The 143,100-nt window shown below is 49.1% G+C and overlaps 2 protein-coding genes across 3 annotated transcripts; one reads left to right on the top strand and one right to left on the bottom strand.

Annotated features, from left to right (window-relative positions):
* Positions 1–5,738: 5,738 nt before the first annotated feature.
* SNAPC2 (small nuclear RNA activating complex polypeptide 2) lies at positions 5,739–12,144 on the bottom strand. Of its 2 annotated transcripts, none has more exons than XM_065414513.1 (6): positions 12,003–12,144; positions 11,329–11,536; positions 9,837–9,956; positions 9,479–9,547; positions 8,188–8,497; positions 5,739–6,892 (listed from the first exon to the last, which is right to left on the bottom strand). In XM_065414513.1, exons 2-6 carry the CDS (start codon positions 11,524–11,526, stop codon positions 6,384–6,386), a joined length of 1,206 nt encoding a protein of 401 aa, XP_065270585.1. In that variant the 5' UTR covers positions 11,527–11,536; positions 12,003–12,144; the 3' UTR covers positions 5,739–6,383. The 2 variants fall into 2 exon arrangements, with proteins under 2 accessions (XP_065270585.1, XP_065270586.1); XM_065414514.1 differs by having other exon boundaries at positions 8,188–8,443.
* A 13,569-nt stretch (positions 12,145–25,713) lies between these two features.
* Positions 25,714–135,274, top strand: CEP250 (centrosomal protein 250). Its single transcript, XM_065414298.1, has 34 exons — positions 25,714–25,765; positions 27,214–27,399; positions 37,644–37,709; positions 38,721–38,803; positions 40,057–40,222; positions 42,117–42,223; positions 54,763–55,008; positions 56,263–56,359; positions 56,865–56,963; positions 61,842–62,003; positions 62,417–62,595; positions 63,083–63,265; positions 75,023–75,167; positions 75,591–75,737; positions 75,924–76,154; positions 82,732–82,925; positions 86,396–86,523; positions 86,720–86,889; positions 90,557–90,736; positions 109,649–109,780; positions 110,176–110,319; positions 110,839–111,498; positions 112,291–112,496; positions 114,558–114,717; positions 115,478–115,802; positions 117,256–117,383; positions 117,670–117,790; positions 119,114–119,268; positions 122,687–125,098; positions 131,585–131,692; positions 131,990–132,145; positions 133,965–134,078; positions 134,197–134,244; positions 134,851–135,274. Exons 2-34 carry the CDS (start codon positions 27,214–27,216, stop codon positions 135,142–135,144), a joined length of 7,932 nt encoding a protein of 2,643 aa, XP_065270370.1. The 5' UTR covers positions 25,714–25,765; the 3' UTR covers positions 135,145–135,274.
* Positions 135,275–143,100: the final 7,826 nt, after the last annotated feature.

The raw sequence follows: 143,100 nt of genomic DNA, 5'->3' as shown, positions 1-143,100 counted from the left end.
GGGGCTGGGGCCTGCTACCCCCACTCCGGGGCTGCCTGTGGTGCTCTGCAGGGCAGCTGGGTGCGGGCCGAGCTCGGGCACACTCAGGGTGACGAGATTGCGCCGCCCCGCAGGGCGGGCTGTAGGGAAACCCTGCCCCGGGGCGGAGGCAGCGGCAGCCCCGTTCGTTCCCCTGCGGGACCCGATCGGGACTGGGGGGCTGGGGCCTGCTGCCCCCACTCTGAGGCCGCCCGTGGGATTGCACCAGCTGGGCACCTTCCCCTATGGGGGGAGGTGGAGACGAGGCGAGCTGGTCCGGGGGGGGGGGGGCGCTCTGGCGGCTTTTTTTTTTCCCTCCGCCGGCCCCGCCACGTCCCGATATTTCAATTTTGTCATCTGGTCACCCTAAGTGGCACTGGTGGTGATACTGGGAAACTGGAGTGTCTAAGGGAATTGCTTGTGTGACTTGTGGTTAGCCAGTGGGGTGAGACCAAAGTCCTCTTTGTCTGGCTGGTTTGGTTTGCCTTAGAGGTGGAAAAACCCCAGCCTTGGGCTGTAACTGCCCTGTTTTAGCAATTTGTACTGAATTGGCACTCTCAGTTGGGTCCCACCAGAACCGCATCGTTACACACCCACAAGAATGTTTTGCCCCATCATGCACTGGGAGCTTAACCCAGAATTCCAATGGGCAGCGGGGACTGCGGGAACTGTAGGATAGCCACAGTGCACCGCTCCGACATTCGATGCTAGCCTCGGTACTGTGGACGCACTCCGCCGAATTCACGCGCTTTAGTGGGGACACACAACACCGAATGTATAAAATTGCTTCCGAAAATTCAAATAGAATAAGTTCAAATTAATTTCGTACTGTAGATGTACCCTTAGACTTCTTTGAAGATACCGCAGATGGTAAAGGTGCTGGTCAAGCAGGGCTGGCTCCAGGCACCAGCGGAGGAAGCATGTGCCTGGGGCGGCACATACTAAAGGGCGGCATTCCGTCCATTCTAAGGGCGGCACAGTCCAATCTTTTTTTTTTTTTTGCTTCAGCAGTCCGAGCGGCGGGTTTTTTTTTTTGCTTGGGGTGGCAAAAATGGTAGAGCCGGCCCTGTGTTCAAGCTACCATTATGGTCTGCTACTAGGAGAGTAATAATAGGGACCAGGCCCAGCCACAAATGCTGCCTGGAGCATCAAAGAACGGTTCCTTGAAGGAGATTCCTGACTCACTTTCCTGCCAAGGTACAAAAATTCTGAAGTCAAGCAGTCCAGTTTTCAGTAAAGCAACAGGTAAATTGACTATAATAGAGCTTTCTACATTCACTAACCTTGACCTCACTCAGCTATTCTGCAAAAATACGATGCACTCCAGAGGCAAAAAATAATAAGTATGGCTTCAGTTGAAGAGATAGAAGACAAAGCCTCAAATGTTCCAGACACCCAGGATGTATCATACCACACCATCTCAGAAGACAGGTACATTCCAACATGATCAACCTTTAATTTAGAACTACACAAGGTGCAAGAGCATATACCCTGTGTATGCCAATTATACCTGCTAGTCCCATTGCTTGCTCAGTAATTTAACTCACTTTATTCAGCTGGAACTGAAACTCTCCTTGTATGGAAGCTGTTCCATACCCCTAATCATTTTTGTTGCCCTTCTCTGTACCTTTTCCAATTCTAATATATCTTTTTTGAGATGGGGCAACCAGAACTGCACACACTACAGTATTCAAAATGTGGACGTACCATGGATTTATACTGTGGCACTGTGAAATTTCCCGTCTTATCTATCCGTTTCCTACTTCTGTTAGCTTTTTTTGACTGCTGCCGCACATCGAGCAGATGATTTCAGAGAACTAACATTGATGACTCCAAGAGCTCTTTCTTGAGTGGTAACCGCTAATTTAAATCCCATCAGTTTGTATCTATCATTGGGATCATGTCTTCCACTATGCATTCCTTTGCACTTATCAACGTCGAATTTCATCTGCCATTTTGTTGCCTAGTCACTCAGTTTTGTGAGAGCCCCTTGTACCTCTTTGCAGGCAGCTGTGGACTTACCTATCTTGAGTAATTTTGTATCATCTGCAAACTTTGCCACTATTTACCCCCTTTTCCAGATCATTTATGAATATGATGAACAGCACAGGTTCCATTACAGATCCTCAGGGGACCCTGCTATTGGCATCTCTCCACTGTGAAAACTGACCATTTAGTCCTACCCTTTTTTCCTGTCTTTTATCCAGTTACTGATCCACTAGAGGATCTTCCCTCTTTTCCCATGACAGCTTACTTCGCTTAAGAGCCTTTGGCCTTTATTACAGTATGCAATTATTGTAAAAATCGTGTGGAAATGTGAGATTTAGGGAGGATCAGAGCTTCTTTAGTGACATCAATCACTGGAAAAAATTTATTTCAATTAACTTCTGAGAAAAAAATTATAAAAAGTTGCTCATTTTTGCCCATTGCCATCTAGTGGGAAAAGGCTTGAACTGCAGACTTCTTTAAAAATCAAAGTTTGGATTGTTTTTCCCTGGAAAAACCATCAAAGCTTGAAAGGTGTCAAGGGGTGCAACCGATTCAGTTACAACAAATCTAGTATTTGTATTCTAACGTTTATACAGGAAGCCGAACTGTTGGAAGTGGATGAAGGATCATAAAAAAATATCATAAGAACAGCCATACTGGGTCAGACCAAAGGTCCATCAAACCCAGTATCCTGTCCTCTGACAGTGGCCAATGGTAGGTGTCCCAAAGGGAATGAACAGAAAGGTTATCATCAAGTGATCCATGCCCTGTCACCCAATCCCAGCTTCTAGCAAACAGAGGCTAGGGACACCATTCCTGCTCATCCTGGCTAATAGCCACTGATGGACCTATCCAGGGCCGGCTCCAGGCACCAGCCCACCAAGCTTGTGCTTGGGGCGGCACCTGGAGGGGGGCGGCACGGCGCTCCGGCCGCTGGGGAGAGCGGGGCCACGGCCGGGCTCGCCGCCCTCCCCCCGGCACTCTGGCCGCCCTCCCCCCCCGGCGCCCTCCCCCCGGCCGCCGCGGGGAAAGCGGCGGCCCTCCCCCCGGGGCTCCGGCCGCCCTCCCGCCCCGCGGGGGGGCGCGGCCGGAGGCTGGCCTGGGGCGGCAAAAAAGCCAGAGCCGGCCCTGGACCTATCTTCCATGAATCAATCTAGCTCCCTTTTGAACCCCGTTATAGTATTGGCCTTCACAACACCCTCTGGCAAGGAGTTCCAGAGGCTGACAGTGCCCTGCATGAAAAAATACTTCCTTGTGTCTGTTTTAAACCTGCTACCTATTAATTTCATTTGGTGGCCCCTAGTTCTTGTATTATGAGTAAATAACACTTCCTTATTTACTTTCTCTATACCACTCATGATTCTATAGACTTCTATCATATTCCCCCTTAGTCGCTTCTTTTCCAAGCTGAAAAGTCCCAGTCTTATTAATCTCTCCTCATACGGAAGCCGTTCTATACCCCTAATCATTTTTGTTGCCCTTTTCTGAACCTTTTCCAATTTTTTTTTTTTGAGATGGGGCGACCACTTCTGCATACAGTATTCAAGGTGTGGACGTACCATGGATTTATATAGAGGCAATATGATATTTTCTGTCTTATTATCTATCCCTTTCTTGATGATTCCCAACATTCTGTTTGCTTTTTTGACTGCCGCTGCATATTGAGTGGATGATTTCAGAGAACTATCCACAGTGACTCCAAGATCTCTTTCTTGAGTGATAACAGCTAATTTAGACCCCATCATTGTATATGTATAGTTAGGATTATGTTTTCCAATGTGCATTACTTTGCATTTATCAACATTAAATTTTATCTGCCATTTTGTTGCCCAGTCACCCAGTTTTGTGATATCCTTTTGTAGCTCTTCACAGTCTGCCAGGGACTTAATTATCTTGAGTAGTTTTGTATCATCTGCAAATTTTGCCACCTTACTGTTGACCCCTTTTTCCAGATCATTTATGAATATGTTAAATAGGACTGGGCCCAGTACAGATCCCTGGGGGACACCACTATTTACCTCTCTCCATTCTGAAAACTGACCATTTATTCCTACTCTTGGTTTCCTATCTTTTAACCAGTTACCAATCCATGAGAGGACCTTCCCTCTTATCCCATGACTGCTTATTTTGCTTAAGAGCCTTTGGTGAGGGACCTTGTCAAAGGCTTTTTGAAAAATCTAAATACACTATATCCACTGGATCTCCTTTTTCCGCATGCTTGTTGACCCCCTCAGAGAATTCTAGTAGATTGGTGAGGTATGCTTTCCCTTTACAAAAATCATGTTGACTCTTCCCCAACAAATTATGTTAATCTATGTGTCTGACAATTTTGTTCTTTACGATAGTTTCAACCAGTTTGCCCGGTACTGAAGTGAGGCTTACCGGCCTGTAACTGCCGGGCTCACCTCTAGAGCCCTTTTTAAAAATTGGTGTCACATTAGCTATCCTCCAGTCATTTGGTACAGAAGCTGATTTAAATGATAGGTTACAGATGACAGTTAGTAGTCCTGCAATTTCATATTTGAGTTCCTTCAGAACTCTTGGGTGAATACCATCAGGTCCTGGAGGCTTATTACTGTTTAGTTTATCAATTTGTTCCAAAACCACCCCTAAGGACACCTCAATTTGGGACAGTTCCTCAGATCTGTCACCCAAAAAGAATGGCTCAGGTTTGGGAATCTCCCTCACATCCTCAACAGTGAAGACCGATTACTTAGCACAAAAAATGTAGCTAGACTGAATTAGTCTAAACAAAAAGGTCTACCGATTGCACACGAGGACTGTGTGGCGGTCATGTGAGGAAAACGGAACTGAAAATTAACAGACCAAAATTATTGTGCTGGAAATTAGGCTAAATTGGGTTTGAGGGGGGCACAGTAGGCAGGACCCATGGCAGTGAGGTAGGAGGCAGCCAGGGCTCTATTTCCACTCCTTTATATGCATCAAGCAGCCATGGGCGAGGAGATCAGGGAAGCACTCCCTGATCCCCACCATGGACTCACGGTATTTCATGCTCTGGAACTGGGAGGCACGCGAGGGGAAATGTAGTCTTCCCAATCTCTACCTCCCACCATCCTACCACAGTGCATCATGGGAAACAGTGTCCCTCACATCCATCTCAGGTGCTGGTGGAACCACTCCCTTGAAGCCTAAGTGCTGATGCATCATGAGAATTGTAGTCTCCCTACCACAGCCCCAGTGCCTTATAAGAGTTTTAATCCCTCCCTCCTCCCGCCCCAGCCGCTGTTGCTGTTACTAAGATACATATCTGTTTGGTAAGGGCGATGATCATAGCCCCTGATGATTATGGACAGGTGCTGTGCTTGAGCTGGGGCTTGGTTTCTATTAAAAGGTTCCTGACTCGTTCTGTATTTGGGGGAAAAAATGATATGGTTTAATCATATGGTGATAACCCGCTTCCCATTTCACTGGTATCACTGGAGGATGTTAGACAGAAGCTACTGAAGAGACAAGGTAGAAGAGGTAATATCTTTGATTGGACCAACTTCTGGTGGTGAGAATTTGTCTATGCTGCACCATGTAGCACTTCACTGTAGACACCACCTATGCTGACAAGAAGGGTTCTTTTAGAAAGGGGCACCCTATGCACAGCGCTGATATGCTCACGTTGTGCCTGTTAAAGGAATAGGGCTTTGCCAGAAGCAGGTCACAGCCAGTTACTTCCCTCCAGCTCCAGAAGGGAGGATTAGGGAGACTTTTACCTCAAGAAGGATGTTTTTAAGCTCTTTATTCCACACCTTAAATACATTTATACTTAAGGAAAAAACCAGAACAGGCTCCTCAGGCAGAGCCCAGAGAAGTGAAAACGACAGTATTTACAGCTCATGCACCAAGAGAGAATACACTGTTTTATTCCACAAAGCCATAGGGCTGTGGATACAAACCCAAAACAGTCTGTTTCAGTCCCCGGTGAGCTGCACAGCTCAGCCTTTGCACCTTTTGGAGAAAGACCATTTCATTTTCACATCAGTAGCAAACTAGGACTTTAGTCAACATGATCTGAAGGTTGTGAACCCAGCTCTGTCACGTTCTTCTCAGAAATGTGCATCAATCACCCACTCCACAGCTAAGCCCCTGCCAGCAACCAGAGCTGGGACATGGAACTCGGGGCACAGGACCAAGCAAATCCAGGTTGTTTCCTGCTAATGAAACTTCACTTCTTACCTTCACTAAAACTCCATTGTTCAGGAGAAAGACACCCCCGAGATTGTATCCCTGCCAGGGACTGCAGTTCAGGGTCAGGAGAGCCCTTAAAGGGTCCCCATCACAGCACAAGAGCAGGACTGGTGTAGAGAACCAGCATGAAACAGCTGCCTGAATCTCCGCTGAGAAACCAAGACTCACCACCAGCCTTTTCAGTCCAAACTGTCCCCCTTTCGAGCCAGAAGCTCCAAGGGAACAAGGAACAAGTTCAAAGGGCAAATTCCCAGATCCTTCCAAACTGACCTTTGAGCATCTGCAGCAGGACTGTGGAGGGGTGGAGGCAATTGGCCATGGGAAGCTGAATGCTGGGCTGAGGATGGGCTCACACTGGGCTGGGGAGTTTCCTGTGTTCCCTGCTCACATTCCCCTGACCTGCTGGGCCTTTCCTGGTTGTCACTTGGCTGTGCCAGTTCCGCTGGGGCTGTGCAGCTCACCGACAGGTTAGCAGTGGGAGGCCTCTCACAGGCGACACTGGCGGAAGGCGTATCAGCGGCCAGCTCTCCTGCACGGGCTCCTGGATCTGATCCTTTCCTGCTCCCATCTGGCTGCGGCACAGTCAGTTCCCTGTAGGATCTGTGCATGTGGCTCTTCAATCCGTTATAGTCCAGGTTGCTTAGCTCTTCAGGGAGGGACATCAGCAGGTCTAGGACAACGGCAGACTCTGGAAGGAAGAACGGACCTTGTCAGGCTGGTCTAATTTAAATACCGTATATACTCGATCATAAGCAGGTTTGTTTATAAGCCGCCCCCCCGAGATGGATAAGTAAAAATGGAAAATTTTAATGACCCGTTCATAAGCTGACCCTATAATTCAGGGGTCAGCAAACTCTGTCTCCTGGGCCATCAGGATAAGCCGCTGGCAAGCCGAGATGGTTTGTTTACCTCGAGCGTCTGCAGGCACGGAAGTAAACCTAAGTAAACAAAGTGTCCCGGCGCGCCAGCTGCTTACCCTGACAGGCTGGAACAGCAACTGGTGGGGAAATGTTTTGGGGGGGTTTTTGGGTGGGGGAGAGGGGGGAGAAGCTGGGGGTCAGGGGAGTAACCCCTGTGACCACCCCCCACATGACCCCACCCCTAGTCCAGGACCCCCACACTCTCCCCATCCCATCCCTTCCCACCTTATCTGGGGAGAGCCGGGGAGGATGTGTCTGGCACGGCTGCAGCCTGCTCTGGCGGGCCAGACTGGGTGGCTGGCTTGAGTCAGTAGAGGAAGTGGCAGTGAATGGCTCACAACCCTCCCTGGCCCCATTAAAATCCCCCCACGGCCTGGATCATGGGACATTTTGATTAAGCAGCACATGGCTACAATGCTCCAGTCAATCTTGCCACAGAAATGCTCACTAAGGAAAGGGATGTGTTTTCAGCTGGCAGATCTGAAGGAGCCAATGCTTTGCGCGTGGGAGGCCAGGAATCACGTGCCGCTGCCTTGCTCACCTCAGTCTGAGCACAATGTCTCTGTTTATAAGGTGACTAGCACTTATCACGCAATATACAAGTATGAGAAAGGAGAAGACAGAGGTGGGCCAGGACTCCCCCACTCACCATCTCAGCACAAGAGGGATCCCTGAGCACGTGCACCCACTCAGCCCTCCAGCACGGTCTGCAGAAGGACGGCCACGAATGCCACGAAGGGGAAAGTGGAGGCAGGTGCTAGGACATAGCAAACACTCCCCTCCCCCTGAAACAGGCAGGGAGCAGATCAATTTCCAGACTCTGGAGGAAGCTACTGATTGGCAATGAGCCAATGGTGGTTACAAGATCCCAGGGAACATATACGGTGCCTGTGAGCCTCTAGCTGGCCTTGGATTAATTTCCACAGTTCGAGTAACCCAACACGTCACCAAGGCTTGCTGGTGTCACACTCTGAGCTAAGCTATGAGTGAGTGACAGCTATCACAGCCAGCTGGTCCCCTCCCTGAAGATCACAAACATGTAGCTTTCTGGATCCCAACTCACCATATGGCGAGAGCTCAGGCACTTTGATGTCCCTGGGGAGCATCGATAAATATTTATAGATCTTCTCAAAGTCCACGCTGAATTTCTCTGGTTCCCCATGAACACCTGGGTCTGTGCTAGTGCTGGAAGACTGAGCTGCTGCTGGGGGGTCTGGGGCAGCATCTCCATTCCTTGCTGCATCATCAGGGGCTGGCGATGCATCACGCTGGCTCGAGGAGTCTGGAAGGACCTTCTTCTCTGCAGCTCTGGTCAGCTTCTGGGGAATTGAGTGGAGCAAACTGAGCGGCTCGGTGACTGCGATGGTCAGAACCTGAAATTCAGAGATTCTAAGGGACAGAATCATCTAGTCTGACCTCCTACAGGCCACAGAACTCGCCTGAATTAATTCATGTTTGAACTAGAGCAGATCTTTTCAATAAACTTCCACTCTTGATTTTAAAATGACCTGTTCCAATGGTTAATTCCCATCACTGTTACAACGTTGTGCCTTATTTCTACTCTGAATTTGACTAGCTACAAGTGGGAGCTCAGGAAACAGAAGGAACGGGCCCCCCTTTCCAGAAATGCCAGACACTCCCAGGGCAGCCCCCCCCCCCCAACGTCAGGCACTCCCTGACCCCACAGCAGACCTTCCTCAAGGTGAGACTGGGCCAGGAGAGCCAGCCACCATGCAGCACAGCGAAGCAGAACTAAATGCAGTGCAATAAGCTACAGGGGCTTTGGACAGCCTGATGCTCTCTGGGGGCATCTCTGATATCCAGGAGCGAGAGGAGATGTGGTTGTTTATGAGGTGCATGGCAAGGGAACGGATTTGCTCACTGCTGGGACAGGTGGCAGAGCTACCACTGCCCATGCCCTACTTCGATCTCTTCACCTTTACATAGCTAAGCTGCACAGAAAGCAGCAGTTGGGAGAGCAACACTCAATGTCAGAACAGCTGGGTTCTACTGAGCTCTGCCACGGACCTGCTGCAGGATGTCAGGCAAATGGTTTCACAGTATGTACCTCAGTTTCCCCCACACCAACAGGAAGGGTGAACTGCTGCTTGGCCACTGCAGCAATGAGGCCACATGAGCACAGGGGAATGTGGTAGAATTCCTGTAGTGGACAGGGATGGAATAGCCTGCCTGTAGCAGGGATGTTTCCTACCAGCGACCAGAAAGGACTGGCAGGCTTGAGCCCTGTCACTGGCCAGATTTCATTCTCCATTCTCTGTCGAAGTCTCTGACCCTGCTGAGTTCTTGGCCCTAGTGGGATCTTGCGGCTGTCACCGGGTGCTGATGCCTGTTACCTGAGAGAAAGCTGCTGTCACGGTTTCTTCCAGCTTATCTGTCAGCTTCTCAGCAAGATCTGTCCAGACCTGAGAAGCAGATTTCAATGAGTGCACTGGAATCAGGCACCCATCCACTTCCGCACAGTCACAGTGCGAGAAGCATGAGGCCAGCCAGCAGAGGGCAAGGAGAGCACAGAGTGAGACAGGGACAGCTCCAGAAAGGGCAGACTCATGGCAAATGCCACGTGCCTCAAGCCCATCCTAGTACAGTACAATCAAGCTCCCCCTTGCCCTGGTGCTGTACAGACAAACCAGCGCTGCCCACCCCCACACAACAACAGCCCTGATTCACAGGTTCTCTCTCTCTAAGCCGTACCTCGATAGGAGCTAGGATCTCAGCTTCCTTGCGACTCTGCTCCTCCCGGCAGCGGCGATACTCCATCTGTATGGCCTCCCTTGCTACGCGGCCCTTCAGCTGGTGGATGAAGGCCAGAATCTGCAACCATGGGGAGGTTCAGGCATAGCAGCATACAGAGATGCCCCTCCCCCAATAAACAGCTCATGGGTGGGCTGGGAAGGGTGTGACTGAATGCCTTCTATCCCAACTGGACTACATAGCTGCAGCTGAACTGGGTGTCCGTTCCACCTCTCCCAAAACCCTCTCTGGTTCCAGACAGCAATGAGTTAGTGGGATGAACTTGCAAAAGGATTGTACAACTAATAAGAAGGACCAAAAAAGTTTTAGGCCTGAAAAGCCACGGGAGGAGACGGCTGCGCCTAGGTCAGGGGTAGGCAAACTATGGCCGGCAAGCTCCGGCCAGGGAGCGGGATCAGGGGCTGTGCACCACGCAGCTCCCGGAAGCTGCGGCATGGCCCCACTCCAGCTCTTACATGCTCCAATGGCCCCCTCCGGCACTCCAATGGGAGCTGCAGGGACAGTGCCTGCGGACGGGGCAGCGTGCAGAGCTGCCTGACCACGCCTCCGCGTATGAGCCAGAAAAGGGACATGCCACTGCTTTCAGGAGCCAGTTGAGGTAAGCGCCGCTCAGAGCCTGCACCCGAGCCTCTCCCCATGCCCCAACTCCCTGCCCCAGCCCTGATCCCTTCCTGCTCTCCAAACCCCTTGATCCCAGCCTGGAACACCCTCCTGCACCCCAAACCTCTCATCCCCAGCCCCACCCCACCGCCCGCACCCCCCATCATAACCTGCACCCTTTCCTGCACCCCTGCCCCAGCCCGGATCCCCCTCCCACCCTCCAAACCCCTCGGTCCCAGCCCAGAGGGCCCTCCTACACCCCAAACAACTCATCCCCAGCCCCACACCAAAGCCCGCACCCCAATTTTGTGAGCATTCATGGTCCGCCATACAATTTCTATTCCCCGATGTGGCCCTCGGGCCAAAATGTTTGCCCACCCCGGCTTAGGTATGACGGTGATGGGAACCATTAAGATATCTGAATAGAAAATGCTGTGGAGAAAGCTGGCAAGGAGCAGCTGAGGGGGGAACTGTGACTGCCAGGGGCAGATAAGGGGCAAGACATCACCTACAGGAGCCCACAGCCTGCAAAACCTCTGAGCTACAGGAGATGTATAAGCCAACACCCCCTCTAGTGCTGCCAAAATCAGGGGCCAACATAAATAGAAATAAGAGGAGCCGCCGCCAGGCAGCACTAGGTTTCCCCACCCCAACCTGAATAGTGGAGAGGAACCTGCAGGGCAGTACGATGGTGGCCCCCCATTCCCAAGCGAAGCAGGAGATTGGGCACTCTCTCTCTTTTGTTAGCAGAGAGAGTGCTGTTCCCCAATTACCCTTATTCTGAACCTGGCCTGGTCAGTCACCAGCTTGACTAGGACCAGACCCCACTCACCTCAGCTTCACTCCTACGGGGCAAATGCTTCCGCAACAGCGCTGTCTGTAGCTCCCCTTGAGGGGCTTGGGCCTTCAGGGCCTTAATCAGTTGCCGCTTCTCCTGTCCCGTCCAGGGGGCCCGAGTGGGTGCGTGACATGCAGGGGGCCCCGTTTCGTAGCGTGTGGGGGCCGAGCGGGTCCGAACCGGGGGCTTCATGGCTCAGGCTCTGCAGGGGGAGAAAAGGAGGAGTGAGAGGTCAAAGCCCCCAGGTCCTCCCATCTACCTATGGCCCCCGCCCACTCTCTGGGGCATCTCATCCCCAGCCATCCCCTCTACACACAGCCCCCCCTCACACACTCACTGTCCAGGGCACCTGCTCCCCATCTACCCACAGCCCCCCCGCCCCCCACTCACTGTCCAGGGCACCTGCCCACAGCCCCCCCCCCACACACACTCACTGTCCAGGGCACCTGCTCCCCATCTACCCACAGCCCCCCCGCCCCCCACTCACTGTCCAGGGCACCTGCCCACAGCCCCCCCACACACACACTCACTGTCCAGGGCACCTGCCCCCATCTACCCACAGCCCCCCCCCTCACTGTCCAGGGCACCTGCCCCCCATCTACCCACAGCCCCCCCCACCCCACTCTGCGTGGCACCTCACTCTCAAACCCCCTCCCCCCCCCACGGACCCTGCGGGGGAATCCAGGCTCTGGCCGGGGTAGGGGAAAGAGCGACGACTCCGTTCCGTCTCTGTCGCGCAGATATGACGTCACAGCAAGTGCTCTGAGGCTCGGAGCCGCGGCGGAGAATCTGGACGGGCAGGGGAAAGAGAAGTGAAGTAATGCATTGTGGGAAGCGTGGTGTTTCCACGGCTTCCATCGGCCATCACGGGTCCCGCGACACCATGGGAGATAGTGTCGCCCAGCCTCTATCTCCCATCGGCCATTGCGGGGCTCGGGACTTTCCGTTTCCAGGACTAGGGCCCTGTAAGGCCGGAAGCGGAAGTTGCCGTGGGTGGTGCTGCCCTGAGAGCGAGGGAGAGGTGTGAGCGCACAGAATAACGTGCGGCCCCACGCCGGGCCCGGTGCATCACGGGAGTCGCAGTCCCCGCTCGCCCTCGGCCCGGTGCATCACGGGAGTCGCAGTCTCCGCCCTGCAGCTGATTTCAGGGGGCGGTTCCGGTTATTGGGGTTTTTTGCTAACTGCGCCCGGCGCCCCCAAGCCTCTCCCCGGGGTATCCCCCTAACACCGCCCGCAGCGCCCCCCCAGGGACCGAACCGGACCGGACCCCTGGTGGTGTGACGTCGAGAGCTCTGCTCGTTCCCCAGGGGCCGGGGACCCTCGGGCTGGGCGTGCGGCGCTGCTCCGTGCACCGGGCCGGGTTTGCTGCAGGAGCAGGGCAGTCCCTGCCTGGGGCCGGCTGAGCGAAGGGCCAGAGCCCTGTGGCGTCCCCTGAGCGGACGGTCTGTAGCCCACGCAGGTTTTCCTGGGCAGGTTCATTAGGATTTGCTGTTTCAACCTGCGTCCAGACAAATAGCCCGGGAAGGGGTGTCTGGGAATTGGTCACGTGTTAGCACTTGGCCCCGCTGTTCATTCACACATTCGAGCTTGGGAGCCTGTCCTCATACCTATGTCACAGACGGGAAACAAGCAGAGGATTTTTTCCAATACCTATTTGCTAGTAAAAACAACGAGGAGTCTTGTGGCACCTTAAAGACTAACACATTTATTAGAGCATAAGCTTTCGTGGGCTATGACCCACTTCTTCAGATGTATGGAGTGAAAATTACAGTAGGCAGGCATAAATATACAGCACAGGAAAAGATGGGAGTTGCCTTACTAAGTGGGGGGGGTCAATGATTCAGTCAGGGTGGATGTGTCCCATTCCCAACAGTTGACAAGAAGGTCTGAATGTCAACAGAGTAAAAATTACTTTTCGTAACAATGCCAATTCCATCAGGGTGGATGGCTCATACTCAACTATTGATGGGAGATTACTTCTTGTAGTGACCCAGCCATTCCCAGTCTTTATTCAGGGCTAATTTGATGGTGTCAAGTTTGCAAATGAATTCCAGTTCTGCAGTTTCTCGTTGTAGTCTGTTTTTGACGTTTTTTTGTTGAAGAATGGCCACTTTTAAGTCTGAAATTGAGTGTCCAGGGAGGTTAAAATGCTCTCCCACTTTTTTTTGAATGTTATAATTCTTCACATCTGCTTTGTGTCCATTTATTCTTTTGTATACAGACTGTCCGGTTTGGCCAATGTATGTGGCAGAGAGGCATTGCTGGCAAATGATGGATATGTGGACAGAGTTGGCAATGGGGTTTGTTGCAGGGGATGGCTCCTGGGTTGGTGTTTCTGGTGTGTGGTTGCTGGTGAGTATTTGCCTGAGGTTGGGGGGCTGTCTGTAGGCGAGGACTGGTCTGCCTCCCAAGGTTTGTGAGAGGAAGGGATCGTCTTCTAGGATAGGTTGTAGATCCTTGGTGAGGTGTTGGAGAGGCTTCTATTTGCTAGTAGGTGTGTGTGTGTGGGTGGCTTTAGGGAATGTACCGTAATTTCACTGCCTCACCCTGTTTGCGTTGCTATTTTAGTAGCCTGATCCCTATGTCCAAGCATACAAATGCTACATAAGTAAATAAAATCACGTGTTCTGTACTAAATATATAAACAGTCACCCACAATCCTCCTGCCTTAAGATGATAATGTGTGAAGTAACACTTGAAATTAAAATGAAGACATTGGTTTTTACTGGTGATTATTCCTTCCCTGAGGTAATAAAAACTTTCAGGGAAGCTCCAAATTATTAATAAATTGCTTATACTACCTTTCAAACTGAACTTGTTCTCAAGCAATAACCAAAGCTCTTTAATATTTATACATTTCAAACAATTATCCTATATTTAACTGGCAGCCAATGTGGGGCTTAAGATATGTCTCTTAATTGAAAAGCTTGGCTAAAAATGGTGTAACTATAAAGTATATTTCTCTAAGACAAGGTTAAACCTTTTTAATCTGGGAAGATAACTGAAGCTGGTCATGTCAGTGCTATATGTACAGTTCATTTACCCTGCAGAACAGGATTGTTTTCATATTATTATGACTCAAACTTTTCAGGCCCAACAGTTAAACAGGGCATGCACCTTCCCTGGAGGAAGATTGGTTCCCAGGAGAGTGACCTGCCTGTAATCAGAGATGCTCAGTCCTCTTTTGGCTCCTCTTACACGTTGGTGGGTTGGAGTCACTGGTCACCATTTTCTCCTTCTCTGTACTTGATCTTGGTTTCCTTCTGACAACATGAGCCTCTTAGGCAGGGACAGCCCGCTCGGGGATAAAAAGAAGGGAGAGGGGTGATAGTTTCCTTTGAGCAGTGACTGTTTCAGGTGCTGTTTTCACAGTATGGGTACATCCAGCTGACTGGATGGGGGAGTGCCGTGGATGGGGGTATCGGAGAGATCCCTTCAGAGAAACATGCATGAGCTCCTGCCATTGCAGTCTCTGGCCATAACTTCTCCTTTTGTGGTTTGTGTTCTGCCATAGGAAGATCTGAGACGAGACTTGAGAAATGGAGACTAGTTAAGTCCACCCTGTTTGGGATAGATGGCTCCAGGAAACAGTGGTCCAGCTGGGAGCAGAGCAGTTGCTGGCATCTCTGAGATAAGTGTCCACCTAGAGCTTTGAGTCTAGTCCTCCTGACTGGAGACAGGTCCCTTCTGTGTTAGGTGGGACAGGGTTACCAAGAAAAGGTTTGTGACTACCTATGTGTGCTGGGGGCAGCGGAACATAACTGCTTGCAGGATGGGGAAGTTAGTACCCAGGGCAGGGTGTAATGTGTCCTCCCCAGAAGAAGGTAGGATTTATGTGGGTGATTAGAGGGAGTTAGCTCCTATCTTCTTGTCTCCTGTGTGTTCTAAAGTGTTGCTAACTTTGTCTTCTTGAGTTGTGTTTCTGCAACGCAAAGCTGATGGAGGATGAGCTCAGCTCCACCCTGAGGTGGAGAGTGAGACCAGCTTGGCCTTGAGATGGTCTCCCATACTATTCTTGCCAGCAAGTTAAAGAAGTATGGATTGGATGAATGGACTATAAGGTGGATAGAAAGCTGGCTAGATGATCACTACCCCTTGAGCCTGATGAACGGCTTGATGTCTAGTTGGCAGCCGGTATCAAGCAGAGTGCCCCAGGGGTCGGTTCTGGGGCCAGTTTTGTTCAACATCTTCATGAATGATCTGTATGATGAGATGGATTGCACCCTCAGCAAGTTTGCGGATGACACTAAGCTGGGGGGAGAGGTAGATACGCTGGAGGGTAGGGATAGGGTCCAGAGTGACCTAGACAAATTGGAGGATTGAGCCAAAAGAAATCTGATGAGGTTCAAAAAGGACAAGTGCAGAGTCCTGCACTTAAGATGGAAGAATCCTATGCACTGCTATAGGCTGGGGACCGACTGGCTAAGCGGCAGTTCTGCAGAAAAGGACCTGGGGATTACAGTGGATGAGAAGCTGGATATGAGTCAACTGTGTGCCCTTGTTGCCAAGAAGGCTAACGGCATATTGGGCTGCATTAGTAGGAGCATTGCCAGCAGATCGAGGGAAGTGATTATTCCCCTCTATTCGGCATTGGTGAGGCCACATCTGGAGTATTGCGTCCAGTTTTGGGTCCCCCCACTACAGAAAGGATGTGGACAAATTGGAGAGAGTCCAGCGGAGGGCAATGAAAATTATCAGGGGGCTGGGGCACATGACTTATGAGGAGAGGCTGGGGAATTGGGCTTATTTAGTCTGCAGAAAAGAAAGCAGCCTTCAACTACCTGAAGTGGGCTTCCAAAGAGGATGGAGCTAGGCAGTTCTCATTGGTGGCAGATGACAGAACAAGGAGCAATGGTCTCAAGTTGCAGTGTGGGAGATCCAGGTTGGATATTAGGAAAAACTATTTCATTAGGAGGGTGGTGAAGCACTGGAAGGGGTTCCCTAGGGAGGTGGTGGAATCTCCATCCTTAGAGGTTTTTAAGGCTCGGCTTGACAAGCCCTGGCTGGGATGATTCAGCTGGAGTTGGTCCTGCTTTGAGCGGGGGTTGGACTAGATGACCTCCTGAGGTCTCTTCCAACCCTAATCTATGAATTTTATGATCACACTGGGAGCACATGTTCAGCTGATTATCCACCATGACCCAGAAATCTTTTTCAGAGTCACTGCTTCCCAGGATAGAGTCCCCTATCCTGTAAGTATGATCTACATTTTTTGTTTCTAGCTGTATATATTTGCATTTAGCTGTACTAAAAGGATTGTTTGCTTGCACCCAGTTAACCAAGCAATCCAGATCGCTCTGAATCAGTTACCTGTCATTTTGATTATTTACCACTTCCCTAGTTTTTGTGTCACCTGCAAACTTTATCAGTAACGATTTTATGTGTTCTTCCAGGTCATTGATAAAAATGTTAAATATTGTAGGGCCCAGAACAGACCCAGGCAGTACCCCACTGGAAACATGCCTGCCCAATGATGATTTCCCATTTACAGTTACATTTTGAGACTGATCTGTTAGCTAGCTTTTTTATCCATTTAATGTGTGCCATTTTAATTTTATATCATTCTATTTTCAATCAAATGTTGTGCAGTACTGAGGCAAATGCCTTACAGAAGTCTATTACATCAACACTGTTACCTTTATCAACCAAATTTATAATCTCATCAATAAAAGATATCGTTAGTTTGACAGGATCTATTTTCCATAAACCCATGTTGATTTACATTAATTACATTACCCTCCTTTAATTCTTTATTAATTAAGTCCTGTATCAGCCACTCCATTCTTTTGCCTGGGATTGATATCAAACCGACAGGCCTATAATTACGCAGGTCATCCATTTTATCCTTTTAAAAAATTGGCACAACATTAGCTTTCTTCCAGTCTTCTGGAACTTTCCCAGTGCTCCAAGATTTATTGAAAATCAACGTTAATGGTCCAGCAAGCTCCTCTGCCAGCTCTTTTAAAACTCTTGGATGCAAGTTATCTGGACCTGTTTGGTTTTTTTAAGTCTAACTTTGGTAGCTTCTGTTTAACAGCTTTCAGAGATACTACTGGAATGGAAAGAGTGTTATTATCACCACATGATGAGACTATATCATCTGTTTTTTCCACAAATAGAGAACAGAAATATGTATTGAACTCTTCTGCCTTTTCTACACTATTATTGGTAATTCTACCATTTCCATCTAGTAATAGACCAATATCATTGTCAGGACTATTTTGTTCCTAATACGTTTAAAAATTCCTTCTTATTGTTCTTAACTCTGCTGACTATAGATTTCTTCTTGTGTTTGAGACATATAGAGGCCCATTGGTGGTTCAGTACTCTGTCGTCGGGCCTGACAAACTCACTGTACCTCACACACTATTGTCATAAACTATATCTAAAAGGTGTCACGTAAGGTATCATATACAAACTTGTAACACGCTAGTCCTGAAAATCAATGTGTAATGTACAATAGAACCTCAGAGTTACTAACACCTCAGGAATGGAGGTTGTTCGTAACACTGAACAAAACATTATGGTTGTTCTTTCAAAAGTTTACAACTGAACATTGACCTAATACCGCTCTGAAATTTTACTATGCAGAAGAAAAATGCTGCTTTTAACCATCTTAATTTAAATGAAACAAGCACATAAACCGTTTCCTTACCGTGTCAAATCTTTTATTTAAACTTTCTCTTTATTTTTTTAATAGTTTACATCTAACACAGTACTGTACTGTATTTGATTTTTTTTTTTTTTTTGGTCTCTGCTGCTGCCTGATTGCATACTTCGGGTTCCAATGAGGTGCATGGTTGACCGATCAGTTCGTAACTCTGATGTTTATAACTCTGAGGTTCTACTGTATGTATGGTAAGCCCACAGAGGACTATGGAGATATGTGCTGCAAATGTGTTCTTAAAATGTGTGTGGCAAGCAGTGCCTAAGCCATGTTTGTTCCAGACAAAGGATTGTGGTTCCACCTGCTTGGATGTGTCTCCAATGTAAATTAGGAAGGGTGTGGCCAAAACCAAAGAAAAGTACATTTACATGCAACGTAAACAAAGCCATCAGGAGAGCAAGCAGGGAAAGATGAATACTTACCAATCTCGATGAGGGAATGGACCCCCAGGAAGTCTTCTTGCCTCTTGAAGCAGGATCAGTGAACTCTGGGATGACATTATCGCATCTACATCCCAGCAGTCAAGAGAAGCTTGGTCTGGGCTTGTTTTCAATGAATACATTTCAAAGGGTTACTGGGCTATCAACAGGGTGTCTGAACCTCAAAGGATACGCAATTGAATCAACTGATTGTATACAACATTACTGTATTATAAAATCATATTGAGTAAGGACTTTTATGAAAGCCTGTGACACACTGGTGAGTGAGATCATTGTGAAATGTCTGCATTAACATTACATGAGGAATTATGGAGACTCACTGATATTATGCTTTAAAGTCTGTGACCAAACAGAGGGACAAACAGGTTTTCTCCCAGAATGGAGGGATGGCAGCTATCTGTAGCTGAGGCCTGGTCTGACATGAGTAATTAACACATGGAGAGAGGCATCACTTCTTGGAAGATAGAATTAGGGAGGTAAACAGATCATTAGGCTGAAAACAGAACATTTGTGCAACATAGATAAGTAAATAGGTCAGTAGGCTAAAAAGACAGAATGCCTGAGCCAACTAAGAAAAGAGGCAGAACACCCACAGCATCATTTACTATGAACTAGATACCAATGGGCAAGATAAGTTATGAATGTAGAGACGAGGTAAAGAATAGGTCAAGCATGGACAGTACAGTTCCAATGTATATTAAGCATTATGAATCAAAACAATGGAAGCCCCATTTACATATGAATCAGCAGGGGAATAGGAAGTCAACAGGAAGTGAAGAACAGCAGGAAGCCTTCCTGTCTCTTGTAACAGGGTCAATGAACTTTGGGAGATCTAAACAGAAAGCTACTTTAGTATTCATCACTTGGGGATTAAAGGTTCCAGAGCTCTTGAAATCACAGAACACTGGATCCTTCAACCAAGAGGGTTGAAGTCCCTTGGAACTGAGTTTAGGTGAGAAATCTGCTTAGGCAAAGGTTGTAACTTGCTGCAATTGTTCAGTCTTAGACATGTATTTTTACTTTTGTTTGCTTGTAACAATTACTATTGTTATTCCTTATATTTGGTATCAGTTAATCCTGTGTCTTTTTGTTAAATAAACTTGTTTTATGTTTACCATAAACCAGTTCAGTGCTGTGATTGACATAACAGTATTTGTCAAATAGCATTTAAATTAATGAGCTGCAATGTATTGTCTCTTTAAAGAAGCAACAAACTTTGGTAAGTGAGAGGGCTGGACACTGCAGGGACCTGGTGTGATGCACTGTACCTCAAAGTAGAACCCTGTAACCACCATATTCATCATCGGTATGTGGTTGTGATATTTCATACAAAGCATGCCTTGCAAGGTATCAAACTTATTGTTCTGTCATAATATATGTATTATCAGTGTATATGGAATTATGATATTCTGCTATATGGTTGTAATTGAAATATGTTGTGTGTCCAGGAGACACCCATAGCTAGCTTTCCAGTGGCAACAAAGGAAGTGACCCACACTCAAACGGGCCTTAAGCAACCATCACGAGCCATTGACCAGCAGGGGAATTGTAAACAAGAGATTTACAATTCTGTGAGAGACAGTAGTGCAAGCACTACACAACAAGGATTGCTCAACTCTGACTCAGTTGCACAAGCACCATACAATGGAGACTGCTCAACTCTGTGACTCAACAAGGCCCATCAGGACACATCTGGGCCAGTATCTTCCCTGGGATATGAATTGAGAGTATAAAATAAGGGACAGTGTCATCGTGAGACCACCTCTTTCCTCCCCCACCTACTCTGAAGGCAACAAGAGGTCTGGGACGACAAAGACTTTGAACTGAGGAAACTGGTCCCAGGCTGAGAAGGAAATTCAGCATGTATATTAAGAACTGTAACCTACCTGCAACATCCAGTGGGGTGAGAAAAGCTGTTTGATTCAAATCTTGCTTAGTCTGAAAGTTTAGGATTTAGAACCCATGTTTACTTTTTATTTTCTTAGATAAATATCTCTGACCTTTTATGCTTACCACTTAAAATCTATCTTTCTGTAGTTAATAAACTTATTCTAATGTTTTATTTTAAACCAGTGAGTTTGTCTAAAGTGCTTGGGGAATCTGCTCAGATAGCATGTCTGCTATCCTTTGATGAAGTGGTGAACTAATTAATGAGTTTGCATTGTTCAAGGGAAGGTCTTGAACAGTGTAAGATTTCTGGGGTGCAAGGCTGGGAGCTGGAGGGGATTTGCTGATGTCTCCCTCTGTGTAGTTCATGAGTGGCTTGGAGAGCATTTATGCAACTTAGCTGGGTGTGTCTCTGCATGCTGGTGGCTGAGTGATAACAGTGCCCGTAGGGGTTTGCTGCTTGTCAGTAGCAAAGCATTGTGAGAGACAATCCAGGCTGGAGAGTTATGGGGGCACAGTGATCCCACAGTTCCAAGTTGTACCCCAGGGAAATTCAGGATGGAAAGTCAGCCTGAAAAAGTTAAGAAGCCAGTAGAGGCCACTGGGTCTGTATTGGAGCAGATTAGCTTATCTGGCTCAACAAAGCAGGGGTCTGAAGGCCCAAACTGGCAGAGAAAACGGGCTCAGAGGTAGCCTCAGCACATCAGGCGACAGTCCCAAGGGGGTTTCTGTGATTGAACCTGTCACAGCATGTTTGGGCTCAGGCTGGAGCCCGGGCTCAGGCTGGAGCCCAGGCTCTGGGACCTCTCTACTTCGTACGTGTCCATTGTGGCATGTTTGGGCTCAGGCTGAAGCCCAGGCTCTGGGACCTCCCTACTTCATAGGTGTCATACTGTCTGGAGTGGTTCACAACTGTGAGTGCCGACCTCAGGGCATGCTGTCAAAAAGGAGGGTATAAACCCCAAACTTGGTTGTATGTTCTATAATTAAGGCTACAATTTTTTCACAGAGGTCATGGAATTTGTGCTTTCCGGTGATTTCTGTGACTTCAGCCCATGGCAGCTGGGGGACCCTGGAGCTCCCGGCCGCCATGGAGGACTCTGGAGCTGAGCTCCCCATTTTGTCATGGGTATTTTTAGTAAAAGTCAAGGACAGGTCATGGGCTTGCGTGAATTTTTCTTTATTACCCATGACCTGTCCATGACTCTTACTAAAAATACCCGTGACAAAATCTTAGCCTTATGTATAATTAGATTTCACCAACCCAGTAATGAATATGAACTACTGAAGCACCAACAATGACAAAAACGTTCAAGTTGCTTCCAGTCCCGAGAGATCCGCCACTTACTCCAGGTTAATTTGTACCTCCGATCTCACACCAAAGACAGTGCTTGTAGCCAATCCTATAGTAAACTAACTAAGGATTTATTAACTGGGAAAAAGAAATGAGAATTATTTACAGGTTAAAGCAGGCAACACATATACACAAACGGGTTAGCCTATGTGTAGTAGTAGGATTTTATGTTTGTATTTTATCTTTTCCCTCTATTTGTTCAGATAATCCCCTCTCTTTTATTTTAACTTCTCTTAGGGTATCTTTGAAAATGTCTAACTGGCTTTGGACCCCAGTGGCCAGTATTTTCAATTTATCAGTTTCTGGTTCAAATAGAGAGTTTCTCATGCAGTGCGGCGTTCTCCTCCTGGCAGCTAGCCAAGCGGAGGAATGCCTCATTGCATGCTTCCCACAATAGCCAGATTGCAGCCGAGTTTCTTTTTATCAGGGTCGATGGCCTGTAGAGCAACAGATATTTTGCCAATCTATCTTCCAAATTAGCCATAGTATGGACATCGGCTAATGCTTGTTTAGTCCATGGGCTGTGCCCAAACTTTTGCAAAATTGTCTTAAAAGGAGTTATTTCCTGTATGAATGGCAATTTTGTCTGGTCTTCTTGAGCTTTGTCCTGAGGGGACTCCTTTCCCCTAAACATATTTCGTTATAAATCTTTTACCTTTATAACTCTTCTGTGCCCACGCTCGTGCTGGGACTTACACAACACAAAAGTCTATACTCACTAAAAACTCTGCCTGACAGAGCAGGAGGGGGAAACGCTAAGCCCCCTACCTTTTGGGCTTGATCCTGCTATGACCGAGGGTATATTCACCTATGCAATTTTTCCACAACAGATGGGAGGAGCGAGGCATCTAATCCTCCCCCTTATGGCCCGGCACCTCTACAACCAGGGGTGTGCACACCTGATTGATCAATCACTTTATACGGATGGAATACCTTTTAGCAATATTTAGCAGTATTTTCAACAATCACAGTGCATGTCTTCCCCCTTTCACAATTCTCCACCAAAAATGTTATGCTTATAAGAAGCACATGGGATCTTTTTCAGGGGAAAAGGCAATACTCTGCATTTATTGAAGATACAACAATTAGCATATGCATTCAATCACACCACACGCACACACACACACTGTCCCGCCAGTCGATGTTATCGTTACCAGTCCAGAGTCTGGGTCAATCTAGTGGCTAGCTAGCTTGATCACGGGTAGGGAGGAGCCGGGTTCCGTCGGTCGTGACACGATGCTCCGGGGAAGTCTTGGCAGGACGAACCCAAAGTTTCATGGCAAGGCACCCTGTTTATATAGTGATTTTCCTTCATTGGTCCCAATGAATTCTGCACCATCATACTGTAATTAATTGTTGTTTGATGAGTGCTTGTTTTCTTAAATTGTCCTTCTCATCCTTTATCTTGTTCTTTCATCAAGTTCCTCAGGGAGTCATCCCGTGCTGGTTTTGATCACCGCTATCTTGTCCCCATTGATAGGAGCCTGTCTCATATTTAGAGTCGTCAATCTGCCCTCCTCTGACATTTCAATGGGGCGTGTTGCAGCCTCCTGGCAGCCTTACATCTGTCTCCAGTTCCTCCCTCGTACATCTGGTTCAGCGATGGCCTTCACACTTATCTCTAAACACACATTCCTCATTCACATACAAAACAGAATTAATTTACACAACATTTTGAACAGAAACATCAAGTTGCAATGCAAAAGAAAACGATCATGGCATTCTTTTACTTATTTTAAAATGCTAAATCTACAACAAATTGGTGTCCCTCAAAGGTCTGTTACTGCCTTGAAATCAGTCCAGACACACATTCTGGCAGAGGCATCTCTACCAATGGCCCATTAGGCCGTTCCTTTCTGCTATTCAAAAAGGGTGTCTGGCAGGATATGATCAAATCATACACCAACACATTTAATACATGCTACATTATTATTCTTTATCCTTCATTGTAAATTATATAAAATACAAACATAAAATCCTACTACATATAGTTCCAAAAGGTGGCAGAGTTGTAGTAATCTGTCAGCACTGAATGTCTTCTATGGCTAACCCAGGTTGACCCTGGGGATCTTTGTTTTTGTTTTCTAGCTCCAGCCCTGTGAGAGTTCAAACAGCAAAGATGAAAAATTTTCATGTCAGCTATCTTTATTTCCTTCTTCCAGAATTCAGGCTTGTGGGACAAATTTTCTTACACATAGTACCTTCGTGGGTGTGAGAGGATGTTATAAAGTGGGGAATTTTCTTGTTTTTTTTCAATGGTTTGCATGCACAGGGGGTGGAACTCAGTTTCCCTGGGTGTTACTGCTTTAACGAGGTGATGGGAGAGGGAGTTTGTTGTTACAGAGGACTAGCAATGGAACTTGGGATCCTGGCCAATGGTCTGGAAAATGGATACCCCAGGAACTGGTGACCTGGTGACCAGGAGGCCCAGTTCGGATGCCACAGCCAGTTCTGGCCAGCGGGAGAACAATGGGCTGCAGAGAGAGGACCCCAGTGACCTTTTCAGCCAGTGGTGAACAAAAGACGGCTGAGAGGAGAGGAGGCCCAGGCGACCCTGTTTACCTGGACAGAAGACAAAGGACAGAGGCAGGGCTTTGGGGCAGGTGATATCGGATGCCCAGTTGGAAAGCACGGGGTCTCTGGACTGGAGAGAGAGAGCAGGCAGAGCCCACCTGGATGCAGGGGAGACTTAGATGTACTGTGCTGAGGGAGGCCAGGTCTGAGGGCCCTGAGAGTTTCTTATGCTGTGTTCAGATGCTCGATAAACCCTCCTGTTTTACAGTGTCTGAGAGTCGCTCCGGTCTAGAGAACAGGGTTGCATTATTTCCTCTTGGTGTGGAGGCCCTGTGGGTCCAGAACGAGTGGACTCTCTGAGGGGGTCCCCAGCCAGAGACAGGCATGCTAAAGGCTCAGAGAGGTGCAGTACCAGAAGGCAGAGGGGCTTAACCCCCAGGAGACAGTGGACGCTGGAGAAGGACTGTCACACTGAAGGGGGTCCCCCCAGGGACTGTACGGGTCCAAGAGTGGGCATGACCTGTGAGTCCATGACAGAGGGCCCTTACTAAGTCTTTGTATTGTGATGTTCTACAAGGGCCCAGTTTTGATTGTTCTTCTTGATGGGTGGGAGAACCACTCCTCCTGGCCACGTTCACAAGTTCAGAGCAGGCATTTTTTATCATCATCAAGCAAAACTTACATATTACCTTTTAGCAGGGGGCACAAACATTACAAGTATGGTTTTCATGCACCAACTTGCAAGCATTTTATAGAGCGTAAACAGGTCTTTACAAACGGAGCACCCAGCTTGAACAAGGCTAACATACACGTGAGCTGGTCTGGTTTCCAGCTATGAATCTGTCAGGGCTGAGCTGATGCCTGCACCCTGGGCAAGCGCTGGCACCTCATCTACCAGCAGGGCGCAGAGATCGAGCTGCAGCCAGAGCCCAGATCTCTACACTGCGATGTTACAGCCCCAAGCAGCTGGCCCAGCCCAGCTGCAGGTGTTTGACTGCAGTGTAGACACAGCCATGTGGCCCGACTGGCGCAGCTGCACCTTGGTCACATCACAGCCAGGGCCAGCAATGCGCCTAGGGCCCGGGAAAGGAGCGGCAGCGCCAGGTGCCCAGCAACGTGCCCGGCCTGGGCAACCCCGGGAGTTCCGGGACGGGCCCAGCCAGCCCCGCTGGGGAAGCCGGACACGCGCTCCCAGGCCGCGGCCGCGCGCAGGCCCCTGCCAGCAGCGCCGAGCGGGCTCCCAACGCTGGAGCGCGCATCGCCTGCACGCCGGGGCCGGGGCGCCCGGGGCGGCTCGGCGGGGGCCGTTCGCTCGGGCCGAAGGGTGGGTCCGGCCGGCCCGGGGGCGCCGGGAGGGGCCCGCGAGGAGCAGGCCGAGGTGGCGGGCGGGGGAGAGCGCGGAGCTCCAGGCCGAGCCCCCTTGAGCCGGAGCGGGCGAGGGCGGCCCTGAGCGCGCGGCCCGACGCTCCTGGGGACTCCCCGGGGCGCAGAGCGGCCAGTGGCGGGACTCGGGAGCGGCGCTGTGGGGCCGGCTGGGTGAAAGAGGCGGGAGACGCGCCGGGGCGCGAGGTGAGTGACAGTGGCCGGAGACGCGCTGGGGGTGTGTGAGAGAGAGACAGGCGGGGGGGGGGGGTGGTTGGCAGTGGCCGGAGACGTGCCGGGGCAGCCAGGGGGTGTGATAGTGGCCGGAGATGCCCCGAGGCGGCGGGGGTGTGTGACAGTGTCTGGAGACGCCCTGGTGTGTGTGTGTGTGTGTGTGTGTGTGTGTGTGTGTGACAGTGGCTGGAGACACGCGGGGGGGGGGGGGTTACAGTGGCTGGAGATGCCCCGGGGCGGTGGGGGGGTGTGACAGTGTCTGGAGACGTGCTGTGTGTGTGACAGTGGTGGGGTGGGGCTGCAATGGTGGGCCAGGTGGGTGACAGAGGCAGGAGATGCGCCGGGGGGTTGGCAGTGGCCGGAGACGTGCCGGGGGAGCCGGGGTGTGTGACAGTGGCCGGAGATGCCCCGGGGTGGCGGGGTGTGTGACAGTGGCCAGAGACGTGCTGGGGATGTGTGTGTGACAGTGGCGGGGTGGGGCTACACCGGTCGGTCGGGAGGGTGACAGTGGCGGGAGATGCATCGGGGGGGACAGAGGCGGGAGATGTGCTGGGGGCGAGGGTGACAGTGGCCGGAGACGTGCCGGGGGGGTATGTGTGACAGTGGCCGGAGACGTGCTGGGGTGTGTGTGACAGTGGCTTGAGATGTGCCGGGGGGTTGACAGTGGCCGGAGACACGCGGGGGGGTTTGACAGTGTCTGGAGGCGTGATGGGTGTGTGTATGTGACAGTGGCAGGGTGGGGCTGCACCGGTGGGTCGGGAGGGTGACCGTGGCAGGAGATGCATCGGGGGGGGGACAGAGGTGGGAGATGTGCCGTGGGTGAGGGTGACAGTGGCAGGAGACGCGCCAGGGGGTCGACAGAGGCAGAAGATGCACCAAGGGGCCAGGTGGGTGACAGAGGCGGGAGATGCGCTGTCCAAGCCTGCCCACGCCCACTTCTATCCGGCTCTTTCGCTCCCTCACTTGCATGGACCTAGCAAGGAGGTGGTGGTATGTCTGGGAGCTGCTCTCAGGACTGGAGTTTGCTGCCGGACATTTGGCAGTGGCTGTGAGAAGGCTGCACCTTGCGCTGCCGCCTGTAGGGCTGCCTCCTACTTCTAGAGTAATCTTGCTGCTAAATACTGGTGAACCTCTGGTCCAGATCAGGTGCCAGGCTATTCCGGGGCATGCTGCTTCTTCACACAGACTAGACCAGACACTGTAGCTTGCTCTGTTCAGCTTATTCCAGTGCAGGAGCCTCCTGATTGGATACTATGGATGTCTTGCTAGAGTCACAGCCAGATCCAATGGGCAGGCAGATCTGATTAGTTTCAGTCTTCTTCATCCTCTTCCCTGCTTCTGACAACAGCCTAGGCGTCTGACTTACTGCAGGGCCATTATCCTCTTCCTGTATTACCGTTATACCATTCTTTGATCCTCAGATGGAGGCAGGAGACCAGGAGGTGAGCAGCATGAAACTGCAGACATTGCAGTTACTGCCCGAGGAGCAGATAGTGACACTTCGTCAACAGATGGTGGAAAGTCAGGCATCCTATCAACGCAAGCTGCAGAGCTCCCAAGAGGCACAACATAGACAGGCAGTGCTTGTGCAGAAGCTACAAGCAAAGGTAAAGCAAAAGTACATCCACGAGCATCCAAACAGGGAGGCAGTGATCAGGAGTGAAAGACATTGGCCGAGATGTGGGAAGACCAGGAGTGGAAGAGAAAGGGGTGTTGTGGATCAGGAGTGAGGAGCATAACTATAACTGACAGCTAATTTCCTTCTGCAGCCTTTTTACACGTGGAGAGGCCAAAAAAAAAGAGAGGCAAAAAGGTAGGGTAGAGAAGGGCAAACATGGCAGAAAAGGGACAAAGGGGGAAGAAATGAAAACAAAATCACTAAGAAGGAAAGGGAAGTATGAAGCAACCTAGAGGGAAAGAGGAGCAGGGAAAATAAGAGCCCCAGAATCTTTTGTGCTGGCAGCCCTGATGTTTGCTTGAAAGCCTCTGCAGCCTGCTCATGAATTCTGAAGAGTTTGAGGGTGGCTTCCACAAAATCTGTCATTATGGAGGATAGGACAGCACCTATCGTAGGGATTGGGTGCAGCAGGGCAAAGAGGACTGTGAGTGTGGGTAGGTGGTGGTGTTGGAGAGTGGAGGGGAGGTTGGGGTGGAGATGGGGAAAGGAGTAGGTAGAGCTGCGGGGAGCTGTAAAGTGGTGTGGGTAACAAGGAAGGGGAAATGGAGCCAGCAGTGGAGCATACAGTGTTGCCATGTAGTTAAAAAAGGCAATAAGTGGGTCCATTGCATTTCTAGCCTTTTTTAGCAACTTAACAATTTTAACTCCCCATTCTGCCAGTCCATTACTCGGTGGATATTTAGGACTGGAGGTAAAATGTTCAATTCCATAATCTGGTGTGAAGGCCTTAAAATCTTTACTAACAAACTGAGGCCACTGTCCGCCCTCTCTATTTTAGGGATATCTGATATGACAAAAATAGCTGTATGTTTTAAGATTGTCTACTTTGATGTGATCGTCTGTAGTTGAGCTTCCTCTGGATAACATGTATTTTTGCAGGATCTGGCAACCCAATTTTCTGAGAGAAATTCCTCCAAATTCAACAGTTCTTTTTTCTGTAATTGGCATTTTGCTTTATTCAGTTTCAGTCCATTGTCTCTAGCAATTTGCAGAACTTGTACAAGCCTGACATGAGTTCTTGTTCTGGGGCACTCCAAATGAGAATATAATCTGTGAACATTTTAATACCCTCATTGCTGCTACCTTGTTTTGTGGGCTGCAGATATGAAAACAACTGATGCTATTGAAATGAATACCCGAGAGGAAGCTACTAGGGGGATGGTTAAAGATGGACATTGTTTACAGGCACCACTCCCACTGATTAATACCCCAGAAATTGAAGAATTTAGATTGTGAACTCTTCAGCGCAGATTTTGAAGAATGATGTCCTGTATGCTTGGATAGCAGCTAGCACATTATGGGCATTTATTGGAGAACAAATAATGACACTAATAATAAAAAATAGGTGAGAAGTACGTTTCCTCCACATAGTCCAGGAGGGTTTCTGTCTATTGCCTCATCAAATTTTGACAATTTCCCTTCCACATAGAAATGTTTGTTGTTCCTTCAGAATCATGCAGGTTGCTGCTCAGGGGTCTCTGTGGTTTTTAAGATTGCTTTCTTAACCCTTTCAATAATATTTTGAAATATATCAAAATATTATATTTATAACCTTTTCTGTTGCTCTCTTCTCCCCTTTTTCTCTCTCTATGGTGTGTATTTTTTCTGGTTGTGTGGCTAGATTGGTTTACTTCTCTATTGTTAGCTCCATGTAGGTGACTGGTATCACTCATGCTGTTAATTATAATTTAGTGTGTTGTATTAAGTTTGCTGTAGCGGGGATCTGTAGGTTTGCTTTGTATACTTTTTGGAGTTTAATTCTTGTATATAATATTGCTGGGATTTCATAGGGGTTTTGTGCTCAGTGGTTTTTCTAGGTTTTGGGATGGTTTGTTAGCTATCAGCTGAGTTGACTGTAGTTTGGTAGGTATGTGGGCATTATTTCCCTGCTATCCAGTTCTCTCTTGCTCTCCTCAATCCCACCATTGCTTTTCGGTGAGCTGACTGTGTCTGAGAATGGAGCCCATCTTCAGTGCCTGGAAAGATAATGGAGCAAATAATTAAGCAATCAATTTGAAAACACCTAGAAGATAATGTGATAAATAACAATCAGCATAGATTTGTCAAGAACAAATCATGTTAAACCAACCTAATAGTTTTCTTTGAGAGGGGAACAAGTCTTGTGGATAGAGGGAGCGGTAGATGTGATATATCTTCACTTTAGTAAGGCTTTTGATACTGTCTCGCATGACCTTCTCATAAACAAACTAGGAAAATACAACCTAAGATGGAGCTACTATAAGGTGGATGCATAACTGGTTGGAAAAGAGTATGCATAACTGTTCCCAGAGAGTAGTTATCAGTAAGGCTATGTTTTAGTCATGGGTATTTTTAGTAATAGTAATGGACAGGTCATGGGCTATAAACAAAAATTCACGGCCCATGACCTGTCCATGACTTGTACTATTTACCCATAACTAAAACGTGGGCCGGGTCTCCTGGGTGCTCTGGGGGCGGGGGCAGTCGGGGGGCCACCGCGGGTGCTGGGCGGGGTGGCCTGGGACCCCTGCTGGTGCTGGGAGGGCCGGGTGGCAGTGCGCAGCCCGGGACCCCCGCTGGCGCTGGGGGGCAGAGAAGCAGGAGGTTGTGTGCTGTCCGGGATCCCTGCTGGCACTGGGGCGGGCGGTGGTACACGGCCTAGGACCCTGGCTGGTGCTGGGATGGGGGCCCGGGTGGGGAGAAGGGTTGGCGGGGCTAGTAGGCTCCTTACCTGGCTCTGCATATCCCTGCAGCTCCTAGAGGGAGGGAAGGCCGGGGGGCTCCGCACGCTGCCCCCGCTGAGCTCCGGTTCTGCAGCTCCGATTGGCCAGGAACTGCAGCCAATGGGAACTGAAGGGGTGGTGCCTGCAAGCAAGCAAGGGCTCCCTGGTCCCTCCGCCTAGGTCAGGAGTTGCAGGGTTATGCCGGGCACTTCCGGGGAGCCTCCCCACCAGGTGAGCGCCGCCCCACACCCCAACCCCCTGCCTCAGCCCTGAGCCCCCTCCCACACCCAAACTGCTGCTGGCCCTGCTGCTGCCTAAGTGTTCGGGCAGCCCCTCAGCCAGGCACACCAGCTGCTGCAAAAGTCACGGAGGTCACGGAAAGTCATGGAATCCGTGACCTCCGTGAGAGACATGCAGCCTTAGTTATCAGTGGTTCACAGTCAAGCTGGAAGGGCATGCCGAGTGGGGTCCTGCAGGAATTAATTCTGGGTTCATTTCTGCTCAATATCTTCATCAGTGATTTAGATAATGGCATAGAGAGTACACTTATAAAGTTTGCAGATGATACCAATTTGAGAGGGAGGATAGGATTAAAATTCGAAATGATCTGGACAAACTGAAGAAATGGTCTGAAGAAAATAGGATGAAATTCAATGAGGACAAATGCAAAGTACTCCACTTGGAAGGAAGAACAGTCAATTGCACACATACAAAATGGGAGATGACTGCCTAGGAAGGAGTACAGCAGAAGGGTTCTTGTCCTCTGAGGACAGGACAAGAAGCAATGGGCTTAAATTGCAGCAAGGGTGGTTTACATTGGACATTAGGAAAAACTTCCTGTCAGAGGCTTTGTCTTCACTACCCGCCGATCCGGCGGGTAGCAATCGGTTTTTCGGGGATCGACTTACCGCGTCTAGTGAAGACGCGGTAAAATCGATCCCTGATCGCTCTGCCGTCGACTCCGGAAATCCACCTCGGCAGGAGGCGGCAGCGGAGTCGGCGGCAGCGCGGCAGCGGTCGACTTTCCCGCGTCCTCACCGCTAGGTAAGCCGACCTAAAATACGCAACTTCAGCTACGGTATTCATGTAGCTGAAGTTGCGTATCTTAGGTCGGACCCCCGCTGCAGTGTAGACCTAGCCAGGGTGGTTAAGCACTGGAATAAATTGCCCAGAGAAGTTGTGGAATCTCCATCATTGGAGATTTTTAAGGGCAGATTAGACAAACACCTTTCAGGGATGGTCTAGATAATACTTAGTCCTGCCGTGAGTGCAGGGGACTGGACTAGATTACCTCTCGAGGTCCCTTCCAGTTAGGATGACCAGGTGTCCGGTTTTTGACCGGAAAACCTGGTCAAAAAGGGACCCTGGGCCGTTAAAAGTCAGGTCAGCAGTGCTGTGGGTCTAAGGCAGACTAGTCCCTACCTGTCCTGGCTCTGTGCTGCGCCCCGGAAGCGGCCAGCAAGTCTGGCTCCTATGCGGGGGAGCCACGTGGCTCTGTGCACATGCCCCTGCCCTGAGCACCAGCTCTGCATTCCCATTGGCTGGGAACCGTGGCCAATGGGAACTGTGGGGGTAGTGCCTGCGGGCGAGAGCAGTACGCAGAACCGCCTGCCATGCCTCCGCCTAGGAGCCGGACCTGCTGGCTGTTTCCGGGGCGCAGTGGGGAGTCAGGACAGGGAGGGAGCCTGCCTTAGAGCCCCCCAGCTGCGCTGCTGACCGGGAGCTGCTGGAGGTAAGCTCGTGCCCCAGCCCCAACACCCTGCCTCAGCCCTGAGCCCCCCCCCAAACCCGGTGCCCCCTCCTGCACCCCAAATCCCTCATCCCCAGCACCACCCCACAGCCCCGGACAGAGCCCTCACCCCCCGCTGCACCCCAACCCCCTGCCTCAACCCGCAACCCCCTCCTGCATCCTGAACTGCTCATCCCCAGCCCCACCCCAGAGCCTGCAACCCCAAACGGAGCCCTCACCCCCAGCCCAGAGCCCTCTTCTGCACCCTGAACCCCTCATTTCTGGCCCCACCCCGGATCCCGCACCCCAAACCCATTCCCCAGCCCAGTGAAAGTGAGTGAGGGTGGGGGAGAGTGAGCCACGGAGGGAGGGGGAATATAGTGAGCAGGGGGCAGAGCCTTGGGAAGGGGGTGGGATAGGGGGTGGAGCTTTGGAGAAGGGGTGGGGCTAGGGCTTTTGGTTTTGTGTGATTAGAAAGTTGGCAACCCTACTTGCAGTCCTACGATTCTATGGGCTTGTCTACATTACCCACTGGATCGTCGGGCAGCGATCGATCCAGCGGGGTGTGTATGTGTGTTAATTTATCGCGTCTAGTCTAGACGCGATAAATCGACCATCGAGCACTCTCCCATGGACTCCGGTACTCCACCAGGGCGAGAAGCACAGGTGGAGTCGACGGGAGAGCGTCAGCCGTCGACTTACCGCAGTGAAGACACCACGGTAAGTAAATCTAATTACGTCGACTTCAGCTATGTTATTCACATAGCTGAAGTTGCGTAACTTAGGCCTGGTCTACACTACGAGTTTAGGTCGACTTTAGCTGCGTTAAGTCGACTTAAGCCTGGACACGTTTACACGACGAAGCCCTTTCTTTCGACTTAAAGGGCCCTTTAAACCGGTTTCTTTACACCACCTTGACGAGGGGATTAGCGATAAAATCGGCCTTATGGGGGTCGGAATTGGGTAGTGAGGACGGAATTCGACATTAGTGGCCTCCGGGAGCTATCCCACAGTGCTTCATTGTGACCGCTCTGGACAGCACTCTCATCTCAGATGCACTGGCCAGGTAGACAGGAAAAGCCCCGCGAACGTTTGAATTTCATTTCCTGTTTGCTCAGCGTGGAGAGCACAGGTGACCATGCAGAGCTCATCAGCACAGGTAACCGTGATGGAGTCCCAGTCCCAGTCCCAGGATCGCAAAAGAGCTCCAGCCTGGACCGAACGGGAGGTACGGGATCTGATCGCCATCTGGGGAGATGAAGCAGTGCTGGCCGAACTCCGAAACAGTAAAAGAAATGGCAAAACATTAGAAAAGATCTCCAAGGCCATGAAGGACAGAGGCCATAACAGGGACGCACAGCAGTGCCGCGTGAAAATTAAGGAGCTAAGGCAAGCCTACCACAAAGCCAGAGACGCAAACGGAAGGTCCGGGGCTGAGCCGCAAACATGCCGCTACTACGAGGAGCTGCATGCCATTCTAGGGGGTGCAGCCACCAGTAGCCCAAGCGTGTGCTATCAGTCCTTCTCTGGAGACAGGGAAGCGGGTTCGGCGGACGAGGAAGATGAGGATGGAGAGAACATCATAGATAGCTCACAGCAGCAAGGAAGCGGAGAAACCAGTTTCCCCAACAGCCAGGATATGTTTGTCACCCTGGACCTGGAACCAGTAACCCCCGAACTCACCCAAGACCCTGTGGGCACACAGGGGACCTCTGGTGAGTGTACCTTTGTAAATATTACACATGGTTTAAAAACAAGCGTGTTTAATGATTAATGATTAATTTGCCCTGGCAATCGCGGCCAGTACAGCTACTGGAAAAGTCTGTTAACGTGTATGGGGATGGAGCGGAAATCCTCCAGGGACATCTCCAGAAAGCTCTCCTTCATGTACTCCCAAAGCCTTTGCAAAAGGTTTCTGGGGAGGGCTGCCTTATCCCGTCCGCCATGGTAGGACACTTTACCACGCCAGGCCAGTAGCACGTAGTCTGGAATCATTGCATAACAAAGCATGGCAGCGTATGGTCCCGGTGTTTGCTGGCATGCAGACAACATCCATTCCTTATCGCTCTTTGTTATCCTCAGGAGAGTGATATCATTCACGGTCACCTGGTTGAAATGGGGCGATTTTATTAAGGGGACATTCAGAGGTGCCCCTTCCTGCTCTGCTGAACAGAAATATTCCCTGCTGTTAACCACGCGGTGGGGGGGAGGGGTGAAGTGACCATCCCAGAGAATTGGGTGTGTGGGGGAGGGGAGTTAGTTGGGTTTGTGCTGCATGTTAAACCTGAAACCGCAGCCCCTCCTTTTACATTGCAAACCCATTTTAAATGGCCAACCCAACGGGTGCTTGGTATGGTTAATGAGAGCAGTACTGTTTTAAACCATCCCCACTTGTTAACAAGGTTAAAAAAGCCAAAAGACTGTGTCTTACCATGGCTGCCTACAAGCTGAAATCTGTGGCCTGGCACTGCGTGAGTGATCTCTCACACCAAACCGGCAGGCCCTCTATATAAGAGTAAAAATGCGACCTTGTAACGAAAGCACATGTGCTGTGTGATGTGAACAGCAAAATCTAACGTGAAAGAGTGTACCCATTGTTCTCCAAAATGTATCTTTTTTAAACAACTCTCCCTTCTCCTCCACCAGCTGCAAATGTTTCACCTTCACAGAGGCTAGTGAATATTCGAAGAAGGAAGCGAAGGACGCGTGACGAAATGTTCACTGAACTACAGACTGCCTCCAACGCTGACAGAGCACAGCAGAATGCGTGGAGGCAGTCAATGACTGATTTTAAAAAAGCCCAATATGAGCGAGAGGAGAGGTGGCGTGCTGAATCGCGGGCTGAAGAGGAGAAGTCGCGTGCTCAAGAGGAGAAGTTGCATGCTGAAACGCGGGCTGAAGAGCAGAAGTGGCGTCAACTTGTACTCATAAAGCAAGAGTCGATGCTCCGGCTGCTGGAGCATCAAAGTGATATGCTCCTGCGTATGGTTGAGCTGCAGGAAAGGCAGCAGGAGCAGAGACCGCCGCTACAGCCCCTCTGTAACCAACAGCAGGAGCAGAGACCGCCGCTACAGCCCCTCTGTAACCAACAGCAGGAGCAGAGACCGCCGCTACAGCCCCTCTGTAACCAACAGCAGGAGCAGAGACCGCCGCTACAGCCCCTCTGTAACCACCAGCCCTCCTCCCCAAGTCCCATTGCCTCCTCACCCAGACGCCCAAGAACACGGTGGGGGGGCCTCCGGCCACCCAATCACTCCACCCTAGATGATTTCCACAGCAATAAGTTTTAAAGTTTTAAAGTGCAGTGTGTCCTTTTCCTTCCCTCCTCCCCCACCCATCCCGGGCTACCTTTGCAATTATCCCCCTAGTTGTGTGCTGCTTCCCTCCTCCCCCACCCATCCCGGGCTACCTTTGCAATTATCCCCCTAGTTGTGTGCTCAATTAATAAAGAATGCATGAATGTGAAGTAACAATGACTTTATTGCCTCTGCAAGTGGTGCTTGAAGAGGGGAGGGTAGGGGAGGTTGGGGTGCTTGGTTTACAGGGTAGTAGAGTTAACCGGGTGCGTGGGGGGGGCTGCGATTTCATCAAGGAGAAACAAACAGAAGTTTCACACCAAATCCTGCCCAGTCACAAAACTAGTTTTCAAAGCCTCTCTGATGCGCACTGCGCCCTGCTGTGCTGCTCTAACCGACCTGGTGTCTGGCTGCGCGTAATCAGCGGCCAGGCGATTTGCCTCTACCTCCCACCCCGCCATAAATGTCTCCCCCTTACTCTCACAGATATTGTGGAGCGCACAGCAAGTAGCAATAACAATGGGGATATTCTTTTCGCTGAGGTCACAGCGAGTCAGTAAGCTGCGCCAGCGCGCTTTTAAACGCCCAAATGCACATTCCACCACCATTCGGCACTTGCTCAGCCTGTAGTTGAACAGGTCCTGACTCCTGTCCAGTCTGCCTGTGTATGGCTGCATGAGCCATGGCATTAAGGGGTAGGCTGGGTCCCCAAGGATCACGATAGGCATTTCAACATCCCCAATGGTTATTTTCTGGTCCGGGAAGAAAGTCCCTTCCTCCAGCTTTCGAAACAGAAGAGAGTGCCTGAAGACGCGAGCATCATGTACCCTTCCCGGCCAGCCCACGTTGATGTCGGTGAAACGTCCCTTGTGATCCACCAGGGCTTGCAGCAGCATTGAAAAGTACCGCTTGCGGTTTATGTACTCGGTGGCTTGGTGGCTTGGTGCGCCGGTGCCAAGATAGGGATATGGGATATGGGTTCCGTCTATCGCCCCACCACAGTTTGGGAATCCCATTGCAGCAAAGCCATCCACTATGTCCTGCACGTTTCCCAGAGTCACTACCCTTGATATCACCAGGGGAAGAAGGGAGGGAGGGAGGGAGGGAGGGGCGGGCGACTGACGACATGGCGTACAGGTACAGGGAATTAAAATCAAGAAAGGTGGCTGTGCATCAGGGAGAAATACAAACAACTGTCACACAGAATGCCCCCCCCCCCCAGAGATTGAACTCCTAAGCCTGGGTTTAGCGGGCCGTTGATTTGACGGAGGGAGGGGGGAAGGAAATGAATACAGAACAAATCTATTTTTTACATTTTAAGACGACAGTGCAGCATGACTGATAGCCCTCGGCATTTTCTGGGTGCTTGGCAGCCAATACTTGGCAGCAAATAGTATACTACGACTGGTAACCATCATTGTCCAACGAGGACATCTATGAGCATTTCAGGCAACCTGTAAATTTACTTGCTTTCAGACCTGAGGAAAGCTCTTCTTTCAGATCTGCTGAGCACCCAGATCGCCCTCGGCCTCTTCTGGATGCTCAGCAGACAATACTGACAGGACGGTTACCAGTCGTAATAAACCATCTACTGCCAAAAGGCAAGGGGCTGGTGCAATGCAGCCCTACGGCTGCCAGCCCCACAGCTACCAGCATCCCGAGCGCCGATGAAGGCTACTACTCATGCTGCACCGTCTACCGCCAAAAGGCAGTAAGCTGCTGCTGCTGTTTAGCAATGCAGTCCCACGTTTGCCGGCACCCGGAAGACATATGGTGACGGTGAGCTGAGCTGAGCGGGCTCCATGCTTGGCGTGGTATGTTGTCTGCACAGGTAACCCAGGTAAAAAGGCGCGAATCTATTGTCTGCCGTTGCTGTGACGGCGGGGGAGGGGCGTGACGCAATGTACCCAGAACCCCCCGCGGCACTGCTTTGCATCATTCGGGCATTGCGATCTCAACCCATAATTCCAATGGGCGCCGGAGACTCCGGGAACTGTGGGATAGGTACCCATAGGCACCCATAGTGCAATGCGCCGGAAGTCGACGCTAGCCTCGGTACTGTGGACGCGGTCCGCCGAGTTCATGCACTTAGAGCATTTTATGTGGGGACACACACAGTCGGCTGCATAAAACCGGTTTCTATAAAACCGGCTTCTATAAATCCGACCTAATTTTGTAGTGTAGACAAGCCCTTAGATTGATCCCTCCCCCACGCCCCTCAGTGTAGACCAGGCCTAAGAGTCATTCTTTCGTTGTGGTGAGCTAATTGAGACTCTTCCATGTGGTTACCAATTTCTTGCTGATCATGTTAACATTACTGTGAAATCTACTGTGCATAGCCATAGAGTCTTAGGTAGGCAGGGATTTGTTAGAATAGGTGAGGGCATGAAGTGCCGGTACTCTTGCATGCATCAGTGGCTCATACTGACTCTCCCTTCTTGTCCAGGTGCTGCAGTACCGGAGTTGGTGTCGGGAGCTGCAACAGAGGCTGGAAACAGAAAGGGTTGTGCAGGTAGCTCACTGAGGACAGTAGATACAGAGCGAGTTAATGTTGTTATAAGAGTCAAAAAGCAAAAACAGAGGGAAATATGTTTCTATTGACACTGAAGTTTAAAAGACACTGTCTCTCTCTCCTTCCACTGTCTTGTTCCATCTCCGCCACCAGAGTAGCTTCTTCAGGTACCATTTCCAAAAATCCTAACAAGCAGAGTGTTAACAGTTAGGTTAGACATGGTTGTATAATGTTGTTTTGGGTCCCTCCCCCCACAGCCTGGTGTGGGCTGAGCTGACTGATCTAGCTCTGCTGTCTCTGAATAGGAATTGGTCACAACATAGGGCTTTTGAGGGGTATGACATTTAGGTGTTCAACATGTGGCTCGCTTTGGTTACTTCTCCTGTTTAATGGAGAGCAGAATTAGAAGGCAAAGAGGGAAAGAACCAGAGAATGCACATTCCTGGGCCCAAGCCTAAGGCCTTGGCTACACTCGGGACTTCACAGCGCTGCCATGGCAGTGCTGCCGCGACAGCGCTGTGAAGCACGAGTGTAGTCGCGCCGCCAGCGCGCTACTCCCCTACTCCGAGGGGAGTAGCGTGCAGCGCTGCAGGCTCTGATTACACTGGCACTTTACAGCGCTGTACTCGCTGCGCTCGGGGGGGGGGAGGGGGCATTTTCACACCCCTGAGCGCAGCAAGTTGCAGCGCTGTACAGCGCCAGTGTAGCCAAGGCCTAAGTGAGCATTCCTCACCAACAGCACCATCTGCCGCTGCAGTGCTCCGATTCTGGAACAGGCTAGTTGGTTGTGTACTGCACAAAGAAACAGGAACTGTAAGGAACGTGGAGCCGCACTCAGACTGTGTCCCATTTTGTTCAGTCATTGCATTATTGTGCCAAGGTAGCAGTCACAAAATCTGTGGTGTTGAGAGAGCATAGGGGAGAGGAATGGATGTTTAACTGGGGAGAAGGAGGAACACAAAGGGCTGAGATAGTTTGATTAAGTCCTCTCTCTCTCTCTCTCTCTCTAAGGGGCCCCTTTCACACAGGTGGGAAGCCAAGGAGGAGCACAGCCTGGAGAGGGCACTGGTCCAGTTGGAGGAGGAGCAGCAGAGGTGAGAGGAAAAACCGTATTATTCTGGGTTTTCTGGATATCCCAGAATGATGTGTGGAGAGATGGGATAATCCCAGCAGTGCTGCTTGCTCAACCTGGTGGGGCAACTGGGCAGATAACCCTGAAAGGAGAAGTATTATGACTGCATTGTGTGGTGCCATAAGTGTGAACAGCATAGTGTGACATGGTGGTGGACAATGCCAAATGAATAACAGGTCACAACTTCAGACTGAAAATCAAGCCTGTTATCTTGAGTGCTTCATGGAATCGATGTGGTTTCTGTTCTGTTCAGGTTCCTATGCTGTGTCCAACACTGCGTTGTCTGGGTGCCTTCTAGTAGTGCATTTGGCAGTGTGACTAGCCTCTATTACACTCTCTTCTTTTCTTTCCTTTCCCTCCTCCCCGCAGGGAAAATGTTGTGTTTGGATTTTAAAAGACCTCCTATTTATGTGTTGTGCTGTGCGTGTTCTCAGTGAGGGAAAGTGGGAGAAGTGTGCCTGATACTTGGAGTGGAAAGGGATGAGGCCTGTGTTGGTTTTTGGAGCCTATGGGAGTTCATTCCACAATTTTAAACTGACCTCCAAGAAAGCTCTGTCCCTGTGTTCTTGACCCTTGTGTTGAATAATTCCATGTGTCAGAGGGGTTGAGTTGTTGGCTGCAGTCCTCATCCTGGTTTGGAGCCCCAGGATAGTAGTGGTTCTAGGAAGAGGGCAGGAATGTTGGCAGGGGCAGAGTATTAGAAAGCTTTGCATGGGCAAAGAAACTCGAACTTCATGCAGAAGTGCAGAAGCCACTGCAGAGATACAAGGGTGGCGGGAGAGATGGAGAGAGCAGGAAGACAGAATAAACTCAAATGTGGAGAGAGGGGAGTCGTGCAAGCTGGAGAGGAGAAGGCTGCAGTCATTGAGACAAGAAATGGAGAGTGTGGATTTGTATCTTGGCAGAGGGGGTAGAGAGGAAAGGATGAATTTTGCAGATGGGAAAGTGAGGGCATAATGTGGCAAAGGACTGGATGTGTGGGGCAAGGAGCGAGGAGTCAGCAATGACAGGGGGCTCAGGAGATCTTGGAGGGAGGTCATCCCACCTCTCAGCCTGGAGAGAAAGTCATGACTCAGGGAATCCAGCCGCATGGTGGTGGTGGAATCCAAGAGTGTAGCCCCAGGGATGTTACTTTCGGATCCCCAGGTGATTTCATAGTCGCAACTCTGGTGCTATTTACTGGGTGTGCTCATCACTGTTCTCTCCCCTCCCCAGATGTGAGAATCTAGCTGAAGTGAACACCCTGCTCCGGGAGCACCTGGGCAAGGCAAATGAGGTGAATACAGCCCTTAGAGAGGATGTGCAAAAACTGACAGTTGATTGGACAAGGGCCCGGGACGAACTGGAGCTCAAGGAGAGCGAATGGCGCACTGAACGTGAGGTAGGGTTGGGGTGGGGAGCAGCGAGCAAGATGCAAGACAGAGGAGAGAGAAACAGTGAGATTCTCTCTTCCTCCAACCAGGACCATTTGTGGAAGTTTTTGCAGTTTTGGGTATGGATTGATGTTGGCTAGCGGAGTGGAGGGGATCAGATTGTATTGGTGGAAGGTGTTGATGAGGCAAGGCTGTGCTGCTGGTGGGGGCAAATATTAGCGAGATCATTGTGAATGCTGGGACTTGAGGGGCACTGGGAGCTGAGCCCTATCTGTGCTGAACACTGAGTCCAGTTACACTGGGTTATTGCCTTGTTGGAGTTAGTTTTGCATTTACACTCGGACAAGATGCTGGATCAGCAGTTTATAGACTGGAGGACTGTGTATCTCCAGAACTGGTAGAGCCCTGGCAGCAGCATCACAGGTTTCCCTCCTGCCAGTGTGCCTCACCCCTGTTTCTGTTCTGTTGATAAATTATGTAGTCAGTTGCTTGACCACACTTTGGTTCATTATTTTGTTATAAAATATACTCGAGGCCAATGTCACTCAGGTTTATTAATATGGTACAGAAAAAAGGTTCTTCACAATACCAGTCTCCAAAGAGCAATCCCGTGCAGCGATGTTACATTCACCTTATGCAGAGGGTGTGCTCCCCAAGTTACACATTTCAGCTGGTATTATATGATTTTACAACTACACATCTCTTTACACGTCACTAAAATCCATTCCGTCAATTTGTCTCAGTTCCCTAATTTGTTGTTCTGTTCCTTCCTTATCTTTGTTTTGGATACTAGCATTCCAAGTACTGATCCATGAAACTACTTCCTTTGTGTTAGGGGATGGGGGGTTGCTGAGAAGCCCACACTCTTTGGTAAATGGGTAGCGGAATGAGGTCCATGCCCATGGGGACAGGATGCCTTCCAAGGAAAGGAGGCACTTAAGTCCACTTGTAAGAGGTTTGAAGTAAAGGAAACATTATGGAAGGCTGCCAGTAATCTTTCGAGTTTGGTGCTACTCCAGCAAAGGCAACTGGAGGATTTTAAATTAGAGTTGGGGTGGTTAAAGATAATTTGGCACTACAGGATTTGGAGTCAGAAGGAGAGTTAACAGACCACCTTAAGAGAAAGGAGCTGGGAAAGGGGACACAGGTAAGGCTCTGGGGCATCAGAGCTGGGAACGGAGCACTGGGAAACAGACTCTGCCGGCGTGTAGAGCTATGGATATGCTTGCTTGAAACTAACCCCAATAAACATAGCATTGCCTGCACTTCAGACTTCTGCTTTCTGTCTGCATGACAGGAACCAGTGGAGGGGGTGAAGGAAAGGCCCCCTAACGCCTAGCTTATACTAAGACATAGAATGAATGTATCTTGATTTTGACAAGTTTCGTGCAAAATGTTTACTTCAGCAAATGCAAGGAGTTATGGGAATGCTTAGCACAAGTGACCGGGTTTATGGAATAGTCCAGTTTCGGCTATATCACTGTTACAATATTGGTGCTTCAGGCATACTAAAATATATCTATATGGTGTGGATAATCCATATTATTAATATTATATAAATATATATGCTAGCCAGCATATATTCATCATCGTCCCTCAAGACTGGCTCTTGGACATCTCTGCAGGGTGAGACAGGATTGTTAAGTGACTATTTTGTTAATCACCATGGTGGCTGAGGTTTGGGCCTGTTATTAGTTGCGCTCAGGTGGTGACCCTAGGAAGGATGCTCAGAGTACGTCCTTGGCCTTTCTGCTGGGACTGCTGTCAAAGAAGTTCTTTGTGTCTGAGGTGGTGACTCTCTCCCTGCTGGGAGAAAAGGGCACCTCAGATGGTGTGAGTGGTGTGCAGGGGACCAGCACCAGGTGGCTGAGCTGCTATTTGCTTTTGTCTCTGCACATTTAGTTCTTTGACGGGTACTTGAGGTGTGAACATGATCGACTTCTCAGCCTGTGGCGACAGGTCGTGACCTTCCGCCGTCACTTCCTGGAGATGAAGACTGCAACTGACAGGTGAGCAGGAATGGGGACTCAAGCTGTTGAAAAATGGGTGCTTCCCCTAACACCTTGTTCTGATCCCCATGGTGCTGGGTTTACAGTTAAAGGACACAGTGTTCCCTCTGACAGCTGGAAATAAAAGAGATAACTATGTCTTGTTCTGACACTTTCCTTGGAAGACCTGGGTTACCTTAGGAAACTTATTCTCTGGGCTGGCAGGTATGGGGTCCCAAGCAGAGATGGTGGTGAGGATGGGTTAGGGTTGCCAGAGCACTGTGAAGAGTCCCTGGAGGAATGAACTTGACAGTAGTGAGGTCTGGGCATATTTTCGAGTTGCCTCATTAAAAAGTCAAGATGTTCACTTTCAAAAATGCCTAAAATACACGCCAGTTGTTCAATGATAATGGAGGGGCCTGAATTTTCAAAAGGGCCTAGGTGAGTTAGGCACCCAAATCCCAGTGAAAGTCAATGGGAGATGGGCATCTAATTCTCTGAGTCATTTCAGCAGATGGGCTTGATTCGTGCAGCTCCTATTTCCTTCTCCACCTCCTCTGTCGCTCCTCATCCTTCCTCTGTTTCTTTAACAGAATCATGAAGGTTAGAGATAGGAAAGATGCATAGAGTTAATTTAGTCCATAGTCAGACTTGTTTGTCTCCATCTGTTTTTCTAGTACTCTCTCTGTTTTATCATTGTAAATATCTCAGTTGGTGGGCTTTCACAGCATCTCTTGGGACACTATACTAAAGATGAGGACCAGGTCCTCTTAAACATATTTGGAACCAAATGCTGGGTTTGGGCATTTTAGAGCTGGGTGATGTAAGCATATTGAGGACACTGCAGCCACATTAACTCAATAATCCTCCTTATTGTCCGGCCCCGTACGCTGTGAACAGGAAGGCCGAGAAGATAGGATGCTGCAGAACCCCATAGGAGAAAGCCCACAGGGTAGAAGATCAGTCATCCCAATCTCTGGGATCTTTCACAAAGAAAGAAAAGGAACCATTAAAATGACTCCACTGACCCCTGTGATATGGGGGCAGGAAGTGCGTGGAGGGGGACACCCTGACATTAGCACCCTTCTTCCCCACCCCCCTCTGCACAGCAAGCAGGAGACTCCCCGGAGCAGCTCCAAGGCAGAGGGTGGGAGCAGCACATGGCAGTGTGGGGAGGGACAGCTGGACTGCCTGGCAATTGATAGCCTGCTGGACAGCTGTCGCACAGGGAACTTAGGGGAGCAGAGAGCTGATAGGGGGGCTGTCAGCCCACCCTAGTTCCAAGCCCCCACCAGCTAGCTCCAACGGGCCGCTCTTTCTGCAAGCAGTGGACAAAGCAGGTGGCTGCCAAACAACGTTATTAAGGGAGCATTGCACAACTTTAAATGAGCATGTTCTCTAATTGATCAGCAATGTAACAATGAAACAACGTTAAACGGGACAACTTTAAGTGAGGAGTTACTGTATATACAAGAAACCTATGGCTCACCAAACCTACCTTCACAGATCCAGTAACCACCCCAAACACACCAAGTAATCTGTTATCTTCAGCCTGGCACTCACTGCAGAATGTACTCTGAGTAGAAGTCCAGGATATACACCTTAACACACTTAAAACTGCCTTCACCAAACAAGGACACTCTATCAGAAAAGTAGAAAATATCATTGAATGGGCCAACCAAATACCGCAAGAGAATCTGCTTCAATACAAGGTGCAGGGTGGGGATGCTGACAACTCTGACCACACATCTCTAGTTGTTACCTTCCACTCCACACTGGAACCCATATGGGATATTGTTAAACAATTACAACCCATACTCGATGGGAACCACATCCTGAAAGAAATATGTTCCTTGAACCCTCACTTCTACCCTTCAAACAGCCCCCAACCTCACCAAGTTCATCATCAGAGGCGAGCTCCTCCCAGACCAGGATTCTCCAACTCAAAGCAGCACCAGACCCTCCCAGAACAACAGATGCTACAATGATCAATATCTCGCACAACACACCTTTCAACATCAATGGGTCCTACACAGGACTCTCACAACATGGGAGCTCGTCATCAAGTGCAATAAGTGTCCCAATAAGTGTCCCAACAATAACTATGTGGGTGAAACAAGACAAGCACTACACTCCTGAATGAGCTCATATAGAAAAATGATAAAAGACAAAAACACCATAAAACCCATGGGTGAACACTTTTCACAAAGTAATCACTCCATATCTGACCTCTCAGTCCATCTGTACCATGTCTGTTTCCAAAGTTTGGACAAAGTGTTGTTGAATGTAACATTTTTATGGGTGAGGGTGAAATGGATGAGCTTAGTGATGTGTTTGGTGTGGATCTCTGAGTATTGTCTATAGTCTTGTAGGTATTTGAGGCAGACACTGATGTCATTGTGAGGGATGTTGTGTATAGGAAGGGGAGACTATGCCAGGCTAGGGAAGACGCTTAAGGAAATCGAGGCTCAGGTGATCTTCAGTGGGATTCTGCCTGTTCCTAGAGAAGGGCAACAAAGGTGTGACAAGATTATGATGATCAACAGATGGCTCAGGCAGTGGTGCTATCAGGAGGGCTTTGGGATGTATGGCCACTGGGAGGCATTCATGGACAGAGGACTGTTCTCTCGGGATGGACTTCACCTGAGTAGGGAGGGAAATAGACTTCTAGGATGGAGGCTGGCACAACTGATTAAGAGAGCTTTAAACTAGGAATTTGGGGGAGATGGTTGGGAGATGTCCAGGTAATCTCCACGCCGGATTTTAACATTGAGAGGGATGAAAACGAAGTAAGAAAGGATACAGCCGTGGGTAGGAGAATGGACATAAGGAGGAAGGGTAGTCTAGATACCAGTCTAATAGGTGATACTGGCGATAGAATGTCTGTGCCTAATTGAGTAAAGAACGTGAGCGAAGCCAAACAGCAAAAATTAAGATGTTTGTACACCAATGCGAGGAGCCTAGGTAACAAAATGGAGGAACTAGAGTTACTGGTGCAGGAAGTGAAACCAGATATTATAGGGATAACAGAAACATGGTGGAATAGTAGTCATGACTGGAGTACAGGTATTGAAGGGTATGTACTGTTTAGGAAAGACAGAAATAAAGGCAAAGGTGGTGGAGTAGCATTGTATATCAATGATGAGGTAGACTGTAAAGAAATAAGAAGTGATGGACCGGATAAGACAGAGTCTGTTTGGTCAAAAATCACATTGGGGAAGAAAGCTACTAGAGCCTCCCCTGGGATAGTGCTTGGGGTGTGCTATAGACCACCGGGATCTGATTTGGATATGGATAGAGACCTCTTTAATGTTTTTAATGAAGTAAATACTAATGGGAATTGTGTGATCATGGGAGACTTTAACTTCCCAGATATAGACTGGAGGACAAGTGCTAGTAATAATAATAGGGCTCAGATTTTCCTGGATGCGATAGCTGATGGATTCCTTCACCAAGTAGTTGCTGAACCAACAAGAGGGGATGCCATTTTAGATTTGGTTTTGGTGAGTAGTGAAGACCTCATAGAAGAAATGGTTGTAGGGGACAACCTTGGTTCGAGCGATCATGAGCTAATTCAGTTCAAACTAAATGGAAGGATAAACAAAAATAGGGCTGTGACTAGGGTTTTTGATTTCAAAAGGGCTAACTTAAAAAAAATTAAGAAAATTAGTTAGGGAAGTAGATTGGGCTGAAGAACTTGTGGATCTAAAGGCGGAGGAGGCCTGGAATTACTTCAAGTAAAAGTTGCAGAAACTATCAGAAGCCTGCATCCCAAGAAAGGGGAGTTGTAGACCAAACTGGATGAGCAAGCATCTCAGAGATTATTAAGAAAAAGCAGAAAGCCTACAAGGAGTGAAAGATGGGTGGGATCAGTAGGGAAAGCTACCTTATTGAGGTCAGAACATGTAGGGATAAAGTGAGAAAGGCCAAAAGCCATGCAGAGTTGAACCTTGCAAAGGGAATTAAAACCAATAGTAAAAGGTTCTATAGCCTGTGATACAGGAGGGCCAGGGAGCAGTGGGAAGTGGTAGAAGGGAAGTATATAAACCCTAAGTTAATTAAGGCGTGGTTCCCTGTCGACTAGGGAGGGTTGCTACAGGTTAATTGGAGCACCTGTAATCAATTAAGGCCCTGTTAGAAACCTAATAAAACCCCCTGCTTCAGGCAGTCAGGGGGAAGGAGAGAGGACTGGAGCTTGGAGGTGTGCTGTTAGACTTGGAGGAACAGAAAACCGGAGTAAGGGAGACCCTGCCTCAGCAGGGGAGGGACGTTCCCTCCCCCAGCGTTTAAGGACTGAAGGTACCCCACCCAAGGGAGAAGAGGGTAAGAACCTGCAGGGGTTGAGAGGGGCTGGGACTCAGTGAGGAGCAAACCCAGACCCCTCCTCCGCTTCCCTCCTTTACCACCTTCCTGGGCCACTAGTGGGGCCCTCGGTGCCCCAAGAGCAGGGGTAAGGGGTGGTATTTTAGCTCCCCCCCACCAAGAAAAGTGCAGGACCCACCATACTATATCGACCATCTTGTCACAAGCCATATAAATAAGAAGAAAACAAAGAAAGAAGCTAAACACTGAGGATGGAGTGGAGGTTAAGGATAATTTAGGCATGGCCCAATATCTAAACAAATACTTTGCCTCAGTCTTAAATGAGGCCAATGAGGAGCTTAGGGATAATGGCAGGATGATAAATAGGAATGAGGATATGGAGGTAGATATTACCGCATCTGAGGTAGAAGCCAAACTCGAACAGCCTAATGGGACTAAATCGGGGGCCCCAGATAATCTTCATCCAAGAATATTAAAGGAACTGGCACATGAAATTGCAAGCCCATTAGCAAGAATTTTTAATGATTCTGTAAATTCAGGGGTTGTACCATATGACTGGAGAATTGCTAACATAGTTCCTATTTTTAAGAAAGGAAAAAAATGTGATCTGGGTAACTACAGGCCTGTTAGTTTGACATCTGTAGTATGCAAGGTCTTGGAAAAAATTTTGAAGGAGAAAGTAGTTAAGGACATTGAGGTCAATGGTAATTGGGACAAAATACAACATGGTTTTACAAAAGGTAGATCATGCCAAACCAACCTGATCTTCTTTGAGAAGATAACAGATTTTTTAGACAAAGGAAACCCAGTGGATCTAATTTACCTCGATTTCAGTAAGGCATTTGATATGGTTCCACATGGGGAATTATTAGCTAAATTGGAAAAGATGGGGGCTCAATATGAAAATTGAAAGGTGGATAAGGAACTGGTTAAAGGGGAGACTACAACGGGTCGTACTGAAAGGTGAACTGTCAGGCTGGAGGGAGGTTACTAGTGAAGTTCCTCAGGGATCGGTTTTGGGACCAATCTTATTTAATCTTTTTATTACTGACCTTGGCACAAAAAGTGGGAGTGTGCTAATAAAGTTTGCAGATGACACAAAGCGGGAGGTATTGCCAATACAGAGAAGGACCGGCATATCATACAGGAAGATCTGGATGACCTTGTAAACTGGAGTAATAGTAATAAGATGAAATTTAATAGTGAAAAGTGCAAAGTCATGCATTTAGGGATTTATAACAAGAATTTCTGTTATAAGCTGGGGACTCATCAGTTGGAAATAACAGAGAAGGACCTTGGAATATTGGTTGATCACAGGATGACTATGAGCTGCCAATGTGATATGGTCGTGAAAAAAGCTAATGCTAACAAAACAGACACACACAAAATTCCCCCAGGAGTAGAGAGTTAAAGAAACCCCTATGGCAACCGAGTTCGTGTTTCTCTCCCTCTTCCCGCCCCAGAGTCTAGCTGGGGGTCAGACACCTGCCCCCTCCCCCTGAGCCCAGATGTTGTTCCCCCCAGCCCAGACACCTGTCCCCCTACTGCCCGCGGATCAATAAGGAGACCCTGTTACTGGGTTCCAGACAGGCTTGTGTGGAGTTTCCTGTGTGCCGCTGTTTCCTTCCCTCCGGGCGTGCAGGGAACTGCAGCTGCTAGGAACTCTCTACTCTCTCTCTCCCCCCTCCCCCCCTCCACGCCCTGCAGGGTCGTCTATGTGCAACCTGGGCTCTGCCAGGTCCAGTGGCCCCTAGTGGTCATCAGCAGCACTGCAGCCCATTTCTGTTGGGGAAAGGAAATTATGCGCGAAAACATTAATTCTGCAAAATTCTGCATTGTGCAGTGGCTCAGAATTCCCCTAGGAGTAATAGTAAAGCCCAGAGCAGACTGCGAAGAGTTACAAAGGGATCTCACAAAACTGGGTAAGGTGCCACAAGTACTCCTGTTATTTTTGCAAAATGGCAGATGAAATTCAATGTTGATAAATACAAAGTAATGCACATTGGAAAACATAACCCCAACTGTACATACAAAATGATGGGGTCTAAATTAGCTGTTAGCACTCAAGAAAGAGTTCTTGGAGTCATTGTGGATAGTTCTCTGAAAACATCCACTCCATGTGCAGTGGCAGTCAAAAAAGCGAACAGAATGTTGGGAATCGTTAGGAAAGGGATAGATAATAAGACAGAAAATATCATATTGCCTCTATATAAATCCATGGCATGCCCACATGTTGAATACTGTGTGCAGATGTGGTTTCCCCATCTCAAAAAAGATACATTAGAATTGGAAACAGTTAGGAGGAAGGCAACAAAAACGATTAGTGATATGGAACAGCTTCTATATGAGGAGAGATTAATAAGACTGGGACTTTTCAGCTTGGAAAAGAGACGACTAAGGGGGGTTTTAATATTGGCAGTATGAGATCTCCAGCATATATCACTCAAATTGAAATCCCCCATGATCAGTTTTTTCCCCTATGTATTATAGGTAGGTGTGTAAGGAGGCCTGTTCCTATTCAGGCCCCCTCAAGAGGACAGGGAGAGGCGCTCAGAGAGTCCCTAGAGAGGCAGGGCCCCCAATCCCAGCTCATATGATAGGGACAATGAATGGGACTCAGACCTCCTGTAGTAGGAAGAGGGCCTGAAACATAAGACCTTGTATCAATGGCCTGGTATGAGGCCTGAGGCCTGGGCTAAAGTAGTGGTCAAAACTTTGCTAATATAAAGCAGAGTCAGGCTGTGACTAGAGGCAAGCCCTGCTCACAGAATCTGGCAAGAACAGGGCTGATATTGCAGAAACACACATTCCTAAGTAGTGCTAGGCACAAGAATACACACGCAAACACATCCCAGAAGGGTGGTACCAGAAAACCTCAATACTAACACATTCCCCAAAGATAACAGGGACTTATTACACCCATCTTATAAATAAGGTCAGGATGACAGCATGATGGATAGAAATGTTTTGATCGAACCAACATGTATAAGGTAATGGGTGGCATCTAGATACGTCAGAGGGTGGCACCTGGCCAGGTCAGAGAGGCAATTCGTAACTTGTTTGTATCAGTGTATAAAAAGGTATCTCAGAGGGAGTGTCTTTGGCCAGCCGAGGGGGGAATGGAAAGTCCCGCCATTCACTGAGCTGTGTCCATTGTCACGGGCTACATGTCTTAGTATCGTCGTAGAGTTTGCCAGGTGCTGTTACCATGCTTCGTCGACAATAAACCTGGCCGGGTGCCTTCGTACCTTAATGGATCTTGTGGTCATTGGGTGGTTCGCTTGAGGTCTGCTGTGCCAGCTACCTGCGCAGAGCTGGGATTGCATACATAGGGAATACACACAATCATATTTCCCACAAATTAGGGGGAAACCCCTCCCAAAGCCCTTACAGAAGTCTCCAGACATTTTTCAGTTTTATTCCATAAGTCAGATTTGAAGTGACACTACCTAGGTGAAGGTTAGGTTCAATGACCACCGCATATAAAAAGGGAAATAAGGACAACCTGGGGAATTACAGACCAGTCAGCTTAACTTCTGTATCCAGAAAGATAATGGAGCAAATAATTAAGAAATCAATTTACAAACACCTAGAATATAATGAGGTGATAAGTAACAGTCAGCATGCATTTGTCAAGAACAAATCGTGTCAAACCAACCTGATAGATTTCTTTGACAGGGTAACAAGCCTTGTGGATGGGGGAAAGTGGTAGATTTGGTATATCTTGAGTTTAGTTAGGCTTTTGATACTATCTTGCATGACCTTCTCATAAACAAACTAGGGAAATACAACCTAGATGGAGCTACTATAAGGTGGGTGCATAACTGGTTGGAAAATCGTTCCCAGAGAGTAGTTATCACAGTCATGCTGGAAAGGGCATAACGAGTGGGGTCCCGCAGGGATCGGTTCTGGATCCAGTTCTGTTCAATATCTTCATCAACAATTTAGATAATGACATAGAGAGTACACTTATAAAGTTTGCGGATGATACCAAGCTGGGAGGGGTTGCAAGTGCTTTGGAGGATAGGATTCAAATTCAAAATGATCTGGACAACCTGGAGAAATGGTCTGAAGTAAATAGGATGAAATTCAATAAGGACAAATGCAAAGTACTCCACTTAGGAAGGAACAATCAGTTGCACACATACAAAATGGGAAATGACTGCCTAGGAAGGAGTACTGCGGAAAGGGATCTGTGGGTCATAGTGGATCACAAGCTAAATATGAATCAACAGTGTAACTGTTGCAAAAAAAGCAAACATCATTCTGGGATATATTAGCAGGAGTATTGTAAGCAAGACATGAAAAGTAATTCTTCCGCACTACTCTACGCTGATTAGGCTTCAACTGGAGTATTGTGTCCAGTTCTGGGCGCCACATTTCCAGAAAGATGTGGACAAATTGGAGAAAGTCCAGAGAAGAGCAACAAAAATGATTAAGGGTCTAGAAAACAGGACCTATGAGGGAAGATTGAAAAAATTGGGTTTGTTTAGTCTGGAGAAGAGAAGACAGAGGGGACATGATAACCGTTTTCAAGTACATTGAAGGTTGTTACAAGGAGGAGGGAGAAAAATTGTTCTTCTTAACCTCTGAGGATAGGACAAGAAGCAATGGGCTTAAATTGCAGCAAGAGCAGTTTAGATTGGACAGTAGGAAAAACTTCCTAACTGTCAGAGTGGTTAAGCATTGGAATAAATTGCCTAGGGAGGTTGTGGAATCTCCATCATTGGGGATTTTTAAGAGCAGGTTGGACAAACACCTGTCAGGGATGGTCTAGATAATACTTAATCCTGCCCTGAGTGAAGGAGACTGGACTAGATGACCTCTCGAGGTCCCTTCCAGTTCTATGGCACTCTTACTGAAGGAATATCAGGACCCATGGGAAAGCACCCTCAAACCACTCAGCACACAGACAGACAGCTTCCCACAGGACACAATTGACTTCCGCCAGAAACTCTGCAAAATTAACAACATAAGAATGGCCATTATGGGTCAGACCAATGGTTCGTCTATCTCAATATCCTGTCTTCTGACAGTGGCTAATACCAGATGCTTCAGAGGGAATGATGATCAGGAATGCAATCCCATGCTCTGGGTGTCCCCAAACCTCTGACTGCTGGAAGCTGGGAGTGGATGACAGGGGATGGGTCAGCCAGTTTCAGTGATAAATGGCAGGCTTGAAAGCCTCTTGGCCACTCTCTCTGTGCATGCACAGTGTAACCCTAAGGCTCACATGCCAAACAGAACTCTCATGTGGATACTGTGTTCAGTTTTGCTCTCCCCAAGGGGCAATGGATGCCATGCGCTAGCTGGAGTATATGTTGAGAAATTGAGACCATTGTGGGCAGGATTGAAACCATGCTTGATCCACAGTTCTGGGCAAAAAAAAAAAAAAAGGCTGGTAGAATCTGTCAACGTTAGGAAAAGCTGGTGGGGTGGGGGAGGGAGAGGAGGTTCAGGGTGCACAGTATCTCATTAATTAAATGACCGGCTGTGTTAGCTTCTATAGAATAAAGGGACCCAGAGTGTCAAAAGTATTAACCTGATCCTGTCACTGTACGACATTAACAGACAAAATTTGGAGTTCCAAATGCTGAGACCTTGGTCTGTTTAGTACCATAGCAAATACAACTTTAAAAATGCTTTTAAACTTTATTAAAGATACAAAAAAAGGAAAAACAGTTAAAGCAATTAAGTGTAAAGTATTAAGTAAGGCTTTCATTTTAACTACCCTTTATTCTAGTGGTTCTCAAACTTTTGTATTGGTGACGCCTTTCACACAGCAAACCTCTGAGTGTGACCTTATAAATATATAAAAAATGTGTTTTTAATATAACACTATTATAAATGCTGGAGGTAAAGTGGGGTTTGGGGGTGGAGGCTGATAGCTCGCAACCCCCTACATAAACCCTTATGACACCCTGAGGGGTCAAGACCCCGAGTTTGAGAACCCCTGCTTTATTCCATTTCCCCTTTAACTGTAGGGAGTCCTTACAAGGAGAAAAAACCCTGTTTGACAGTCTCTATGATGGTATTAGAGATGGTGGTAACTCTCCTTTTGGGGAAAAAGTTAATTGAGCTGGGCTGGAGTTGTTGTTAAAGTCGGATCGTGCTTCCTTGACAAGAAAACCAGACAAACACACGCAAAAGGGGAAAGAAAAGAACAGCTTCTGTCTTTTTGATGGTGACTCTCACCTGCAGTCTCATTGCTGGAGAAACACTAGCGAAAGCATTGCTCTGATCAGCCACTCAGAGACCTGGTAAACTTTTACAAGCATCAGACTGTTTCAGTCATTGCTGTTAGCCAACTCCTTGGGCGCAGGCTTTAAGTGGTGGTACAAAATGTACAGTCTTGGCCAGCTAAGCCAGTCTCTTATTAAACAGAAGGCAAAAGGGAATAGAAGAAATAAGGTGGGGAATGAACAGGACACACGAGGGAAAGGGTGACAAAGTCTCCCATCCCAGTTGGTATTCATGATTTAGCCAAAGCTGGTGGAGGTGGTGATGTCATCCGTGTCCCTCTCTCTGGCCCAGTCTGGTCAGGATATCTCCACAATCAGGACAGTGAAGGCCCAATGGTGAAAATGTGTATCCTGGAATCCCAGGAAGTAGTGGCAGTGGCAGCCATGATGGTAAAGCTCGCTCCTTCCAGTCCACCCACCTCCCAGTCAGTCAGTGTCCACTAATTTTCCCCTCAAGTCTCTTTTTAAGGGCCCCAAAAAGGAGTGATGGGTAGAATAGTCCATCCTCTCATTATTTTGTTTGCCAATTAGGCCTAATTTCTGAAGCACCAATTTTGGTCCATTGATTTCTTGTCCTATACGCCTCTTGTTTACTAAGCATGATCTTGATACAGGCCTTGCATGTTGTTAGTAAACCCTTGCTATCTGAAGTACTTCAGCCTTCCGGTTTTCTTTTGAAACAATTTTGAGACAACTTGTTGTGACAGTTCACAAATCTTTACCCATTTTCCACCAGATAAGCTCATAACTGGAGTAGGACTGCTAGGTTCCAATTATTACAACAGACTCCAAATCTGGTTCACTAGCCCTACTCTCTGCCCCCAGATGTCAAGGCAATCCAAGTAACTATGTGGATTATAGGGCACTTAGAGTAGTCCTTTAAACAGAAAGCTGTTCTTAACCTTAACTATAGTAGAGTCTTACAAGAGGGTGTGTTGGGCAACCTTTACTGTATGCCTGTAATTAGCCCCATCTTAACTTCATCCCTGGACTTGCACACAGCCAGTCTAATTTTTGGGCAGGAGACCTGTATTTTCACAACCTCCTCTACTTCTCTTGTGCCTCATACCACCCCATACACCCTGCTGGAGACAAGTACATCAATATACATTTCCTGCCATGTTTCCCAACTAAGGAGATTATAACACTTTTGTAGTTGGAATTTGAGGAACAAGCCATTGGTCAAGCCTTTGGAAATTGTGAGCTGCAGAAACTTGAGAGTTCCAACCTTTTCCTTACAAGACAGGGAAGTTAGATTGGGGAGAACCCCCTTAGTATCAGTGTAAAAATTAAAGTTGCTAAATCAAGCACTCAACCAGAAAATTCACAAAGTTCAGGTTTCTCCCATGAATCTTTGCATGTTGCACACATGTAATGCTTCAACAAAGGAAACAACACTAGAAAAACATTATGTATCTATAATGAGGCAAAGTCAATACTTCAGGAAGTAGCTCAGCTTTTGGGATTTCCTGATTTTTAGTGTAGATCACCTTTAATGGTATAATAATGCAAGATTTTTGCATTCAGGTTTTTAGGTGCGTGTTTGTTTTGTTTGGGTTTTTTGGAGGAGTGGGGGTTGTGCAAAAAGAAATTGCATGCAAGCCCTTAGATACTTATCTGGCCCTGTCTGAATGTTTCACAATTTTAATGTATTTTTCTTTACAACACTCCTTTGAGGTAGAGAAGTGCTTTATCCCCATTTTGCAGATGGGGAATCGAGACACAGGAAGTCTGTGGCACCGCTGGGAATTAAAGCTGGGTCTCCCTAGTCCTAGACTAGCACTGTAACCACTGAAACATCCTTCTTCTTCCTTAGTTGATTACAAACCAGATCACTGATCCTCTAAGTATCTGAGATGGCTGAACATCTTTGGAAAATGTTATGACTGATCCTCAACAATGGGTTGTAATTGTCATGCTGTGACATGTTTAAAAGGTGAATTTGCAGATGAAAGTGTTCTTGAAGATCTATTTTACTATTTTATTCTGCTTCAGGGACTTGTCAGCACTGAAGGCAGACCAGATAAGACTTTCTGGATCAATACTTGTCAGCTGCTTCCATCTAAGTTCTGGTACGCGGCACTGGGAGTCGAACACTTTGGAAAGATCTGCTCCGAGGGATCAGACACAGCAGCTTTGTGCCAGGGCTCAGGAGCTGGAAAAGAAAGTATACCAGAAAACCCAAGAAGTGATGTGCTTGCAGGTCAAAGGGGATATAGAGAAAGAGGAGCTTCAGGGCAGGTAAATTAGTCTTAAAAACCCTACACAACCTTTGGGGAATGTTTCCCACCATTTATCACAGAGGCCTTTGGATTCAATCTGCATTCTCCTTCAAAGCACAGCCACTTCATACCGGGCTTGTTTTTCGAAATGGTATCTACTGTTGGCTTTAAAAAGAAATAGGCAGAGAGGCGCCTGAATAAAGAAAATGGGCTTTCTGAGTAGGGTGACCAGATGTCCCGATTTTATAGGGACAGTCCCGATATTTGGGGCTTCGTCTTATATAGGTACCTATTACCCCCCACCCCCGTCCTGATTTTTCACACTTGCTGTCTGGTCACCCTGTCTCTGAGTGAGATGAAGTTGGGAGTAATGGTGTGTGTGGAAAGGGGTTTTCTTGGAGGGTGGGCGGCAGAGTTGGGTTTACAGTTACAATAGAACCTTAAGAGTTACGAACACCAGAGTTACGTACTGACTGGTCAAGCACACAGCTCATTTGGAACCGGAGGTATGCAATCAAGCAGCAGCAGAGACCATAAAAAGAAAAAAGGAAACAGTACAGAATTGTGTTAAACGTAAACTACTAAAAAAATAAAGGGAAAGTTTAAAGCAAAGATTTGACAAAGCAAGGAAACTGTTTCTGTGCTTGTTTCATTTAAAGCAAGATGGTTAAAAGCATCATTTTTATTTTGCATAGTAAAGTTTCAAAGCTGTGTTAAGTCAATGTTCAGTTGTAAACTATTGAAAGAACAACCATAACGTTTTGTTCAGAGTTACAAACATTTTAGAGTTACGAACAACCTCCATTCCCGAGGTGTTCGTAACTGAGGTTCTACCGTAATGTAGTTGGAGAGAAATGCTGAGCAGTATAAAGGGACCAGTTCTGTCCCCCACCCCAGTGCAATGCTATGATAACCAGACCTATGCTGCAAGGGGCTGGAGAGAGAATCCCCACAGTGCAGATGCTGTATGGGGCTGCCAGTTATACTGCCCCCTTGCAAGCTCAGGTGCAGGGACGTGTTGGGGTCATCTACACAGTGCTCAACGTTACAAGGTTCCTGGACTGTGACATACAGCCCTCCATACCAGAAACACAGAGCACCTCAGAATCCTGAAGGCCCAAAGGTGGCTTAAAGCCATCTCTGTCCCCTCCCTCTGGGCTGAGTCCTCTGTGGTGTATCTCATGGAGGTGCTGCAAAGACTTTCAGACATAGTTCCTATGCAGCTGATGGTGTGCTAAGCTTTTGGAATATTGCACAGACTTTTTCTTCTCAGGGTGATGGAGCTCTCAGCCTTGCTGGCGCAGTCCCAGAAGCAGAATGAGGAGAAAGAAAAGACTGTGAAGACGCTTAGTGACACGATGGAAATTCTGGTGTGTGAGAAATCTGTGGGAAAGCAACCCAACAGCTATTGGGTTTGAGCTTTTTTTTTTCCTTCCCAGCCTCACCACAAAGAGCTGTGGCTTCCTCCCTATATGGGAACATAAGGCACTTTGTCTAAATGTGTGTTTCGTGGTTGGCAACTGAAGGCTGGGCAGTGGCAGGGGAACTGCGTGCACATCTAATCCAGCATCGGAGAGCTTGTAACAGAACATTTCACCTCAGGCACTTGTAATCCAGTTAGGTCACCAGTGACCAAAGACTGTCAGCGTGTGACAGCTTCTCAGTTTATCCCGAATGATTTGTTGGCCTATCTCATTCAGAGTTATCACATTGAAGTTGGTGTCCTCGTTAGTTTCAGCAGAGAAGATAAGGATTGAATGGGCCATGAAGAGTGCCTAGAGCTGGCCCTTCAGTTTGGAGCTGAGGCACAGTGGCAAGTCAGTGCTAGGGGAGATGGGAATGCTCCAACTCATCCTGTCTTTATTCTGTTTCTAGGAGGCCAGTCGGTTGGAGGTAGAATATAAAGCTTCACTGACCAAGAATGCCAAAGAAGAGACCCTTTCCCTTCATCAGGTGCTAAAAGACATAACTCAGGTAAATAACATGTTCTGCTACAGAAATATCTGGGAAAGGCATGGGAAGTGCATGATATATATGTACATGTCCAAAGGCCAGAAATCTCGGAAGAGCTCTTGACTTGGAAAATCTAACTTCTCACATCTCACTTGCCTGTAAATTGCCTCTCACTGTGGGCCAGATCCTGTAGACTTTGCTTAGACCCTACTCAGGCAAACATTGAAATCACTAGGAGTTTTGTCTGAGAAGGAATGTAGGGGTCAAGTCATGTCTTTTTGGAACATTACCTTGTTTTTTGGAACATTACCAGCATTTTTTTTAACCTTATCCTGGCTTTGCTGAAACACTTGCTCAACCTTCTGCCTTAATAACTTCCTGAATAAAGGAATAAAAGAAAACTAGTAATTTTCATACAGGAGCAGCCTAGCATGCTGCATCCAGTAGTGGCCAAAACCTGATGCTTCTGACTGGGTGCTATGCACCACTCACATAACGTGATGCAGGAGTAATATGTATCCTTAACCTTTTATTTCCTGGTTTTCAGATGTTTAAGTTTAGCTTCTCTTCATATTTTTGAAGGGCACAAGGGCAACCTTAACTCTGTGTTGATGATGTTTTTGGACAGTTAATTACCTTAGTTAAAAAAAAATTGGCATCCCCACGTTCCACGGCCTCTGACTCCTTGGCAACAATTGCCCCGGCCACAGAATGCACTGGCTGTATTTTAATGCCTTCACTGCTCCTGCATTATCTCATCTCATCTCTTTGCCTCTCCAGCCCAGCCCAGTCCTCCCTCTCCAAAGTGCTAGTCATTAAACTGGGTTTTGAAAAACAATGTTTGGATGGTCCCTTACACCCTTCACACTGCTCCAATGCCTCCAGCCTTCCCTCCAACTCATCCATTTCTCTGACCATCCTCCCCACACCCTCACTGCCCCGAGGCTGCCACCGCCTGCTAGCTCCACCCTCTTCCTTGCCACCACATGTCCTGGGTAAGCTTAGAGGGGCCATGGAGAGGCGGGCAGGTAATGGGGTCTTAGAAGTGCATGTAATAGCTGGATAGGTCCATCAATGGCTATTAGCCAGGATGGGCAGGGATGGTATCCATAGCCTCTGTTTGCTAGAAGCTGGTAATGGGCAACAGGGGATGGATACCTCTTCTATTCAACCTGTTCTATTCATTCCCTCTGAAGCACCTGGCATTGGCCACAGTTGGAAGACAGGATACTGGGCTAGATGGACCTTTGGTCTGACCCAGTATGGCTGTTCTTATGAGACAAGAAGGGGCAGTAAGGTGAGTTGAGATCCAGAATCCCTACCCCAGATCTGTACGTAGTGTGTGGGCATGGGTTTCTACACACACGCATGCACCAGATGCGGCTCAGAGAGGAGTGACATGCCCCATTGATGTCAATGAGATGTTCTCAGATGGATGAGAATACCCCATGGAGATGAATACCGCCTGAAATAATAGTTCAGAGAGGTGTGAATTTAGGACTCAAACTCACTGTGCTGCTCAAGTTCAGTAGCCGCATCGCGTCACTTTGGGCCACCCAGTTAAACTGACTTGGCAACACAGCCTTAGCCTTTCTACATATGCACATTTCACTCTCTTTAACATGTCAGTTATGGTTAACTCATATTGGAGTTCCCAACTTTACTCAAACTCTTTCAGTATTGCTTCCCCAAAGGGAAAGGGGCTGTGTGCTAGCTGAGATCAACCCTGAGCAGGTGATATCAGTTTGGGCATAGTTTGAGACCCAGGTGTGTGGTGGGCAGGAAAAAAAAAAAAAAAGGATTTTGATATCACATGGCTTTTTCTCAGGAACGTGTTGCTCAAGTGACCCCAGATTTGGTCCACTCACGCCACCCATGAAGCACAGCAAATGTCAGGACAATCTGATTCAGTATGTGGCGTTTAGACTATATGGAAAAGTAGTCTGCTAAACAGTGAGTCTCAACCGTTACTATAGTGGAGCTACTGCTCTGCTATAATTACTCAGGCATGTTATGGATTCTTCATCACCTGAAATCTTTAATTCAAGATCAGGATGTATTTTGTAAAATATCAGATCTACCATAACCAGAAGTTATGGGTCTGATGCAGGAATTATTGGATGAAATTCTCTGGCCCATGTATGCAGGAGATCAGGGTAGATCATAATGTTCCCATCTGGCCTTAAATTCATGATTAATCGACTGTAAAACTGGCATTATTTAGATTGGATGAACAAGTATAGGAAGGGAACTGACAGTGTCCAGTGGCTAGGGAACTAGACTGCAGCTCGGAACTAGAGATTCTATTTCTGCTTTACTCTGTGACTTTGGCCAAGTGACTTTGGCCAGAATTCTCAGAGTTGGGTGCCTAAAGTTAATTTCCTGAATTCATACTAAGACTCCTAAATGAAAGTGGCCTGCTTTTGAGAAGGGCTGAGCAAGTGCTGCTTTCAAATGATTTAAATGAAAAATTAGGTTATCTTTATTGAGACATCCTGGTTTGAAAACTATCGCTTTCATCTCGCATCTGTAAAGTGGAAATAACACTTGCCTTCCTTCGTAAAACCATATGAGATCACCAAAAGAAAATCACTAAAGAAATGCTGAGTATTATTATCCAGATTATAGATCTTCACTGTCCCATGGCAGAAGAATAAGGGAGGGTCCTTTGCTGAGGTTAGGGTGCAGTGAACATAGAACAAATGAAAGGAAATGGTGCTTCACACAACAAAGTCTGCCTGGGAAATGTACTGCAGGTTACTAGATCAAATATGGTGGCTCTATTTATTTTTTATGACCAATAACACTTGTTAGAAATCCCAATATAAGAGTAATCAAATCTCCTACTTCAGGGCCTTGCCTGATTGCTGCAGGGGTCAGGAGGGACATTATTTTCTTCTCCCTATACAGCACTACATAACTGGCTCTCATTCTGGGCCACAGCCCTACCAGGATCATCTGAGCAGCCCCTTCCAGGATTCAGGAAGTGAAAGAGAACTTCCTCCCAGCCTGTCTCAGAAGCCCTAGATGTGGGCCCTGAAACAGGATGCTGGCACTTATTTCATGTCCCAACCCCACTGTGTTCCCTTTTGCCATGGCCTCTCCTGTCACTCTGTCAGCAGCTTGACTACTTCTGGCTCTTAAGTTTAACACCATGTGACATGGCAGGGTTTCTCCCCAACTTCCAAGAATATACTGCCATGCCCAGTCTCCTTTAAGATTTATTGTACAAACATAAGGAAATAAAACAAACACAAACAGTCCCTTTGCTTACCCTGTTGTGGTAGGGCTTCATGACCCCACTCCCAGGGATCTCTGACAATCCTGCTATTTGCAGCTTCCCAGTCCCAGCCCACTCTGCTCCCTTTCTGGAACACCGGCTCTAGGGCTCCTTCCTGGGAACCTGGCCCTTGCTCCAGGGACCTACCACAGGCATTAGCTCCACTCCTCTGGGGGAATCTCTCCCCAGGCACAGCCTGCCCCAATCACTCCTCTCTGTCCTGCCCTCTAACAGGTCTTTATAGCCCCAGGTGTAGCCCTTCCCCTTTTCATTGGGCCCACCTGCTCTGACACAGGGAAGTTGGGCCTGGTCTGCTCACAGGGACCCTGTAACACACCACTCTTTTTCTGGTACTTCCAGAGCCCTTTGTTACTAGCTCCCTGGCTGTCTGCCCAAGAGCACTTTGACAAAGTCTTAGAACTTCTGTCTGTTTGGGGTTCCTTACCCACATGCCTCCTGGACTTCCTTTCCTGATTGTGACCTTTAACTGGGCAACCTTAGGCCTGGTCTACACTACCCGCCGGAATCGGCGGGTAGAAATCGACCTCTCGGGGATCGATTTATCGCGTCCCGTCAGGACGCGACAATCGATCCCCGAATCGACGCTCTTACTCCACCAGCGAAGGTGGGAGTAAGAGCCGTCGACGGGAAGCCGCGGAGGTCGATTTTGCCGCCGTCCTCACAGCGGGGTAAGTCGGCTGCGATACGTCGAATTCAGCTACGCTATTCGCATAGCTGAATTTGCGTATCTTAAATCGACCCCCCCCTGTAGTGTAGATGTAGCCTTAGTGTTAGCTGCATGGTCCACATGCATGATGTGAGAGGCGAGTCATCATTGTTCTGTCTGTTTGTTCATTTAATCCATTTAAGTTTAAATGTCTTTTCACTTGTATTTTTCAGTCAATCTGATTTGCTGATGAGTAATTCTTCTTTCCCTGCACATCTGTATAAGTCCTCCATGTTTCCTTTGCATGTGCTGGTAACATTAACTCATTCTTTAGTTGACGGACTGTTCCTCTTAGGTTGCCTCCCTTTCTCCATTCCCAGGACAGGAATTTTAACCTCAGATCTTTGCATAGACCCTCATGAAGCTTCTTTGGCCAATTCTTGCTCCTTTCATGCTACTGTTTCAGAGGAATTATGATCAGTTGCTCTTCTATTATCATATTCTTCAGAATTCAGCAGCTGCTTTCTCCTCTGGGGAGTTTTAATACTACTTTTCATGGCTATTGGTCACTAGAGGCCTGATTCTGTTACATTAAAGCTTTTTATATCACTCTGACTGCATAAAGAAGCCTTAAAGGAGGCAGAAACGGTGCCTGAGGGCCACAAGAAACTGAGCACTGGTTAAAGTAAGCCCCCAGAAGGCCTAGAATAGAGGGAGTACAAACATAACATCCATTCCTGCCCCATGGTTTTTCTCCTGTTCTGCATTATTCTGGAATCACCCATACCTGAAATGCAGGAGGTCATGGCCACCAGAACCAATCTTCCCTATTGCCTTAAGTCAGACAGCCTGTAACCTCTGACTGAAGGGTGGCATGGAGGAGGAGGGAGAAATAGGTAAATGAGAGTGAGTGGTAGGAGGGAAGGAGTAACAGCTTGGTCTGGGGTTTCAGGCAGTGCTAGACGATACTGACAACGCAGTCAGTATCTCATGGGTTGAGGGCTCCCAGCATCCTGAATCCAGCAACCTCTCCTCCCTGCTGAGTTCCAGTGACATGGAAAGGGCCCTTGTTCTGGTGCACGAAGCATTGTCAAGGAGGTGCCAGGCAGTACAGGTGAGAGGGATCTGGTGCAGGACTCTCTTTACACTGTCAGCAATTTCCCCAACCCCACTGCCAGCCCACTCTCTCAAATGCCTATGCCTCATCCAGCCTTTCCCCCTCCACTTACTTCTGCCCTCCAGCCATCCTTCTCTCCACACTGAGACTGCCTTTTCTCTGCCCCCACTTTCTCTGTAATTCCCCCTCCCACCTGAGCACCCTCCCACACTGGATCACATCTTTTGCCCTCAGATGATCTGCTCCTCTCCTGACTCTCCCAGCTGACTCATGTTTGAACTATCTCCCTACACTCTTCAGCTGCTGTTGCCCTCAGGCCTAACTGTTGACCTCCTCCTAGCTGGTCCGCCTGGGCCCATCTTCTCAGCCCCATTCTGCTCATGCACTCATTCTGCCTCTTCCCCTGGCAGGCCCTAAGGGAGCAGCTTTCAGACAGCCAAGACTCTGTCCATTCTCTGCAACATCAGCAAAGGCAGCAGGAAGAGGAATGCAAGATGCTGAGGCAGAGGCTCCAGCAGCTGGAAGAGAACTGCAAGACACTCACCGGCCAGACGCAGCACCTCCAGTCCCTGGTGGAAACTCTCAGCAGGTCAGCCCTATGTCCTTCCTCCACATCGTATAGGGACTTCAGTAGCAGAGTGTTGGGGGCTAAGAATGCTCCTGTTCCATAGTAAGTCTGGCTCTGCTTCTCAGGTTACTCTTTCCCTGTCACCAGCAATTAATGTTCCTAGCCACCGCCCCATGTCCAGGCTGCCTGAGGAAATTGGAGAGCTGCCCGAGTATAGTGTATGTCCAGTCCAACCTCTGCCACCCCTAAATTAAGCTCCCTAGGTGCATCCTGCATCCCCAGGTTGTAGAGAGGCCCTCTGCTGAGCACTGCTTCCCACTGAGTGAGAGCAACAGCCTTCCCAGCCCCTTTTCCCCCACCTCAGCTGCCAGGAGAGGAAAAGAGGTTCACATGCAGCAAGCACTTCTAATCCCCCCCCCCCCCCGCCCATTCCATCCTCACTGGTGCGGATGGGGCTGCTCATGCTAGATTCTCCTCATTCTGCTTACTGGGCCCTGCCTCTTTGCAGTGACCGTGTGAACCTGGAGAAGGCCAGAGAAGAGCTGCAGCAACAACTGGAGGTGTCTGAGCAGGAGGCCTGGCGATTGCGCCGAAGCAACACTGAGCTACAACTGAAGGAAGATTTGGCTCAAGGGGAGAAGGAGGAGCAACAGCTGGAGATGGAGAGGATCCTTCGGGAGAGGGAGCGCCTGTGAGCTCTTCTGTCATCCCTCCACAGGGCAAGGGGTTGGGGCACTGTGGGAGCATGCTGGGATTGGAGGTGGAAGTGATGAGTGGCTGCACAGGCATGGAAGAAGTGGAAGCTAGGAGCTGAAGGGAAGCACCAGGAAAGGGAACATGGGATTGAGTTAGGATGGTTAGTGCAATTGGTGGCTTTTATTTCCATGATATTAGATTATTGCTAATCTAATATCTAAGGGTATGTCTACACTACGAAATTAGGTCGAATTTATAGAAGCCGGTTTTATAGAAATCGGTTGTATACAGCCGATTGTGTGTGTCCCCACATAAAATGCTCTAAGTGCTCTAGTCGGCGGACCGCGTCCACAGTACCGAGGCTAGCGTCGACTTCCGGAGCATTGCACTATGGGTAGCTATCCCACAGTTCCCGCAGTCTCCGCCGCCCATTGGAATTCTGGGTTGAGATCCCAATGCCTGAATGATGCAAAACAGTGTCGCGGGGGGTTCATGTCGTCAGGCACCTCCCCCTCCATCAGAGCAACGGTAGACAATCGATTCGCGCCTTTTTACCTGGGTTACCTGTGCAGACAACATACCACGGCAAGCATGGAGCCCGCTCAGCTCAGCTCACCGTCACCATATGTCATCTGGGTGCCGGCAGACGTGGTACTGCATTGCTACACAGCAGCAGCAGCTAACTGCCTTTTGGCAGTAGACGGTGCAGCATGACTGGTAGCCTTCATCGGCGATCTGGATGCTGGCAGCCATGGGGCTGCATTGCACCAGCCCCTTGCCTTTTGGTAGAAGATGGTATATTATGACTGGTATCCGTCATCATCGTACTGCAGTGGCTGTCAATCATGGGCACTTGGGCAGACATGCTCAGTCCTATCGAACTGTCTTGATGATGATGGCTATCAGTCGTAGTATGCTATTTTCTGCCAATCGCCCAGTATTTTCTGCTAAGCACCCAGAAGAGGCCGAGGGCGATCTGGGTGCTGGCAGACGTGGGGCTGCATTGCTACACAGCAGCAGCCCCTTGCCTTTTGGCAGTAGATGGTGTATTAAGATTGATATCCATCGTCGTCATATTACGGTTCGATCAGAGGCACCTGGGCAGACATGCTCAGTCCTATTGAACTGTCTTGACGATGATGGCTATCAATCTTAGTACACTAACTGCCAAGCGCCCAGTATTTTCTGCCAAGCACCCAGAAGATGCCGAGGGCTATCAGTCATGCTGCACCGTCGTCTTAAGATGTAAAAAATAGATTTGTTCTGTATTCATTTGCTTCTCCCTCCCGCCGTGAAATCAAGGGCCTGCTAAACCCAGGGTTTTGAGTTCAATCATTGGGGGGGGGCCATTCTGTGTGACAGTTGTTTGTGTTTCTCCCTGATGCACAGCCACCTTTGTTGATTTTAATTCCCTGTACCTGTACACCATGTCGTCACTCGCTCCTCCCTCCCTCCCTCCCTCCCTCCTTCCCCTGGTCCGTCAGATACTAGTTTCGCGCCTTTTTTCAGACCAGATGCCATAGCTAGCACTGGGATCGTGGAGCCCGCTCAGATCACTGCGGCAATTATGAGCACTATGAACACCACGCGCATTGTCCTGGAGTATATGCAGAGCCAGGACATGCCAAAGCAAAACCAGGACCAGCCGAGGAGGCGATTGCAGCGCGGTGACGAGAGTGATGAGGAAATTGACATGGACATAGACCTCTCACAAGGCACAGGCCCCAGCAATGTGCAAATCATGGTGTTACTGGGGCAGGTTCATGCCGTGGAACGCCGATTCTGGGCCCGGGAAACAAGCACAGACTGGTGGGACCGCATCGTGCTGCAGGTGTGGGACGATTCCCAGTGGCTGCGAAACTTTCACATGCGTAAGGGCACTTTCATGGAACTTTGTGACTTGCTTTCCCCTGCCCTGAAGCTCCAGAATACCAGGATGAGAGCAGCCCTCACAGTTGAGAAGCGAGTGGCGATAGCCCTGTGGAAGCTTGCAACGCCAGACAGCTACCGGTCAGTCGGGAATCAATTTGGAGTGGGCAAATCTACTGTGGGGGCTGCTGTGATCCAAGTTGCCAGGGCAATGAAAGACCTGGTGATATCAAGGGTAGTGACTCTGGGAAACGTGCAGGCCATAGTGGATGGCTTTGCTGCAATGGGATTCCCAAACTGTGGTGGGCCATAGATGGAACCCATATCCCTATCTTGTCACCGGAGCACCAAGCCATCGAGTACATAAACTGCAAGGGGTACTTTTCAATGCTGCTGCAAGCCCTGGTGGATCACAAGGGACGTTTCACCAACATCAACGTGGGATGGCTGGGAAAGGTACATGATGCTCGCGTCTTCAGGCACTCTGGTCTGTTTCGAAAGCTGGAGGAAGGGACTTTCTTCCCGGACCAGAAAATAACCGTTGGGGATGTTGAAATGCTTATCGTTATCCTTGGGGACCCAGCCTACCCCTTAATGCCATGGCTCATGAAGCCGTACACAGGCAGCCTGGACAGGAGTCAGGACCTGTTCAACTACAGGCTGAGCAAGTGCCGAATGGTGGTGGAATGTGCATTTGGACGTTTAAAAGTGCGCTGGTGCAGCTTACTGACTCGCTCAGACCTCAGCGAAAAGAATATCCCCATTGTTATTGCTGCTTGCTGTGCGCTCCACAATATCTGTGAGAGTAAGGGGGAGACATTTATGGCGGGGTGGGAGGTTGAGGCAAATCGCCTGGCCGCTGATTACGCGCAGCCAGACACCAGGGCGGTTAGAGGAGCACAGCAGGGCGCGGTGCGCATCAGAGAAGCTTTGAAAACGAGTTTTGTGACTGGCCAGGCTACGGTGTGAAACTTCTGTTTGTTTCTCCTTGATGAACCCTCCGCCCCCCCCCCACCCGGTTCACTCTACTTCCCTGTAAAACAACCACCCCACCCTCCCCTCCCCCCTTCGAGCACCACTTGCAGAGGCAATAAAGTCATCTTCCTCGTACCCCGAACCCGCTTCCCTGTGTGTTTCTCCAGTGAGGGAGTCATAGCACACGGTTGGGGTAGTGGTGGCTGCACCCCCTAGAATGGCATGCAGCTCCGCGTAGAAGCGGCATGTTTGCGGCTCTGCCCCGGACCTTCCGATTGCTTCTCTGGCTTTGTGGTAGGCTTGCCTTAGCTTCTTAATTTTCACGCGGCACTGCTGTGCGTCCCTGTTATGGCCGCTGTCCTTCATGGCCTTGGAGACCTTTTCTAATATTTTGCCATTTCGTTTACTGCTACGGAGTTCAGCTAGCACTGATTCATCTCCCCATATGGTGAGCAGATCCCGTACCTCCCGTTCGGTCCATGCTGGAGCTCTTTTGCGATCCTGGGACTCCATCACGGTTACCTGTGCTGATGAGCTCTGCGTGGTCACCTGTGCTCTCCACGCTGAGCAAACAGGAAATGAAATTCAAACGTTCGCGGGGCTTTTCCTGTCTACCTGGTCAGTGCATCTGAGTTGAGAGTGCTGTCCAGAGCGGTCACAATGAAGCACTGTGGGATAGCTCCCGGAGGCCAATAACATCAAATTCTGTCCACACTACCCCAATTCCGACCCGCTAAGGCCGATTTTATCGCTAATCCCCTCGTCGGAGGTGGAGTAAAAAACCGGTTTAAAGGGCCCTTTAAGTCGAAAGAAAGGGCTTCGTCGTGTGAACGTGTCCAGGCTTAATTCGATTTAACGCTGCTAAAGTCGACCTAAACTCGTAGTGTAGACCAGGCCTAAGAGGCCTCATCCCCTCTTCCCATCATTCCACTCTTGGTCCTTGGAGGGCAGGGTTTTTACTTGGTCATCGCTGCTGGCCTAACTCTTTTCAGTCTTTGCTTACTGACTGAGACATGAAAATGGTTCTTCCTTGCAGAGATTACTCCTGATTTTTGCTCTCTTTTCCCTGAGCTCACCCATCTCAGCCAGCTTGTGCTAGGCAAAACAAGTGGTTGCTGCAGCGCTGGGCTTTTGGGACAACTCGTGGGAACCTGCAGGGCCCGGTTCTTTTCTCTCACTCCAGTGTTAATCAAGAGTAATTCCCCTAAAGTCAGTGGAGTTACACCCATGAAAAACTAGTGTAAGCCACTAGAGAATCAGTTCCTTTGTGTCTTGCTGTCCTTGGCTTTGTACAAGTGTTGGCACTACCAAGTGTTAAACTGTCCTGCATGTACCAAGTTACATTCCTTTGCCCAGAAGAATGAGAGAAACAGCCCTTTTATTCTGGATTTTTATGCTACACTTGGATATCACTGGGACAGGCGCTATATGATATCCAAATCAATAGACCTAGGTTACATCTGGCCCAGCTGGTGCAGTCCACACTGCAGAGTGACACATGTAGTGCAACTTCAGAGGTTCGGCCATTCCTTCCTGTTCAATAATGCACTGCCTCACTGGATCTGTTTGAAAAGAGCAGAACCACTCGGATGCCACCAACTGTCCCAGCCAGCGTCCTAATTTGCATGACCTTGTGCTCAACAGTATTGATGACAGCTGGTGGATAATAGATTATAATAGATTAATCCTACTGAAATAATCCAAATCCTCCCCTGATTCCAGTCTGTTGATCTATCATGTAACACATGGGTAAAGTGGGTGGAGGTAGAGCTAAAGGCAGAACAGCAGCCTCCAGCCAGTCTGTGGAGGGAGGACAGCAGTGTCAGGCTAATGTTGGGAACATGAGGGGACATGGGCTCTCTAGTCTATTTCCAGAGGACAGACAGGTAGTGGTGGTGGTGGAGTGGCAGAGTTTAAGGTCTGAGCTGAAACCTTAACTGAGAGTTTCCAACTTTGGGTATTTAAATTCTGAACTTTAATGCACTTGGTTTTTGGTAAGTTTATGCAATCATACTCACAGGTGCATTAGCAACAGTTCTTGTGAGAATGTCCTTGTTTTCACGTTCACAATTTTACCAAAAAAGCCTAATATTTTACTTTGAAACAATTTAGTGCAGTATTTAGGGCTACAGGACAAGTTCAAGATAAGAAAAATATTGTTATATAAAATTATATAAATATTCCATACTCTCTATGTTGAAATCTTCATAGGACTCTCTGAGAGAGATCAGTCTTCTTTTGATGTTTCTAAAGTTACACTTTTTTATCCTTGAGTATAATCTCCATAATATATTAAAAGCTCCACACTGTACTACAGATTCTTTTGGCAACTGTAATCTCTACAGAACGAGTCAGTACATATCTTGATTTTTGCAGCACCCTTTGATACATACTCAGTTCTCTTCTGCAATAGCTAGCACAACCATTCAATTTTCAACTAAACCTTTTAATAAAGTTGGTTTGTTTTTTAGTGGTATTTTTTCAAAGCTACCCAAGTATTAGTTCTTATGGATGCCTGAGTGCCTGAGAATTGTAGAACTTGTAAGAGTCAGACCTTTGTGTTATGGCTTCCAAAGCAAAGCTAGACACTCTTAAAAATTTGGAAAGATGTTAAGTTTTCAGTACAGTATAACTGAAGAAAACAACCAGACCAAACCTTTAAAAACAATCATGTCTGGTCTGAACAAAGTGAGAATTTTCAGACCAAGAGGAATAACTTTGTAATCACCTATTCCTTTTCTGCACAGTGTGGCATTGTTCCATACAGTACATTTTCTGGTGTTTTGTCCAGAGTAATTTTAAATGATCCACAAGATGAGGCTCTCATTGCAAAGGCTCTAACATACTCAAGAAGTTTCCCTGATATTCAGTCTGAATCTTCCCTTTCTTTATTTGATTAGTAATAAGCATAGTATTATGGAAGTGACTGGAAGCCCAGTCAGAATTGGGGTCTATTTTATTACACAGGCATACCATGCCTAGCAATGTGACAGTCCCTGCCCTAGAAAGTGTATAATCTAGGGTAATAATAAACAGGAGGATGAAACAAATAGGTGAGAGGGAGGAGAAGTAAAAATAATAGAAGCATGTTGTTATGCACAGTAGCTGTGTGCACAGTGTAACTTGCCAGCTATACCAGCTGGCAGAGTTCTGTAGACATCATAGCGGAGACAAGTCTTATGGACTTACACATTTTGAAAGAATTTGTGCCATGTGTTAAGGGACAGCATGCAAGTAAGTGCAGTTCTGTCCCCTGGAGCACAATAAATAACTCCTCTCACTCTTCCACATCAACCCCCTGCAAACATTTATAGAGGTCTCTAGTTCTCCTTCTCCCCTGCACACCTAAGCTCATAGTCTGTGGGCACTGAGACAAGCCCTACTTATGAAAAGAGCTGAATATTTCCTCATTAATCAATCCTTCCCACTTGTCTCCTCCATTGGTTATTGAATGGAAGCCCGTAAGTGGGAGCAGTGTTCCTGGTGGAAGAGCAGAGGCATTTGGAGGAGCTGCCTCTGCTTTGGGACGTTATGCCTGTGGATACAGCCTGCGATCGGGAGGGTGGTGCAGGAGTCCCCTGCTTAATGGTTATAGTCCAAGATGGTGGCGGCCTTGCCTAGTGGCGACCAGTCAGGTGGTGGCAGCCCCGCTTAGTAGTCACCACTCGAGTGGGAGTAGGGGAACCCAGGACCACCCTACTACATTGGGTTCTGACCCAGGGTCCTGTGGGCCGACTTGGCTGCTCACCTGGCCCATCAGCTTCCCTGGGCCACTTCCTACTCCAGTCTGCATCCCATCTAATCACTGCCTGGCTCTGGGTAACATCACCTTTGGGGGCCCCAGCCCTCATCCCTGGCACCAGCTCTGAGTCTCGACTGCTTGCTGACCTGAGGCAGGCTCCACCCTGATTCTCTCCGGGAGCTCCCAGGTTACCTCCTCCTCCCTGGCTGGTCAGGCCTAGCCTGAGTTGTCTGGCTGGCTTTTTAGCCCTGCCTCCAGTCCGAGCATGCTCACAAGGGCTAAGGAGAGCGGCCTCTTTATCCAATAACTGTTCCTTAACCCCTTCTTGGCTAGTGAGGGGCCTATACCCAGTCACACCCAATTCTATGTTGGCTTTTTTGCAGCCACATCAGGTTGCAAACTTCTGTCTAATTAGATCTGTTTTTGGTGTTCCTGCTTCCCAGATTTTTGCCTCCTGTTGATCATTTCCCTGTTGTATATTAGCCTATATTTCCTAAAAGGAATGTCTTATTTTTCTCTCTAGAGAGACACTGTGGGTGAGGTAATATCTTTTATTGGACCAACTTCTGTTGGTGAGAAAGACAAGCTTTCAAGCATATGCAGAACTCTTATTCTTTTCTTTCCACAATTGATTTTCATTGACCCCCTTTGCATTATTTCATTGTCCATGATGGTATTAAGAACTCTCTCCATTGGAGTCAGCTGTGACTTCATTGAGGGGTGGTATGCCCTCTCCCCCAGCCATTAATAATTTAAACAAGGCTGGATTCACCCCCAGTCTCAGATACACCAAATGCTCTTGCTGAGTAAACACCTCTCTTTCTAGGCATGGTATTTCTCATAGACTATCAGGGTTGGAAGGGACCTCAGGAGGTCATCTAGTCCAACCCACTGCTCAAAGCAGGACCAATCCCCAGACAGAGTTTTGCCCCAGATCCATAAATCGCTCCCTCAAGGATTGAACTCACAATCCTGGGTTTAGCAGGCCAATGCTCAAACCACTGAGCTATCCTTCCCCCAGCTATCAGCCTGTTAGCAGAACAAACCAAATAAAACCCATAATAGCTGCCTGGCCCTGTCTCAGTTCTTAGACCCACTGTTTCCTTGTGGTCTTTAACAGCAGCAGTTATATCACATGTAGAGAGGACTGACCATTCCCAGATCTCGAGGCGGTTGTCCTTGTGAACTGTTGTGCTGCTCATAAGTCCCCCCGTGCCCTCCAAGCAGTGTCATCAAGCTAATCTGGAGGTTATCGAGGCTCACCCTCTGAACAAATATTTATTTAATCCCTGCTGATCCTCGATTAAGGGCACTAGGATTTCCTCCCAGGAACCATCTTGAGCGTGCTATCAATCCAGAAGGGTTCCCTCCCTGACTCCCAAAATTGCACTGCCCCCCATCATACTGGTACTTAACCTCAATGCTTGAGGCATCCCACTAGATCTCTTCCCAAGGACAGTTTTTAGTGTTTATTACATTGTTTCTGTGCAAGCCAATTAGAACTCATTTTTTCAGTTAAGATTCTGAGACACAGTATCAAATACTTTCATTATTAATCTATAGATTACAAGAATGGCCATACTGGGCCAGATCAATGGTCCATCTAGCCCAGTATCCTGTCTTCTGACAGTGGCCAGTGCCAGGTGCATCAGAAAGAATGAACTGAACAGGGCAGTTATTGAGTGATCCATCCCGTCATCCAGTCCCAGCTTCTGGCACTCAGAGATTGAGGAACACTCAGGGCATGGGGTTGTGTCCCTGACCAGCTTGGCTAATAGTCATTTATGGACCTATCCTTCATGAACTTAGTACATTTTTTTAAACCCAGTTATAATTTTGACTTCCACAACATCCCCTGGCAATGAGTTCCACAGGTTTACTGTGTGTTGTGTGAAGAAGTACTTCCTTATGTTAATTTTAAACTTTCTGCCTATTTATTTCATTGGGTTACTCTGGTTCTTCTGATAGGTGAAAGGGTAAATAACACTTTTTCTCCATCCATAATTTTATAGACTTCTATCATATCCCCCACTTAGTCATCTCTTTTCTAAGGTGAACAGTCCTGGTCTTTTTAATCTCTTTTTTTACGGAAGCTGTTCCATACCTCTAATCATTTTATTGCCCTTTTTGTTTCTTTTCCAATTCTAATATATCTTTTTTTGAGATGGGACGACCAGAACTGTACACGGTATTCAATGTGTGGGTGTACCATGGATTTATATAGTGGCATTATGATATCTGAGTCTATCCCTTTCCTGATGGTTCCTAACATTCTGTTAGCATTTTTTGACTGCTGCTGCACATTGAGCGGATGTTTTCAGAGAACTATCCACAATGACTCTATGATCTCTTTCTTGAGTGGTAACAGATAATTTAGATCCCGCCATTTTGTATGTATAGTTGGGATTATGTTTTCCAGTGTAGATTATTTTGCACTTATCAACATTGAATTTCATCTGCCATTTTGTTGCCCAGTCACCTGGTTTACTGACTTCCCCTTGTAATTCTTCGCAGTCAGCTTTGGACTTAACTATCTTGAATAATTTTTTGTCATCTTCAGATTTTACCACCTCACTGTTTACTCCCCTTTCCAGTTCATTTATGAATATGTTGAACAGCACAGGTCCCAGTACAGATCCTTGATGGAACCTCCTATATGTCTCTCTCCACTGTGAAAACTGACCATTTATTCCTATCCTTTGTTTCCTATCTTTTAATCAGTTACTGATCCATGAGAGGACCTTTCCTCCTATCCTATGACTGCTTACTTCATTTAAGAGCCTTTGGTGAGGGACCTTGTCAAAAGCTTTCTGAAAGTCCATATTCGCTATATCACTTGGATCACCCTTGTCCACATGCTTGTTGACTCCCTCAAACATTTTCAATAGGTTGGTGAGTCATGATTTCCATCTGCAAAAGCTTTTTGACTCTTCCCCAACATATTGTTTTCATCTGTGTATCTGATGATTCTGTTCTTTGCTAGAGTTTCAATCAGTTTCCCGGATACTGAAGTTAGGATTACTCATCTGTAATTGCCAGGATTTCCTCTGGAGCCTTTTTTAAAAATTGATGTTATATTGGCTACCCTCCAGTCATTTGGTAGAGAAGTTGACATAAGTGATAGGTTACATGCCACAGTTAGCAATTCTGCAGTTTCACATTTGAGTTCCTTCAGAACTCTTGGGTGAATACCGTCTGGTCCTGGTGACTTACTACTGTTTGTTCCAAAACCTCCTCTACTTACATGTCAACCTGGGACAGTTTTCAGATATGTCACGTAAAAAGAATGGCTCAGGTTTGGGAATCTCCCTCACGTCTTTGGCAGTGAAGACTGATGCAAAAAATTCATTTAGCTTCTCTGCAACGGCCTTGTCTTCCTTGAGTGCTCTTTTAACACCTTGATTCTCCAGTGGCCCCACAGATTGTTTGGATCACGTCTACATTCTTCTCATTAGTGTTATAATTCTGTTCAAATAAGCAATCAGGTTTGATTATTCTTTATAAACCCAATCTGATCAACTATGGAGTCATGACCACAACTTTGTAATAGCTGTTAAACTCAACTTGCCTCCTTCAAGGCCTTCTATCAAGTAAGCTATGTTATTTATAGATGTAAGGACCAGGAAGGACCATTGTGATCAACTAGTGCAACCTTCTGCATAGCATAAGCTATAGAATTTCACTCAGTATTTCCTGCATTTAACGCATTAACTTGTAATTTAATTAGAGTATCTCTTATAGTAAGCCATCTAATCATACTTTAAAGATTTCAAGTGATGGAGAATTTACCGCATCCCTTGGCAATGTGTTCCAGAGGCTAATTACCCTCGCTGTTAAACATTTGCTCATTTCCAGTTTGAATTTTACTGACTTCAGCTTCCAGTCATTGGACTTTGTTCTGCCTTTGAGTGCTAGACGGAAGAGCCCTCTAATATCTGATAGCTTCTCTGGTGTAGTCACTTACAGGCTTATTGAATAACTTCTTAACATACCCTTTTTGATAAATGAAGTAGATTGAACTTCTAGTCTCTCACTGTAAATTATTTTTTCAGACCACAAATCATTCATGTAGCTCTTCTTTGAACTGTCTCCACGGAAGAGGGAAAGGGAATAATGTGGTTTTATTTTGTAGCAGCTTCACTTGACAACATCAAGTTGCATAAGGCTTTTATACCACTGCCCATCACTGTAGTATCTGAAGGTCAGGTTTTTAAAGGTATTTACATGCCTAAAGATGCCTGGTGGGATTTCAGAAGAGCCTAGGCATCTTACTACTATTGACTTAAATGGGAGTTAGGCACCTTGGTGCCTAGTGGGACTTTCAAGAACACCTATCTGCATCTTTAGGGACCACTTTTAAAAATATGGCCCAAGTGCCTTCCACATAAAATCAATAGCAATAACAAAATCTCTAGCAGACTTCATGGGGCCTCTGGCACTTTTACTTTTCAGGGTAAAAACTCTGCTTGGGGTAGGATTCTCTTTTTAAATGTTATTAATTTACTTTTTTGGTATTTACTTAGGTTTAAGTTGTTTCAAAGTTGGTATCTTATGGTTTGTTGGGGGTATTTTGGTATCTGAATGAGAGGAAATAGTATCACTTTGGGTAGATAAATTTAATTTATGTCCTGTGTGGTTTGCGAAGCTCGTTGACATCTGTTCACTGAACTGTAGGGGTGGGAATGGAGCTCTATTTTTGAGCTAGCTCCCACCATCCTCTGAAGTGCTCAGAGCTCCTTTAGGCAACATGTATTCAGCTTGTGGAATTTGTAACTGAAGAAGGTCAGACAGTCAATAGCATGGCTGGATAATGTTATGAATTCTAAAATCAGGGTAATCCCACTGAGGTGAGGAACATTTCCATGTCCAGCATTGCACAGCTGGCCAGTTCCAGGGCCTCTCACCCACAGCAGAGACAGAGGATGAATGGCTCAAGCCAACAATGTCCTTGGATCCTGAGACCTAGAAGGGCTGATGGAATTGGCTGGGAAACAGCGGGTCTGGGATAGGAATCATTTGGACATGTCTTCTTGTTGCCTAGGATTTTGAAATGATAATGCCTTTAAATCTAAAAGCTTCTCTCCTCTCTCTCCCACCTTCCACCATTGTGTGTGTGTGTGTGTTTGTGTGTCTATCTCTCTGTCTGTCTCCCTCCCCTCCTCTCAGTCAGAAGGCTTTAGCTGCACTTGAAGCAAAGCATTCATTGTTAAAGAGCGAGTTGGTTGCCAGGAGGGAGGCGCTGGAGAAATCTCACCTTGATGGGGAGTTGATGAAGCAAGAGAAACATGAGCTTGCCATGGCACTGGAGAGGGTACGGGCTCATCTGTTATTCCCAGGCAGCATCAAGCCCAGCTTGTTATTTCAAGAGAGAGTTCAAATAGCAGGCTCACCATACACTGCTTCCTGCAGTATGAAAAGGCTAGATAGTGTTATCTCCCATAAGGGGACACCAGAATCAAGCCAGAAAAACACTTCAGGGAGTTAAGCCTTCATGTGCATAGAGGGATGGCTGAGAGAGGATTGGGACCCCGATTAGAGGGAAAGAGGAATTCCTAGAGGATTAGGGGTGTGTATGGTGAGAGGGATGCACTTTGGGTATGAGGGAGGAGGACTGTCTTGGAGACACAGCTGATGTCAGGGGTTTGGTATGGAAAAGGCGATCCTTGGGTTAAAGCAAGGGAAGCCTTTGAGGGATTTTGTTTTCATCTCCTTCTTTTCTTCTTTGCCCTGCTAGGCAGAACAGTCAATTGCTGAGTTGACAGGGGTTCAGAATAAACTGAAGGCAGAAACCGCTGATCTGCATGATGTCGCTGAGAAGATGAGTGGCATGAATGAGGCTCTAGCTTTGGATAAAATGCAGTTGAATCAGCTTGTCCTGCAGGTGAGTAGAGGTCTCCAAGGGTTGGGTTTACCTTGGTGAGGTCTCCTTCAAGCTTCTCCAGGGAATACTGGGGCTGACTGAGTGTGGACATGGCACAGTGTTCTCTGCCCAGGGCAGAGGCCCCAAAAAGAGTACATCTGTGTTCTCTGCTCCTTGATTTCCTTTTTGTTTTTTCCTTGACTGTAGTTGGAGCAGGAGAATCAGGCTTTGTCAAGCAAAGTGAAGGACATGCAGAGAGCAACAGCCTCTGTGCAGGAGGAGCTGAGCCTGTCCGAAAGAGCAAATGAGGAGCTCTGTGCAGAGAAAACCCAGCTGGAGCAGTTGCTGCAGAAAGCTAAGGAGGTGCAGGAGGAACTGCAGGCAGAGTTGGGTGTGCTGAGAGATGAGAGCAAAGAGACCCATGAGGTGATGAGTCAGGTGAGAGAGACCCCCCTGTCCTCCACAGGAATCTGGCAGCACCAGCACTGTGGTGCTGAGGCTGGGCGTGGTGCTGTTGGGTTTTAGAACACCTTCAGCACTAAGACATCCAGTGCTGTTGGAAACAATACAGGGTCAGAGTTCACATGACTCTTGTGCATTTCCTACTGGGCATGTCTCAGACTGATGGTGAAGGGTGGGGTTTGCGATGACTCTCCATGTTTTCTTGGGAGTTGAATTGTCCAATGGAGAGTATAGTGCATATAGTGAAGACGGTCACTTTCCACCCCAGGAACCCAAAACACTTCATAAATATTAGTGAGTTCAGCCTCACAACCTCCCTGAGAGGGAGGGACACTAGCCCCATGTTATAGGAATCTGAGGCTGAAGATTGCAGGCCTATGGCAAAGCATGGAATAGGACCCAGTCTTGCCATTCTTCTAGCACTACCACTGCACCTGTCATTGCCCCAAGGAGAACTCACTGGGAAACGTTGTGTATTGCAATAGGGGCCCATTTCATCCCTGCACCCAACGAATCTGCATTTTCTGATGAAAAATTCCTGACCAGCTCTTGTTAGGGGATTTCCCCATGGGCTGGCTTGAGCAGCTTTGCAGTCTCATGACACTAGGGTAGTGGAATGCAAGGTTCTGTACTAGGTCCAAAATGTCAGGAAGCATAAGGAATGGAATAGAAAATATGGAAAATGTAATGCCCTTGTATAAATCAGCAATCCGGCCTCCACTAGATAATGTATGCAGTATTGGTCACCCCATTTCAAAAGGATATTGCACAATTAGAGGGGGCTCTGAAAGAGGTAATGGTGAGAGCAGTTAGGGGACTGGAAAAACTCCTATAAAGAGCCGTTGAGAAGATTGGCATTGTTTACATTAGGGAGGAGACATCATAAGAATATATAAAATACCGAATGGTCTAGAGAAGGGAGATTTAGTCACCCTGACTCCTAACTCAAGAACAAGGGCAGATTCAATGAAATGAGACAGTGGTAAATTGATAAAAGGAAATGCTTTTTTGTACAGCTTGTATTTAGAGTACGGAACTCCATTGCCACAGGATGCCACCACTGAGGCCAAGGACTTAGCAGGATACAGAGAGGACATTTATATGGGTGACCAAAATATTGAGAGTTACAATAGTAACTACTAAGAAAGGAAATGGAAGGGCTATAAATCTTCTTGCATTGGGGCTGAAGCCAGTCTCTAAAAGTTCTGGATTTGGAGGACAGTCCCCTGGGGGGATTATCCTATGGGCGGGGATTCATGCACTTTTCTTTGGTGTGTCTTGCACCTTTCTCTGAAGCAGCTGGTATTGGTCAGTGTCAGAGATAGGATAGTGGCCTGGATGGACCATTGGTCTGATCCACTCTGGCCATTCTTGTGTTCCTACAGATTATTTTGGCTCTCTGAATCCCATGGGCCCTTGCTCCTCACTTCCCCTGCCTGCAGCTCCTGGGAATGATTTATAAATGCCCATGCTTTCTAGAAGAGCCTCCATGCCAAGGGTAGCTGGCCTTAAGCAACCTTTGTTACTCACTCCAAGCTGACCAGGATGATACTGCTGCCTCCTGTCTTGACTTATTAGTTAGCTCCTTCGGGTACCCTGCCTTGATTACTTGCCATAACTGAATGCTTATCTTGTTGCCTGTTATAAATGAATTGTCATTTACACCTTGTCCTTTGTCTCTGCTAACCACTCTCCAGCCACCACCAGCCTTCCTTCACTCATCTTCTGGATCCACTCCTCACTTGTCCTCATCCAGTTCTCCCCTTCCCAACCTCATTCTCACAAATCCTCTTACCTTCTCCCTGTCCTGTCTTCAGCAACATGTCTCCTAGGCCATGCCTTCCTCCTATCCCATCATCACCCTCACCCCACTGGCTGCAAGCTGAGCCACCCCATTTCATAGAACCATAGAAGATTAGGGTTGGAAGAGATCTCAGGAGGTCATCTAGTCCAACCCCCTGCTCAAAGCAGGACCAACCCCAACTAAATCATCCCAGCCAGGGCTTTGTCAAGCCAGGCTTTAAAAACCTCTAAGGATGGAGATTCCACCACCTCCCTAGGTAACCCATTCCAGTGCTTCACCACCCTCCTAGTGAAATAGTTTTTCCTAATATCCAACCTAAACCTCCCCTACTGCAACTTGAGCCCATTGCTCCTTGTTCTGTCATCTGCCACCACTGAGAACAGCCGAGTGCCATCCTCTTTGGAACTCCCCTTCAGGTAGTTGAAGGCTGCTATCAAATCCCCCCTCACTCTTCTCTTCTGCAGACTAAATAAGCTCAGTTCCCTCAGTCTCTCCTCTTAAGTCATGTGCCCCGGCCCCCTAACCATTTTCGTTGCCCTCCACTGGACTCTCTCCAATTTGTCCACATCCTTTCTGTAGTGGGGGACCCAAAACTGGACGCAGTACTCCAGATGTGGCCTCACCAGTACTGAATAGAGGGAATAATCATTTCCCTCGATCTGCTGGCAGTTCTCTACTAATGCAGCCGAATATGCCATTAGCCTTCTTGGCAACAAGGACACACTGCTGACTCATATCTAGCTTCTCATCCACTGTAATCCCCAGGTCCTTTTCTGCAGAACTGCCGTTTAGCCAGTCAGTCCCCAGCCTGTAGCAGTGCATGGGATTCTTCCGTCCTAAGTGCAGGACTCTGCACTTGTCCTTGTTGAACCTCATCAGATTTCTTTTGGCCCAATCCCCCAATTTGTCTAGGTCACTCTGGACCCTATCCCTACCCTCCAGCATATCTACCTCTCCCCCACACTTGGTGTCATCCGTGAACTTGCTGAGGGTGCAATCCATCCCATCATCCAGATCATTAATGAAGATGTTGAATAAAACCGTCCCCAGGACCGACCCCCGGGGCACTTCGCTTGATACCGGCTGCCAACTAGACATCGAGCCATTGATTGCTGCCCGTTGAGCCTGATGATCTAGCCAGCTTTCTATCTATCTTTATACTCCATTCATCCAATCCATACTTTTTTAACTTGCTCGCAAGGATACTGTGGGAGACCATATCAAAAGCTTTGCTAAAGTCAAGTCCAACCCCAAACCCTCCCAGTTTCTTTTCCCCAAGGTTACTTGCTTCACTCTACCACCAACCCTCAACTTCCCAAGGCCTAGGTCTCAAGGGAAACTCCTACTCCTCAGTGTACTTTACCCAGCTGTCTGTGGGGCCTCCTCCTAAGCTCTTTGACAGAATTCTTCTAAAGCCACTTGCAGGTCTTTTGCCTGGAGAGGCCTCAAACTTCTGCTTCTGTTCATGTCCAAAGAGAGACCCACAGCAAATCTTGCTCCCTCCCTCATCATTCCTTTACTGAAGTGAGAGAACCCTTTATAAAAAGTCTAATTTTCCAGCATTCTTTGCTGGAAAGCCTACCGTTCCCAAGATTCCATTTATTCTGGGTTGTAACAGAGCAGAGCTGTAGCCTGCCTTAAAGGGCCATCATGCCCTGTTACAGGTGGAAATGGAGCATCAGATGTACCTGTTTTCAAAATTCACCAGTAAACTTTTAGAAAAGGTGGTAACACAACTTTGATTACGTGGGAGCCCTTCCTCAAGCCCTGAGGAAGAAGAGAAGAGAGAAATCAACAAACAGACAATTTAAACTGACACTGAACTAATTTTAGTTTAGTATATCAAAAAGAAAATTTGTGAGCATCATGTGTCAATGGAGTAGAATGGGGAATTTGTCTTCACTTGTTTGATTGTTTCATAATCTGCTATACTAATTTTGGGTATTATAATATAGGATAGGTTTGTTATCTTATTTCATTTTAAGGCCTTTTCTTTGTTTGATAATCTGAGGTTTTGTGTACTATGCTTTGTTTGACAAATACCCAGCTGGGGTGCTATGATGAAAGAAAAGCTAAATAGCTTGGATTAGTGTTCAAGCTTGGCTGTCTGTTGGAAATGTGTAGGAGGAATCTGATCTGTGCAGCACCTATGGACAGGACTATGTTATAAATCAAAAGCCTTGTTGGTGCAGGCACGTTTGCAGTCTACCATCTCCCCACTCTCATAACTTGGCCACATCAAACTGATTTTCACAGAGTGCTGGAAGACACTTCTCATCCCCAAAAGCTGTTTTCCTGCCAAATCTTAGCTATTTACACCCAGCCACTTAAAAGAAAAGTGGGATCAAATTGTCATTTTTTAAGAATGGGAAAGCATATTTATTTATTACTCTCCTCGGTCTCACAAATGCCTAAACTGTCTTTGCTCAAACTTTTCAAATGTCACCTTCGGGCATACTTGGACCAGGACTCTCAAAAGATTTCAGTTTGAAAGGTGAAAGCTTTGGAAAGTTTTTAATACAGGATCTTTGCATGGAAACACTTAGGCAGCCTTCGCCATATGTGTTGGTAGTGCCTGAGCTAATGTTAGAATTGTCTAATACACAGGTTAAGGAAAGAGTGTCTGTACTTCTGGGTATAATGTTTAAATTATCCAAAAGTATAAAGTCTGATTTAAAAGTCATAAAATACATATAATACATAATCTGCAATAACAAATTAGGGTTAATAAATTCAGTGATACAGTTAAAAGTATTAGCATCCAAATATTTGGGCACATCACTCATAAGAGGTTATACTAAGGGTATGTCTACACTATGAAATTAGGTCGATTTTATAGAAGTCGATTTTTTAGAAATTGATTTTATACAGTTGATTGTGTGTCCCCCTACTAAGCGCATGAAGTCGGTGGAGTGCATCCACAGTACTGAGGCTAGTGTCGACTTTTGGAGCGTTGCACTGTGGGTAGCTATCCCACAGTTCCCGCAGTCTCCACTGCCCATTGGAATTCTGGGTTGAGCTCCCAATGCCTGATGGGGCAAAAAACATTGTTGCGGGTGGTTTTGGGTACATGTTGTCAGGCCCCCCCTCCCTCCGTGAAAGCAACGGCAAACAATCTTTTCTCGCCTTTTTTCCTGGGTTACCCGTGCAGACGACATACCACGGCAAGCATGGAGCCCGCTCAGCTCACCGTCACCGTACGTCTCCTGGGTGCTGCTGGCAGACGCGGTACTGCATTGCTACACAGCAGCAGCTCCCTGCCTTTGCGGCAGCAGACAGTGCAGTACGACTGCTAGCCGTCGTTTTCGTCTCCTGGGTGCTCCTGGCCGACCTCGGTGAGGTCGGTCAGGGGCACCTGGGCAGACATGGGAGTGACTCCAGGTCATTCTCTTCTTTAAGTTTCGTCTAATGGAGATTCAGTCCTGCCTGGAATATCATGCGAGCTGGAGGCTTTTGCCTCAGGCTGCTCTCCCAGCCAGCAGCACTGCGCGGTCGCACCTACCCCAGCCTACCCCTTGCTCCCATGGCTCATGAAGCCTGGACAGTAGTAAGGAGCAGTTCAACTATAGGCTGAACAAGTGCAGAATGGTGGTAGAATGTGCCTTTGGACATTTAAAATCTCGCTAGCACTGTTTGCTGACTAGGCTGTTTGCGATTAGAAGAGCACAGCAAGGCGCGCTGTGCATCACAGAGGCTTTGAAAACCAGTTTCATGACTGGCCAGGCTTTGGTGTGACAGTTGTGTGTGTTTCTCCTTGATGCAAACCCGTCCCCTTTGTTGATTTTAATTCCCTGTAAGCCAATTTCCAATTCTGGGCCTCCATGGTCACCTCTGCTGATGAGATCTGCATGGTCACCTCTGAGCTCGCCACGCTGGCCAAACAGGAAATGAAATTCAAAAGTTCACGGGGCTTTCCTGTCTACCTGGCCAGTGCATCTGAGTTGAGAGTGCTGTCCAGAGCGGTCACAATGGAGCACACTAGGATAGCTCCTGGAGGCCAATACCGTTGAATTGCGTCCACACTACCTCAAATTCGACCCAGCAAGGTCGATTTCAGCGCTAATCCCCTCGTCGGGGAGGAGTACAGAAATCAATTTTAAGAGCCCTTTAAGTCGACAAAAATGGCTTCGTTGTGTGGACGGGTACAGGGTTAAATTGATCTAATGCTGCTAAATTCGACCTAAACTCATAGTGTAGACCAGGGCTAAGAGTAGATTATGGAAAGCAAATATAGCAATGAGTGTAGATTGTCCCTCAGTAATTGAGAATTTAGGGTAGGTAAATACAATCCATCACAGAAGTATTTCAGTTACTTTCCTGACTTCACTTCTCAATGGCACTCCAGCTCATCTCTCCTGGTATTGCCGATGTTTGGTGATGTGTTCTAAATAGATGTCCCTCGACTACCTGATGGCGTCCGATACCATGAGTTGCCAAATCAGCTGAGCGTAGCACTGATCGATTCCACATTCCCACAACACTCACTCATTACTGGGGCCCTATGCGCCGAGGGACCAGAGCTATAGTACTATCCCAAGCAACCCAATATGGACATAGACATCATTTCCAAATTGTCATTTTCAGGCCTGGTTGTCTCCTGGTACATCAGTGCAGAGTGACACCATGAAGGGAGATTATCTCAGTCCTTCAGCCTTCTCCTCTGGCTAGCTCAAGAGTGAAGCTGATGAGTTCTGGAGAGTACCTTGGCTAGTAGTAGGAGCTCGTTTCCTCCTTTCCCCCCATTTTCAGATGTGTCGCCAGGAGGAGTCATCCAGCACTGACTTGGAGAAAACACGGCTGGAGTCAAGTCGCCGTGGAGATGCACTGGCTAAAGTATCCAGAGAAAAGGAAGCCCTGGTGCGTGAGAAGGCAGCACTGGAGGTGCGACTAGGGGCTGTGGAGCGGGACAGACATGGCCTTTCAGAGCAGCTGGCAATGCTCAGGTGAGGTTGGGGAAAGGGCCTTGTGCAGCACACAGATATAGTTGTTGGATCTAGTTGTAATGTCACTCGGCACTGAGTAGCTGGAATAGTATAGGTCGACTTACCCCCATAGTGAAGACATGCTCTGAGAGAGCGCTTTCCATCTGAGGATCACTGTATGTTTTGCAAACAGCCTCACCACCTCTGGGAGGTAGGGCCATTTTAATATCCATGTGCCAGGGCCAGGGTTCGCTCAGCCGGACAGCCGCTCATCAGGAGTCACAAGAGAAAACCCGAAGTCCCAGTGAGGATTTATTTTTGGTGCAAGCTTAATAAACTTAATAAACACCCGGGCGTTGGTTACTTTCCTTGCTGTTGTCTCAGAGTCTCTAGGGAGCTAACATCTGGTCAATTCCCCAACTTATACCATGTTTTAGTGACAACCATACAACACAATCTCATAACTTCATATGTGCCAATGATATAGGTATTTAGATAGAACAATGACTTTCAGCAGATCATAATCTTTCTCCTGATACCTCACATGGCCTGATTTATAGCAATATCACAATTATATATAAATAAAGTATATGGGGGATACAGGGTGCTCCCAAGGTATAGAATTTCACACATCTAGTCCAACCTCCTGTGTAACAAAGGTCATAGAACTTCCCCAAAATAATCCCTAGAGTTATCTTGTAGAAAAACAAGAGATAGTTACTGGACCTAGCGAACAAGCTGTTCCATCTTCTGCCTCTCTTGTGAAGTGGTTAGAAATAGTTCTTCATCCCTTCTAGGTGATTTTTAGAGGCTTCCAAAAATGGCTAGGTTATATTGGTGATGCCTTTGACTTTGAGTTGTGAATCATGCTAGAGAAATATAATTGACTTTTGACGTTCTGAAACTCAAGAATAGGGTTAATTTAGCCATCCTGATAAATAAGGACTTCCTGGAACAAGCCTGAGTTCTGGATTTACTCCATCTTCTGTATGCCCAGGATCTATATTGGGTGATGCCATGCTGAAATGTGTATTGCAATTTATCAGGCTCTATTTCCAAGTTACAGTTTTTTCTTCTGGGATTCACTTCCGCCTTTCCTGGAACAGTTCCAGAGGAGACTACAGCCAAATCCAAATCCATTGTGTCCAGATGACAGAAGATTCTGAATCTTGAGCTTAGAGCTCTGTACAATGATTCAGACAGCTTTTTGCTCTCTCATCATGACTACCACTCACCCTTCATCAATGTACAAGCTAAAGCAGAGGACTTTCTGTTTGATGGACCAAACCTTTTCAGTATGAAAACTGATGAGACAATGGAAAAACTAGCAATCTGTAGGTTTATATAGTCCTTATTAGACAAGACCAGCTCCCTTCCTTTGCCAATGCCAACATCAGTCACAACAGGTGATAGGGTGGGTTACAAAGATCCTTTGATAGGCAGAAGTCAAAGCACTTCAGAGAAGACACCAAGAGCTGCTGCTGTTTCTACAGCTGCATCTTAATCCTCCACACTACAAATCAAATGGGGCTCCCAGGGGATGTTGGCTCACTTCCCATTCTGGAGTAATTTCCTTCTGGGTTTCTGTTTGGGGACTGACTTTCCTTCTTCCTTGAAGCACAGAGTACAGTTACTAATGGGTCCTGGAGATAGTAGAATCAGGTTATGCCATTCATTTGCACTCAGTTTCCCTTTCTGATCCCTTTACGGGCATCCTTGTCAGGAGAAAGTGCTAAGGGATATAGTCCCATCATTCCTCAGTCTAGGAGCCATAGAAGTGATCTTTCACCAGTGCTTGTTTCCAAAAAGCAGATGTCTTTGTTCCATATTGAATCTTCAAAAACTAAATGAGTACATCAGAAAGTTCAAATTTTGTATGGTGATTTTGACTTGTGTGATTTCTTCCCTGAGTCCAGGAGATTGATTTGTGGCTTTTGACGTCAAAGACATCTAGTTTCACACATCCATCATATCAGTGCACAGAAATTCTTGGATTCTGTGTAACAGCAGTTATCCATCCAGAGCAGTTCTCTGGTATTGACTACGGTCTCCTTACAGCTTTTGATACTCAGAGCTGTTCTTTGTGTATTGGACCCCACATTAGGTGCGCTGTGCCCTTGTGCACAGAACCAGATTTTTTTTTTGAAGAGCACTGTCAATTAGAGGCTACGCATGCATCCTGGACTGCTGCATGCTGCCTTATGAGTCTATAAAGGCCAGGGTGTCCACAACCCTCCCACAGTTCCCTCTTACTGCTTCTGGCAGTGAGACAGAACTTAGCTGGTATCAGACCCATGGACTTTAGCTCTACCTAAATTTCTCTCTCAAAAAAAGTCCTTCAAATCTTCTGAGATTCCTCAGAACCATCTTCATTATTTATTTTTGTTCCCTAGTCTGTTCTAGCACTTGTTGAACCAAAAGCTGCCTGCAGACCCTGGTGTCCAGGCCCTCCCATACAAGGGCCCCCTGCATAGGCTCCCAGAATGGGAAATTCAAAACCCACAGGCTTTAAGCCTTGTCTGCCCTGCAATGAGCTAATTCCTCTGAAAGATGGGCCCTGCAGATGCCTATTCTGTTTGAGAAAGTCTCATGTCCCAAGCCAATGCTCTGTCTGCCTCTTCTCTGCAAGAACTTGCAAGTCAAGGGATACAAGGCTGAAACTCCATCTTCTGGAGCAATCTAAGAGAGTGGCATCTGATCCAGAAAAGCCAAGCTTGAAGACCCCTTTGATGGCCAAACCCACATCTTTCAGCACTCCATCTAGCAGGCAGGCAACTCTGAAGACCTCTGCAGAAAAAGAGGCACCGAAAGCTGACCTGGCGCCGGCATCAGCATTGGCACTAGTACCAACCCTGGCACTGAAGTCATCAATGGCCCCCTCCATGATGATGACACTGGTCACAGATTTGTCAGGGACAAGGTGGGGGGCCCACTTACACCACCTGCAAATGCTAGGCTTGTGGTCCCAGGATGATCTCAAGCGCCACACAAACGTTTTTGAACCGAGAGCCATCAGACTGGCTTGGATAGCATTCCCACCAGTCCTCCAAAATGCCACAGTGTAGGTTCTGATGGACAGCACTTCGGCAATTACTGTCTAAACAAGCAGAGAGGCACTTGATCATCTCCACTGGGCCGGGCCGGGAGGTGATGGAGTTCTGGGAGTGGTGTCATCAGCATGGAAATGGACTGCATGGAAGTGGCCCATTAACTTCACTTTACCTGGAATGGTCCCTTGAAATATGTGTTAACTACTTATGATAAACAACGTGTTCCACCATATATATAGCTGTGACACTCTGTGTACAGAATCCAAGACCTGAAGAATAGCTCGGTGTAAGTTCAAAAGCTTGTCTCTCTCATCAACGGAAGTTGGTCCAATAAAAGATATTATCTCATCCACTATGTCTCTAATATCTGGGGACTGACATGACTACAGCTACACTGCAAGTGCAAGAGATTCATTATTGCTCTGTATTTATATCCTGTAGATCAGCAAAGGAGATCTTAGAATCCAGCCTGTTCGGGGCTCAGCAGCAGGTGTCTCAGCTGGAGGTCACTAAGGGTCAGTTGGAAATCAACGTTCAAACAGTCACCCAGGCCAAAGAGGTGATACAAGGTAAGAGGCTGAGAAGCACAGCCCACCGGAGATGCCCCTTCCGTGGATGGGGCAGAGGGGCCTCTGGGGAATGAGAGATGGACATGGCCTTTTCCCTGTCTGGGACAGAGAAGGCTCTGGCATGGTGCAGCTGAGTCCTTAATAGCTCAAGGAAGTGAGAGGGGTTCAAACTCTTGCCATGTCTCCTCTTCTGCAGGAGAAGTGAAGTGCCTTCGTTGTGAGCTGGAAACAGAGAGGTCCACAATGGAGCGGGAGCGGGAGGATATGGCACAGCAGCTCTCATGGACAGAGCAGCAATATCAAGATACCCTTAGCCTTCGCCAAGCTGCGTATGAGGAGAAAATGAACAAGCTCCTGCAAGAGCTGGTAGGTGGTAGGATGGCCATTGTCAAAGGGCAAAGCCAGTGGGTTTGAATGGTTAAGACCAGGCAAGCCCCTGGGCCCATTTTAATGTTTTCATTAATGTTTATTGCTCTCCTCAGACACTGTACTGACCCTCCCTGTACAATGTTTGCTACTGCAGCCTTGTATGATTTACTAACAACACCTTGTATGCTGGATTCCATTCCACTGCAGGACAGCTAGGACGTTCCAAAGCTCTAAAGTTTTGTTTTGTCTCTTTGAGGTGCATGTGCTTCATATACAGACTTGCTGCCAATACATGGCTATGTTCATACAATTACTTTGTGATCATGACTGTGGTGGTGACAAAAAATAGAAGGCCACTAAGTACAGTAAGAATGAGAGTGTCAATGCCTATTAATTTCTAATAGGAATTGGGCATCCAGATCCCTCAGACAGTTTTGAAAATCCTTTGTTACATAATCTATTCTATAGAGGAAAAATAGAAGTATATCCTGTACAGCAGATATTTGCAGTGGACCATTTTTAAGCAATCCATAGACTATGATGTGTATGCACACAACGTTCATGAAACAATGGACAAATCTGGGAAAACTTTAACCTGTTTGCAGATGCTCTTCAAGCAGAAGAGGGTGATGTTTGTGGAATAAATGTTATGAATAAGTTGCTGTTTAATATGGGTCTGTCAGTCCACCAGTAGTGCACTGCATGGCTGCGTGTACAGCTGGGAATGATGATGGTGTTTCTAAAGTTTGGTCTGCAGACCGGTGCTGGTCCATATAGCTTCTCCAAGTGGATCCTGGGGCTGCTTGCATCATAGAGGCAATCAAGTGAAACAAGACAGTCTCTCAGTATGTGTTGCTCTTCAAGTAGAGCTCCCTCTCATGCCTTTGCTTGTTTGAGCTGTTGCCCTGGAGGTGAAGTTTATCATCAAGCCTTATTCTTCGTTGGGTGTTCAAGGGGAATATAATTGTGAACAATTTGCAGACAATACCACAGTGGAGGGGGAAGAAACACAATGGTGTCAAAGCCGAGCTTCAATGGGACCTGAAGAGATTAGATTGGGGGCAACAGGAAACAAAGTCATGAAGTTCTGACAAAGTGCTGAACTGCTGATTTAACCCTGGCTCTTACTCACATGTTGTCCCTAATCCACCTCCCAGCTAAAAACTCAGACCTCTCACCCAAGCTTGATAGTGCTTTCCACCTGGTCTAGCTGATCCATCCTGGGTTGTAGGCTTAAGCCCAGGTGTCACTTTGACCCAGGTTGGTAACATACCTACTTTGCAGTGAGGACACAGGCTAAACCTCTCAAGTGCAGATAGTCCTCCAGCGCCTTCCCACAATTCTCCCGGTGTGCCCGGGATTGTCAGATTCTCCCACAGTTCACTGGGAAAGAATTAGAGCAGCTCAGCTTGGTGCAGCACAGAGAACCATAGGATGTACCGCCAGAAGTCTTAGCATCTCACATGGGTGAATCCATCCACTGTAGACACAGCAACTGTCATATGGCTCTGCAGTGTGACTGCTCACACCTGAATTAGGCCAACCCAGGTACTGATCCCCCGAGTTAACTCTGCAGTACAGACCTGCTCAGAGAAAGGAAATAACTAGGGCCCTATCAAATTCACAGTCCATTTTGGCCAATTTCATGGTTATAGGATTTTAAAAATCATAAATTTCATGATTTCAGATATTTAAATCTGAAATTTCACAGTGTTGTAACTGTAGGGGTCCTGCCCCAAAAGGGGGTAGTGGGGACATTGCAAGGTTATTGTAGGGGGGTCATGGTATTGCCACCCTTACTTCTGCGCTGCTGCTGGCTACAGCACTGCCTTCAGAGTTGAGTGGCCGGAGAGCGGTATCTGCTGGCCGGGAGCCCAGCTCTGAAGACAGCGCCACTGCCAGCAGCAGCATAGAAATAAGGATGGTATGGTATTGTCACCCTTACTTCTGTGCTGCTGCCTTCAGAGCTAGGCCCTTGGCCAGCAGCCACCACTCTCCGACTGCCCGTTGCCACCCTTACTTCTGTGCTGCTGCTGACAGTGCTGCCTTCAGAGCTGGGCCCCTGGCCAGCAGCCACTGCTTTCCAAACACCCAGCTCTGAAAGCAGCGCAGAAGTAAGGGTTGCAATACCACGATCCCGCTACAATAATCTTGTAACCCCCGCCCTGCAACCTCCTTTTGGGTCGGGACCCCCAGTTTGAGAAATGCTGGTCTCCCCTGTGAAATCTGTATAGCATAGGGTAGTAGTACACAAAAGACCAGATTTCACAGTGGAGACCAGATTGTCACGACCATGACGCGTTTTTCACGACCGTGAATTTGGTAGAAATAACCAATCCAGTGACACACAGGGGAGATGTAAGTAAAGCTGTATCTCAGTGCCTTGGAGGGAGTTTATCGTCTCACTTTAACCCTGTCCTAATGGGACTTGTCATGTGATCAAATCTGGTTGTTTACTTTTTGTATTGCAGTTTATTTATCCAGTGCTCGAGGAGCAACGCTGTGTGGGATCAGGACTGGGCAATGGAAGGAGAAATTGCTCAGCGTAGACACCCAGGCGCAATAGGGCAGGATGAACTAGGCACATAAAACCCTTTACACAGCCCCTGCACCCACAAACAGATGGTGACTTTTCCCAGTGGCTCAGTTACCTGAAATTAGTCAGCAATTGGTTTATGTGAAGAGGGATTTCATGCATGCCGTTTGTGGCTACTGTTGCTTTATGGTTTGCTACTGGTAACAAGCTGCGTACGTGGCTAGTTGGGGATGCCTGATCAAGTCACTCCTCTGGTCGAGGCAGCACAGGGAGCACCTAGCTGGTGACAGTGGCTGGTGGTGATAGGCGTGAGTACCTTTCCTCCTCAGCTCCTTGCTGGGGCCAGGCAGCAGTGGTTGAAAGTGGCTGCTGCAGGTGTGCAAAGGCTCCTTTCTCAGGCTCTTCCCTGCTGCTATTATGTGACCTGCCATGGGGCACCACATCCAACCCCAAGTTCAGGAGGGCCCTGGGGCTGGCTCTGCAATCAACTATGTTCAGAAGGCCTGACAGCCAGGGGTTGAAATTCTGCCCAGGCTCACAGGTTGATATGAAACAGCCACCTGAGGCGCTGGCCCCTTGCAGCGGGTTGCCCAGGGGGTGTAATAATACAGAAGTCAGGAGGAGCCTCAGAAGAGCTGCAGGAAGCTGTGCTCCTTTCCTGCTGGACTTTGGCTGAGGGAGCCATGGAGTAGCTCCACACTGTCTGGCCCAGCCTGAGTCATGGAGGCGGGTCTCCTCATTCTGTATGCAGTTTACGCTTATTATGCATTAATCAAAATGTTGAATTAAGCTCTGGGATCACAGGAAATAAGAGTAGAAGCAAATACTGGGGATGGTGATGCGGAAAATCCTACAGGAACAGAGGGAGAGAATCCTCACAGGAGGGAGGGGCAGCAGGTGGAGGGAGGCGGGGTGCAGTTTCCCCTCCAAGGTCACTAGGAGTCCCCTTGGAAAATAACTGCTTCTATCCCTACCCACAGCACTGCCTGTAATGTGTATGCTGTTGATGCTTCATGTTGGTGGAGGGAACTCTGACCTGGGCCTTTGGCTGGTGCCATATCAGCAAGCTGTGATACGAAGAGGTGGCCTAAGTCTGAAGCACCTAATGGCTCTTTTTCTGATTGTTAGAAGAGTGAGCAGGAATGGCACCGCGCAGAGCTGAAAGAGGTGTCGGAGCTCTCAGCCCAAGAGAAAGCAGAAGCAGAAGGTGCTTATGAGAAGAAGCTGTTGGAGCTGAAGCAGGAGGCTGCAACTATGCAATCTCAGAAAGAAGAGGAGCGAGCTAGGGTTGAAAATGCCAGGCAAGAGGTAAAGGGTTTGGGAGGGAAACTTGTGCATTTAAACAGCAGATATCTTTTGTCTCCTGACTGGTGAAGTTTCCCATAACACAGGTGTCTAGGCAGAAGTAAGAGGCTTCTTGAAGGTGATAAAATATCTTCTCTTTAGCATAGGAAATCAGGATCTATCAACCCAGATCAGGTGATTGCCCATGAAAGTCTGTGTCCTACTTCTGACAGTGATGGATAGTTGATACTGCAAAGGAAGATGAAATGCCCACAGCTGGGCAATTGTGCAATGCAGAGTAGGGAGTGGAGGAAATCTTTCCTGAACTGCCTAAGGCTCCATGTTTGTCAAGGAGGCCACAGAAGTCACAGATTCCATGACTTTCCGTGACTTCTGCAGCAGCCGGTGCGCTTGGCCGGGGGGCGGCCTGAGCAGCTCGGGCAGCCCCCGGGCCAGCTGCACTGGCTGCTGCTGGGGCAGTCTTGGCCCCTCCCAGCCCCCAGCAATAGGAGTTTACCTGGGGCGGGGGCTCCCTGGAAGGGCAACTGCAACTCCCCTCCTTCAGCTCCTAACTCCACCTGCTTCCTCCACCCGTAGGCACCGCCTCTGCAGCTCCCATTGGCCACAGTTCCCAGCCAATGGGAGTTGTAGAACCGGGACTTGGGGCAGAGCAGAGGCAGCACGTGGAGCAAGGAGCTGGGGTCCCCGCTTCCTAGGAGCCAGGTAGGGAGCCTGCCCCCGCCCTACCAACCCCCCCCCCCCCACTCCTCAGCACCCATGGCGCCCCCCCGGGCTATTCCCCCCAGCATCCATGGTGCCCCCAGGGCCGCCCTCCCAAGCCTTCTCCCCTCCCCCCAAGTTTTAGTCAGGCGAATATAGTAAAAGTCATGGACATGTCACGGGCTGTGAATTTTTGTTTACTGCCTGTGACCTGTCCATGACTTTTACTAAAAATACCCATGACTAAAACATAGCCTTACTTATGCCCAAAGGAGCGAATATGAGAGCCTTTTCATTTATCTTTGCTACACGCATTAATAGTGCATGAGGGATTTGTACTTCACTCACCTTTGTTCTGTTCTAGGATGGGGACTCCTGGCTTCTCGGAATGAGCTGTCTGCAGAAAAAGGTTCAGCTCAGGTGTCGGGGGGGGAGAAGTCAACAGAGCAATTTTCATATCTTCATTGTAGCAGGGAGCCTGATGTTAGATGAGCCATTGTAACATGAGGCAACTCCTTCACCAGGCTGAGCCCAATTCTCCTGTCATTGTAACAGGGTTTTTTTTCTCAGTTTATCTTCCAATTAAAGTCACTAAACTCTCGGTTAGGCCTTCTAAGCTATGTCCCAGTGCCAGCTAGGGTGACCAGATGACAAGAACAAAATATCGGGACACATGAGGGGGCAGGGCCAAAGCAAAAAAAATAAATAAAAAAGCCGGAGCGCCCCGAGCCAAAATATCGGGACAAATGGCGTCCTGACCATACATCCCTCGGGACGCGGGACAAACAACTGAATATCGGGACAGTCCCGATTTTATCAGGACGTCTGGTCACCCTAGTGCCAGCATTACTGTCCCTGCTCCTTAACCTGCATCCGGAAAACTGCCTTTTGGCCCTAATGTAATGCTCCTGGCAGAGAATATCTCACATGGGGCATAGGATAAAGGCAACCATCTTCCCAATGCCTGACGGGCTGCCGGTCCAAGAGTAGCAGGAGCCAGTTTGGAGATAGAAGTTATGTTCTTCTTTGAGTGATTGCACATGCCAATTCCACTGTAGGGGTGTGCGTGCTTCGTGCACAGATGTAGGAGATATTCTTCCCTCAGTGGTACCCGTCGGGATGGCTTGAATACCCTCTGTTGCCACGTGCTGGTATAAGAGGGCAGAGCCACCCCCGACTCTCCTCAGGTCCTTCTTATCGTCAGTGATGGTTGTCGGAGAAATTCCAGACGTGTTGATTCAAGTGCTTCTCTCACTCGTTGTATATAATTATAATTAGTAGTTGTTAGTGCTGGATAGTTAGTTTATAGATAAATTAGTGATAGGTTTCTGGTTTTGCATCCTTTTTGGACCATTTTTTCTCTTTCAGTACTGGTACCAGTAGGATGCCTTGCTTGGAGTTTAAATCCTGCGGGACCTGCTCAAAACCCATCCCTGCCAGTGACCCCCATCCGACCTGTCTGAAATGTTTAGGAGAATCCCACAGTGGTGACAAATGCCACATTTGTTGTGGATTCAAGCCCTGCTCAAAAAAGGACAGAGCGCTGAGACTTAAGTGCTTGCTTATGGAAGCAGCACTTCGACCCTCCCACTGGAGTCATTGCATGGGGAGAGTGCCCTGAGTACTTAATTGTCGGTTCGGCATACTCCACTGGACGTATCTCCGACTCCTTGACCCCGATCCCTGGTGCCAAAGAAGAGACTCAGACCTTCCTCGGGTTCCACATCTTCTTCTGTTGCATCAGTATCAAGGCGAGACAGAGGCAGGGACTCCATTAAGCATGTGGCAGAGAGAGCCACCTCAGAGGCATCACCTCCTAAGAAGGGTTCATTGCCTCCAGAGCCCGTGCCAAGTCCATCAAGTTTGTCCCCTGAGAGACATTTAAGGAGTCAACAAATGATACCTCTCCCATCCACTCCAGAGGCATATGCAGCCACAAGAGACTTGCTTAGCCTCTCGGTACCGGTTTCACCAGCATTGAAAACTGTCCAGCCAGTCCCTGTGCCTGCAGCTCATTCCTCGCCACACTGAGAACCCCCAATACTGCTGTCCAAACCTCTCAAGCTGGTCTTATCGAGAGGAAAACCTCCTATGATTTCCCCAGTACTGCCATCCCCAGGTTTGGGCTACCTCTCACTTAAGAACATAAGAACAGCCATACTGGGTCACGCAGTATTGAAGATGTTGGCATACCATGCATTTATATAGAGGCATTATATTTTCTGTCTTGTTATCTATTCTTTTCCTAATGGTTCCTAACATTCTGATTAACCTTCCTCCCCCACATAGCGGGGAAAATCTATTGATTCTGACAGACAACTTGGCGATCATGTTTTACATAAACAGACAAGAGAGGTCAAAACAACTCTGTCAGGAGGCAGTTCGCCTCTGGGACTTCTGTATAACCCACTCAGTTCATCTTGAAGCTGTTTACGTTCCGGAAAAACAAAACACATTGGCAGATCAGCTGAGCAGATCCTTCACCGATCAACACGAGTTGGTCATTATGCTCAGATGTGGCCAGGTCCATGTCCAAACTCTGGAGGATTCCCCAAGTGGATCTATTTGCGACAAGAACCAACAGAAAATGCAATCAATTCTGTTCCCGAGGGGATCTCAGCTCAGGCTCACTGACAGATGCTTTTCTCCTATCCCGGGAGAATACCCTTCTATACATCTTCCTTCAGATTTCTTTGCTTCGCAAAGTCGTGTTCAGAATAAAGCAGGACCATGCTCATCTCATCCTTATAGCACCTGCATGGCCCTGCCAACACTGGTACACGGCCCTACTAACCCTGTCGGCCGAGCCCCGTCTGTCCCTCCCCATTGGATCCAGACATAATTTCCTAAGACCACAGCCGCATACTGCACTCCAGCCTCCAAGCTCTCCATCTTACAGCATGGATGCTTCATGGCTGACGCCCTTTGAAAAATCCTGCTTGAAGGCTATCCAGAATGTGTTTGTAAAATAGTAGAAATTTATTTATTTATTTAATTTAAAACCCCCATCTAGGATCACTTCCCTGGCTAAGTGGGAACACTTCTCCATTTGGTCTCTTGGGGAAGATGTATCTCCACGGCGAGCACCCCTGGACCTTGTGCTGGACTATCTTCTAGATCTAAAACAGAATTTGATGATTAGCTCTAGAAGGGTGCATTTTGTACAGGTGGATAATAGATCCCTTTTCTCCAACCCCATTGTTACTCGATTTCTGAAGGGCTTGGCCAGATTATATCCTCAAGTACAAGACCCCATCCCTCCTTGGGATCTCAATTTAGTCCTGGAAATTCTGATGGGACCCTTTTGCAACTTGCTCTCTCCTCTACCTCTCCATGAAGTTGGCATTTCTAATAGCGATCACCTCAGCCAGAAGGATTGGTGAGTTGAGAGATCTGGGATTAGAACCCACCCCACATAGTTTTTTATAAGGATAAAGTTTATCTCCGGCGTCACCCAAAGTTTCTTACAAAAGTAGTCTCTAGTTTGCACATTAACCAAGCTATCTATTTGCCCACATTTTTCCAAAACCCTATCACCAGAAGCATTGGATGTTAGAAGGGCTGTAGCTTTCTATCTGGAGCACACTAGAGCATTCAGATCCTCTACACAACTTTTTGTGGCAGTTGCTGACAAAGTTCAGGGCAGTCCAGTGTCCTCTCAGAGAATTTCCTCCTGGACCTCTTCCTCCATCTGTTATGTTACCAACTGACTAACACAACCCCACTATCTAGAGGCGCATACTACTGGACAGCACACAAGCAGCTTCTGCAGCTTTCCTGGTTCAAGTACCCATTATTGACATTTGTAAAGCAGTGACTTTATCAGTCTACACCTTCACTTCTCGTTACTCCATTTCCCGTCAGTCCAGAGATGATTCCTGTTTCAGATGGGTGGTCTTACAATCACTGTTCAGATAGACTGAATCCTCTCTGTAGCTGTTTGTTTGTGTCACCTACAGTGGAACTGACATGTGCAATCACTCAAAGAAGAAACAACTGTTACTTACCTTTCTGTAACTGTTGTTCTTCTTCGAGTGATTGTTCACGTCCATTACACATTAGGTGTGCGCGCGCCGCGTGCACGAACGTCGGAAACTTTTTCCCTCAGCGGCTCCCGTCGGGCCTGCAGGGTCTCCCCTCCCGCCAGAGCGGCGCCCCGCTCTAGCGTATATATATCCCTGCCGGCCCGACCCTCCCTCAGTTCCTTCTTACCGCCCGTGGCGACGTTGGAACAACTCTATCTCTCGTCTGAGAGTGTCCCTTAGCATAGTACTCAGTGTTATCTTCAGTATCAGTTCTTCAGTAGTTAGTGTTAAGCCCCTGGCTATTTAGAAAGACTTAAACTTCTTTTGTGTCGGGTGTTGACCAACCCCGGCACCGGCCCTGGGCGGCGGGGCATGCCGCTAAATCGAAGGGCCAACCCAAGGCCCGAGGACGTTCCCCGCACAGGAGGGTAGCGCCCGCGAAGACCGCAAGTGCTCCTAAGGCCGTTGCGGCCCCAGCACAGATCCGGGTACCAGTGGCTCCGGCGCCGAAAGGCCCGTCGAGCCCCGGGATAGGCGCGTCGAGTGAGGAGGAAGGGCTGGAGGAACTTTTGGAACAGCCCTCCACCCCGGACACATTTGAGGCAGCAAAGGACCTCATTGAATTGTCCGCTGAGGGCACCCTCCGCGCTAAGGACATTCCGCCGAGACTGCCATCCAAAGGCAAGCCGGCGATGATGCGCCCATCGCGGTCGCCATCTCGGCACCGTTCACGGCGCCGGTCCCGGTCGAGCTCCGCCTCGGTGGACTCCCGGCTTCCCTCCGCGCAGAGAGCCGCACAACAGTCGGGCCCCAACAAGCGCAAGGCACCGGCCCAGCAGCCCTGCTCGAGTAGGCACCGGGACGTATCGGTTGCACGATCCCCGAGACCGTCCTCCCGCAGTTGTTCCCGGTCCCGGGGCCACCGGTACCGATCCAGGTCCAGGTCAGCAAGGCGCTACTCCCGGTCCCGGTCACGAAAGCACCGCTCTCCGACCCCGGACCGGCACCGTCCCACGGCACCGCTGTGGCCCTCTAGATCACCGTCCGTAGTTTCGGAGGTAGACTCGGGCCATTCCACCAGATATGCCCACAGAGCACAGACCAGTAGGGAGCACGAAGCCACTCGGCACCCACAGTGGGGCCACCCAGGGCAATGGCCATTCTGGACCCCTTGGGCCTACCACCAACAAGGCCCCCCGTCCAGGACCTCGAGATCTGGCCCCTCGGGATACCGGTCCCGCTCTCCACAGTGGCGCCCACCCTCTCGCAAAGAGGCCACGGTCTCCAGGCCGCCAGAGAGGGAAAGGGCCGACTCGGCACCGAGCCCGGCACCGTCCCAGACCCACGTCAGGGAATGCACTCCGGAGGAGCAACCAGCCGATGAGGAGTTGCAGGAGGAGGAAGACGCGCAAAAGGCCATGACCTCCTCCTCCTCGCCAGACGAAGCCGTGGCGGGCACAACCGTGTCCGGTCCTCCCCCGATTGACCATCGGGCGCACCAGGACCTGCTCCGCCGAGTAGCCCTCAATTTGGGGTTGCAGGCAGAGGAGACTGTTGAGCAGGAGGACCCTATGGTCGACATTTTAAGCCCGGAGGGCCCCTCCAGGATCGCGCTCCCGCTCATAAAAACGGTCCAGTCTAATTATAAGACAGTATGGCAAACACCAGCCTCCAGTGCGCCTACTGCAAAGGGCGTAGAGAGGAAATACTTCGCCCCATCTAAGGGGTTTGATTTCCTATTCTCCCATCCAACACCATGTTCGCTGGTCGTCTCTGCGGTCAACGAACGGGAGCGACATGGCCAGCAAGCCCCGGCCCCCAAGGCCAAGGAGGCTAAACGCTTGGACTTATTTGGGAGAAAGGTCTACTCGTCCGGAGGCCTCCAGTTGAGGATCGCAAACCAACAAGCGATTCTGAACAGACACAACTTCAATTCCTGGGCATCGGTCTCCAAGTTCAAAGAAGCCTTGCCTCAGGGCTCGCAACACGAATTTGCGGCCATAGTAGACGAAGGGAAGGCAGTAGCCAAGACTTCGCTACAGGCCTCCCTTGACTCCGCGGACGCAGCCGTCAGGACAATCGCGTCAGGAGTGGTAATGAGGCGCTCGGCGTGGCTACAGGCGTCCGGCCTTCCCCCAGAGGTGCAAAACACCCTACAAGACCTTCCGTTCGAGGGATCAGGCTTGTTCTCGGACCAGACGGACGCCAGACTGCATAGCCTCAAGGACTCTCGAGCTACCCTCAAGTCGTTGGGGATGCACACCCCAGTGACGCAGAGGAAGCCCTTTAAGCCCCAACCTCCGCAGAGGCAGTACCACCCTCATCCTAGACAGGAACCGTACCGCAGGAGGGGCAGGGATAACAGGCGTAGACGCAACAACACGCCTAACCAGGGCCAGAATCATGGCCAAAGCAAGCCGCAGCCGGGAAACAAGCAAGGGTTTTGAAGCTGCGATCGAGGACAGAGTGCCAACCTCTATTCCGGATCCCCCTCTGTGTTTCAGGGACCGCCTGTCCCATTTTTACCGTGCTTGGGCACATATAACATCAGACCGCTGGGTCCTGCGCACGGTGGAGGCAGGCTACACCCTTCAGTTCTCCTCGCCCCCTCCTTCCCACCCCCCCATCCCCGTCCCTCTTCAGGGACCCCTCTCACGAGCAACTCCTCATGCAGGAGGTACAGACCCTCCTCACAGTAGGAGCGGTGGAAGAGGTTCCTCCGGACCTCAGGGGGAAAGGGTTCTACTCCAGATACTTCCTCATTCCCAAAGCAAAAGGGGGCCTCCGTCCTATTTTGGACCTACGCAAACTAAACAAATACTTGCTCAAAACACGTTTCCGTATGGTCTCCCTTGGTGCTATTATCCCGTCCCTGGATCCGGGAGATTGGTACGCTGCCCTCGATATGAAAGATGCCTATTTTCATATCGCCATCCGCCCGGCCCACCGGCGGTTCCTGCGCTTCACTATCAACCAGCGCCATTTTCAATTTACGGTCTTGCCCTTCGGCCTGGCAACGGCCCCGCGCGTATTCACAAAATGCATGTCCGTGGTGGCAGCTTTTCTTCGAAAAAGACGGATGCGCGTCTACCCATACTTGGACGACTGGCTCCTTGCGGGCCGGTCGGAGGCCGAGGTTCGCTCCCATGTGACGTTGGCACTACAGGTGTTCCGCAAGCTCGGTCTACTGGTCAATGTACCCAAGTCATCGCTGGTCCCCACGCAGAGACTGGACTTCATAGGGGCAGTCCTGGACTCAGTGGCGGCACGGGCTAGTCTTCCCGTATCGCAGTTCTTGGCCATTCAGAAGGTCGTGAGCTCCATCCAGCAATTCCCCACGACCACGGCCAGATGCTGCTTGCAGCTTTTGGGGCACATGGCGGCCTGCACTCATGTAGTCGGACACGCCCGCCTAAGACTCAGGCCATTGCAGTTGTGGCTGGCCCAAACATATCGCCCCAACAGAGACCCCTTAGACCTGGTCGTGACGATCCCGGCTCGGGTGTGGCTCGATCGGCAGCAAGTTTGCGCAGGGGTCCCTTTCGCCACCCCGCAACCCGATCTGACATCGGTAACAGACGCGTCGGACCTGGGTTGGGGGGCGCACCTGGGGGACCTGCGGACTCAGGGCTTATGGTCCAGGGAAGAAAAGTTGCTTCATATCAACCTGAAGGAGTTGAGGGCGGTTCGCCTCGCCTGCCAGACCTTTCACGCCACCATAGAAGGCCACAGCGTGTCAGTTCTGACGGACAACACTACCGCCATGTTCTACATAAACAAGCAGGGCGGGTCCCGGTCCTCTCCCCTCTGTCACGAGGCGCTCCTCCTCTGGGACTTCTGCATAGCCCATTCAGTCCACCTACTAGCGACATATCTCCCGGGGGCCCAAAACGGGTTAGCGGACCGCCTCAGCCGGTCCTATCACGTGCACGAGTGGACGTTGAGACAGGACGTCCTGCATTTAATCTTCCAGAGGTGGGGGTTTCCCCAGGTGGATCTCTTTGCCACCAAGGACAACAGCCAATGCCCTCAATTTTGTTCATTCCAGAACCTCAGTCCGGGCTCATTGGCAGATGCCTTCGCAATTCCGTGGGGCGGGAGCCTGATGTATGCCTTCCCCCCATTCCTGCTCATCCACAGGGTCCTCCTCAAGACCCGCAGGGACAAGGCGACAGTCATCCTCATCGCCCCGGCGTGGCCACGCCAACACTGGTTCACGACCCTGTTGGAAATGTCCGTGACCACTCCGATCGCCCTCCCCCTCCATCACGACCTCATCACGCAAGACCGAGGTCGCCTACTCCACCCGAACCTACCGTCGCTACATCTCGCGGCATGGTTTCTCTCTGGCTAAACGATATGGAGCACAGGTGCTCCCACCAGGTCCAGCAGGTCCTCCTTGGTAGTAGGAAGCCCTCCACAAGAGCGACCTACCTCGCCAAATGGAAACGGTTCTCCCTCACTTCGGAACCTCCCTATACAGTCTTCTATAAAGATAAGGTGCAGCTCAGACCGCACCCGAAATTCCTCCCGAAAGTGGTCACGCAGTTTCATACGGGACAGGACGTTTGTTTACCGGTGTTCTTCCCTAAACCACACTCGGACCCAAGCCAACGCAGCTTGCATACCCTCGATGTCCGTAGGGCATTAGCTTTCTATCTGGAACGGACCAGGCCATTCCGCAAGTCGACTCAACTGTTCATTGCCATTGCGGAGCGAATGAGAGGCCAACCTATCTCGACGTAACGCTTGTCGGCATGGATTGTGCTTTGCATACGCACGTGCTATGAGCTCGCTAACGTACCAGCCCCGAAGATCAGGGCTCACTCTACTAGGGCCCAAGCGTCCTCGGCGGCGTTCTTGGCGCAGGTTCCGCTCCAGGAAATCTGTAAAGCGGCCACCTGGTCGTCGGTGCATACGTTCACAGCCCACTACGCGATCCATCATCAGACCAGAGAGGACGCGGCGGTCGGTAGAGCTGTGCTTCAGTCGATTATTCCTTGACTCCTACCCTCCTCCAATGGTAAGCTTGTGAGTCACCTAATGTGTAATGGACGTGAACAATCACTCGAAGAAGAAAAAACGGTTACTTACCTTCTGTAACTGTTGTTCTTCGAGATGTGTTGTTCACGTCCATTACACTTCCCACCCTCCTTCCCCTCTGTCGGAGTCACCGGCAAGAAGGAACTGAGGGAGGGTCAGGCCGGCAGGGATATATATACGCTAGAGCGGGGCGCCGCTCTGGCGGGAGGGGAGACCCTGCAGGCCCGACGGGAGCCGCTGAGGGAAGAAGTTTCCGACGTTCGTGCACGCGGCGCGCGCACACCTAATGTGTAATGGACGTGAACAACACATCTCGAAGAACAACAGTTACAGAAGGTAAGTAACCGTTTTTTCTTCAAGATGTGTTGCACATGTCAGTTCCACAACCCACCTCCTTCCACTCTGTATCAGAGTCAGACCAGTATGAAGGAACTGAGGGGAGTCGGGGGCAGCTCTACACTCTTACACCAGCACACAGTAGCGCAAAGTGAGAGAGGGCACTCAAGCCACCCTGACAGGTACCACTGAGGGGAAAAAATTTCTGACATCTGTACATGAGGCATCACCTACAGTGGCATAGACATGTGCAACACACTTTGAAGAACAGTTATGGAAAGGTAGGTATCTATTTCTTCTTTACCCTCCTTGTAGAGGAAGATGTCGGAAAACAGGAACAGCTTTGAGGGCAGGGAAATCTGCCTCCTTTTAAGGCATGGAGCCAGAAGGTAAATCAGGAGCTGGAATGTTGTCAGTGGAGGGTAAAGAGCAAGTGCTGAGAGCTTGCTTCATGGTTAAATAAGGAAACTGCAAAGTGACCAGTGTATACTCCAGTTTTCCTATTTGTATGTGATATGTCACTTGGAGACTGGGCTGTTGCACAGTGGCCAACTTAGGGAGCTATCCTAGAGAACCATTGTGTAGCTTTAGACTGTCATATATTTAATAAGCTCCCAGGAGTCCAGTTGATCAGGAGAACAGGCCAAGCACGTTATTAGCCTCATGAGCCTTCAATTCAGTCAGTCTGCATAGTCTTCTGAAAAGCATCTACCACACACTGGGCATGCTCAGAGGTTTAACACCCCAGTTTTAGCATAGTCGCTCCCATACTAGTAATTTTATACTCCTCCCTTCATCTTCCTCTTTAGCTACTTCAGTTCATCTCAAGCAGCACTCTTTTTCGATTGGAAATAACACATAGTACAGGTCCATGGATTTGGAAATAGCTTTCAGAACAATTTAATTAGTCTTTGCTCCCCAAATTTTCAAACATAGATGCCTAAAGTTGACCACCCTGGGTTGGGATTTTCAAAAGCCCCTAAGTCAAAGTTAATGGGACATATGACTTAGGAGTGTGTAGGTGCTTTTGAAATTCATGTATAGGCACCAAAGGTCATTGAATTCCCGTAGTGCCCATTGACATAAATAGGGGCTACAGGCGCTCAGCATCTCTGAAAATCAGGCCTCTTATTGAGACTGCAAATTTTAGGCCCCTAAGTTTGAAAATGATGGCCTTTATATATTATTTCAGACCTGTATGTATAGCTGCTAACATGATTCACTCCATACTGATTATGCTTTGGCATCAGCCCAGTGTTACTTGGAGTTTGCAATCTTTGCGATGCTATTGTCTTCTATATAGGGTTTTGTATTGCACTTATCTCTGTGGTATCTGAACACCTTCTAGTAGTGCATTAAGCAATGCGACTATACATCTCTCGTGTGTTGTTTGTTCTCTCATCCTCTCCCCAAGAGAGAATTTTGTGCAGTGGAGTGTCTTGTTTTGGTAGGTGTGGGTTTGTTTGGTTTTTTTATGCTGGGAGGTAGACTTTCTCATTTCTTTTACTGTTCCTTAAGGAATCAAGTTTCACAGTTTTTCTCTGGCAGAAGCTGAAATCTAGATTAGTAGAGTAGAATCTCAAAAGTTATGAACACCTTGGGAATGGAGGTTGTTCATAACTGAAATGTTTGTAACTCTGAACAAAACGTTATGGTTGTTCTTTGAAAAGTTTACAACTGAACACTGACTTAGTACAGCTTTGAAACTTTACTATGCAGAATAAAAATGTGGCTTTTAACCATCTTACTTTAAATGAAACAAGCACAGAAACAGTTTCCTTACCTTGTCAAATCTTTTTTTAAACTCCCCCCGCCCCACCTTTTTTTTTTTTTTTTAAGTAGTTTATGTTTAACACAGTACTGTACTGTATTTGGTTTTTTTTGTCTCTGCTACTGCCTGATTGTGTACTTCCGGTTCCAAATGAGGTGTGTGGTTGACCTGTCAGTTTGTAACTCTGGTGTTTGTAACTCTGAGGTTCTACTATAGATTCTAAGGCCAGAAGGGACCATTGTGATCATCTGCTCTGATCTCCTGCATAATACAGGCAACAGGACTTCCTTGAATTCCTCTTTGAACTAAAGTAGATCTTTTAGGAAAACATTCAATCTTGATTTTAAAATTGCTAGTGATGGAGAATCCACCACAACCCTTGGTAATTTGTCCCAATGGTTAATTACTCTCACTGTTAAAAATTTATACCTTATTTCCAGTCTAAATTTGTCTAGCTTCAACTTCCAGCAGTTGGATCTTGTTATACCTTTGTCTGCTAGACTGAAAAGCTCATTATCAAATTTCTGTTCCCGATGTAGGTACTTATAAACCGTGATCAAGCCATCCCTTAACTCTCTTTTTGTTTAGCTAAATAGATTAAGTTCCTTAAGTCTTCCACTCTGAGGTGTATTTTCCAGTCCTCTAATCATTCTTGTAGCTTTTTTCTGAACCTGCTTCTTGAATTGTGGGCACCAGAACTGGACATAGTATTCCAACAGTCATCACACCAGTGACAAATACATAGGTACAACAACCTCTCTGCTCCCAATCAAGATTCCCTTATTTATGCATCCAAGGATTGCATTAGCCCCTTTGGCCTCAGCGTTGCACTGGGACCTCATGTTCAGCTGTTTATTTCACCATGACCTCCAACTCTTTTTCAGTCACGGCCTCCTGGGATAGAGGCCCCTATCCTGTGAGTAAGGCCTATGTTTGTTGTGCCTACGTGTACAGTGGAACCTCAGACTTATGAACATCAGAGTTAGGAACTGACTAATTAACTACTTAATTAAGCTTGCACCCAGCTTACCAAGTGATCCAGATCACTCTGTAGCAGTGATCTTCTTTACTACTTCCCCAATCTTTGTGTCATCTGCAAACTTTATCAGTCCTGATTGTTTTCTTCTATGTCATTGATAGACTTGTTAAATAGCTTAGGACCAAGAACCTATCCGTGCAGGACCCCACTAGAAACACAGCCACTTGATGATGATTTTCCATTAACAATTACAGCTTGAGATTGCCTGTTGTAAATCCATTTAATATGTACCATGTTGATTTGGTACCATGCACATTTCTTAATCAAAATAACATGCAGTACCGAGTCAAATGCCTTACACAAGTCTTAGTATATTACATCAGTGCTGTTACCTTTTGTGATGGTTCTTGGGGCACTCAGGGCTGTGAGTCATCTTGTTACCCTCTGCCTCGAGAGTGAGGGAATCTTGCTTGTGCCTAATTGAGTGTCAGCTCCCTGACACCACCACCCAACCAGCCACTCCAGCATTCTCCTCTGGGCTATGCCAGCCCTGCATTTGCCTTGTATGTTAACAATAGATGCGTCTTACTCCCCAAGTCCCTTTGAAGTATTCTCCTGTGATATCCAGCCCCTGACACTGCTTCCTCACAGAAATCCCAGATTCTCTGTCCCCAAAGGTGCAGTGTATCCCAGTTTTACCTTAAATCACTGCTCCTGTAAACCACCCAGCACTTATAATGAAACAGAAGAAGGTTTATTTCAGAAAGGATAGAGCTTCTACAAGAAACAAGAGGGAGTGATGGAAACAAATGATTAAAGTACAAAACAAAATCATAAGACATGAACCTGAGTCTTCACTTTTTAATTGACCTTTCCTGACTAATAAAGTAGGTTCCCCCCAAAGTTCAGTCTGTTGCAGAGCTGGCTGGCTTCATAGGACCAAGGATTCAATTTTTCGTGAGGACACCTCCACTTCTCAAGATGGCTCCTCAGTAAGAGGATCCAGGGGGCCTCTCTCCATTCTGTGTTATACTGAAACAGCCTTTGGTCTCTCTTTATAGACAGAACAGTCCCTGTCTCTTATAATGTCCCTTCTTTACCTTCAAAAGTGGTTTCAGTTGTTTGTAGCTCTCTCTAAAAGGTTTTCCATTGGCTGTTCTGGGATGGGGCAGTAGTATACCAGAGAACCTTCTATTACCTCGACAGCTGACCAGATAGGGGTGGCAACTCCCTCCTGCATGAATAGGCCATCACCCAGTAATAGTACTCCCTTGTGACTCCTTTTAACTGTAAGAGCATGTAAAGGGGTGCACTCACCCCTTGTGAGCGCCCCCTTGGGGACGTGTGTGTGCCTGCTCTCTCTCTCTCTCTCTCTCTCTGGTTGCCCCTCCTCTGGGATAGAGCAGTGTCCCAGGGCTCCCTCCCTGGAGACAATGTCTTCGCCCTCTTGGGCTTCCTGGCTACAGCTCTCCAGCTGGGCCACTATAGTTCAGTCCTCCCCTCTGGGGTGCTTCACTGTCCAGGCCACTTCCCCCAGTGGGTAATGGGGATTGAGGGGGGGAACTGGGCCCAGCCCAGGGACGCTGTAGATAGCAGCTGTCTGCTGTGTCCCTTTATCTAAGTCGTGCTGCTGCTCTAATTCCCTGGGCCACTTCCCTGCGGCCCTGGCCATCTTCACCCTTATCTCATGGCTTGTCCTGATGGAGTCCCCACAATCGGCTCAGGGTTCCTTCTCGCTCTCCCTGGCTTCTGGCAGCTTGACCTTGTCCGAGGGCCTTCAGCTCCCTCAACCAGCCACACTCCTACAGCTCCAGGAAGGAATTGAACTTCCTCTGGCCCTGCAGCTCTTCTTACACTAGGCTGCTGGGCCCTGATTGGCTATGTCCCACCCAGCCACTCTAGGCAGCTTGGAGGACCCTCTCCACTGCCCTTTTTTGGGGCAGGGTGTGGCACGGCCACAAGGCCTCCAGTAGGGGGCCTCAGAGGATCTGGTATACCCCGTCACAGCTCATATGGTATTCTTTTATTGTTTAACAGCACGATTAATCACAATGAATTTTTTTAATCGATTGACGGTGCTAATGATCTCACCTTGGGGCTGAACTCTGCTGTTTCTAAAAGCTATCCTCTTAACCCTGAGAGTTTATGCAAAATTGGGTCTGCCTGTTTCTGTTTGAACTGCTAACTCTGAAGTAGTCTCACAACATGGACTTGATATTAATCCATTTCTGTGTCTGCTGGGGTTGATGTGCTTACTGTTCTGCTAAGTGTATGTTAGGGTTACCATATTTCAACAATCAAAAAAGAGGATGGTGGGAGCCTCACCATAGCCCCGCCCCTGCCCCTCCCACTTCCCGCCCCCTGACTGCCCCCCTCAGAACCACCAACCCCCCCCCCCCGCTCCTTGTCCCCTGACTGCCCTCTCCTGGAACCCCTGCCCCTAACTGCCCCCCAGGACCCCACCCCCTACCTAAGCCTCCCTGCTCCTTGTCCCCTGACTGCCCCCTCCTGAGACCCCCACATCCTAACTGCCCCCCTAGGACCCTACCCCCTACCTATCCCCTGACTGCCCAAAACCTTATCCACACCCCCGCCCCCTGACAGCCCCCCCCCCCGCCCAGAACTCCTGACCCATCCAACCCTCCCCCTGCTCCCTGTCTCTTGACTGCTCCCTCCAGAACCCCCCTGCCACTTCTCCGACCCCCTGGCCCACTTACCGTGCCGCTCAGAACAGCGTGTCGGGCTCCACGCTGCCGCGCTCCCCCACGGAGTGCATAGCCTGGTTCCCGCCCTCGCAGAGTGCTGCTGAGCAGCGCGCTGGGCAGCAGGGGAGGGGGAGCAGGGGGAGGCGCTCCAGACTGCTGGAGGCCCGATGCGAATAGCCGGTGATCTGCGAATGCAGGGAGGGGGAGGGGGGGGAGAGAGGAGGGGAGTGATCTGAAGCTACAGGGGAGAGGAGGGGGGAAGCGGAGGAGGGGCTCTGGCTGCCAGAGCCCCGTGCGAGTGGCTCGATCCGGCCGGCTGCCCTGTCAGCCGTGCCGCGCTCTGCAGGGGGGGGAGAAATCCGGACATTTACAAATTCCCCCTGGACGCTATTTTTAAACTCAAAAAGCCGGACATGTCCGGGAGAATCCGAACGAATGGTAACCCTAGTGTATGTGCTACATGTATTTGTTATCCAGTTTACATTCTATATGGAAATCCATCTTTGCAGCTTGGTCCAGAAGCCTTCATCCCTCTGACCCATCCTCAAGCTGTGCCCTTTCCCTGCTTAGATATGTACTCCCTCTTCCTGACAACTGAGGCAAGTTGCCAGGATGCGATAGGTCCTTTGCATGGCTCCCTTCGCTGGGAATTAAACTCTTCCTGCCTGAATTAGTGTGTAGTATGTCCACACTCTCACACTTGGATTCTAGGTGGTGCTAATGATTCGAAGAGTTTGTGCTCACTTTCTATATTATGCGTCCAGTATCCAATGGAAAGGCCAGCACTCTGCCATTAATGTCCAGTCCCAAGCAGTGTGCTGTGCAGTCGTTGCATGTCCACGGAGAACGACAGCTCTGCCTTGCTCTGCACCAAGCACTGGGACGCTCTTGGCTTCACATATGGGGAAGACCTTTGGGAAACGATGATGGTCTATTGCAGTTATGACATACTTGTCCAAGTGTTGGACAACTCCTTGCCTCAAGTTCTCCACCACTGCTAATGCACTGGAATTTGTGTGTGTCAACTGACGGGTTTTATTCTTTTTATTGCTGTTTCTTCTTCTTTCCTTTTTTAGCTTTCTCTGCAACCTTCCAGGCAGGGAGAAACATTTCTAACTTGCTTTTACTGGTGCTGTTTTTGAAGTGGTCTTGGAGGGATTAGTTGTTCTCTCATTAATTAGCTGTACCTTCAGGCATTGTGTAATATCCACATAAGAGCACTGATGAGCTGGAGGGGCTGTGAGCCCCTTGGGACAGATCTGCCTTTGGGCTTCAGGAGAGACAGTCTCACTTTCTTCTTCGTTTTAAATACATTTCTAACTCATTTTCTCGCAAAGCTCTGTGCAATGGAAAGTGACCCTAAAGCCTTGCTAGGGACTGAATATGTAGAGAGGAAAGGGTTCATTCTGCAGCAGAAAGCTGGGGGAGACTTACAGATCTTTAATCCACAGGCTTTTAATATAAAGTACATTGGCTATGTTTGGGATGGCCAGCCCAGAGCATAATGATGTGAGCTTGGTGGGCAGGATGCTGTTATGTTTGCAATAGGTTGTGCAGCCTCAAAATGCTAAGGCTGGCTCTGCTTGTTAAAATGTTTAGTCTTCTTGGATGCTGCAGTCACTGTCATTGCTGCAAGGGGATCTCCCTTCCACCAGTGTTGCTAGCACATGACAAGGAGGGGAGGGCCAAGCCGCTGCTATAGCCTCACCTCTCTCCCTACCATTGCCTGTGCCCCTGCCCATGGTGTGAAGAGCTGGCTTTGGAAGGGAGTCTGGAAAGCCATTCTCCTCAGACACACCCCCAGAATCCCAAGGGAAAACAGCATGGTGGATGGGGGTGGCAGGATTGATAGATTAAAGTCAGGGGGCAGTACAGATTAGACTTGGGGGTGGAGCCTGGGCTGCTGGGTATTTTAGCCAGGGAGCATTGCATGTATTGCCAGCTGAGGTGGAATGTTTTTGAAGAAGCCCCTTGTTTATCTCTCAGCAGCACCAAGCTGCTCAGGAGTGCAGCTGGCTGCCAGGAAGGTCCAGCATTTCTGTTAACTTTTGCCTGAGCCTTTGCTCCAAGTTTTAGGCTTGACACTTTGTGTGCTTTACAAGAGCACAGTGTTTTGCAATGGGATTTGAGACAGAGAAGGCGAACACCTGGCATCCAGAGAGGGAGGGCATTGTGTGCACGAGGGCAGCATGGATTCCATGCTTAGATACCAAGGTGGTGAGCCTAGTAGAAATGCTGTCCAGAGAGATGAAGAAGATGTGGAAGATGTAGGAATCTGGTTTCTTGGACACGTTCCCTGACTTTTGTTGCTGCTTTTCTGACAGCACTGAAGAAGCACTCGTATGCTTTCTTTCTCAGACTGCATGAAGTAGGAATGCACACAGGCCTGCACCAGTAATGTCGGCGAAGGCTGGCTAATGAGCTGTACAGGGGTCCACTTGCATCTTAGATGTTTGTTCTGTTACTGGGATCTGCAACAGCTCAGATATTTGGGGTTTAAAAGTCTTTCCTTAACTTACAGTTTTCCTCAGTTCAACCATTTGTGTTTCAAGAATTCATTATTCTTTAAGGCTCTTTCCCTGAAGTTATTGACCCATGTTTACAACCTTGAGTGCAGCTAGATGAAGTTTTTAGTTGTGGATTTTCATAACTTTTTGTAAACCATTTTCAGAGAATTGCCTGGGATTGGAAGTTGTCCATTCCTGTTCCACTTGCTGCTGTCCATGTGCTGCATTTCTTAAGTATGCAAAATTCACCTGCCAGATCATCCCCACAGTAGGGGCCCTTATTGTGTGCCACCCAAAGCCCCACTCTTCTGTCTGAGTTCCTGGGCACAGCAATATCCCTACAATGCACTTGCAAGTATCAGAATGACTGCACCAGATCTCAGAGATGAAAATGTGCTCATGAAACCTCAGAGATTTCCCAAGCCCTACTGGATATTTTCATTTAACCACCTACTCCTTCCAAGAGAGCCAAAGATTCCTGTCCTCTTTGGACCATGACACTCTGCTACTGAAACCCAATGTGCACAAACAAGAGCTGCTGCTGGCTTCGTGGGAAGAACTGAGGAGCATAGCTGCAGGCTGGGGATGCCCTCACTGAAGATGGTCCAGCAGAGTCAGGCAGATGTTTGCATTGACCTAAGGCATCTGGGAGGTGCCATGTGGTTTGGCACCACATAAGAGGAGACACTCATCGAAGGTGGAGTTCTCTCACTGTCAGTCTCCCCATAGAACCTGGGTCTCTGGTGAAGTGGAGACTGACTGTGGAGACAAGAAGCTAGCCTCTGGGATTTGCAAACTCATTATATCTGTGAGGGTTAAGCCTTCCCTCTCCCCTTTTCTCTTTGTGCAGGTGCTCCTAGAGAAAGAGAGGGAGAAGAAGTCTTTGCTGGAGGCACTGCTCCAAACACAGGAAGAGTTGACAGATGCCTGTCAGCAGCTGGAGCAGCTTCGCCAAGAGGTGAAGAAGCAACTGAAGGAGCAGGTAAGTTTGACCAGCAGGGAGCAGTAAAGAGGAAGGAACTGGCTGTTAGAGTCCAATACATAGGACGGAAAAAGATGGGGATGAAAGGAGAGAGAAAGGGGACCAAGTCAGGGACTGGAGGGCAGTGCGGAGCTGGGAGAGAAGCACTGGGGCAGAAAGGGAGAGGGCTGTGCCTGGGCAGAGGCCTGGTAAGCTGGTAAGCCAGAGAGCTCAGTAAAAGGAAGGATAGGCTAGAGGCAAAGATGGCAGCCAGGTGGGTTTTGTGCACACAACCACCCAGGCGGAGCAAAGGCAGAAATATGTGGTTGGTGAGAGGGACTCTGGGGCACAGAAAGGAAGGAGCAGGATTTGATATTTCACAGCTTTCAGTGACTCACTCTTTGGCCTGGCTGCAGGACACCGTGGAGGGGCTGCAAGCTGAGCTCCAGGAAGCTCAGAATCAGATGGAGGCAGTGGAGAGCAGGCACCTGGAAGAGGTCAAAACCCTCAAACAGGAAATAGACATTCTCCTTCCGCAGCGAGACACCCTGCGAAACCAGGTGACTGCCCCAGGCACAGTGCAATGGGGATTCCACCCAGGAGGGTGGCAATCCCCCTGCCTGTCACTCACCCTCAGTATGACCCTCACCATGCTACTCAGCCCTGATCCTGGCTGGGCAGAGGCGGGAGGTCCCTCTGTCTTTTGCCTGGTTGCTCACCCCTGATCTCAGCTGGTGGGGACGGTCCCTTTCCCCGTCACTCTGCTGCTCACTCCAGTCCCACCCCAATCTTGGCTGGCAGGGACAGTCCCTCTGCCTGCCCCCCTGCCATTTGCTCCTGATCCCAGCTGCACAGTGGCATATCGTCATCTGTCCTGCTGCTGGTGTTTTTATTTCTGGGGGTGATGGGGATTGGGTGAACAAACTACTCCTCTTAGGTCTCCAAACATATCTAGTTTGAACCTGGCACTCTGAAGATCAGATGATACTTCAATTTGCTTGTTTGCTTTCCCCACAGGATACAGGAAGGCTATTGCATGCTTTAACCTCTGGCTCCTCCACTATTCTGTCATATTTCAGGTGCAAGAGCTAGTGGTCACCAAGGATTCCTGGCAACAGATTGGCCTGGAGGCTCAGCGGCAATTGAACGAGGTGCAAAAATTATCCAACCAGAAGATAGTGGAGGCTGCTCATATCCAGAAGATGTTAGAGGGGGAGAGGAGTCGACGGGAGGAGGCAGAGCATCAGAACACAGAGCTCAGGGCCACACTCAGAGCTCTAGAGGGGGAGAGGAGCCAAAGGGAGGAGGCGGAGCGTCAGAACGCAGAGCTCCGGGCCACGCTCGGAGCCCTGGAGGGGGAGAGGAGCCGACGGGAGGAGGCGGAGCGTCAGAATACAGAGCTCCGGGCCATGCTCGGAGCCCTGGATGGGGAGAGGAGCCGACGGGAGGAGGCGGAGCATCAGAACACAGAGCTCCGGGCCACGCTCGGAGCCCTGGAGGGGGAGAGGAGCCGATGGGAGGAGGCGGAGCGTCAGAACACAGAGCTCCAGGCCAGGCTCAGAGCCCTGGAGGGGGAGAGGAACCGACGGGAGGAGGCGGAGCGTCAGAACACAGAGCTCCAGGCCAGGCTCAGAGCCCTGGAGGGGGAGCGGAGCCGACGGGAAGAGGCGGAGTGTCAGAACACAGAGCTCCGGGCCACTCTCAGAGCCCTGGAGGGGGAGAGGAGCCGATGGGAGGAGGTGGAGCGTCAGAACACAGAGCTCCGGGCCACGCTCGGAGCCATGGAGGAGGAGAGGAGCCGACGGGAGGCGGCGGAGCGTCAGAACACAGAGCTCCGGGCCACGCTCGGAGCCCTGGAGGGGGAGCGGAGCCGACGGGAGGAGGCGGAGCGTCAGAACACAGAGCTCCGGGCCACGCTCGGAGCCCTGGAGGGGGAGCGGAGCCGACGGGAGGAGGCGGAGCGTCAGAACACAGAGCTCCGGGCCACGCTCGGAGCCATGGAGGAGGAGAGGAGCCGACGGGAGGCGGCGGAGCGTCAGAACACAGAGCTCCGGGCCACGCTCGGAGCCCTGGAGGGGGAGCGGAGCCGACGGGAGGAGGCGGAGCGTCAGAACACAGAGCTCCGGGCCACGCTCGGAGCCCTGGAGGGGGAGCGGAGCCGACGGGAGGAGGCGGAGCGTCAGAACACAGAGCTCCGGGCCACGCTCGGAGCCATGGAGGAGGAGAGGAGCCGACGGGAGGAGGCGGAGCGTCAGAACACAGAGCTCCGGGCCACGCTCGGAGCCCTGGAGGAGGAGAGGAGCCAACGGGAGGAGGCGGAGCGTCAGAACACAGAGCTCCGGGCCACGCTCGGAGCCCTGGAGGGGGAGCAGAGCCGACGGGAGGTGGTGGAGCGTCAGAACACAGAGCTCCGGGCCACGCTCGGAGCCATGGAGGAGGAGAGGAGCCGACGGGAGGAGGCGGAGCATCAGAACACAGAGCTCCGGGCCACGCTCGGAGCCCTGGAGGAGGAGAGGAGCCAACGGGAGGAGGCGGAGCGTCAGAACACAGAGCTCCGGGCCACGCTCGGAGCCCTGGAGGGGGAGCAGAGCCGACGGGAGGAGGCGGAGCGTCAGAACACAGAGCTCCGGGCCACGCTCGGAGCCCTGGAGGGGGAGAGGAGCCGACGGGAGGTGGCGGAGCGTCAGAACACAGAGCTCCAGGCCAGACTCAGAGCCCTGGAGGGTGAAAGAGCCAGGTAGGCAGAAATCAAGTGTGATGTGGGCTAGATATTTTGTTTTCAATCTTAACTGATTCCTGCTTTCAGGTCTGTGCACATGCAAGCTAATCTAGGAGCATCTCCCAAAGTTCTGAGGTGTTGGCGCAATTAGGGGCCTGCTCTTACGTTCTCCCACTGGGGGGCCTGGAGTGCACTGTGCAGCAGCCTATCAGTCCCATGGGACATAGCTGCAGCTGTAGTGGCTTTGCCCAGGTTTGCCTCCTGGAGACTGCTGGATTTCTCACAGTTCAGCATGATCAGCCAATTCCTTTACCCAGCTGGTTGCCCTTAATGACATTTCAAATGTCTGAATGCCTTGTATGGAACATCCTCGGGGGTTGCGAGGTTATTACATGAGGGGTCGCGAGCTTCTCAGCCTCCACCCCAAACCCAGCTTAGCCTCCAATATTTATAATAGTGATAAATATATTAAAAAGTGTTTTTAATTTATAATGGGGGGGGTCGCACTCAGAGGCTTGCTGTGTGAAAGGGGTCACCAGTACACAAGTTTGAGCACCACTGATCTAGAACATCATGAATGGCATGGAGAAAGTGAATAGGGAAGTGTTGTTTACGTTTTCACATAACACACGAACCAGGAGGCACCTGATGAAATTAATAGGCAGCAGGTTTAAAGCAAACGAAAGGAAGTACTTCACATACCACAGTCAACCTGCGGAACTTGTTGCCAGCGGATGTTGTGAAGGCCTGAAGTATAACTGGGTTAAAAAAAGAACGAGATAAGTTCCTGGAGAATAGGTCCATCAATGGCTACTAGCCAAGATGATCAGGGACTCAACCCTATGCTCTGGGTGTTCATAAACCTGTGAGTGCCAGAAGCTGGGACTGGCTGACAGGGATGGCTCTCCTGATAATTTCTCTTGTTCTGTTCATTCCCTCTGAAGCAGCTGGCACTGGCCCCATCAAAAGACAGGATGCTGGACAAGATGGACCATTGGTCTGAGCCAGTGTGGCCATTCTTATGAGATCGTCTCTCCCCCTTTAAAAACAGCAGATACGTTGGGACTGCTCATACGGGGACAAGACTGTAGTGCTAGCATGGGACTGAATGAGCAGAGTGTCTGCGGGATTAGGAAAGGGCCCGGCCTTCTCTCCTGCCAGATTTGACTCACGAGGGCTTGTTAAATATTAAACCACGTGGCAAAGAGCCCCGGGTTTACGGAGATCCCTCCTCTGTCCCTCCCATCGCGGCACCACTGGGTTTACGAAACCCCCCTGTTGTGGTGCTGCCAGGCTTAGAGAGAGTCTCCCCGCCTTTGTCACAGAGCCACCAGGATTACAGAGCCGCCCCCCCATCACATTGCCATCAGAGCGTCACCCCTCCCCCATTCCAGGCACTGAGCCGCCAGGATTACAGAGCCCCCCCACCCCCATCACATTGACATCAGTGCGTCACCCCTCCCCCATTCCAGGCACTGAGCCGCCAGGATTATAGAGCCCTCCCCGCCCATCACATTGCCATCAGAGCGTCACCCCTCCCCCACTCCAGGCACTGAGCCGCCAGGATTATAGAGCCCTCCCCCCCCCCATCACATTGCCATCAGCGTGTCACCCCTCCACCATTCCAGGCACTGAGCTGCCAGGATTATAGAGCCCCCCCCCATCACATTGCCATCAGAGCGTCACCCTTCCCCCACTCCAGGCACTGAGCCGCCAGGATTACAGAGCCCCCCCCCATCACATTGCCATCAGAGCGTCACCCTTCCCCCACTCCAGGCACTGAGCCGCCAGGATTACAGAGCCCCCCCCCATCACATTGCCATCAGAGCGTCACCCCTCCCCCACTCCAGGCACTGAGCCGCCAGGATTACAGAGCCCCCCCCCATCACATTGCCATCAGAGCGTCACCCCTCCCCCACTCCAGGCACTGAGCCGCCAGGTAACTTTCACTCCATGCATCTGAAGAAGTGGGTTTTTTACCCACAAAAGCTTATGCCCAAATAAATCTGTTAGTCTTTAAGGTGCCACCGGACTCCTTGTTGTTCTTGCCAGGATTACTGAGTCCCTTCTCTCTTTCAGCCTGGCTCTGGCCCTGGAGGGGAAGGAGCTGAGACTCAGGACCTTCCAGGAGAGAGACGATGCCCAGCTGAGTGAGATCATCAGCCTGCAGGCAGCCATTTGCCAAGCTCAGCAGCTCCATTCTGACCACAGAAGAGAGATACAGGAGCTCAACACACAGGTGCCCTGCACACCAGCATTCCCTTCCCCAGCAGCACATCAGCCTTGCCCAGGACCAGCCCCACCCTCCCCAGCCACTGTATTCTAGTCCCTGTCCCCTCCTCCACTGCTTCCACTCCTGTAACACTGCCTCCTCTCCCCTCACCTGCTCGCAGCCTTGGAGCTATGGTGCCGAAGCCTGGCTCTGGCTCTGCCCTCCCTACGTCTTAACCCCCTGATTGCAGACCCTGAGCCCCAGAGAGAACAGCAGACTCCTGTGGAGCATCTCAAAGCCTCTTTCGCAGTTGTTGGCTCCAGGTGGCTGTGCCTAGCACTGCAAAGCACTAACTTCTCTCTCTGCTACGGGGAGGAGGAAGGGAGCTGGGAAGGTGGGAGGTCCCAGACACACAACGTGAGGGACTGACCATCTCGCTGTTCCTGCCTCCATGGTTTTGTCGGGTAGTTCACCTCCACTATGGCATAACTGGCTCCTGCTCAGGAGCCTCTTTCACCCCGTGTTTTTCTTCTGGTTTCTTCTGAGGGTGAGGGCATGGTGGGGCAGGGAGCAATAGTCTGTGTTTCCCTGCGGTTGGGGAGCTCTTGGTCCCTGAAGGTCCCGGAGCTTATTTCCAATCTGACCTCTGCACCGCCTCAGTTTTGTGCCTTTGGCTGTAGGAAGGTGTCTGCCCGAAAGCAGCTTCCTCCGTCGGACTCTCTCCTCCTCCCTGCCCTCGCAGTAGTCATGCTGAGCCCCCGAGGGCCTGTGTTTCTCTTCTCTGCAGGTCCACTCACTCAGGCAGGCAGTGCTAGAGAAAGAGGCTGGTTTAGTGGCCCATGAGAAGCAGCTGTCACAGGATCTGGAGGAGTCGCGGGCGGGTGAGCGGCATTTGAGGGATTTGCTGCGGACACTAGAGGCAGAGGTGTCTCAGCTGCGCCTTAGCCTTTGCAGCACCGAGAGCCGGGCAGAGGCACTGGCTGTGGAGTGCCACCTCACCAGCAATGCCCGCAGTGAAGCAGAGTCCCAGCTGGCCAGGCTGCACACCGTTCTGCAGCACACACTGTGTGGCAGCACTCTGGCAAGTGGAGACCTTGTCACATGGAGTGCAGGTGAGTGTGGCTGGTGTCTGTGGCAGTGTGCTCGAGGCTTACCCCCAGAAGGCCATGTGGATCTGTCCCTAGGCTGAGAAGGCTTTACAGCCTAGTGGAGGAGAGCTGGGGTTCCCTTCCTAGTCCTGATTTCCTGGCCCATATCGCTTCCCAGTAGCCTTGCTCTGGTTGGGGAAGGCTAGGAACAGTGGGGAACCCTTTACTCTGGCTCTTGGCCCAAGAGAAGTCCTCAGTCTCTGACACAGCAATTCTTGGCCCTCCATTCTGGGCGAACAGACAGCATATTCCATTTGAAAAGTGTAACATGTTCTAGCAATCTCTGGCCCCTGGAAGGAGTGTTCTTCCACTTCTTCTGGAACTGCTGATTAGGTTGGCCTTAGGGCTGGTCAGAGGCTTCCAGGGACTCCAGATCTGCATGGCTGACCTCAATAGCAGGCGCCATGGATGATGGGTTATACATCTTACGGGATGCCGTGCAAGATGCAGGAAGCACTACAAGCCAGAGAGCCCAGGGCCGGTCACCAGCCCACCTGTGCTGCTGATTGCATGGAGTCCCACATGGCCCAGTTGCCAATACTTAGAAATGTCCCCTGGGACATTGCTCCAAGAAGCCTCCAGAAAATATTGCATGGATTTTGTAAGGATATTTCATTGCAACCTCCCTGTCAACGTCTCAAAAACAGGTACCAAGCCTGGGTGGGAGAAATCCAGGTGGGCAGGGGGCAGGGCTGTTTGGGGATGTGCCAGTGTTTCTCAGAGCTGATGAAATTGCATTGTGTGCTTTACTCCCCTCCCCCGTTTTTCTCCAGGGGCCATTTCTCCCTCCTTAGCCAGTGCCTCCAAGAGGGGTCTCTGACATCCCCTCTCCCTCTGCATGTTACTGCCTCCTGAGAGGAGCTGCTGCTGAGGGCTGGTGGTGTAGGAGGAGACTGGCTCTCCTGGCTTAGTGCTGCAGAGCACTCCTGTGTGAAGGGAAAGCCAGCAGGGCTGGATGCACGCCTGGCAATAGCATCTAGTGTCTATAAGAGATCGGCGGTTGGACCATATTTCAGCCTCATTTGCTGGAACAAACAGGGATGTGAGACACAGAACAGAAACATGGGGCTGTTGGCAAGCGTGGGCAGCCTTTGTTTCTAAAGCCAGGAGGGGCACGGAGGGCAGGCCTATGCCCCAAAAAGCTCACTGCAGAGAGAACTAAGGCAGTGTTTGTGAATGGGGAAGCGACCTCAGCCCCAGGGTGAAATACAGCCCCAGTAGCCATTGGAGAATGCCACATCTGATGTGGCACTAATGGGCAGTCAAGGTAATGTGCAGTGTGTCACCTATTCACTGTCACATCTATGGGACCTGCCCCTGGGAGGTCTCCAGACCCTGCCAGCTTCTCCTACGTGTAAGCAGGGCTGTCACTGGCGACCCTTTGGCCAAACACTAATCCCAGGGCTTATTTTTCCAGAACAGGACCGTGTTTGTGGGCTTACTGGGCCTCAACCTAAGGACCTCCCCATAGAGCTCACAGCAGAGAAAGTGGCAACAGCCTTCCGGAACCTGCACCAGGACCTGAGGCAGACTCTGCGAGATCGGGTAACTGCTCTCCTCAGTGCACTCACTTCCCCTGCCCCTCTGCTGAGCTTAGCAGCAAAATAAGGTGGTGTGGCCGAGCTGGCTCTAGTTCCCTGTGCCAGTGCAGCCTAGACCTGCTCCATCATGGGGAGAGGGGAATACCCCCTCTGTAGGGATCCCACTTACTACTACTGCCCCTGTTGGTAATGGCCCTGCCCTGTCTGAGTCTATGCCCTAGGCTTCCCTCTCTCTGCTGTCTTGGCACCGTGTGTGTGTAGCTTCATACAGCCTCTCCTGCTTTCTCCAGGATGATGCCAGGAACAAGGCTCAGAAGCTGGAGCAGGAGCTGAGCAAAAAGGAGGCCGAGAGGGACTGTCTCAGAGCCCACACCCAAGAGCTGCAGAAGTGGTTGTCCCAAAGCCAGGAAGGTATGGCTGCCCTCCTTCCCACTGTACCAGGCCCACTCTGCTTTATCAGCAAGGGAGTGAAGATGGCAGTTGGGGGAGAGGAAGAGCCACTGTGAGAGCCCACACAGACTGGCGCTCCTGAATAGACTGTGACTCATTGCAGAGAGACAGCCCTGGTTCTCTGCTGTGCTCCTTGCAGTACTTGAAGAGTCCTATCTTCTCTCCTCCTGCCTTGTGCTAACCTGGGGCATTCCTGAGTAATGGAGGCTTCTCCTCCGTTTTCCAGTGCATTAGCTCTGTCTCCTCCCCCAGGATCCTTGCGTTATTGCAGTTGTCAATAAATCATGTGCCTCTGCTACCTTCCCCAGTTTTCTACAATCTGCTGCTTCTGCTTCCTTCTCAACCCTCCCCTTCCTAGCCCTGATACAGTCTGAGCACAGGCTGCTGCTGAACCTCCCGCCCTCAGCAAAATGCTTGATGAAGACACTGTTTCTCATCTCCCCAGTCACTTTTCACATACAACAGCAGCCCCTCGAACAGATCTCACTCTGGGTCTTGCCCTAGGCTATAGCACAGTAACTACTCCCCATGTAGCTAATTGTCCTGTCTCTCTCACTCTTCCTCGCTTCCCACGGCCTCCAGTACTGTGAACCCCTCCATACCACAACTATGCGGGCATCTTCTGTCATGGCACCACTCGTACCCACCAAACACTTGGAATTGTCTGCCTTTCAATATAATGGATTGTCCCCTGTTCCTGTGTAGTGGAACATAAACTCCCTATCCTCCTGCCCTAGACCAGTCAGTATTTTATAGGCTTCTATCATGTCCCCTAGGCCTAGTTGAACAGTCCGAGTCTTTTCAGTCTATCTCTGTGGCAGAGCCCCTTATTGCCCGTCTTGGGATTCTTTCTAATTCTGCAACATCCTTTTGCAACCTTATTGCTCCCTCCTTTGTGGTACCAGCTCCTCTGCACCCAGACTTGTCCTTGGATGGAGCCCTACGTCAGTTGGTATTCATCCTTTTCCTTCCTATATATTTTCCTTTTGTAATCTTATCCACCTCTGCTCTCACTACTATACTGAAGATGCTCACTGCACCAGTCTGTTAATCTAATCTTATTGACTGCTCCTTCTTCACTCCCTCTGCCTGTGAACTCTGGTTTCACCTGAGCTTCCTTAAGCCAAATACCTCAGACCAAGATACTTCTCTGAGCATAACCCAATCTCCCCTTTGTGGGCTGGAGCCTGGGAAGCAAAGGGCAGTTGAATGGAAAGATTATGGCTCTTGCCCAGCATTGTTTGGTTTTGTTTTGGTTCCTCTTCTCCCCCTTCCCCATTGCAGAGATGCGGATGGTAGAAGGGAAGCAGGGCTCACTCCAGGCCATGCTGCAAGAAGAGGTCATTGCCCTAAAGAAGGAGGTTGTGACGTTGCATGGGGAGGTTGCATCCTTGGAGAGGAGCCTTGAGGGCACCGAGAAGCAAAGAAGAGATGTTGTGGTGAGGCTGGCAGATGGCCCTGAAGCTTTGTTACATAATGGCCATTCAAGGAAAGCCTGGACAGAGCTCTTTTAACACTGCATTCTTGGGAACAACCCTGCCCTGGCCCCAGAGCCACTGAATGGAAAACCTCTGCACAGTGCCATCTCCCAGGTCTATTTTCTAATTTCTGGTGCTCCCCTCAAGGTTAGAAGCATGTGTAACCAGACAGAGTGTGCAGACATTGAGCAAGTTTCCCCTATCCCTCCTGCAGCCCCTCTGTCATGCCCCACTATCCAGTCCTAGGCTTCCCATGCAGTGCTACTGAGCCACCTGGCTGCTGATCCACAGTATCCTCACTATTCCAGTCTGAGTTCCACCCCTAGAGTTCTGCCAATGCATTTCACTTCTATCCACTCACACCCCTGCTGTTCCAGGCTTGGGATTTTCATGAGCCACTGATAATCTTCACACACTGAGGAGACTGCTCTAAGGAAAGAGGGGGTTACAGTTGGAGACACAGGCAGGGTTTGTTCACTGTGAATATCAATAGCTGGGCAGGCATCTGGTGAGCGTGAGAACCCTTTGGTGTGTGTGTGAAGGTGGCTGATATTATGCGACATCTGGACAGACTTCCAGTAAGTTCTGGGGAGCAGGCTGTGGCCATGGTACATACTAGTACCAGCGACACTGGGAGCTCAGGAAGCTAAATTTAGATTTAGGTACTTCCGTACCTGGTAAGTTTTATAAAACATCTAAAAGAGCCTATCATAGTGTTTAAACAGCACAGCTTCTGCCAAGGAAAACTGTGCCTCATTAATCTATTAGAATGCTGTCATTAAAGTAATGGGTAAAGGAGAACTGGTTGATGTAATTTATTGGACTTTCAAAGTCTTTGACAATGTCCCTCAGAAGGGGTTGTAAAGGAAATGGAATAGTCATGGTATGAGAGGCAAAGTATTGTTATGGATCAGAAATTGGTTAAGGTACTGACTCTGCAAAGACTTCCACATATGCTTTGCTTTACTACTGTGAGTAGTCTTCCTGAGATCATTGGAACTACTCTCAGCAGTGAAGTTAAGCACATGCATAAGTATTTGCAGAGTTGGGGCCTAAAAGACAGAAAACAAAGAGAAGGAATGCTTGGTTCACTTTCATAGTTGAAAAAAGGTTAACAGCTGGCTGCCCCAGGGCTCTGTGCTAGGACCAGTGTTGTTTAATATATTAGTTATCTGGAAAAGGTGTGTATGTATTGAGGAAGCAAAATTTTCAGATAATAATTTTGTGTTAAGACTAGTCAAGGCTGGAGAAGACTAACTTCAGAAGGACCTAACTAAGTTACACAGATAAGCAGCATGATAGCAAATGAAATTCCATGTTGATAAATGCAAAGAGAATTTTAAAAATAATTGTAATGCCATTCTCTAAATTAATGGAATGCCCTCACCTGTAACACGGTGTGCAGTTCTGGTCATCCCATCTCAGAGTGTTGCAGTAATGGAGGTGCTTGATTCAGGACACATGATGAGAATGATTAGAGACCTGGATAAACTTCCATATGAAGAGAAGTTGAAAGGCATGGGACTGTTTATCTTAGCAAGGAGATGAATACAGCACAGTAGGCAGGAGGAAGAGGAAAGGGGTCAATGAGGATAGCTGGAGGGGAATGGAATTAGCCAGACATACTTACAGTAGTTTTTCAATACAATTACAATTACAATACAATTTTTCAGGTTAACTTTTGTAATAGTTGTGATGGGATCCCTGGGGTGCAGCCTGGGACCATTGGACCGCTGTGCCCTCTTAACTCTCCAGCCTGAGCTGTCTCTCACAATGCTTTGCTAATGACAAGCAGCAAACCCCTCCAGGCGCTGTTATCACTCAGGATAACCGCATGCGGAGCACCACACCCGGCTAGATTGCATGAATGCTCCCAGAGCCACTCATGAATCACACAGAGAAAGGCACCAGCTGAATCCCTCCCAGCCTTGTACAACAGGAACATACCACCTTGCGCTGCTCGTCTTGAGCAGTGCAAATGTATTAATTCATTCACCACTTCATCAAAGGCAAGTGGATATACACTAGCCTTTGCATACCTGAGCAGATTCACCAGACACTTCAGGCAAACTCACTGGTAAAGATAAACAGTTAAATACATTTATTGACTACAAAAGATAGATTTTAAGTGATTATAAGTGATAGGCAAAAAGTCAGAGTGGTTACCAAAATAAAATAAAATATAAGCACGCAGTCTAAACTCTTAACCCTATTAGACTGGGCAACATCTAGATTAAGCAGTTTTTCTCACCCTCACTGGATATTGCAATTCATAGTACACAGGTTTCACCCTTGAAACCTAGGCCAGTCCCCTCTATTGGAGTCTTCAGAATGTCCTTGTTGCTTGCAGCATAGGTGGGGGAAGGAGAAAGGCCATGTATGAGGCTACTGTGTTCTGTTTTATACTCTTAGTCTCAGGTGCTTGGAGAGCACAAGTCCAGGCATGTCTGGTGAGCATTTCTGAGACCCCAGGCAAGGTTGAGCAATTCCCCTGGTGTGGCCTTATGCAGGTGAGTCATTGAATTGTAGCTCCCTTGCTAGACAATGGCTGTTGATGGGTTGTTTGACACCCAACCAGGCATTGCTTGCTTTCCTTGGCATTGTCTCTGGAGAGCTAGTATCTGGGCACTTGCCAAAGTCACAGCATATTTTAGTGACAACCATGCAGCACATTCTCATAACCTCATATGCATTAATGATACACATACTTAGATGGAACAGTGGGTTTCAGCAGATCATAACCTTTCCCATGAGACCTCACGTGGCATGCTTTATATGTAAGATCACAATTATATATAAATGAGGAATATGGGGGTTACAGGGCACACTCCCATGGTATAGAATGTCACAATAGTCATATGAATAAAAACATGAAGTTGCTAGATTCATGTATGTTTGAATTATGATTCAGGGATTTTTTTTCCCATTCCTAATTATCTCTGCTAAGAGAGTAACTTCACCCACCCTTCAGGAGCTACAACCAGAAGTAACTCAAAGGCATGATCTACACTCCAAAATAGTGCTGTTTCATTAATGATTTTGGCTGAATCAATGGTGATTACCGCTTGCCCATGTCTGCATGTACTGCTACACCACAGGTATCATCAGCTCAACTAAATCAGCTGCTGAAACAGTGCTATATCCTTGTGTAGACAAGTCCTAGGGGAGAAAGGGCAATTCTCGAGTTTCCACTAGTGACCAAAGAATAAGAAAAATTAGATGGGAGAGAAAAGCCACCCCAACTGTAAGAGTTATTCCACTAAGAGCCACACTTGTAGAACTTGGGTGTCACATCATCCAGGCAGTAGAGCTACAGCCCAGTTCTGAGATGGGAAGAGTCATCGAGATTTATTTTCAAGTCATTTTCTTTCTGTTTCAGCATGAACGGGACATGCTGCAAGCAGCTAAGGAGAAACTGGTACGGGAGATGGACCTTCTCCAGGAATCAGTCTCTGCCTCTGAGACTCGGGCAAACATAGCAGCAAAGATGAGCCGCTCCCTAGAACAAGAGCTTCAAACAACCCTCTCTGCCCTGAAAATGAAAAGTGAGGAAGCAGAGACTCAACAGGAGGGAATCCAAACATTGCAGAAGGAGGTTGCCTTGGGGAAGGCTTTGCAGGAAAATCTGGATCACCTGACTCTTGCCTTAAGCCAGAGAGATGGAGAAATGGAAACACTGCAAGAACAGATTAGCGAGCTGGAGCAGCAGAGAGAAGTGCAAAGAACAGCTTTAGATCACCTTACTAAAGCCCTAGAAGAGAAGGACAGAGAGGTGGAATCCCAACAAGAACAGATTCAGGAACTAGAGAATCAGAGGGAAATGCAGAAGACTGCTCTAGAACGACTGACTTTAAACCTAGAGGAGAAAGTAAAGGAAATTAAATTCCAGGAAGAGAAAATCCAGACTCTGGAAGAACATGGAAGATCACAAATGAAAGCTCTGCTGGAGGAGCGCTATCTGATCAAAGCAGACTTGAGGGAAAAAGATTGTGAGCTTATGTCTCAGAGAAAAGTAGCTGAAGAATTGAAAGAGGAGGAGAAAAAGCAGGTGAAGGTTCTGCGCACAAGCCTAGAACACATGAAAGCAATTCTCGGGGACAAAGAGCGTGAGATCGAATCGCAGCGGGAGCAGATAAGGATTTTCCAGCAGTATGAGGATCAGCGGGAGGAAGAGCTACAGGACCTGCGGGAGAAAGTAAAACAGATGACCCTCACTCTGACTCAGAGAGATCAAGAGCTTGAGTCACAACAAAAGCAAATTCAGAATAGTAAGGAAGAGATGGAAATGAAGCTAAAGCCTCTTTGTGAACATCTGGAGCAAACACAAGCAGCCTTAAAAGACAAAGACAGAGAGCTGGAATTCCAAATACAGAAACATGAGGAAGAAGCAGAAGGGCAGATGAAGGTTTTACAGAGAGATTTAGAATATGCCAAGGAAGCACTAAAGGAGAGAGATGGAGTCATTAAGTCTCAGAAAGAGCAGATCTGGACACTCCAAAAACAAGAAAGAGAAGTTGAGCAACAGGTGAAAACTCTTGACTGTCTTGAAGCAATATTAAGGGAGCGAGAGCAAGAAATCGAATCCCTGCAAAAGCAATATGAGGAGCACAAGACAGAGGAGGAGAATCAGGCAAGAGTCATGCAAGCAAATCTTCAACAAACACAGGTGACTCTGAGGGAGAGAGAGGGGGAAATAGAGGCCCTTGAGGAAGAAATCCATAAGCTTCAGCAGCATGAGGAAGATGCAGTGACACAGACTAAGGCTGTCTTGAAGACACTTGAATATACCAAATCATCTCTACAAGCCAGAGACCAGGAGATAGAGTCTTTGCAAGGGCATGTCAAGGAGCTGTTAGGGCAGAAAGAGCTGGAAGAAAAGTGTGTCAGGAGCTTACAGCAGGATCTAGACAGAATGAGCCAAATAGTGAAGGAGAAGCATGTAGAACTCCTCAAGCAGGCGGAGCAAATTAGCATATACCAACTTCAAGAAAAAAGAATGCAGGTGGCACTAAAGTCCTGCCAGAACCAAGCAAGTTGTCTAGAGGAAGTTGTAAGAGAGCGAGAGTGGGAGAATGAGACTCTCATTCAACAGCTCCAGCACCGAGAGGAAGAGCAGGAGACCCTGCACCATCTCCAGCTTACACTGGCTGAGAAGGAGGAGAGACATCACAGAGAGAGAGAGCAGCTTCTAGAAGAAGCCCTGAACAAGAGGGAACAGGAGATCAAGGCCCAAGATGAGCGAAAACAATTGGAAGAGGAGGAGGCAAAGGGTCTTCAAGAAAATCTCCAGCATCTCCAGCAGACACTGGCCAAAAAGGATGAGGAGATCAAACACCAGAGAGAGCGAGTCAGGGGCCTGGAGGAGACTCTGAGAGGGAGAGAGCAGGAGCTGAGGACACAGGGTGAGCTCCTGAAGCAGCTCACCTCTGCTCTGCAAAGGAGAGCTGGTGAAGGGGAGACTCTAAAGAGCCAAATCCAGAAACTCCTGAGATGGGAAACAGAGGAGGCAGCCAAGAGGAAGGTTCTCCAGGAGAGAGACCAGCAGTTGGAAAGGCAGAAGGTGTGGATCCAACAGCTGGAAGAGGAGAAAAAAGTGAAGGATCAGGAACTGGAGCACATGATGGCTGTTCTGAAGCAGACTGAGAGTGTGGAGATAGAATGGAGGGAGAAAGCACAGGCCTTGGCTTTGTCCCTGGCCCAGAGCCAAGCAGCCAGTAGGACCCTGAGGGAGGAAATGGCTGTCCTACAGTGCATGGTATCAGAGCGGGATAAGGATCGGCTTCATCTTCAGGTAGGCAGTTTGGGGGGTGACTTGCATGAAAAGGATGCCTGTCTATTTCTGTCTTAGGAATCCAATGGCACTTTGTTTAGATTCATAGATGTTCAGTCCAGAAGGAACCATTATGATCATCTAGTCCAGTGGGCTACAACCTCTTTACGCCCAAGATCAGTTTTTGAATTTAAGGGCAACCAAGGATCTACCCCACCCCTTCCCCCAAAGCCCTGCCCCACTCACTCCATTCCTCCCCCCACCCCGGTCACTCGCTCTCCCGCACCCTCACTCACTTCCACTGGGCTGGGGTAGAGGGTTGGGGTTCAGGAGGGAGTGCGGGCTCTGGGCTGGAACCGAGGGGTTTGCAGTGTGGGAGGGGGCTCTGGGCTGAGCCTGGGGCCTGGGTGCACGAGGGGGATCTGGTCTGGGGCAGAGTGTTGGGGTGCAGGAGGGGGTGGGGGTGCTGGCTCTGGGAGGGGGCTCAGTGCTGGGGTTTGGGGTGCGACCTCCTGCTGGGCTGCACTTACCGCTAAGGCAGGCTCCCTGCCTACCCTGGCCCCACGCCACTCCTGGAAGGGGCCAACACACCCCTGTGGCCCCTGGGGGTGATGGGCAGCACGTGGCTCCATGCGCTGCCCCTCTTTGCAAGCACTGCCCCCTCAGCTCCCATTGGCCACAGCTCCCTGTTCTCGGCCAATGAGAGCTGCGGGAGCAGTGCTTGCCGGCAGGAGTAGTACGCGGAGGGAGCAGCGTGGGGGTGGAGCAGGCAGGGAGCCTGTCTTAGCAGCAGCCCTGCTGTGGCACCGAAGATGGAATATCAGGGTTGGAAGAGACCTCAGGGGCTCATCTAGTCCAACCCCCTGCTCAAAGCAGGACCAATCCCCAACTAAATCATCCCAGCCAGGGCTTTGTCAAGCCTGACCTTAAAGACCTCTAAGGAAGGAGATTCCACCACCTCCCTAGGTAACCCATTCCATGCTTCACCACCCTCCTAGTGAAAAAGTTTTTCCTAATATCCAACCTCAGCTTCCTCCACTGCAACTTGAGACCATTACTCCTTGTTCTGTCATCTGCTACCACTAAGAACAGTCTAGATCCATCCTCTTTGGAACCCCCCTTCAGGTAGTTGAAAGCAGCTATCAAATCCCTCCTCATTCTTCTTTTCTGCAGACTAAATAATCCCAGTTCCCTCAGCCTCTCCTCATAAGTCATGTGCTCCAGTCCCCTAATCATTTTTGTTGCCCTCCGCTAGACTCTTTCCAATTTTTCCACATCCTTCTTGTAGTGTGGGGCCCAAAACTGGACACAGGACTCCAGATGAGGCCTCACCAATGCCGAATAGAGGGGAATGATCACATCCCCTCGATCTGCTGGAAATGCTCCTATTTATATAGCCCAGTATGCCGTTAGCTTTCTTGGCAACAAGGGCACACTGCTGACTCATCTAGTGTGACCTCCTGCATAGCACAGGCCAGAGAACCTCATCCAGTGTTTTCTGCATTGAACCTGTAGATTCTGGCTGAGCTAGAGGGAAACTTTTAAAAAGTGACCTCCCATTTCAGTGTAAACACTTCAAGTGATGGAGAATCCACTACGTCCCTTGGTAATCTTTCCAGTGGTAAATGATCACCCTCACTATTAAAACGAAACAGAGCTCCACAGTGATGGGTGTGGGTGCTTTCAGCTGGTCGGCTCTGCCATGTCCAGGCAGGTTTAGCTGTCACACATCTGGTTGTCTAGCAGCTACTAACCACGGACTGCTGGCCCCCTCCCCTCTGGAGGAAACCAGCCACTTTGGACCAACTGAGAACCAAGAGTTGTTTGCCCGGGAAGAGGGACAAAGGAGAAGGAGCAGGTTGAATGAGTTAAGTGTGGTCTGCGAGAAGCAGGAACGCTGCTGAACTGGGGGCAGTGAGAGGGAGCCCTGGGCTCCGGTCAGACTCAGATGGATTTGGCTGTAGCTTCCCATTCTCTATGCTCACCTAAAGGCTTTCTACGCTGTATTACAGACACTTAATAAATCTTCTGTTTTACAGTGCTGTCTGAGAGTCACTCCAGTCTAACGAGGTTGGGGATGCATTGCTTCCTTTGGGTGTGCAAGTCTCCCTTCAGGGGTCAAGTGCGAGTGGACTCACTGAGGGGACCTCATGGAGTGAGGCAGGCATGCTGAAAGCTCAGAAGTGTGGTCCCAGGAGGCGATGGAGGCTTAAAGGGCTTAGCCCCACAGAGAGAGTGCAACCCTCAAAGAGGACTGACACACTAAAGGGGGTTCCTCCCAGGAACCGTACGGAGCCAAGGGAAAGAGCACTGGGCCTGTGGTACCATGACAACTGGTAGTGGGGGGTGGGTTGGCAGTCCGTGGTCATTAGTTGCTAGGCAGCCAGATGTCCGGGTCATTGTCTTCTGGGTTCTCCATGGGCGTGCGGCCTAGGCAGTTAGGCGACAGTCACACCTGGGTTTCTGGGTCTCTGCAAAGAGTAATCACCCTTCCCCCACCGTCTGGGTACACATGCAGCAAATAGGGGAAACTGTGGCACACACAATTCTCATCCAAAGCACTAGGAGAAATTTCTACTTTGTCACAATTAGATAGACCCATACCTTCCCAGTCTCCTGGGCTAGGGAACCTATTGCTCTGTGTTTCCTGGGCCTCCTGGTGCATGTGCACCTGCTCTGTATTCTCAGCACTATAAACTTTTAGCAGTTGGTGCATTGTTCATCCTCTGCCCCCCAGTTTTGATTCAGTGCAGCAGAACCATTCCATCTGCCTCAGAGCAGATATTGCCTTTAGCACTGAAGATGTGGAGAGGATTTCATAACCCTCCTGGAGGTACTCCAAGAAATCCTTAAGTCTGGCACAAGAGCAGCCCAGAGTTTCCTAAAGATCAAAGCCTCAAAACAGAAGCTTGGATCAGCCAAAACCACTAAATGCCAGTACTAGATGAGAGCTCTGGCGGTGCAGACCTAGCCCCATTCACTAAGCCCAGTCAAGTGGCTTCACCACTGACACATCCTGCACCATCACCATGAAGGCCAGAGACCCCAAATGTCAGCTCTTTGATGTAGTTCACGTGACTCTTCTTGGAGTGCCCAGGACTGAGTCACCTTGTTATCCTCCTGCCTCTAATGATGCTTAACTGTGCTCCCTGACACCACCGGTTTGCTAACCACCCAATATACTCAAGGCTCTGCTAGCATTCACTCTGCTTTGCAGATTAACAGTAGGTTTACCCCCAATCTCCGAGCCCCTCGGAAAGCATCCTCCTGTAGTATCCAGCCCCTGTCACTGGACACTGACAGGAATTATGAGGGTTGCTCTCCCCAAAGGAATAGTATACACAACACTTGACTGGTACAACTCAGGTTCAGGTCTTTGATATCATCACAGAACTGAGATATATTTATAGTGAGAACACCCATAAGTTTATTATCACATGCTAAGATTTCAGAGATAGTGAGTAAGGTTACATATAAAACAAAAGTATAACGCCCTTCCTAGAGATTAAATTTAACAGGCTAAGGCCTTGTCTAAAGTAGTTTTATCTCACCTAAAGCAATCTCCCAACATGTCCAGCCAGGATGGTTGGGAATCATTTTTCATGAATGCAAAAAGCATTGTCCTTTTTTCTTCTTCAGTGAAGGATAACAAAATGTCTTTTCTTCTCCTCCTTATATTCTCCAAAACTCATTGTTTTGTCCCCAGAGTCAGGACAACCTCCTTACCCACTCCCTGATGTGCTGGCTCCATGTTGTCTTCACATCCTGATGTTGATGTCATATGCAAATAGGTTTCCATTATGTTGGCTTATAATGCTTGTTTTACATGTGAACCAAGGCAGACTGGTGAATATACATCCTGTGTCTGGTGAAAACCTACTTGTCAACCCTGCTTTGATTCAGACTTTAAAACATATTTTCCTGTACATCTTTACAACTCCTTAAATATCATTTGTACATATATCTCACAAAGATTATGAGGATCAGTATGACATAAGCTTTTATTAGGGACTTGACATGACCCTGTTTGGTAATACTATGAAAGCATTGTGAGTTTGTCAGGTCTGACAGGAGTTGCTGTTGTAGAACAGTGAATCCAGCACCAGCTGGCATTCAGATGTTCTCAGGGGCACAGTTGGGGCCTCAATACTTGCAATCAGTGTGCTCCAGTGACTTCCAGTCCACTCAATGCGAACATAAGAGCGACCATATTAGGTCAGACCAAAGGTACATCTAGCCCGGTATCCTGTCTTCCGACAGTGGCCTATGCCAAGTGCCCCAGAGGGAATGAATGGAACAGGTAATCATCAAGTGATCCATCCCCTGTCACCCATTCCCAGCTTCTGTCAAACAGAGGCTAGGGACACCATCCCTACCCATCCTGGCTAATAGCCACTGATGGACCTATCCTCCATGCATTTATTTAGTTCCTTTTTGAACCCTGTTATAGTCTTGGCCTTCACAACATCTTCTGGCAAAGAGTTCCACAGGTTGACTGTGTGTTGGGTGAACAAATACTTCCTTTTGTTTGGTTTTAAACCTGCTGCCTATTAATTTCATTGGGTGACCCCTAGTTCTTGTGTTTTGAGAAGGAGTAAATAACACTTCCTTATCTATTTTCTCCACACCAGTCATGATTTTATAGACCTCTATCATATCGCCCCTTAGCTGTCTCTTTTCCAAGCTGAAAAGTCCCAGTCTTATTGATCTCTCCTCATACTGAAGCTGTTCCATACCTCTAATCATTTTTGTTGCCCTTTTCTGAACCTTTTTCAATTCCAATATATCTTTTTTGAGATGGGGTGACCACATCTGCACACAGTATTCAAGATGTGGGCGTACCATGGATTTATATAGAGGCAATGAGGCAGAACCTCTGCCTAAAATGATAAGGCAAGAGGTGCCAAAAGAGAAGCAGCTGCATCCCAACATGGCCTTGCCATAGGCAGCTCCATTGCTGGATTCGCCCCTTCTGCATTTGTGGGGTAATTCTGGGTAGCAGTATATGCTTGGCCCAGTCACTCCTGGTGCTCTGAGAGTCCTGCTTTCAGGACTGCCTTTTCGCTCTTCCTCCTCAGGGTAGGTGTTCTTGTGCCTTGCAGCATTCTTTGTGCTGAGCTCGGATAGGTGGTGCTCCTGGCACAGAAAACTCTGGCTTCAGTGCTGGCTCCCCCCGACACCTTTGCTGGTGGCTGCAGTGCAGCCAGTGTCAGTGCTCTGAGAGGCTCTGTCTTCACTTCATGATCTAGACAGTTAGGGTGGGGGCTGGCTGAGGTGAGTGCGAAGAGGAGCCGGGTGATGCCGTATCTACTGTGGAGGAGATCCAGGACAGCAAGCTGATGGGAGGATCTTAGCTTACCCATGTGTTTGTAAAAGCTGGTGCAGACAGCAGAATCTGAGCTGAAACCAGTCCATGAAATAGGAATCACTTGGGCTAGGAAATCCTGTCAATAGGGTTGCAGCACCTTTGCTCCTTGCTGGGGGCTGGCTGGAGGGGACTGTGTAGCATACCCCCTCAAGCTGCTGCCCAGTCTCAATGGAAGTACCAGAAAAAGTATGTCCAGTCTCCACAGAGAGTGAGGTGGTGGAGGTGGCTATGAGTGGCTGGCAATACACACAGTGCTGGCCCACTGCACAGCAATGGCACTGAGCTCCATTGGGATGAAGGGTGTACCTCACTGGCTATGACCCTTCACGTTCAGGACTAACAGACCTTCATGGCCCTGCTGTCAAGGATCAGACCACCTAGGACCACTTGCTGGGCTGCTCCCTGACTAACTGTGCTGCAAGGTAGCCAGTAAGTCCATGTAGTGTGGTGGCAGTCATCCCTCCCTCTCTGGGTCGGAGGGAGGCCACACTACATCACTGGGGTCACTGCCTAATATCAGGTGGTAGCGCCTAGACCCTCTTGGCAGGGCAGAGCACCAAACAGTCTGGGGCCTAGGCCCTCAGGCAGGACAGAGCAAGCCAGCGGTCTGTCGGCTCTGGCCCTCGGGCAGGGCAGAGCTAACAGGCAAACACAGGCTGTTCAGCCTGAAGTGGAGAGACAGCCACCCCAGGGATGGGGTTGGCAGCAGGGGGTAGGAGGACCCGGGCCCACACTACTCCACCGGGTCCCAGCCTAGGGCCCTAACAGTGGCGGCGTGTTCTGCCACTGGGTCAGTCTGGATCCAGCTGAAACACGCTGACGCCAGCACTGACAGCAATAACCAGACTAAACTCTGGCTTCCCTGGGCTACTTCTTAATACAATTCGGACTGGGGCTCTGTTGTCCTGGGGTCCTCTGCCTCATTGGGGTATTCAGCCACTGGCAGTCCCACCAGCTCCTCTGTGGACTTGGTTCTCCTCCATGGTCAGGGCGCCACCCAGCTCGGCAGCTGGGGCAGAGGCCTGCAGCGAGCAAGATATGTCTGCCTCACTGGGAACAGCAGTGAGTGCCCTCTCCAGCAGGGGGCACTGCAGCCCTGGCTTCCAGAGGATGATCTGTGCTGTTTGTCACTCCTACAGGAGCAGCTTGCTTCAGCTCTCAGAGACCTAGAGGAGAGCGTTCCAAACAAGGCTCTGAATGGAGATGCGGATCTGCTGCTTAGAGAGGAGAGAGCAGGGAAACAGCAGGTGAGGGAGGGGAGAGTGGGCAGGGCCCGTGTACACATGGGAGAGGAGAAGTAAGAAGTATGTATCTGTCCTGGATTAATTTTGCCCTGTGGCTGTGCTGGAGGGTGGCCCCTGCGGGGTGCTGGTGCCTATGCTTTGGGAGTAGAGGGAGCGACTGATGAGCGCTCCCCATCAGGCACAGTGTGCTTCTCTGTAGGCCTCCCTAGTCAGCTTTGTACAGATTCCCCACTCTGAGCATCTGGGACACACATCCATCTGGCACAGGCTCACCAAGACTCTGCTCTCTACACCCCCCAGGCCATGGGAGAGGAAGAGGAGCAGCTGGCAGCAGGGGCAGAGAGGAGACTCCTACAGCAGCGACTGGAACGTCTGCAGCGAGCTGTCGCAAGGCTGGAACATGACAACGCTGAGCTGCAGCAGCTCAATGCCCAACTCAGGAGGACTCTAGAGCAGGTGAGCCAGATTCCTAGTGCCTTTGGCACTCTGGGATGACAGCACCCCCATGTGCTCCGGCACCACCTGCCCACCCCCGCACGCTCCAGCACTGCCCGTCCGCCCCCACCAGCCCCGCCCACCCGTGCCCACGCCCTCCGGCACCGCCCACTCCCCAGCGCTCCATCACCGCCTGCCCACGCCCTCCAGCACTGCATTCTCATGCCCACACTCCCAGCACTCCAGCACTGCCCAGCCACACCCACCAGCACCACCCACCCGTGCCCACGCCCTCTAGCATCTCCCACTCCCCAGCGCTCCATCACTGCCTGCCCACGCCTTCCAGCACTGCCCTCTCATGTGCTCCAGCACTGCCCAGCCACACCCACCGGCACCAACCACCCGTGCCCACGCCCTCTGGAACCTCCCACTCCCCAGTGCTCCATCACCGCCTGCCCACGCCCTCCAGCACTGCACTCTCATGTGCTCCAGCACTGCCCGTCCACACCCATCAGCACCACCCACCCGTGCCCACGCCCTCCGGCACCGCCCACTCCCCAGCGCTCCATCACCGCCTGCCCACGCCCTCCAGCACTGCCCACGCTCTCCAGCACTGCATTCTCATGCCCACACTCCCAGCACTCCAGCACTGCCCAGCCACACCCACCAGCACCGCCCACCCGTCTCCAGCACCGCCCACTCCCCAGCGCTCCATCACCGCCTGCCCACGCCCTCCAGCACTGCCCTCTCATGTGCTCCAGCACTGCCCAGCCACGCCCACCAGCACCACCCACCCGTGCCCACGCCCTCCGGCACTGCCCACTCCCCAGTGCTCCAGCACCGCCTGCCCACGCCCTCCAGCACTGCACTCTTATGTGCTCCAGCACTGCCCATCCCCGCCCACCAGCACTCCGGCACCACCCACTCCCCAGCGCTCCAGCACCGCCTGTCCATGGCCTCCAGCACTCCCCACGCCCTCCAGCACTGCACTCTCATGTGCTCCAGCACTGCCTGTCCACGCCCACCAGCACCACCCATCTGTGCCCACGCCCTCCGGCACCGCCCACTCCCCAGCGCTTCATCACCGCCTGCCCACGCCCTCCAGCACTGCACTCTCATGTGCTCCAGCACTGCCCGTCCACGCTCACCAGCACCACCCACCCCCCAGCACTCCGGCACCGCCCACTAGTCAGCACTCCAGCACTGCCCACGCCCTCCAGCACTGCACTCTCATGTGCTCCAGCACTGCCTGTCCACGCCCATCAGCACTGCTCACCCGTGCCAACGCCCTCCGGCACTGCCCACTCCCCAGTGCTCCAGCACCGCCTGCCCACGCCCTCCAGCACTGCCCATGCCCTCCAGCACTGCACTCTCACGTGCTCCAGCACTGCTCGGCCACGCCCACCAGCACCACCCACCCGTGCCCACGCCCTCTGGCACCTCCCGCCCCCTAGCGCTCCAGCACCGCCTGCCCACGCCCTCCAGCACTGCCCACGCCCTCCAGCACTGCACTCTCGTGCTCCAGCACTGCCCGGCCATGCCCACCAGTACCACCCGCCCCCCAGCACTCCGGCACCGCTTGCCCATGTCCTCTAGTACTTCCCGCCCACCCCCACGCACTCCAGCACTGCCTGCCCATTGTACCCACACACACTCATTCCAGCATTAGCTGGTCTTGCTCCAGTGTGAAGCCCTTTCTGTCCTACTTCCTTCCCCCGCCACCACCTGGAGGTAAGTGCCTCTGAGTGGAGAACCTTCTCTGCCCACCTGATACCCCAGGTTATTAGCTCCTTGCTCCCTGGCAGACTGCTGTGACCCTTTCTCTGTGTTCTGTGTGCAGGTGGAGCATGAGCGGAGGAGGCTGAAGAGGGATCGTGCTGGCCTCTCACTGCCAGATGCCTGTGGACTTCCTATGTCTGACTCTGGGCAGAATAAGGCATCAACTTCAGGACAGGTAAGAACAGGGAGGGGAGCCTGAGCATGTGACCCTGGCAGAGTCCCGCCTGCTCTGGTCTAGTCCTGCCCCAAGCAGACTGAGGACTAAAGGCCTTCTCTTTGCATTTTCTTCCCAGGAGGAGGCCCGGACTCTCCATAGGCGACTCGCCGAGTTGCAGAAGCAGGTTAGGAGTAGAAAACCTCTCATCTAGATGGTCGTATCTGCACGGGTGGGGCACACCAGTGTGGAAACTCCTAGGAATGGGGGCCTGGAAGGGGCCTGGCTCTGAGGGAGCTTGTAGCACTGGGCCAGCCCTGGCTGTGAGGGGGCTGTAGTGCTAGGGCCCAGGGCAGAGCAGGTCTGTGAGGGAAGAAGCAGCTGTGAGGGGATCTCAGTGCCAGGCTGGGCAGAGCTTTGAGGGCACTCATAGCACTGGAATCCCAGACCAGGTAAGGCGTGGCTGTGACAGGGCTCACAGTGCTGAGGCACCAGGTGGGCCGCAGCTGGGAGGGGGCTGTAGCATTGGGGTGGGGCGCGGCTGGGAGGGGTTTGTAGCGTTGGGGGTGCTGAGGAGGGTGGGGCACAGATGGGAGGGTTTGTAGCATTGGGGTGCTGGGCGGGGCAGGGCATGGCTGTGAGTGGGCTGGTAGCCCTGGGGCGCTGGGCCTGGGGGGGGCATGACTGTTGGGGAACTGGTAGCACTGGGGCAGGATCTTGAGAGAAGCAGAAGCCAGGCAAGTCACTTCTTTTCCTTCGGCCCCTTGAGCTCAACCTGTTCCTCTTCCTTCAGGTGTCTCTTCTGCAAACCCAGCTGGTGCTGGAGCGGAAGCACAAGCAGGACTACATCAAGTGCTGTGCAAAGACCAGCCAGGAGCTGTCGGGCCTACACCAGGAGCTCTCTCACTCCTTAGCAGCTGTGGCCAGGGAGCCCAAGGCTGCTGTTCTAGAAGCAGAAACGCGGAAGCTGGATGAATCCCTGAACCACAGCTTGGCCTTGGTGGCTCTAGGGTGGGACGGCCAATCTCCTGAGATACACCCTCTGAGTTCCACACCCAGAGCAGCCCAGCAGAATGAGTTGAGGTAGCAGGATCAGCGTTCAGCAAATGGGTCACAACACGGGCAAGGTCCAACCCTACGTGTGGTTTGGCAATGCCGTTTTCAAAGGTGCCATGGACAATAGACTCTTGCCCACCTTGCCGAAGAATCCTACATGCCAGTGGAAAAGGTGGTGATTGTCCCTTCAAGAGCCATCCCTTCTGTTTTCATGGGCCAGACCTCCTCAGGGTCCAGCCTGCCCGCTGACGTGGCCCCGATTCTCATAGCCCCAGCCGAATACCAGTCCTCAGGAACATTGAACCACATGGTTGGTTGTGGCACATGGGAGGATGGAACCAATAAGAACATGGGTTTTCCCCCTTCTTCACAGCCTGTGTATCCTGGGGAATGTCCCCAGAGTGTGCAGAGACCTGCTGCAGGGAGTGAATTCAGGAGCGTGGGGTTGTGTCAAAGCTGAGACCTGGGGCGGGGGGCAATAGTGCTCACCATGGAAACACCATAGGCAGCAGTGTTCACCATGGAAACTTTCCAGCCGGACTATGCTAGGGGATCAGAGGCTGGAGCTGGCCTGAGCAGGGCTCAGAGATTGGAGGCGAGCTGGAAAAAGCCTCTAGGGTTGACTGGCCGCAGCAGGTTGGTGGAATTTTCCTTTTCTGAAGCACACGATTGTTGCCTGCCCCAGAAATGTTGCTGTTACAAGGTGCCCCCAGAGATTGCCCTCCTGCTGCCTGGAGAGCTGCTCCCAAATGACGTTGTACTGTTTCTCTTTTAGTAAGAGCTCCAGCGGGAGCTGTATTTTCAGCTTTTACAATAAAGTTATTCCCTATGAAAGAGGTTTATTTTCCCTCGTTTCATCTTTTCCCTCTATCAAAAACCTCCTTCCATGTGGCTCCAGTTCTAAAAATGTCCTTGGGGCTTTCTCTTCCTGACCTGCGCTTCAGTACCGTGAGATGGGCCCTGTCCTGCAGTGGAGCTCTTCCTTGTGCAGTTTGCTTTGTGCCTGGCTGAGCTGTGAGGAAGCTGGGCAGAAGGGGATAGCCCCAGGAAATGTCTCTTCTCCTGCACATTCCCTGCCCTGCTCCCCTACGGCAGGCCAGCTGTTTGTTGCCTGTGCTGCAGAAGGGAAGCACAACACAGACACCACAAACTCAATGTGGGAAAAGGCAGCTAAGGCACCTCTGGAAAATAAACCAAAACACAGAGCTTCAAAAGGAGGTAGAGAGCTGGGGTGGAAATGGCAGATAGTGGCTGGAAACTGCCCAGACTCACTAGTGCAGTTTGTAAAAGCTCTGACGAGCAGTGGCAGCAAGGCCTGGGCTCCACCTGCAAGTTACGCCAGTAAAACTCTTGGCTGGGAGATGATTTTTACTAAGATAGGTATACTGATACGAGCCCTAGTGTGGATGTAGTTATAGTGATGCAGTTATTGCCCTTCCTGTATGGGAACAGCTGTACAGCACCTTTATGCCAATATAACTGAGGGCACCTGTGGGCAGTGGCATACCTTGGTACCCAGTTACAGTGGTACAGCACTCCCATGTAGCCAGGCCCTGGGGAAGACAGCTCAGCCCTGGAATCCTGTTCTGTTTGGAAGGTTTTTCATAACCCCTGGAGCTACAAGCTTACTCTTTAAATGAACGCTTAGATTTGATCAAAGATGATGGCCCTTGCCCTGTGGGAGTGTAGTGAACAGGTGCATTTTCTAGCAGTGGAGTGACATAATTAGATCTTTTCAGAAGAGCTTAAGGAGGTGCTAGTATAGTTTAGTTCCAGCCCCCCGTTCTGAGGCCATTCTTCTGAGGTGAATGACTTCTCAAGTGTTTAGTCAAGTCTGACTGGGACAAGTTTTTCTCTTGGCCTACAAGAAATGGTATGCGCTATCTAATGCAATATGTGTGGGACTGCCACAGGATTATATCACTTTGCTGACATCTTCCAACGAGCCCTGAAAATTGTTGTAGAAAGTCATGATGACCTATCCAAAAGATTAAGCATGGTTCCTCCCCTGTTGCTCTCGTGTGAATCAAGCAGTTCCCCAGCCTCCCTGTGAACTAGTGGGTCTGAAGGATCAAACAATGTGGGTGCAAGGTCTAACTCCTCCTGCTGTGGGGCAAGCACCACCCTCAGACTGACAGGATGAGGGAGAGACTTTCTCTGGGGAAGGACATTCCATTACTGTCCATTAGGGGGTTCTTTGCACCATCTTCTTAAGCAGTGATGCTGGCCACTGTCTGACGGGTCATTGGGCCAGATGGGCCATCGTCTGAACCAGCAGAGCAATTCCTGTGTTCCTAACAGTCCCCAGGGAGCTGCAGTCTAACACAATGAGAGACTAGATGCCCAGGAACACCTGGTTTGAGCCAAATAGGTGGGCACCATAACAAAGGGGCTCTGGTGAGACAATTCCTCCTCCTCCCCACACCTGAAAACAAGCTGGTACCTCTCCAGAGGTTATGCACAGGGGGGACAAGGCATACTGTGACAGGCTCTGCCCACCCAAGACAAGAGTGAATCAGATTCAGTTAAGGCTGCTGTAAGTTAAGTTAAGTTAAGGTAAGGCACACTTTTTTAAAAATCAACACGTCTTAAAGTCTGGGCAATACATAGTTAAGTAAATGTCAATTCCTTTCTATATCAAGAAATATTTCAGTCTTTTCCAGCAAATTTATATTTTATTTTTATAAAACGTCATTTCCTTTAATGATACTAGCTACTGACTTACAGTATTTCCAACCTTGATTCATAGATTCATAGATTCTAGGACTGGAAGGGACCTCGAGAGGTCATCGAGTCCAGTCCCCTGCCCGCATGGCAGGACCAAATACTGTCTAGACCATCCCTGATAGACATTTATCTAACCTACTTTTAAATATCTCCAGAGATGGAGATTCCACAACCTCCCTAGGCAATTTATTCCAGTGTTTAACCACCCTGACAGTTAGGAACTTTTTCCTAACTTTTTCCTTGATGCTCAGTGGTGTTGATCAATACATGATAATACCCCCTATCTGTTACATAGCACTTTTCATCAGTAGATCTCAAAGCACTTTAGCGAGGGGGCAGTATCATTATCCCCATTTTACAGATAGAGAAACTGAGGCAAAGGATGATAAAGTGACTTAGCAAAGGTCACCCAGCTAACCAGTGGCAGAACTAGGACCTGAACCCAGCTCTCCTAAGTCCTAGTCCAACCCCCTATTCACTAAGCCACTGCATGGCACATGATATCAGACTGACTTCATCTCCTGGTACATTAAGGAGACACCCACTTACAACTAAAAAACTCTGGATTCCCAATTTAGTCATGTTATCTCCTGCTGCCAGGGCCTCATGTGGTCAAAGGGTAAAATGAGCAGCATTTGGGAGACAAGGAGCAGTGAATGGCGAGGATTACTGTCCATCAGGATTGCGGAGCTGGAATTGGCTGTCACTTAGAGACAGTAGAGAATAGAGATTGGCTGATCTGACCATTAGTAGGGAAATGTCGAGCAAAAACTGGCTGAGCTAGCTGTCAATCTCGAAAGTCTGAGCAGCAATTGAATGGCTCAGCCTGCCACTGAGAGAAAGAAGCAAGGATCAAGTGGGCTGGTCTATCCTAGTGACCTTCTGTGACCCAAGAACACCTTAACGCCAACTAGCAAGAGGGTTACAAGAATATCCTGCTCTTCGAGTAGTGTCCCTACGGGAGCTCCACTCAAGATGTGCAGCGCCCCTGCACCTTTGAGTGGAGATTTTGCATAGCGGTGTCCATTCGGTCCATGAATGCATTAGTCAGTTTCATGCCCCATCCTATTGTTAGATAGCACTGCATGGGTGAACAACCCCTCAGTTCCTTCTCAACCACCACGGCCTGAGACGAAGCTCTGGCAGTTGTAGTTGCAGTGTGTGTTTGTAGCGTTTGTTCTCACATAGCCCATATTTCCTTTTCTTCTAGCTTCTTTCCTCTCTTTAAAAATAGTTTTTCTTTCTCCTTTCTCTATACTATTTAGATAGTTTTAGGTAGTTAGACATTTTCTGTTTGTGAGACGATGCCTAGTTAGCTTGGCTTCAAATGCTGTTTGTCGTGGCAGAAGGCCCTCCCGGTCAGTGACGGACATTCTGGTTGTATCCGCTGCCTTCGAGGAATTGCATGTCTCTCCAAAGTGCAACTTTTGCCTGGCATTAAAAATCAAGAGCCAGGAAAAACCGAGAAATTAAACTTTGCCTCCTTATGATGGAGCTCTCTTTACACCTGGCCTCCAATCCAGGCCAAGGGACCCCCTTCCCCCGTGTGCCAGGCCCCAAGTAAGTCTGCTGCCTCAGAGCCCCACACTTTCAGGGCACCCAAGAGGCAGATACAGGATTCCTCTCACAAACCCTCAAAGAAAAGTGCCCCAAGTTCACCAGATAGAGACCCTACCTCTAAAATGCCCAGGTCATCGGTTCCCTCAGCTACCCTGGCACCAGCAGCTCTCCAGTCAGGTACTGATGAGGCTTCCAGTTCCTCCCATACCCAGGGCACAGCTAGCGCAAGGCTTCGGCCCCAGAGCAAACCTCAGTACCATCATCAGATCGAAGCAGCAAGAAGAGCTCTTCCGCTGCTCGCTCGGCATTGAAGACGCCTGCTCACGCTCTGATTGCGCCTCCCTTGGAGGGTGTGAAGCACTCAACTTCATCAAAGACTGCACTACTGTAAACACCCCTGGCCACAACTACTTCAGCACAGTCATCAGCATTGGTACCGATGCCCCTGGCGGTACCACAGGAGTTCTGTTTTCCTCAGGACCTGACTGGATCAGAGACTCCCAACTGACCATTCGTCGGCTCCGACATGCTTTCAGTACCAAGAACATCTAGATAACCAGAGATGTGCCCAGTACCAATTCGTTCACCTCAGATGTCTCCAGGCACTCCACTGTTCCTGAGGGAACCAGAGGAAGAGGATTCTGTGTGGATCTCACCTCAGTTCCTCAAGTGTCAGGCCAGGGCTCTCCTCACTTCTGCAGCGGTCCCTTCCCCAAGGCTTCGGCTGGAGCTGTTTGTTTAAAAAAAATTCTTTATTCAAAGAAAAAAAAGGAGGGGAAACCTCAACATTAAGGTAAAGGTAATATTAACAAATAGTCAATGTCTTGTTTGGGTTTCTATAAACTTGTTTGCACTTTTAAATATAGTTATAAGAATATCATAGCAAAAATGATTAAAAATAACAATTTATGCATAAAGCTAACCAAACAATTTCATCGGGTTTCCACCTTTGGCTCCCAAACACAACAAAGCATTGTGCAAATTTAATACCCTTAAAGGGTTTGCATAGACTTGCATTTAACATTTATTTTGGTTTAATTTTATACACTTTTCTTTTATGTTATAGGGAAATAGTGGTTATTAAAGCTTGTGCTTCTAAACAGTTTATAAAAATGGAATTGGTATTACAATCAAATTAACTCTAAAAATCTTGGTAAAAAATCTGTTATTAACTCTTTTGCTAAACCAGAGTGCTCAGCAAGGGAAAGCAATACACCTTCTCATAGAAGATTGTGAGCATCTATTCTAGCTGTTAAGCATTACATTTAGTATAAAATATTAGTAATGCAGCTCATGTAAAAATGAATGTCTATACAACAATTGCAAAAGTATAGCTTGTGATATAAAAAACTTGGTCCCTATTACATTGTAAACACACTTCATTAATCTGTGTATGAAATTTGAGTTACTAGAAACAAAAACCATGTAAAACAAAGAAACAAAAAACTTTATTATGTTAACTAACTTAAGCTGTTTAAGGTTACATCCCACAGACCAAAGACACCAGAAAATCTCAGTAGAAAGGAACCCCCAAGCATCAAGAAAAGAAAAATGAAGTGCCTTATAAATAAAAAACTGGTCAAATACACCTCAATCTACCATATATGGACAGTTAAGTTGGCAATCAGCTAGAAATCACCGTCAGTTAATTTAAACTTGGCCACTATGTAAAAGCAACTGTAGTATTGCTGTATTATATTATTGCCGTACATCATTTACAATGTGCATAACATGGCTAAACTGTTTAACCAACAGACATGTAAAAATCAACAAACGAATGGCAGCAAACAACATGAAGGCAAGGAAAAAAACAAATTGGTAAAGAAATTAAGTTACACGGTAACTACAAATTGGGTAAACAAATTCCCTGGTAGTACCAGTCACACTCTGGAGTCAATAACACTGCATCCTAAGTAAGGCACATTTTATTCAAAACAATCTTGTTCAGTGTCTGGGGACCAATACTAAATGGTGACACAACAATATTTAATAAATTGGTTACTGTCCATTCAGTAGGTTCTCTGAAAGACAGCATCCATAAGAAACAACTAAATCCATGTATCAGAGGAGTAGCCGTGTTAGTCTGGATCTGTAAAAAGCAACAGAAAGTCCTGTGGCACCTTTAAGACTAACAGATGTATTGGAGCATAAGCTTTCGTGGGTGAATGCCCACTTCGTCGGATGCATGGTGCCTTAAAGGTGGCACAGGACTTTCTGTAACTAAATCCATGTCAGCTACTGGTATATCACATAGCAATGCAACCAATAAACTAGAGAACCTAGCTGTTCCTGTTTCCTGCCCAGCAAAGCTTACCAGAGGGTGACAACCAGCAGTAAAGGTGACCTGTAACATGAATGGACAGTACTGGGTAATAATTAATTACAAAATATTGATATATAAAGGCCTCATTTGTAATGTCACTACTCCAAATTTCTGTTTTACTTCTCATATACATAGCACTGTGGGGCACACTATAACAATGCCTAGCCCAGTATTTCAAAACACTCAGCCTACTACCAATAATAATACAGGTGATAACTGTAATTGCCCTATTAGCAGTGTGTTTCTATCTGTGGTACCAAAGTAAAAGTGCCAGGCTACAACACCAGATTGGAAAAGAATTGTTATGCTTGGATATGAGGTGGTGTCATATGTACACACAAATATTTTATATATATATATATATATACACATACACACACACCCATATACAATACAAATACCATATCCATATATATTAATTATCTGGGATTGCCACCAAGGCTCAATCATAAAACTACATACCTCAATCAAAGTCCCAGGCCTAACATTCCCAGGCCCACCATAAGGGACTAGACGTATGATTGGAAAATAAAATCTGTCCATCGGTCGTACAAGGGAATGTGCAGACTAAAGGACAGATGAGGTATGAATGTGTAAATGGCAAAGTAAGGTGACCACATAACAGTGTTTAGCCCACTGTGTCATCTTCAGTCCATGCATTATGCTTTTCCGGGATGATTCATAGATTCTAGGACTGGAAGGGACCTCGAGAGGTCATCGAGTCCAGTCCCCTGCCCGCATGGCAGGACCAAATACTGTCTACACCATCCCTGATAGACATTTATCTAACCTACTCTTAAATATCTCCAGAGATGGAGATTCCACAACCTCCCTAGGCAATTTATTCCAGTGTTTAACCACCCTGACTCATAGACTCATAGACTCATAGACTTTAAGGTCAGAAGGGACCAATATGGTCATCTAGTCTGACCTCCCGCATGATGCAGGCCACAAAAGCTGACCCACCCACAACAGAATCTTCCAGCCTGCGACCCCTGCCCTATGCTGCGGAGGAAGGCGAAAAACCTCCAGGGCCTCTGCCAATCTACCCTGGAGGAAAATTCCTTCCCGACCCCAAATATGGCGATCAGCAGTACCCCGAGCATACAGGCAAGATTCTACAGCCGGACCCTCATTTTAGGAACTTTAGGACAGTTAGGAACTTTTTCCTGATGTCCAACCTAGACCTCCCTTGCTGCAGTTTAAGCCCATTGCTTCTTGTTCTATCCTTAGAGGCTAAGGTGAACAAGTTTTCTCCCTCCTCCTTATGACACCCTTTTAGATACCTGAAAACTGCTATCATGTCCCCTCTCAGTCTTCTCTTTTCCAAACTAAACAAACCCGATGCTTTCAGCCTTCCTTCATAGGTCATGTTCT

Source organism: Emys orbicularis, chromosome 12 (genome assembly GCF_028017835.1).
Source record: "Emys orbicularis isolate rEmyOrb1 chromosome 12, rEmyOrb1.hap1, whole genome shotgun sequence".
Taxonomy (NCBI): domain Eukaryota; kingdom Metazoa; phylum Chordata; order Testudines; family Emydidae; genus Emys; species Emys orbicularis.
The sequence above is the reverse complement of the archived record's forward strand: the minus strand, read 5'-3'. Positions and strand labels throughout refer to the sequence as shown.

Excerpts from the sequence above, each read along its gene's own strand:
- SNAPC2 (XM_065414513.1), bottom strand. The coding sequence starts at position 11,526 with ATGAAGCCCCCGGTTCGGACCCGCTCGGCCCCCACACGCTACGAAACG. Across the intron at positions 9,548-9,836 it reads AGATCCTAGCTCCTATCGAG|GTCTGGACAGATCTTGCTGA; the intron begins GTACGGCTTAGA and ends TCTGCTTCTCAG. Across the intron at positions 6,893-8,187 it reads GCCTGAGCTCTCGCCATATG|AGTCTGCCGTTGTCCTAGAC; the intron begins GTGAGTTGGGAT and ends TCTTCCTTCCAG.
- CEP250 (XM_065414298.1), top strand. The coding sequence starts at position 27,214 with ATGGAGGCAGGAGACCAGGAGGTGAGCAGCATGAAACTGCAGACATTG. Across the intron at positions 38,804-40,056 it reads TTGGAGGAGGAGCAGCAGAG|ATGTGAGAATCTAGCTGAAG; the intron begins GTGAGAGGAAAA and ends TCCCCTCCCCAG. Across the intron at positions 117,791-119,113 it reads GTTGTCCCAAAGCCAGGAAG|AGATGCGGATGGTAGAAGGG; the intron begins GTATGGCTGCCC and ends TCCCCATTGCAG.